Source organism: Acipenser ruthenus, chromosome 16, assembly GCF_902713425.1.
Source record: "Acipenser ruthenus chromosome 16, fAciRut3.2 maternal haplotype, whole genome shotgun sequence".
NCBI classification, from domain to species: domain Eukaryota; kingdom Metazoa; phylum Chordata; class Actinopteri; order Acipenseriformes; family Acipenseridae; genus Acipenser; species Acipenser ruthenus.
In genome coordinates this window covers 31,546,986-31,687,374 of record NC_081204.1, presented here as the reverse complement: position 1 = coordinate 31,687,374, position 140,389 = coordinate 31,546,986, and the positions used below count along the sequence as shown (strand labels likewise).

General features: G+C 46.0%; 8 protein-coding genes, 2 long non-coding RNA genes and 3 other non-coding genes across 22 annotated transcripts in view; 7 read left to right on the top strand and 6 right to left on the bottom strand.

Annotated features, from left to right (window-relative positions):
• The window catches only part of LOC117411778 (glypican-4), a 26,751-nt gene extending 25,022 nt beyond the window's left edge, over window positions 1-1,729 (bottom strand). The window contains exon 1 of the mRNA XM_058989443.1: window positions 855-1,729. Coding sequence (XP_058845426.1) covers window positions 855-1,011 — 157 coding nt within the window. The 5' untranslated portion in view covers window positions 1,012-1,729. The remainder of the gene's footprint in view (window positions 1-854) is intronic.
• A 5,744-nt stretch (window positions 1,730-7,473) lies between these two features.
• Window positions 7,474-68,677, bottom strand: LOC117412150 (glypican-3-like). Of its 2 annotated transcripts, XM_034903787.2 has the most exons (8): window positions 67,213-68,676; window positions 60,643-60,804; window positions 40,393-41,090; window positions 35,312-35,445; window positions 34,626-34,751; window positions 29,882-29,993; window positions 22,983-23,151; window positions 7,475-9,863 (listed from the first exon to the last, which is right to left on the bottom strand). In XM_034903787.2, exons 1-8 carry the CDS (start codon window positions 67,361-67,363, stop codon window positions 9,691-9,693), a joined length of 1,725 nt encoding a protein of 574 aa, XP_034759678.2. In that variant the 5' UTR covers window positions 67,364-68,676; the 3' UTR covers window positions 7,475-9,690. The 2 variants fall into 2 exon arrangements, with proteins under 2 accessions (XP_058845425.1, XP_034759678.2); XM_058989442.1 differs by lacking the exon at window positions 60,643-60,804 and having other exon boundaries at window positions 7,474-9,863; window positions 67,213-68,677.
• Window positions 68,678-70,400: 1,723 nt separating this feature from the next.
• Window positions 70,401-75,575, bottom strand: LOC117963255 (uncharacterized). 2 transcript variants are annotated; one of them, XR_009307504.1, is made up of 3 exons: window positions 75,488-75,575; window positions 73,561-73,725; window positions 70,401-72,177 (listed from the first exon to the last, which is right to left on the bottom strand). It is a non-coding gene; the product is annotated as an uncharacterized LOC117963255 (long non-coding RNA). The 2 variants fall into 2 exon arrangements; XR_004660678.2 differs by lacking the exon at window positions 75,488-75,575 and adding an exon at window positions 74,812-75,380.
• Window positions 75,576-79,381: 3,806 nt separating this feature from the next.
• On the top strand, window positions 79,382-81,652 carry LOC117963420 (coiled-coil domain-containing protein 160 homolog). 3 transcript variants are annotated; one of them, XM_058989440.1, is made up of 2 exons: window positions 79,382-79,454; window positions 80,161-81,652. In XM_058989440.1, the coding sequence occupies exon 2, from the start codon at window positions 80,185-80,187 to the stop codon at window positions 81,184-81,186; it is 1,002 nt and encodes a 333-aa protein (XP_058845423.1). In that variant the 5' UTR covers window positions 79,382-79,454; window positions 80,161-80,184; the 3' UTR covers window positions 81,187-81,652. The 3 variants fall into 3 exon arrangements, with proteins under 3 accessions (XP_058845423.1, XP_058845424.1, XP_034759342.2); XM_058989441.1 differs by lacking the exon at window positions 79,382-79,454 and adding an exon at window positions 79,461-79,594; XM_034903451.2 differs by lacking the exon at window positions 79,382-79,454 and adding an exon at window positions 79,461-79,622.
• Window positions 81,653-81,983: 331 nt separating this feature from the next.
• On the bottom strand, window positions 81,984-93,366 carry LOC117412469 (calcium-binding protein 39-like). 2 transcript variants are annotated; one of them, XM_034904037.2, is made up of 9 exons: window positions 93,037-93,366; window positions 90,149-90,326; window positions 89,395-89,559; window positions 88,947-89,065; window positions 87,861-88,029; window positions 87,293-87,352; window positions 87,046-87,111; window positions 86,441-86,584; window positions 81,984-85,427 (listed from the first exon to the last, which is right to left on the bottom strand). In XM_034904037.2, the coding sequence occupies exons 2-9, from the start codon at window positions 90,263-90,265 to the stop codon at window positions 85,236-85,238; spliced, it is 1,032 nt and encodes a 343-aa protein (XP_034759928.1). In that variant the 5' UTR covers window positions 90,266-90,326; window positions 93,037-93,366; the 3' UTR covers window positions 81,984-85,235. The 2 variants fall into 2 exon arrangements, with proteins under 2 accessions (XP_034759928.1, XP_034759927.1); XM_034904036.2 differs by having other exon boundaries at window positions 93,111-93,365.
• A 478-nt stretch (window positions 93,367-93,844) lies between these two features.
• Window positions 93,845-101,740, top strand: LOC117963292 (PHD finger protein 6-like). 3 transcript variants are annotated; one of them, XM_058989437.1, is made up of 11 exons: window positions 93,845-94,406; window positions 96,793-96,936; window positions 97,226-97,327; window positions 97,653-97,786; window positions 98,279-98,325; window positions 98,634-98,800; window positions 99,423-99,566; window positions 99,683-99,787; window positions 100,120-100,253; window positions 100,721-100,853; window positions 101,146-101,740. In XM_058989437.1, the coding sequence occupies exons 1-10, from the start codon at window positions 94,146-94,148 to the stop codon at window positions 100,851-100,853; spliced, it is 1,371 nt and encodes a 456-aa protein (XP_058845420.1). In that variant the 5' UTR covers window positions 93,845-94,145; the 3' UTR covers window positions 101,146-101,740. The 3 variants fall into 3 exon arrangements, with proteins under 3 accessions (XP_058845420.1, XP_058845421.1, XP_058845422.1); XM_058989438.1 differs by having other exon boundaries at window positions 93,845-94,411; XM_058989439.1 differs by lacking the exon at window positions 93,845-94,406 and adding an exon at window positions 96,332-96,431.
• Window positions 101,741-103,353: 1,613 nt separating this feature from the next.
• Window positions 103,354-110,405, top strand: LOC117412497 (hypoxanthine-guanine phosphoribosyltransferase). Its single transcript, XM_034020950.3, has 9 exons — window positions 103,354-103,862; window positions 105,475-105,581; window positions 106,866-107,049; window positions 107,361-107,426; window positions 107,527-107,544; window positions 107,774-107,856; window positions 109,001-109,047; window positions 109,235-109,311; window positions 109,561-110,405. Exons 1-9 carry the CDS (start codon window positions 103,836-103,838, stop codon window positions 109,606-109,608), a joined length of 657 nt encoding a protein of 218 aa, XP_033876841.2. The 5' UTR covers window positions 103,354-103,835; the 3' UTR covers window positions 109,609-110,405.
• On the bottom strand, window positions 106,369-115,600 carry LOC131697842 (uncharacterized). Its single transcript, XR_009307503.1, has 3 exons — window positions 115,240-115,600; window positions 112,633-112,955; window positions 106,369-109,364 (listed from the first exon to the last, which is right to left on the bottom strand). It is a non-coding gene; the product is annotated as an uncharacterized LOC131697842 (long non-coding RNA).
• Window positions 115,601-121,834: 6,234 nt separating this feature from the next.
• Window positions 121,835-132,460, top strand: LOC117411766 (P2R1A-PPP2R2A-interacting phosphatase regulator 1-like). 2 transcript variants are annotated; one of them, XM_058989435.1, is made up of 10 exons: window positions 121,835-122,775; window positions 123,734-123,812; window positions 125,244-125,300; window positions 125,598-125,641; window positions 125,972-126,026; window positions 126,680-126,772; window positions 127,232-127,320; window positions 128,016-128,080; window positions 128,337-128,433; window positions 129,319-132,460. In XM_058989435.1, exons 1-10 carry the CDS (start codon window positions 122,675-122,677, stop codon window positions 129,473-129,475), a joined length of 837 nt encoding a protein of 278 aa, XP_058845418.1. In that variant the 5' UTR covers window positions 121,835-122,674; the 3' UTR covers window positions 129,476-132,460. The 2 variants fall into 2 exon arrangements, with proteins under 2 accessions (XP_058845418.1, XP_058845419.1); XM_058989436.1 differs by lacking the exons at window positions 121,835-122,775; window positions 123,734-123,812 and adding an exon at window positions 124,100-124,132.
• On the top strand, window positions 123,274-123,417 carry LOC117412702 (small nucleolar RNA U109). Its single transcript, XR_004545962.2, has one exon. It is a non-coding gene; the product is annotated as a small nucleolar RNA U109 (small nucleolar RNA).
• On the top strand, window positions 126,352-126,495 carry LOC117412701 (small nucleolar RNA U109). Its single transcript, XR_004545961.1, has one exon. It is a non-coding gene; the product is annotated as a small nucleolar RNA U109 (small nucleolar RNA).
• On the top strand, window positions 128,687-128,830 carry LOC117412704 (small nucleolar RNA U109). Its single transcript, XR_004545963.1, has one exon. It is a non-coding gene; the product is annotated as a small nucleolar RNA U109 (small nucleolar RNA).
• Window positions 132,461-134,909: 2,449 nt separating the features above from the next.
• On the bottom strand, window positions 134,910-139,971 carry LOC117412106 (motile sperm domain-containing protein 1). Of its 2 annotated transcripts, none has more exons than XM_034020105.3 (6): window positions 139,802-139,971; window positions 137,917-138,196; window positions 137,092-137,167; window positions 136,317-136,558; window positions 135,713-135,874; window positions 134,910-135,248 (listed from the first exon to the last, which is right to left on the bottom strand). In XM_034020105.3, the coding sequence occupies exons 2-6, from the start codon at window positions 138,068-138,070 to the stop codon at window positions 135,217-135,219; spliced, it is 666 nt and encodes a 221-aa protein (XP_033875996.1). In that variant the 5' UTR covers window positions 138,071-138,196; window positions 139,802-139,971; the 3' UTR covers window positions 134,910-135,216. The 2 variants fall into 2 exon arrangements, with proteins under 2 accessions (XP_033875996.1, XP_033875997.1); XM_034020106.3 differs by having other exon boundaries at window positions 139,848-139,971.
• Between the last annotated feature and the right edge of the window lie 418 nt (window positions 139,972-140,389).

Below are 140,389 nucleotides of genomic sequence, written 5' to 3'. Positions count from 1 at the left end.
GAGGCAATTTATCCAAAAAGTAAACTCCTGATCTGAACACAGAAAACACAGACCGTGTATACTTTTACAGGGCAACTCGAAAGAAATACAGGCGGATCACCATCTACATTTCACAGGAGATGCATGTAATAAATGAATCAAAAGTGGTTCGTGTTAATTTCTCTTCTGTGCCGTGGGAGTGGTATATTATTAATACACGGCATCAGTGTAGCAAGTCTCTCAAAGTTAACATCTTAGAAAACATGAACCCGTGTGGCTACAATGCTTTGCACTGTATACCGAACAATTAACACAACAACTTATCACACTTCCATTGGAGTTTCCACGACTCGCGTGGGACGCGCACAGTCAACTTCTAAATGTATTACAAACACAAATAGACACAAACACACTCGTCGGCTCACCAAGAAGCTGAAAATTTCATTTTTTGTATTCCCTAAAAATCATTTCACGGCGTAACGATTTTCATACGCGCATATCATTGGGCTGTGTTGACTTATTTTTAAATGTGTAAGTTGCAGCTTCTTGGATGTCTGTGCATAACGATAACACGTTTTACTGGGATAAACCAGAGCGGGTGTTTGGTTTGTTGTAGATCTAACACGATATGATTTTAAACAATACAACAAAAACATTCAGCTCAGTACAGATACACGAGCCTAGTACTGTACACACTTTTTTCAGCTTTGTTTTGGAGACAGTCGGAGTGCATCCACTAGAAATGTGTTTTTACTGTACATTTAAATAGCAGGACTTGCTGTATGTTTACCCTTTTCTAAGCCACCTTTTAGTACATAGCCGGTTAGAAAGTTTTAATAGCAGTATCGCTCAGATGCATTTTAAAAGGGACTCACCGTTCACTCCTTGGTGTGGTACGTCATTGTGATTAAAACCCTTGGACCCGTACGCGAGCCTCACTTCGGTGCAGGTTCTGGTCTTCAGTTCTGCACGCACCGCAACCAAAAGCACAGCAGAAGCCCAAACCAGAGACAGCACGTTGATCCCAGCCATAGTGTGAGGACAATTAAAAAATGTAGGACCTAAAAGAGAATCGATTAAAACACTAGTTCAACTTTTTCACAACTGCAAAAGCTGTGCAGCGGGTTTTGATAGTTTGCTGTGTTTTGTCTCCCAGTAGTCTATATCTGTTGTGCTATAGACTTTCCCAAACGCACAGTCCGTCCGGGGCCCTCGTTTTTGAATCGGAGATTTTCTGTCTGGTGTTTGCAAAAAAAAAAAAAGACAAACCACCATCAATATTTTTTTCTCTTTAGTATTTCTTCAAATAAAATATTTTTTCCTTCTGTTTTTTTTTTTCAAGAAGACTTGCAAAACCAAAGTTCTCCTTTAAAAATAAAGAGAGAGAGAACTGATTTAAAAAGTTTGTGTTAAAAAGTTTTTTATAAAAAGGATTGCTTTGATTATCTTCAAGAAAAAAAGTCTGCCAAGTTTATTGATGTCAACAAAAAAATAGCTTGTAGGACAATATTAAAAGAGCAATGGAGAAGCCACGAAAGTTCATAAAATTTTAGCTGCTTTCGATGTGTGCCCGGCTGGGAGACAGGGCTGAGTTGGTCGCTTTGCTCCGGAGGACTGTGCGTTAGCGTGGTTTGTCTTCTCCGCGAGGTCCCCGTTTCTAAAACCACCCAGGCAAGCTTCCGAGATCACGCACAGGCTTTGGACAAAGACCAAGCCAAGCCGGCCAACCAGAATTCCAGACATGGAAATTACAGGAACGGATTCCACCCTGCATGTAACCGATACCCGGACTGGAGTTTCTGGAATGGATTCAAGTGTTTTCATGTATAAGAAGTTACATAACAATTCAGATTTTTTTTTTCCCCCGGTCAGATATAAATTTGCATCATTGTTATTTTATTTAACTCTGAAACTAAATGAACACCTGTTAATATCACCCAACTAGAACACAACTTGAGAGGGTATTTAAAGACCCCAAACTGGTTTCAGACCGGTTTTCTAAGTTAGATGGGATTTCCTTTTAGAAAAAAAAAAAACAAAAAAAACAGACTGCATCTTTCAAAATCTTCTAGCATGTTTCTTTCCTTTTAGTAACTCCTATTATCTACCACGCAGAGAGCCACACTGCACAGCTAGCGAGACACTAGACACTGACACCCACACATACTTATAGGACATGTCATGTATAGAGGACTATCTTTAAAAAGCGCTTTCTCGGATTCTCCCAGGCTTCCCTCTGATTCAGAGTTGTATTGTATGTTTGGAAGTATGGGTACCTCTAATGCTGCCAGGCATAGTTTCTTTGATTGGTTTGCGTGGCTCTGTGAATGATCTAGGATGTTTTGAGTTTCTGAAGAAATCTCTTGGGCGCCTGAGGTCACACTTCAAAAGGAGATTTTAATCTCAGTGTGTTTGTTTTCTATCTATCTATCTATCTATCACATATATTAAATAATATGTTGTGCAAGTTAGATATCGATATTTGATCCCGGGAAATCCCTTACCTGTTATACAGAGAGATAGTAAAATGTTCTGTATAAAGATGAAAGGGACTGACAGATGGCAACCTGGTATTTTCCTAGTGAACTGTATTGAATGTGTGTGTCCAGGTACCAGGACCAGATGCCAGAAGATCGTGGGATCAAATCCCAGCTCAGCCTCATTGTGACCTCCAGATGCCTCAGTCATAAAACTCCTGTAAGATCCCAAACACAAAGACACACACACACACACACACACACACACTATACACAGTGCTTTTAAAGCTGTGAGACACACGTGTGATTTCGAGCATGCAGTAATACATCCTTGACGGTTCTGTCTCAGAGCTGATGTACCTGTTTTATTGCAATGAGCAGCACGGGCCGCTGAGTTCAGCTTTGAGCCACGTACTGCTACATCCTGCATTGCCGTGGCTGTGCTGGAAAAGCTGTGGACTGCCTCCGAGTCCACCAGGGTGGTGGGGTGCACTGGCAGTACTGGACACATTGACTGGGGGCTGTGCTGAACATTCCTGACAGCGATGCAAACGACACATGCCTTCAAGATCACACCTGCCCGAACAATCAACAGAGCCAGAAGTGGATGGCCGCTTCCGATTCCTGTTAGACTTGCCGTGTTAGCTGGTCAAAGCCACAGAGCTTCATAACATAACCCAGGAATCGGCGGCGATCACTGAGCTGAGCTTCTCTGCCAGGCTTTGATGTGCTTTGTCCCAGTTCTCAAACTCAGCTTAGTGCTGAAGTCATCTGAAACACAACTCGATGTTTTCATGTGGTGATTTTATTGATGCATTTGAAACCGGTTCCGCAGTGAAGGAGTCACCGGGACATGCAGTGAAGGAGTCACCGGGACATGCAGTGAAGGAGTCACCGGGACATACAGTGAAGGAGTCACCGGGACATGCAGTGAAGGAGTCACCGGGACATGCAGTGAAGGTGTCACCGGGGCATGCAGTGAAGGTGTCACCGGGGCATGCAGTGAAGGAGTCACCGGGACATGCAGTGAAGGTGTCACCGGGGCATGCAGTGAAGGTGTCACCGGGACATGCAGTGAAGGAGTCACCGGGACATGCAGTGAAGGTGTCACCGGGACATGCAGTGAAGGTGTCACCGGGGCATGCAGTGAAGGTGTCACTGGGCATGCAGTGAAGGTGTCACCGGGACATGCGGTGAAGGTGTCACCGGGGCATGCAGTGAAGGTGTCACCGGGACATGCAGTGAAGGAGTCACCAAGACATGCATTTTCTGACGCGGTTTAGCTCTGTCTGGACCCCGGAGTGTTCTGGTCAAAGCAAGTGCTAAAAAAGGTAAATGTTCAGAAGCAGACTTTCTTGTTATGAGCTGCCAAGGTCCAGTGAGTGATAGCGGCTGTAATCTGGACCTCAGAGTTACATGTGCTTGTTTTTATTTATTTATTTATTTATTTATTTTAATTGCTTTATGTTTTTTAATTTAATTTTTTACAAATGGGTGTTGCTTGCTGTCCGGGGATCTATAAGTAAAGCCCTCCCCCCCGCCCCAGTCAACAAGTCGAGACTTGTAGATAACATGAGAGAGTGTGTGTGTGGGGGGGGGGGGTCGTTTGCACAAGAATGCTGCATTCTCTTCGCTATTGTAGCCAGGAATTCCTCTGCTGGGGTCCCTGAGCTTCCCAGATTACACAAGTGAAACCTGAGAGCCATGCAAATGTGATGGGAGTCAGTGTGTGTCAATGTGAGGCTGTGTGTGTGTGAGACAGAGACACTGCGTGTGTGTGTGTGTGTGTGTGAGACAGAGACACTGTGTCAGTGTGTACCAGACTGTGTGTGTGTGTGTGCGCGCGTCCATGTGTGTCAATGTGTGAGTGAGGCGTTCTCTTTGAAATCTTCCAGATGATTTGGTGATTTGGCAATGGGAGAGCTTGTTCATGTCTGTGGAATATATTTTGCCCCTCTTCTCGACAGATCTGTTTCAGCTGCTCAGTACTTGTCTGTCGTCTTTTCCCCTCGATCTAGCAGGTCAGAACTGGAGATAGACTGTGACATAGAAGGCTTTTAAACCTCCATCAATACATTCACACAAAATCCACACTTAGTGCATTCTGCAACCTGGGGATAAACTATTGATATAGGAAGCGATGCGTGTATCTGGAGTCACACAGTAAATGAGATACACTTTACAGCATGTCTCTTCAATGCGTTTGTACAAACTGGTGTCATGTGGTTATCCCTGCAGCTGGGACTGTACAGCCTGGATCATGAGGGTTTGAGAGAGGGGGCGGGCCAGTCTCCATGCAAGCCCATGTCTTAGCCTCTCTGACTGCCTGTAAAGATGCCTATTGGTTCTCACTGCTGCCAATCGTGAGAGTGCTACAGTTCTCAGAATTCTAACACACTGATCGTGGCTGGAATGGACCCAGGCTTTGATCAAATCCAAATCTCTACAGTGTATGACAAAGTACACCAATAGCAGGGCCATGCATTTGGATTCCATTGTGACTCATAATGACCTTCCTGCAGGGGAAAGACCCCTCCCCCTCCCCAAAGCAGTGGAGGGATTAACGGGTCCTCACTGGCTCTGCTGGGTCCTTGACATGGAGTTCTCCTATCAGCCTGCCGTTAGCATAGAACAACACGATTGAATTAAATCTCTGTTTAATCTCACACAACACCGATTAACATTCAATACATACTCACAGATAAGACTGCCATTCCTGTTGATTCAGTGCTGTTGGTGCGATTAGCATTTATTCACCATTAGGAGCCCTTTGATCAAATTAAAAAGGCATGCCCAAGTTAATCAAGCCACAGGACTGTAACATTAGTGGCCTTGTTAACACCCTGCCACAGCTACATCAAAATGAACATCTAAAGAGACATTGGAATTACCTGACAAACAGGTAATGAAAGAGCAATGCAATGAGGGACTGAGAAGTCTGTTTGGTTAATAACTGATTGCTGAAAGTTACGCAAGTTTTGCAACAGCAATTGGAAAGCAAGTTGCTGAACCCCATGCTAAATGGTTGAAGTCCCATTTTCCCTGGGCTTGGCTCCAGTCCTGCACTGTGTATAACATGACTTCTGTTTATACCGTTACTCATACTTTAGGTATGCCATCTTTTGGTTTGACTTGAGAAATATGAGATCAAAACTAACTCTTGTTTTCTCACAGCTAACAGCAAAGTGAGTTAACATGCTTAAAGAACCTAATGAAATCCTCGGGGAAACCTTTCAGCAAAAACCCTTTTCTTCAGAGCCAGTCTTTAAGCCAGAGACTTTCAGTTGAAAAGTTTGTCAAGGAATGTGACTGATTTCTGTTAGTATTGCTACATATCTTTGGACTGAGTGTTGTATAATTATGGGTAACATGCTGTGTTAATTTCTAAAAACCCTTTTGTTTAGATTGTTATTTTCAGCCAATACCCAGTTAGAAATTCATTAGACATTCCTGCAATGACAGGAACTGGTTTTGCTCTGAGAATGATGCTGGGAGTTGGTTGCCAGTACTGGTTTGTATGGTTATGATACTGCACTGCTTGACAGTACATTGCAACCCCCTTACAGCCTGTTTTGTAGATTAAATCCCACTTCCTTGCACCCCGAACCCCATCACAAAGTGACACCCCAGCATTTCCAGTGCGTGCACACCGTGCCTAACATTGCTGTGCATTACAGATACCGTGATAGTTGTTAGTTTCTGGTCTAGTGTCCCTGCCCTCAGTGATTCCCAGTATCAGATGTGACCTCTGGGTGCTTACCTGGAGGGTTCACCCCCTGCTGGTGGGAAAGAGAACGACCTCATCCAGCGTTCTGAAAGCTGTGCCTGTCAGGGTTCTAAAAGGAATTTTCAGGACTGCTTTCACTACAGCACTGAACACTGTGGAGTGGAACCCCCCTCAAATCAACGAAGTCTCTGGTTTGTGTGTGTGCGCTGGATCCGGACAGGAGGGAAGCAGTGAGGTACGCACACCCTGAGTGGGGGCACATATTCTTAAAATAATACATACATAAAATTAGCCTGACATAACATCAGAAGTTACAAATCTTCCAAGATACAACCCCAGTAATCTTCCACCCCACCACCAATACAGCACTCTAATGAAGCAGAGCTGTGCTGAAGACTGGAGGAGTGCAGAGAGGGGCGTCCATCCTTCATAATCAGGGGGTTATAAATCAGGCTGCTGCAGTTCCGCTGGGTTCTGTCACTGTTAATCCCTGCTGAAGGGGGGGGGGGGGGGGGGGCGAGGATCAGGGGCGTTCCACGGTGGCCAAGCCAAACCGCTGCCTGCTGCTCCCACTCAATCTCAGGCTTTGACTGGCCGTCCACGCAGCTGTCCTGGGACGGGGCATTCCAGCATTCACAGACACCCCAACAAGCATACGTCTATCCCCTGCTCGCCAGTTGCTCTGCCAGTTTGACGCACTTTCTAACCCACAGGGAGGGAGGGGATTGGAGACAGCCTGTCCAGTATCTGGACTCTCTGAACCCAGCTATAAATATGCTGCTCTACAGATAATGACACAGTTGCGGATACTGATCCCTGCTTCTCTAGACGGAGCGCTATCAGTTCTATGAAGCGTGTGATTTGGATCGCTGTATCTGCATTCATACTGTGAGGCATTTCCTTGCCACGCAGCACCCTTCTTATACACAAAGTTAATCTTTCACTATTTCCGTCCGTTACAAACATTTTCTTGGATGGTCATGGTATCCCTACACCTCCACACACACTGCTGGCAGGCCTGCAGATGAGGCAGGCTCTTCACTGGGGTGCTGGTAGACACTATTTCACAGGTAGACTGAGCAGGTCAAAGAAAATGAGCAGAGCACAGCTGTACTCGTGTCGTTTCTGGATGATTGATGCCTGTTTGGCCCGTAGGGGGCAGCAGTGATTGAGGGGAGAGGTAGGGCAGCCCTGGGGGGGGGGGGGGGGGGATGCTTTATCCCACAGTAGATGGGGAATCCAGTCGTGGGGCAGGACTGGAACTGGGAAGAGGGATGGGAGGAGTGGAAGGGGTGGGAGACTGGGAACTCTGCCTGCCGCTAAAGATAAATTCAGCTCTTGTTGTGAGTGAAGCGCATTTTCTCTCTGGGGGTTTGCTGTAGTGCACAACTCCACGCAGACATGCATACTTACAGAGATGAATGCACACAGTCCCACACAGCCAGACACACATACAGTACACACAGACATGCAGGAAGAACAAGATTCACAGAACCCACTCATCAGACATCCAGCCATCCAGCCACAGATGATCTCTCCTGCTCACTGCAAACCACAGTGATGCACTGACTACACCCCGGTGCTCATATACAGTACAAGACTCAATCAGCAATAGCAATCCCTGTTTTTAATTATCATTATTATTATTTTAATGGAAATTGTATTTTGCCATGTGTATTATTATTTTGTGGCATTTACTCAGTTTTTCAAAAACACATCATTTTAAAAGGATGGTTCTGATTTTCAGTGAGAGAGACGGACAGAAGAGTAACGACTCTGACCTAACCGGGGCTGCAGCTGCAGTGCTCCCCCTGCCGTGGTGCAGAGCTGGGAGGCGCTGCCCCTGGGTAGAGCACACTGCAGCGGTGCAGAGCTGGGCGGTGCTGCCCCTGGGTAGAGCACACTGCCCCTGGGTAGAACACGCTGCCATGGTGTAGAGCTGGGAGGCGCTGCCCCTGGGTAGAGCACACTGCAGCGGTGCAGAAATGGGGGGTGCTGCCCCTGGGTAGAGCACACTGCAGCGGTGCAGAGCTGGGCGGTGCTGCCCCTGGGTAGAACACACTGCCCCTGGGTAGAACACGCTGCCGCGGTGCAGAGCTGGGGGGTGTTGCCCCTGGGTAGAGCACACTGCAGCGGTGCAGAGCTGGGCGGTGCTGCCCCTGGGTAGAGCACGCTGCTGTGGGGATCTGGTATAGGGTTCATCATATATGAGACTGAGATTAATATGGGCCACATGGCTGTCCAATATCCCTGACCCCAGATCTGAATCCAAATCCAGAACTCCAGGTAGCAGTTGCAGTATTTTAGGGTAGAAGAAAACTGACTGAGAGAGACCGATCTATTTATACACACAAACAAGGTCTGCCCGCTCTTCTCTCTGTACTGGTTACCAGGCACATGATCCTGTGATAATCTCAATCCGATGACATCATCACCGAGTGAATTTACTACGCGTACCTTGCACAGCAGTAGATGTCAGACGTATATTTTGTCAAGAACACCTGATACAACTTGAATTCAAACTTGCAGTATATTAACAGCAGTCCCCCATCCCCAGTCCAGGTATTGCTTAAAATCCTGATGATTCAGCAGAGGGGGTTAGTGGAACAGCTGGGGTGATAACTCACTGCTGCTGGTTCGAAGCTGTGCCACCGCACCCCCCTGGCCTGCCTGTGCAAGAGGGAGTGGTATATTCTCAGTGAGCTACATCCAAAGAGAGGTGATGTGAGCAAGGTATACACATCAACACTGTACAATACATTAAAGAATGTCCCTGAAAGACAAGGCAAAACTCGAGGGCTGGAAGGCAGAGTCTTTGCTGTTTCCCCGGGACTTTGGTACATATAGATATTTTATTTGGAGTTTTCTGGGGTATTTTTACAAGTTAATTAGGCATCTGCATTTATAATGTCTATATACTAAGCTGGAATGCAAACTATTTTTGTGTGTGAGTTCTGTGTTACAGAAAAGGGGAGGGTCGTTTTGGATTCCGTTCCTGTCGTGAGGTTGAAAGATCTAGAACCACTCCTGCAGTGGAGTCTGGCTCTTTTACACTCTGCTTGCGGTCCTGACATGAACACCCCCTGCTCACACTCAAGCACAGAGTGCTAACAGTGAAACGGCTGGATCAAACCTACAAGCAGTGAAAAGGAATCCTGCCTCCAGCCCTGCAAGATTCAAGTTTTGCCAAAAGTAACACTGAGCACAGTAACAACACGAAGCCGCTGACAGCACAGTTATTTACAAGCTGGGTGGTACTGGGAAGTATTGGGTGGTATTGGGAGGTACTGGGAGATAATGGATGGTACTGGGAAGTACTGGGGGGTACTGGAAAGTACTGGGAGGTAATGGGTGGTACTGGATGGTACTGGGATATACTGGGAGGTACTGGATGGTACAGGGAGGTACTGGGTGGTACTGGGAGGTACTGGGTGGTACTGGGAGGTACTGGGTGGTGTGGCCCCTCGATGGGCCCGAGTGTTCAAGTGTCCGAGCTCACAGGGTCGGTCAGTGGGATCCGAGGAGAGTCAGTGAGACAGCGAGGGCAGCGAGGTGGGAGGAGACAGGCCGGGCACTGCACCCTGGCAGAGGTCGCGACCCCAGGCCTTCTTTACCCTGGTGGGGAGGCAGAAGCTGCTTGTGGAAAATGATGTCATCCATTTCCAGGTCGTCTGCTAACTCTGTAAAGAGAGGAGGCATAATTAGAGTGGCAAGCTGCCCAAAATATGGAAGAATTAGACATACATTTTCCATGAAACAAAGAGCACAATTCATTTTACTGCAGTTCATTTTTTAAATGTATGTTTTACAGTTTTTTTTTCTTTTCTGCTTAACAATGATAAATGAAACATATGGATAATTGACAGTATGGACAATTATCAGCCAAGTTATATAATACAAGAAAACAATACATCAAAGTAGAAAATACAAGATATCAAATAATTGGCGAGTTATTGATCTTCTGAAGTGGATAAATTAAAGTTTGATATTCATTAGGAGCGGTTGTCTTGTTAGTCCTGGTTTTAACAGTCGAGGACAGCTCCATGCAAACAAAACGTTTCATGAATCAAAACAGACTCTCTTTAAATAACTGCTGAGACAAAGCTTTTGTGATCGAGCCCAGCATCTCAGGTTACCTGGGACGCTCTAACACGGCTGGAAAAAGAAAGCCATGGTTCAAAGCAAGGGCTGAAACAGGGAGGAATGAAGTGCTGATAAAGAACCACAAAAGAAGGTTGTTTTCATTGCTTTTTGTTTTTTGCATTGGAGGACAAAGCAGGGCAAGGGAGAGAGAGAGAGAGAGAGAGAGAGAGAGAGAGAGAGAGAGAGAGAGAAAGAGAGAGAGAGAGAGAGAGAGAGAGAGAGAGAGAGAGAGGGAAACAGCAGAGCAATCTGGCAAATATTGACTAAACTCTGGCCCCAGCACAAAAGACTGCACCATTTCTCCTGAATGATAAAAACAAAAAAACTGTAATGGCTACAAAAAGTTGTTCCTCATTAGCCCTTTAGGTGCCTCTGTCCTCATTTTTTTGGAACATTTGTAACATTTTCATTTTCTCTTTAACTTACTCTAATTTTGTTAACCGCAAAAGTTAGGTCTAAATGTAACTGTTGATTCAGCAAATATATCCCTTCTGATGCTTTGATGACACTTCAATATAAAATCAGAAACTGAAGCCTAAACATCACACGCTTCTTGGTGTTTTCCAGCCTGCAGTGATGATAAACCTCCCTTTTCTACTTGAGATTCCTAACCGCTGTGAAATTTCAATGTTCTGATTACTGGAACGTCCGACCTGACGGGCTTCAGAATTGGACGCAGCAGTTTGTAGCCAAAACTAAGGAATTACATTTTTGTCTTTGAAGAAATATTTACTTAGAATCTATCAAATTACATAAATACAGCCTGCGTTCTAATTTTTTCTGTGTTTCAATTTGGTACTTAATTGGTTAATTTCTGTTTGCCCTTTTTCTAAATGATTTATTCGACACTAGAGTTCTGTTTGAGTCTTGTTGCAGCATCCCGTCACCCTGTGTCTCTGTGCTTTACCATGCTCCCCCTCTTCTTCATTACACTGTGCTATGCTTTTACTGTGATAAACTCTGAGAAGGGAATTTCAGTATTCCTGACCTTTCCCAGCCCAGTGTGCCCTGCAGATCGCTCCTGAGTCTCTGTGGCCCCCACACGCCCTGCAGCACTCTCCCTGCCTTTAACCTAATTAGGTCTTAAGTCACTAAAGTACTCATTACCGCAGCGCGGCGGCACTCAGTTTCCCCCTCTCCCCCACGGCCCCGGGGGCTGGCAGCGCGTCTCCACGCTGTTCTCTCTTTCCACGTGTCCCTCGGACTCGTCTCATTATTTCTATTTCATGGTCCTTGTTAACGGATGAAGGGTGAGCTTCTGAGCAGCAGGCTTTTTTTTCGGAAGGCATTAAAAAGCCAAGTTTGAACCCAGCGGTCTGAATGAGTTGGGGATGTACAGCCCGTGATAAATCCAGACCCGCGTGTTCAAGATGCTTCTCTGAATTCCAGTGAGCCCCAGCCACAGCGTGCGATTTAAGATCAGTCGCTGTGCATTTACTATAGTTTACCATGCTTCTAATATGCTTTACCAAACCTCCCTATGCTTTACCATACCTCTGTGCTTTACAATGCTTATCTATGCTTTATCATGCTTTATTACACTTGACTATGCTTTTACTATGGGAAACATTTATAAAGGTACAATAGGAAGGGTACAATTTGTCCAGTACGGAGTTATGAAAAATGACATTACTAATGTGAGTCATATTAATAATGCCGAGCAATATTAAAGTTTGTGAAATATGCAGGGATAAAGAACACTCTTCCGCTGGGCTCATTGGATAAACATCTCTCCTCTTTTATTGCGTTTAACAAATTTCAATTCTTCTTCCCAGGGGCTTGTTTTTCTCAACTAAAACAGAAACATAAGTAAACAGAAAATACCATTCCTATTAATAATTGAAAAGAAACATCTCCTCGCAGGCCGGGTGGCTTCTTTTCCTTTGTTTACTGTCTGATGCTCCATGTTCTCTTTATTAACATTCTTCTTTGACTTTTTTCATACACTTCTTTCATGTCCAATTTTTCATCAAGTATGACTACAGCTCAGCTCTGTGTAAACAATAAAGACTCATGTTCAGAACTAGCCTGGAAAATTGGCTTCTGTCCTCAAAGCTGACAGCAGTGAGGGTCCCACCCTGAGTGAACCACTGTAAACAAGGACTGTGTGACGGGGAGTGTTGTGTGAGACTCTGCAGACGAGCCCGGCTCTTTTGCATGGTGGTTAAGAAGCTTGCTTGAGGTGCGCGGGGTCGCTGATTCACGCCCAGCCTCCGCCCTGTTACAAATATTTATTCATAACACTCAATAGATATGCTGGTCCACAATTATACCGTTTACACTAGTTTTGTAATCATGGAAAACAAAATGTTGCTGTACAGTACGCGTGTGAAAGATAAGAGTCATTAAACGAATGCATTCTCATTCCTGTTCAGATTCACTTTGTATCATTTTCTGTTACTGTTGTCACATCCTGGTTGCTGTGTGAAGAAATCATGTGGCCTTGACAGAGCTCTCAGAATCATGTCTAGCACTCATGCACATCTGGTGCACCACAGTGCATACAGCCCTTTATCTGAGCTCTCAGAATCATGTCTAGCACTCATGCACATCTGGTGCACCACAGTGCATACAGCCCTTTATCTGAGCTCTCAGAATCATGTCTAGCACTCATGCACACCTGGTGCACCACAGTGCATACAGCAGCCCTTTATCTGAGCTCTCCGAATCATGTCTAGCACTCATGCACACCTGGTGCACCACAGTGCATACAGTAGCCCTTTATCTGAGCTCTCAGAATCATGTCTAGCACTCATGCACACCTGGTGCACCACAGTGCATACAGCAGCCCTTTATCTGAGCTCTCAGAATCATGTCTAGCACTCATGCACACCTGGTGCACCACAGTGCATACAGCAGCCCTTTATCTGAGCTCTCAGAATCATGTCTAGCACTCATGCACACCTGGTGCACCACAGTGCATACAGCAGCCCTTTATCTGAGCTCTCAGAATCATGTCTAGCACTCATGCACATCTGGTGCACCACAGTGCATACAGCAGCCCTTTATCTGAGCTCTCAGAATCATGTCTAGCACTCATGCACATCTGGTGCACCACAGTGCATACAGCAGCCCTTTATCTGAGCTCTCAGAATCATGTCTAGCACTCATGCACACCTGGTGCACCACAGTGCATACAGCAGCCCTTTATCTGAGCTCTCAGAATCATGTCTAGCACTCATGCACACCTGGTGCACCACAGTGCATACAGCAGCCCTTTATCTGTCCTCCTGCATGATTCTGAGAGCTCCACTGACACTGCTGGGGTGCTTTAAACTTCCAGATGACTGAAACAGAAAATGATACCAAGTGAATCTACTAAACAGAAAAGAATGCATTTGATAAGATAACTCTGATATTTCACATGCATACCTTTTAAGGGCCCCCTGCTTATCTGGCTAGCCCTGTATTCATCTCATTTTGTTTACTTTTACAAAAAAAAAAAAAAAAAAAAGAAAGAAACCCAAAGTAAACTCCAGCACCGGGGTGAATTCTTCAAGCATATGTCCCTCTGTTCATCACTATTAAAAAAACTACAATTAGACAAACATTTAGGAGAGCAACTTTGAGGGGGAAAAAAAAGACACTGAACTTCTCTAGAAATGTTTGTCTAATTTCATTACTGAGTTGATTTCTTTTTTTTACTAGCGAAAGAAAGACAGTTTGCCGTGCATTTGAATAAATAATAAGGCCTCGTCCCAGACTCTGCTTGCGTGTCTCGCTGCAGCGAGGGGCAGTGTTCAGTCTGCTGAGTTAAGCAGAGATCCTTGTGCTCAGGTTACACATACAAATCACACAAGCGGCCTCGGGTTACGCTGCTAGTGGCTTTTGTTTTAAGGTTAAAAGTAACGGCGCTGTTAGGAGATTAACCAGTGTGAGGTCCCCCTTCTGAAACATGTGTGTGTTAATTGGATAAACAGAAAACAATGACACTGAATGTGCCCCCTTGTAATTAGGAAGCTAATGGGAGAGCGTTTACAAACTGTTTATTTCTATCTGAGTGTCCGCTTGTTATCCAGTTCTTATTGGATTACGGCTGCCTTACTGACCAGCAGAGGAACTTTAAAAAAAAACAAAAAACGACTTTATTTCTCTTTGCCCAAAGCACCCGAAGTGCATGTTGTGAACTGAGTTTCCAAGTGTTTTTGGAGTTGAGCAAGCCCTTTGATAATGTAGAGCAGAGGATCTGAAAAACAGCAGATTTCATATGAAACACCAATACAGACACTCACACACACCAACTCTGATGTTCAAATTGTAAATAAAAGTGAAGCCTGGGTAACATTGCAGGGGTATGGTAAAGCATGCTGAAGCCTAGGTAAGCATGCAGGGGTATGGTAAAGCATGCAGGGGTATGGTAAAGCATGCAGGGGTATGGTAAAGCATGCTGAAGCCTAGGTAAGCATGCAGGGGTATGGTAAAGCATGCTGAAGCCTAGGTAAGCATGCAGGGGTATGGTAAAGCATGCTGAAGCCTAGGTAAGCATGCAGGGGTATGGTAAAGCATGCAGGGGTATTGTAAAGCATGGTTAATACACAGTGTGCGCCTAGTCGCTCTCAACCAGGCAAACATCTCAGCCAAGGCCTTCAGCAGTAATTGGCAGCTTAAAGTATTTTGGAATTTATGTAAGAGTTTACGATTGACTATTTTTTATTTTTTATCAAGCACAGAAAAGTATGGTAAAGTGTGGGAAAGCACAGTACAAGCGTGGTAATAAGCGTTCCAATGTAACCCAGTTCACTGTTATAAAGGCACAGGCAGGATATTTTTTTTGATCTGATTACTAGGCGACTGGTTGCAAAAAAACAACGCCACATTCCTCAAAGGGCACGCGTTCATGCATGTAACCGTGCTGCATATACTCTGCAAATACAGACGATCTGCAATTTAAAAGCGCCACAATACGAGAAACAAGCGTTATTCAAACATTGACTGACTGAATCTTGCAGAAGTACAGGGGCAGTTTAAACTGGCGCTTATCAGGGAGCTTAGCGTTTTCACAAAGTGGAAGGTCGTTCCAGCTAGTCTGGCTTTATTAGAACAGGCTGTGTTACCACTGCTGCCCTCTGGACCCCGCCCCGCTTCCCTTGATTAAGTGTGGGAAGAAATGGCAGCGGGATAGCTGCTCTGCAGCAGAGTCCCACAGGGGGCTAAGAGAGCAGCAACTTTGTGTGGGTTAGGTTTCCCTCGACCCCCACCTCCTGATTCACTGCTCAGACTATCCCTGGGAAGAACATGGTGTTGCTCTCGTTAGACAAGACGCAGTAAACAAATAAACACGAAAGCGTTTTCTTTTCTTCTTCTCATTACGACACTCCAGACTGAACTGCAGGCCCAGCAGGATTCAATTATTCTTATTTTTTTTAGCTGGATGGAAATAAAAGGTCATGCAGTTAACACATCACCCCGACCCCCCTCCCTGGCTCTGAAACACATCAGGGTAAAGACATGCAGTAAGCAATGACGTGCCAGAGGAATAACACTCCACATCGACTCGCTTAAGATGTTTCTTAACATGCTTGACCACGCTTTCCCTGTGCTTCACTACGCTTTGCTATGCTTTTACCATGGGAAGCTGAAGCAGACTCGTTTCCTTGTACCCGAGTGGGGGTGTGGGGGTGAGGGGCAGCCCAGCATTCACAGGAGGTAGCTACCCCATTTTAAAACCAACTATATGAATGCAGTGTCAGCAGGGAGTTTGGAAGTTAGTATTTTAAGCTACAGAATGCAAATGGGGGGGGGTGTCTAGCCTTACTGCAGGCCCCACTGCACGACATCAAGTGCTATTGCAACACACACGCCTTTGAAGTTGCTGATAAACAACAACACTCTCTGCTAAGATTCATTGAAACATTACGGCCTGTTTAAAACGCGTTTGAAGGGGCGGTAATTACCCCTTAAAGCACTCCAAATGCAATCTGAGGGCAATTAGAAGCCTTGCTGTTGCACACGTTGTGTGTACGATCCATCAGCTAACAGACCCTGAACATCACAGAGCGTGTTCTTCCGCTGTCTGCTTCGCTCCAGCTGTATTATTTTCATTAGCTTGTTAGAAAAGCAATCGGTTTTTATTTTGTTTTGTTAAACCCGCGACTCTGTTTTGATCTGTGTACTAACTTGGGTCCCGAGGCTATACTCCTCTCTCCCCGGCTGGGGTCTAATAATACCCAGTTAGAATTAGTGAACGGCACCTGTGGGTTTTCAAAGAGCTGCGTTGCCCCTGCTGCTGCTGTGATCCCCACCGCTCCGCCTGGGTTCAAACGAGCGGATACAGGTGCTCTCCAGAGGTTAAGCGGGGACAGCTAACCCTGCACCGCTTTGATCCCCTGTGATTTACAGCCCTGACTCAAGCCAATGAAGACTGGAGCTGTTTAACAGGGAGAGAGGGCCAGGTTTTACTGCACATGTTGCAGCCGGAGAGAGAGAGAGAGAGAGAGAGAGAGAGAGAGAGAGAGAGAGAGAGAGAGAGAGAGCAGGGTGTACGCACTGACTCACGCACACACTGACTGACTTACCCACGCAGTGTGGAATAATTACCCCAAGATGCTTATTAACATCTCAGAACTGTGCTTATATCGAATCCAGCCCAGTTGCTGGAGTTTATCGTCATTGACGTCTGGCAGCTCATGTAAAGAAAGCCTCCTGAGGTGTCATGACGTGCATTTTGTACCCAATTGTCTTGGTTTTATGTGCGCTTTGTTCACGCATGGAGACACCTTAAAAACGCTTTAACAAGGGAAGTGCGGCACACACACATTGAGGAAGGGTAATCACCGCTACTTCAAACTACCCACACTCACTGAATGACTGTGTCACTGTGCGGGGCACCATAGTGGCTACAGAGTCTCCTCACTGCCTCAGCTCAGCTGGGAGGGAGTCTCACGTGTCAAAAGCAGTCAATGCAAAAGAAGAAAAATGCTCCACAATCCTGAGGATATAAACCCTGTAGATTTTCTGCAGTTTGTTAAGTTTCTTCGCGGTACAATTACACCGGAATGCTTGCTTGCTTGGACGCAGTTTGTGAAGTTCAGAAGGAGTTCCACGCTGTATATAAAAACGAACAGAGAGTTTACAAGACATCTTCCTGTGTATAGATCATGTTACTACAAAACTCCACAGGTGAAAGGTCAGCGCAGGAGTGCAAAGGTCTGAGGAGGCTTCCTTCTTTCAAGTCGAGGTAATAAAAAAAGAACAGCCTTCTTCCTTCTGAGCGAACCCAACTCAAACACGCATTTTACAACCCTTTCTGTCCGACTCCTGTCTCTCCTTTAGAAATGCATTAAAGGACAGCATGTTGGACAGTGCTGTCGGAGCAGGAAGACGATTTACTGTTTGTTTGTTTTCAGGGCTCCAGAAAACAAGTCATGTGCTGGTGGACATGTGGCTCCCAGTTGTGCCCTCCCCTCTGCCCAGACAGGAGGACTGGGGCTTCCATACTGCACACTCACTCACACTCACACAGTGCACCTAGCACTGCACACTCACTCACACAGTGCACCTAGCACTGCACACTCACTCACACAGTGCACCAAGCACTGCACACTCACTCACACAGACAGCATCTATCACTGAGAGTCTGGTTGGAGATACTGTCATTGAATTTTACAAAAAGCGATTATAAGATTGAGTGCCCTTTTCAGTCCACTGGGGTGCTTTACACTTCTGAGTTTGTAAAAGTCACCAGGATGTCAACAAAAATGATATAGAAAGTGAATCTAAAGAAGGAAAAGCCACAGAGGACGCGAGACACAGCGATGAGTCACAGTCCTGAGTCCAGTGAGAGGGGAGGTCCAGGGCACATTCCGGCACAGGTCAGCAATCTGGCCTGGTTGGATTCCTCCTGCACTGGCTAATGCGTCTCAAACTGTCTTCAGTCCTGACCCCTCGCTCCCCTACATTGAAACAGCGTGCAATCTCAGCAAGGCAGTCCTAACAGAGACAGGACTGGGGGCAGCCAGCGCTGCCCGTGTATCAGTGTGTCCAGCGAGGCTGAGAGCGTCGTGCTGCCCACGCAGGCTGCTGTGAATCCAGCTCTCCAGGGCCAACACAAACACAACCGCCCCCCAGAGCAATGCTGCTTCCTCCTCCGCGATTGCTGGTCTGTTATTGTACAAATGAATAACTTTGGCAAGAGAGAGAGAGAGAGAGAGAGGAGAGAGTGACTGGGGACAGGCAAGCAAAGCCATCATGCTGGAGTGGGGTTTGAAGGGAGGGGCCCTGTTTCTTTTTTCAGTATTGGGCCCCTTCACTTATAGGGCCCTTATCTGAGAAAAAAATAAAGAAGCGAGTGCTAAGGTGTTGGAGATAGAGATAGAGAGAGAGAGAGAGAGAGAGAGAGAGAGAGGGGGACGGGGTAGGGAGAGAGAGAGAGAGAGAGGATGGGGGAATGAAAGCTCCAGGAATTCTTCTCAAGGAGCTCTTTATGCTCGTCACCAGGACTCAGGGCTGCACATTCCTGCCCTCAACACTGGCGCCTGCCCATTACCTCAGCACACACACAGCGACTCACACAGTCACACAGACACACCTGCATGCACACACACAGCGACTCACACAGTCACAGAGACACGGTCACACAGACACACCTGCATGCACACACACAGCGACACACACAGTCACAAAAACGCACAAACACACACTGTCACACAGACGCACTCACTCACACAGACACAGTCACAAAGACACAGAGACAAACATGCATGCATAAACACACAGTCACCCAAACACAGAGACACACACACAAACACAGAGTCACACAAACACACGAGTCTGTGTGTGAGTGAGTGAGTGTGTGTGCGCGGGCGGGTGTGTGTGTGTGTGCGGGTGTGTGTGTGTGAGTGGTAATTGGTTATTTTCCTTTGCAGGCTGCCCTGAGTTATATCTGGTACAGCCTGCATTCCAGCCTGGTTCATCAATGGCCGCTTTGTGTGGCAAATGCAAGTCAACACCATTTCATTTACAGCAAGTGGGGAAAAAGTACCGACTTCTTTATATAACTGCCTTGAACACGCCAGCAACCCAGCACACCGCACACATAACGTGCCGAATTAGATTTGAAAATAAATAAAGTAAAAAAACATTTTTACAGCTGAGCTCTGTGCAGAAAGCGTCAGGGACACAGATACAGCAGTGTAGAAACTCATAGTAACCCTGTCATAACGTCCCGGCAACCACAGGCTCGGTCTGGCGAGGGCTGGAGGACAGGGACGTTTACGTCACTCTCATTTTTTAAAATGATTTCAAATCTTTCTCCAGGAAAGCAACATTGAGGTTTTGTAACAGTGTGGAGGCTGGGTGTGACCCGGCGCCCTCGCACACAGCAAACGAGTGTCTTAACAGCCAGGCTCACCTGCATTCGTGGTTATAGAACTTTTAACCTCCTCTCATCCCCCTGACGAGGCATACATTAAAACCTGGGATGGGGGAAACTGCTATGCAACAGGAGTCTTATTTCCATCCCTGCACCACATCTTCGATTGAGCTGCACCACACTGCTTTACCGCGCTTGCCGTGGTGCACCGCAGTTAAGCCTTAAACTGCCGTGCAGCCGCACTGATTAGCTGTTGTTTTGCTTAGTTTCAAGCTATTTCTGCTTTTGGAAAATATACATTTCCTTCCCCCCCCCCCCCCCCCCCAAAAAAGGCAGAGTGTACATTTTATACAGGAGCAGAAACAGCTGGGATAAAGAGATGCCGTGTGAAGAATGCTGCCCCTTCTCAAACTGTGGGCAGCTCTACACCCTGCCCTCCTGCCCATGCCCACGCCCACGCTCTGTTTACACAGATGTTGCCATGTTTCAGAAATGTTTCTGGGGGAGAGGAGAGGTGGGGGCCTGTACTGTGCTGTTGATAGCGCTGCTGGAATGTCGGAACACTGTGGTTGAACCAGTCCTTGTTATTTTTAGCATGTTTCTCGTGCGGCTTTGGCAGTCTGGGGCGCTTACACATGAGTGTGTGACCGTTTCCAGCTTGTGAAACATCTGCTCTCCTCGCACACACACACACACACAGGACAGGAGGAAGCGCTGGTGAATGACACCCTGCAGGCTGTTGCAATGCAAACAGCGTTGGATATGAATACTGGCTCGCTTTATATTAATCCCAGCAGGTGCCCCAGTCTGGAGGGTTTATTAAACGTCTTATTAACACCACTCATCGTGATACAAATAAGAAATGGGGCAGTATTAAGACCATTAAAACAGACCCCGGTGAGTGTGAGTGTGTGGTATGGAAACACACACACAGGCTGTGTTCTATTATTTTAGTTTGCAAATGTGCTTGTCCCAAGTCACCAACAGAGACTGTAATAAAGAAAGAAAGAATGAAATTCTTGTTATTATCATACCAATAACACAAGTCATTATGATGCTTGTGTGTATTATTCTGAAGAACCCCAAGCAGAATCGATAGCAGACCAAGGTATTAATCACAAATCGCTGTGCGCTGATTCATACCTATATATTACCTATTTGTCAATGGCAGCCTCACACCATTGTAGCTGCTCTTGCGCTAACCCAGGTGAAGCATCGCATTGCTGCTGCAGTGCCACTGCCTGTCTGCATTGCCGCTGAAGACCATTTAGTAAGGGAGCAAAGTTCCTACCAGCTCTCATACAAGAACCAGCAAAGCAATGTTGCCAAAGCTATTCATTTGATGCAGCTGTGTATTTGCTTGTGTCAGGGCTTTCCAATGCCCCCCGGATTATTGTGTCTGTATCGCAGGCAGGGCTTTCATTCCACTCCTGCAGGACGGCTCGTGCAGAGAAACCCTCAGCCCCCTGTCCGGCAGCGTCTCCACAGCTGTGCTGTTATCACGTCTGCTTTGTGATGTGGGCTGAGGAACACAATGCTCTGCTCTATATCGCTCTCCAGCTGCATTGTCTGTCCCCCAGCAAACAGCACCTGGGCTGGCTTTCCCTGTCAACCACGGCTTTATCTTTTAAAGAAAGGCTTTTATACCACAAGGAATGAACGTATTTGCTCTCTGTAGTATTGGTATTGTCTGAGGACACTTCAAACCAGGTTTGCAAAGTCTCAACTTAAACAGCTTGACTGCTGCTCTTCCCCTGCAGGGCATGCAGAGAGCTGCACAGTATATAAAACACACCGTTATAAAATCTGAATGCTGTCACCAGTCTAGTAGAGAACACTACGTGCCTCAAGCTCGCTGAGAGTCTCCTGTGTGCTCCTGGCTCGTGTTTGACGCGCCGCAGCCGAGGGGCAGCTGTCCCCCACTTGTGTAATGTTTTGATTGAGTTGCTCCGAGGGGGAGATGCCGGTGGCTGGAGTGCGTGTTTAAAAGCACTGTCTGTCAGTACAGACCCTTCTCCAGGCTTTGAAGACGCGGAGGCATATCTGCATGCCAGCAGATACAACGCATTGCACAGATTGTTTAAATAATGCTTCTGTAATTACATGGAAATTGCCTTGCTAACATGGTACAGGGCATGTTTTCTCACACTTCTAACACCGTGGTTATTAGATGGTCATGCATGCCCCTGTAATCTGCACTGCTAGCACTAGGATTCTGCCTATATAAAGCAGTTCTGTGTGCATGTCCGGTCGGGTCTGCGGTTCATTTATCTCCACACTCCTGTCCCGTAACCCCTGACACACCAGCACATGTGAGGCTGTGTCCGTTCACACAACGCCCTGCTGAGCACCTCTCCCTGCTAACCACGGCCCGGCAGATACCCAGGAACCCAGGGATCTGAAGCAGCACAGCAATAACACAGAGCAGCTCCCACACTATTTGTTCAGCTGCAGCAATTTAAATTGCAATATTCAACCAGCCCTCCTTTCTTATTTTTCATTGTTTTCCTTGAACATTTTTGGATTGTCTTTGGAGTCAGCGTGTTTCCTCAGAGACAGGGATAGCGTGAGGCGGGGCAGGGTGGTACCGAACGAACCAGATGGACGCTAAGGCTCAAAAGCTCCCAGCAGGTTCAGTGAAATGGTAGAATGAGCTGCACTGTAGGAATCTGGCTGAGAGAGCGGAGTGGAGCGCCACACCCAGCTGTATAATAGAGGTCCTATTCTTCACCCTGAATTCAAATGCTGGAGGAGAGCGAGAAGGAAACAGGCACTGCAGTGTTGTTTCACCTGTGAATAGCCGCTGTGGTTTGCAGCAGAGTGATCTCAGCGCTTTTCAGGGCTGTTTTACCTGTTTTTATAGACTGAGGATCTTCCAGGTAATAAAAGGGTACTTTTCGCCTGCTGTGTGCAGTTCGTGACCGTACCTTTTTGAGTTTCTAGAAATCGCTGTATTTCCGAACTTGTGGATTAACAGTAAATCAGTAAACAATAGAGTTATGGGGCTGCAAGTGTCAGTGTAGGGGTTACAGTGACGCTGGTAGTGTGCAAACAGACCTCCGTTTCAGGCCAGCTCACTTCCACTCTCTTCCATCCTGATCCTTTGCAGTCTTAAACCTTTCATGCATGGTGACGGTTAAAAAAACTCTCTTCTAGTCTTTATATGGGGAGATATGGAAGACGCAAATGCATGATGACCTCATATGAGGATGCCATTTTTTCCCCATATAAAGCAATGGAAAAAAATACTTTTTAAAGGTCCATTCTGTTCACAGATTGATTCACCTGTGATTATGCGCAGTGGTTTGCAGTAGTGGGATCTCTCTGCAGCTCAGGTTTGATTTACCTGTGAATATGCGCAGTCTCCTGCGGTACGGTGGCGCCCCCCCCTGGCCAGAGCCGCTGCACTCGTCCTCGTCGTCACAGTCCCCGCTCTCCAGTGCCTCCTCCTCCAGCTCGCCCCCTGCTGGGCGACCCTTCACCCTGCGCCTTGGGGCCGACACCCTCCGCAACAACTGAGAGGGACGGGGGACGGGGGACGGGGGGACGGGGTGAAAAGAGAGACAGACAGAGGGAGGGAGGTGAAGAGAGAGAGGGAGGGGGAGTGAGGGTGAAGAGAGAGAGGGAGTGGGGATGAAGAGAGAGAGGGGGGTGAAGAGAGAGAGGGAGTGGGGGTGAAGAGAGAGAGGGAGGTGAAGAGAGAGAGGGAGGGGGAGTGGGGACGAAGAGAGAGAGGGAGGTGAAGAGAGAGAGGGAGGGGGAGTGGGGACGAAGAGAGAGAGGGAGGTGAAGAGAGAGAGGGAGGGGGAGTGAGGGTGAAGAGAGAGAGGGAGGTGAAGAGAGAGAGAGGGGGAGTGGGGACGAAGAGAGAGAGGGAGGTGAAGAGAGAGAGGGGGAGTGGGGGTGAAGAGAGAGAGGGAGAGAGAGAGAGAGAGAGAGAATCAGTCTAAAACTGGTAATAATGAGATTCATTAATTGATTGAATAGTGGCATAGACTGCTTGTTTTACTGAATCCATGCACACTGCAGCCAGAGAGAACAGATCTGTACATATATTCAGAGAATTATGTTTCCACAGCATTGGTTGATTTTTTGCGATATCAAACGATACATGGTCATGTAGATATTGCATGTTTTACTGGCCAGCCCTGCGGTTTGATGCACACGTGCTTCTCAAAGGAGCTTCTGTTTGCAGGCTATCGCTGGAGGGATTTATAGGTTTCCAGCTTTTAAATCTTCTTCAAACTTCCCAAGTGCTTCCTAGAACTGTTCCCCCTGACCTATTTCTTTTAAATCTGTAACTTAGCAAAAAAAGCAGTTAAAGAAGCAGGCAAACGTTTCGTCTGCAGTGTAACAAAGCTTTTGCTCAACTGAAAAGTCTGCTTTTTTTCTATACAAGACATTGACAGCTCAGAAAGCGAAGGGTTTTACACGTAAAGATGTTGTTTTGTAACAAGTACGGCATCAAAAACTGTTTGCTTTTAAAAATTGTTGGACTTAAATCTTAGTAGATTGTGTGTTGGTAAAAAAAAACCTAAAAAACCAATCCCCTCTGAACACGAATATTGGGCTGAGATTCGAGGTGCTGTAAATAAAGGGGTCACATCCATTTCTCTTCAGCAGCTTCACTGTAATTATCACTGCTCCCCTGATCACTGGGAAGCTGAACTGTATGTTTTCTTAGCAGCCCAAATGGGGTTTTTTTGAGGGCAGGGACTCTGCTTTTGAGCACTGAAGAGGCACAGTAACAATATCAACCCTGGAACTTCCAGCTTTTGTTTCTCCAGACAAAATGTACCAGAGATTGTGTTCAATACACTTTGGCGAGTTTCCCAGAGGCTGAGGCATTTTTATTTTTCATTTCATTTTAGTTTTGTTCTGTTTTGTTATATTTTTGTTGGGTTTCGAATGAATGACTTCAGATGGGCTTGATTGGGAGTGTGATAAACAAACACACGATAATAAACGCTGCCCTTCTGAAGGCTCAGTACGTGATTGGATCCAAGCTGTAGTACCACAGGAAGTGGCTATATTAAATCGGACCATACTCACTGCAGGAGACAGCATGCAGCTAAACTGTGGCTAAGCTCAGCTCCACTGTAAAGGAGCAGTGTTCTAGCAGGGGCACACGGAGTAATACAGCAGCTAGCAGGTTTTAAGAGGTGAGTAAGCTACTTTCTAGCATTCAGATCCAAAGAGTACCGTGCAGAGAATGCTGAAACACAGGAGAACGCAGCAAACTGTTGTAAATAAGCAGAGGCGCCGCTGGCTGTGTGGAGTGCTGCTGGCAGGAGGGAGTTTTTCCAGCTGTGTTGAGAAGCAGACTCACTGTCCCAAGCGTCTACACTGCCTGCCAGGACCAGCGGTGAGCTGGGATTCCAGAGAACCAGGCCAGGCTGGAGTCCAGCGGCCCCTCCCTCATATTATATGTACATATTATCATCATTTGACCCAAATTCCTAGCTATTCGCACCCCACCCACCCACTCCTCAACTGCAAAACCAATCTGTAGAATCTTGCTATATGATATACCACTGGAACGCTGGTACCACAGAGTCTGGTTCCTGTCTGTGCTGGATTCCAGTCTCCAGGTTTTGTGTGTGTCTCTGTATCTCTGTGACAGTGTCAGTGCGCCACTTTTAAAACGCTGCATTGCGATGATATCATTTTATGGTCTACCAGTAACTACAGGGTAATTGAGGTAAACAACACTATACGTCATGTTGAAACTGTGGATAATATTGATACGGTTCAAATTAGATTAGGGTAATAAAATGCAGTAACAAAAAATGACTAGGCAATATTTTTAAACAGCTATTTCCTGATTGGTCGTTGACGGCAGTACATTTTCCCAGTCATCGTGCAGCCTCACATGCTTACACGTTTCCTGTGATTTACTTTGCTTATCTGTGCTTTAGCATGATTTCAATGTGCATTAACTACACTTTGCTTTTAACGTAGAATTCCTCTGTAAACTCTTTGAAGGGGACAGCGCTGCAGTCTGTAATACACAGTCAATCTGTAATGGACAACTCCCCTAGGGGAGGGATGAAGTATGGCATCAGACAGAGAGCTGTGTAACTGGATATGAGGAACAGCAGGTCATGTGAGCCACTCGGGGCTCTGGCACCGGGGTCAGAGGTCAGGCTGGGTGAAACTGGAGAGTCATGCCTGCAGGTGCATTGTGACTGGGGGATTTATCACCACAACACTAATAACTGCAAGGGAGCCCAGCAGACAGAGAGCCAGGGATCTCTGGAGGAACGAGAGGTCAAATTACACAGGATTCTCCCACACTTAACATGTGTGTTAAAGCACAGGTCCAGTGAAGAGGGCTGCCTTGTTATTCCACGCTCCCATAACTGACTGATTTATGAATTCACAGTAATTTATGAATTCACAGTAAACTGTACATTCATTTCACCGTGTAAGGGCCCTTCCCTAATAGATTTTTTTTAGATTTAAGTCATATAGTGGATTAACAAGGAAGCCCCGTCTAACACATCTTTTTCAAGCCTTTTGTTTTGCAGCGTGTTTCTGCTATCACTGTTCAATTCTTCAGTGAGATGTGCAGCATCAGAGCTGCAGTGCCAGGGAACGGCCGTGCAAAGCAGGCAGGAGTTGCTTTTTTCCCACGTCTACAGTTTCAATTAGAATCCCCAAAGTCTGTTTGAATCTGACTCTGAAAACCGGATCAAAAAACGACCTCAACAATAAAACCACACAAAACTAGCCGGGGCAGGAAACAGGAAACCTGACCTTTGACCCATGATAGGGCTCCTATTTCCACCCTGCATGACTGAGGCATGACCCCCCCACCCACTCCCCTGAGCCAGACAGGAGAGAGAGAGAGAGAGGAGAGAGAGAGAGAGAGAGAGAGAGAGAGAGAGAGAGAGAGAGAGAGCGCCATGCTTCGCTGCCATGATTTTACCAAGACAGCAGTGCTTCACTTTAGTTTATGGCTTTCTCGTGTTTACAATACTGTTCATTGTCATGTTTCCCTGCTTGTCTAGGATAGGATGTAGTTTCTGTGTAGCAGCAGTGTAATGGCTAACCAGCTAGAAAGCAGTGGCTCAGGAGCTGTGTGAGGCGCTGGGGTCAATGGGAGCACAGGCATGGGGAGTTGGGGGGGTTGTGGAGAAATTAGAAGTCAGACTAATTAGGATGAACAAGATTTTCAAGTGCTCTGTGTAACCCCTGACCAGCAGGAGAGAGGGCAGGGGAACGAGAGAGAGAGAGAGAGAGAGAGATGGTGGGAGAAGGGGGATGGGGGGTGGCAGACAGAGAGGGGAAAAAAGGAGATTTGAGTGAAGAGAACAGAGCAAAATGTATCTTCAAATATATCTCTCTGTGTATTAGGATTACAAAACCCAGCGGGGTATTTAAAGTGCATGAAGTACGGGGTGGTGTTAGAGGTTTGTCAGGGCATCCTGAACACAGGGAGAGCTGGTTTGGGGAAATCCAATCCACATGTGCCCAGATGTTCCTGCTTCCTAAAGAGGAGAAGTTTTGCCTGGCGACAGAGTCCCCCGCTGCGACAAAGGATCGGTTTAGTGTTGTTTTTTATGAGGTGTCAAACTTCATTCAAAAAAACCTAATGGCTTACTTGCTTACTTATAGTGGTGCTGAGGCAGGAGGACATGTCTATGCCAGAGTCAAAGGAAAAACAAACCATGGGAAACCAGAAATATCACATCGGAGGACGCAAGCACTGCAGATAGCAGACTTCAACAATAATGAGGAATCAGGTTCTAATGTTAACGATAGAGAGATAGATAGATAGAGAGAGATAGAGAGTCCTAGTAGAGGCCATGCTGAGAGCTGGCAGTAATACAGAACAGCTTGGTTCTGTTTTTTTGTTTTGTGTTTCTGAATTCCATTACCTGATGCTGTGAAACTTTCCCAGAGCCTGCTATTAATTAGACTGGGAGACAGGGAGGCAGGGAGGGAAGCAGAGAGACACGGGGGAAAAGAGAGAGAGAGAGAGAGAGAGAGAGAGAGATGAGCGCTGGCTTCAATCAACACACAGCTCGGCAGTACTCTGCGCCCTGGAAGGTAAACTACGGCGCCCCCTGGCTATCAGAGCGTGCACTGCAGGCTGGTATCTCCCCAGAGTGTGCGCGCCCTCACCCTCAGGCAGACGGGTGAATGTGGAAATGTCTGTTCATATTTAATAACTCTTAATGGTAACAGAGGCTGGGGTTGTCAGTGCTTCACCGTGGGGTCAGACCCTTCGCTGCGCACATGGGGCTGTTTCATTAAACGAGAGGCCCTGTCCCCATGCTGGGGTGGGGTTAGGGGACAGTGAAGATTTACAGAGCTGTATGGCTGGGCCCCCATTACCCACATAATTGCATTTCACTTGCAAATGTCATTCTCATTATAGCGCCGAACACATACAGCACAGCCTCTTAATCGTGGCTCCCCACTGCTGCAGGGATATAACGAGGCTGCACTGGATGTGAACCATATGCATGCTGCCACACACTTCCTCCTGCTCTTTTTAATGCTTCTACCATGTCTGGCTGTGCTTCCCCATGCTGGGGCTCCCATATGCTTTCATCGTCTGCTTCTACCATGTTCACTTTGAATGTGCTTGCCCATGATTTCAACCTGCTTTCCTATTCTTTATTAATATGTATGCTTAGCTTTGCTTCTGCACTGTTCCAATGTGCTGTACCCTGCTCTCCTGTGCTGTACCCTGCTCCCCTGTGCTGTACCCTGTTCCTGTGCTGTACCCTGCTCCTCTGTGCTGTACCCTGCTCCCCTGTGCTGTACCCTGCTCTCCTGTCCTCTACCGTGCTCCCCTGTGCTGTACCCTGCTCCCCTGTGCTTTAACATGTTTTCAATAAACTTTCCTAAACTGTTCTTTTACCAAGCAGTACTTTATAAAAAGTATTTATACAGTAAAAGCGAAAAGAATGACTGAACAGCTGTGGTCCTGCTGTTGGGTGAAGCTCCACGTCTGGGAGAGGCACGTTACGATCAAACAGATCATTAATTCCAGCTGTTTTTTCACCTGTTCTCAGTGCAGCGAGGCTCCCCGGTGCAGGGGCAGGCCCATCTTCAGCTGCGGACGCCCAAGAGCAGGGAGTTTCTCTATTGAAAACCAGCAAAGCACCAGAGCTGCTCGCTGCTAGTACCACACCGCTGAGCTGGGGAGAGCTGAAAACCCTCACTCTGTCTCTAACACAAAGACCTGGGCTCCCCTGGGACCCTCACACAAGCCAGATGCACCGGCTATAACATTACCTTGTGGCATTGGTCAAAGACAGGACTGTGAGAGCCGGCCCGGGTAAGCCGATATTTAATAGACTTGAAAGGATGTCATCCATCCTGCAGCGTTCAACAGAAATGCCTCTCCGCCACTCAGGTTTAAACTGATAGCAGGGCACTATAGCGCTGCACACCTCGTGCTCAGAATACAGCACGCAGCACGCTCTTAAAACTACGGGAGAGCATTTTAAAAAAAAAAAAAAAACTTAAAAAAAAGGTGACAAAGATAGACAAGCATGGTTAAAGTACAGCTATCTGACGGTGCTGTTAAAAAGCAAGACAAGACACAGCAAACCACCTTTCAGAGATGAACAGATTACTGCTGCAGATTTATCACAATTCCAGCGCATTTTATCCAGTGTACAGATTGCACGCTGTGCGCAGAACACACAGCGCAATTCCTAGTCTGGTAAAGTACAGGTCTGTAAGTGACTGAACTGGGAGTGACGTTAATGTGCACTGAAGAAGGCAGACAGACGTAACGTTGTATCTACTGCACTAAAATAAAAATAAATGTTTCTCAGGTCTCAGATTCGCTAATCTGGTTTTGGGTTCAATGAGGCGTGTTTAATCTCCCACCCACACACCGCAGGTCACGCCACGTTACCCAGCTTATCTGTTTCACAGAGTTGATTATCAGGGGGAGCTCGGAGTGACGTCACCGGGGTATCTCAGCTGGGCAGAGGCAGCAGGACCTGCTTGGCATGTTTGACTGAAGAGCTGCGTGTGTGTTATCATGCTCTCATATCGGCGACATCGTGCCATCATACTGGGCCATGTGTTTGAGGTGTGCGGCTATGTGTCATGTGTGATAATGGATTGATTTGATTGCATTGATGAGCCCCCATGTGGTGCGAGAGGGTGCTCCTTGCTTGTTATTGCCCTGACTGAGCAGAGGGAGTGTAGTCCTGCAGTCATGGTATCAGGGAGATCACCGCACACCTTGCTAGGTATGCAGCAGGGCTGTACCTGATTAATGTGTTTCAGTTTGTCGATGATCTGGTTGATAACTGGCTCCAGCGTCTTGGGCTTGGTGTCTGGGCTCTGCGTCTGCACTTTCTTCACTGCCGGGGGAGGGTACCTGTAGGGCAGACAGCAGACAGGGGTTCAAACAAATAGAAATCAATGGAAACACACGCGCTGTAGCCTGCTCTGCTCTGCAGAGAGCGTTAGAATAGGAGCCTGCTGATCTGTGAATCTATTTATTTAGACCCACCACGGTTCAATTCGGAGTCGAACCTGCTGTTCAAGACCACCTAAATAGAAAGGCCATCTGTCCACACACCCCTGTGTCAGTATGGATCTGTATCGCCCATATTAGATGTCCTGTCTGTCGAGACCACCGAGCACAAAGACTGCTTCTTTAAGAGGGTGTGGAATGCTGGCCTGGAAACTCTGAGCGCTCCTTGGAGTGGGTTTGGAATGTCAGAGTTATCTGAACTATTGCGTTTGTGTCTTCTTCTCCTTGTTCAGATTCACTTCCTGTATCATTTTCTGTTTCAGACAGCGCAGACTTCAGGTTTCAGTAAGACCTGGACACTGCAGGTCAGGGTGGTCCAATCCCGGTCCTGGAGGGACACTCCACTCCATGTTTAGCAGGTAAAATGAGAAAATGAGCCGCTTCAGGGTCTGGATGGAGGTTTGATTGGTTCAATTAAACCATTTAGAACAGGGTTAGAACAAAGACCAGGAGTGGAATAGGCCAGGTTTGGACACCCCTGCTGTATGTGGCCTGTTCAGAGAAAAGCCCAGCAAAAGCAACAGGCAGAGCTTCACTTGTCCTGCACCCATCGTGGTCTACAGAACTCCCACACACTGTTTATGTAGTGTGGGTCAGATCTGCTCTCAACTGTAATAAGCCAACCCCTGAGCATGTATCCTCAACTGGGGGGGGGGGGGGGGGGGTTACTGTGGGCCAGCTCGCTGTCACCTGATCATTTTAGGAACATGTAACTCCCAAGCTCTGCTCTGACTGGCTTTTCTCAACTGGCCCTGCGCTTCAAACACCTTCCATGATTTCCTGTCGCTTCCTTGACAACTTCCTGAATCGCTGCTGCCAACATAATTACCAAACAGAAAGCCACATGTGTGCCGGAAACCCCACACTGCGCTTGATTATTTATTAACTTGATCCCTTTAACTGCGGGACACTCACTGGGGGGTATTATGGTCCCGCTAGGCTGCCCCTAGTTTTTTTTAATGGCGCCTTCATTAACCTTCAATACTTCAGTACTGAAAGATATTTTTTTGTAATGCTTTTTATTAAGACAGTTAGGTGACACGCTAAAAAAACTCTTTAAATGGTTAAACTGAATCCCTCTGTTCTGAAGGCACTGTTACCCTGCGGTCTCACACATGAGCCTCATCATGGATGCAGGCTCAGGCTGCTCTCACAACGCCAGCAGCTCCACCTAGTGGATTCCATGGGTAATGTTCCTCGAGCTTCTGTCTGCGGTGTAATCACAGACAGGACGTGTGATTAAGGGTGTGTGTCAGCCTTGAGAATCAGCATTTCCTCAGGTGAAAGTGCAGAGCGTTGCTGTTTCCACTGAGCACACTAAATAAAGGAATGCGTTTCTGCGCTTTGCTCTTAGCAGACGAGGTTGCTCAGTGAAAGAGAAGGATGAAAACCTCGAGGATGGAGGGCAAGGAAGAGGTGGAGGGATGCTAACTAAGCAAGAACAGAGACGTGTCTGACTCTAACAGATCTGACGACATAAAAGGGAGGATTGAAGCCTGAGTACCTGCACTGCCCGCTTTCACTTACAAACAAGACAAAGACACCAGCTGCGCCAGCTTTGTTACTCAAAGAGGAATTTCCACAATCAGCTTTATGCTGGCTTTCTTCTTTTTTTCTCATCTTGAATAAACTTTATGAACGGAGCTCAGGTGCCAGATCTTTATTTGGAAGGGCTCTACAGGCACAGTTAGAAACTCACACCAGCGCGGCACCCAGTCCTGGGTTTCAGAACTACCCTTGTTTAGGTTTACTATTGACTTGACCTGTTGTCTGAAAAGGACGGCACGCATCACAACATGAATGAGTCTCACCTGAGTCTGCAGGTTTACTAACGGGAGTGATCAATTTTCTGCCTCCTGATTGTTCAAATAACATACCCGAGGACAGTTCTGAAACCCAGGACTTGCTGTGGGTTTCTGACCCTGTAAATAGCTTTGAATTGAGTTGTGTACAACGGTTAAGCTAAGATGAGACCAGCAGACTCAATGCTAGTGCATTCCAAACTGCTCCCCCCATCGGTTGTCATCAAAGGCGATTTGTCTTTCATTGCCAACATGCATCTTAAAATAGCAGCCGATGAGAGAAGCCAGCATGCGTGGATCAGAGGGAGAGCGAGGGCGAGGCAGAGAGTGCGAGAGAGGGGGAGACAGAAAGAAAGAGAGGAGTGGTGTGAGAGAGAAAAACAGGGAGTGAAAGATAAGGTAGAAAGAGCAAAAAGGAGTGTGGGTCGGAGAGAGGGAGGGAGAAAAAGAAGGATAGTGGTGAGAGAGGAAGAGACAAAAGAAAGAGAGGAAGACAAGCAAACAACAGCAGAGTGATCCACTGTGCAATCCCTTTCGTTCGTTACTCACACACCTGTCACTAGCAAAAACAACAGTACGTCTGAGTGATGGAAAGGATTCAGATCGTGTAGCGGGTGGATCATTTAAACATGTTAAAATCAGCAGCTCCAAGCTGCTCAAACACACGAGAGTGAGTGTGTCTCTCACAAAGCCCTCCACAAGCAGGCTTGTTGGCAGAGGGCCTAGTGTAACACAGGAAGACTTTCCTGTATTAAATCAGTGACTGCTGTAATTAAACCAGCTTTCCAAAGCCATGATGCTCAGCGCAGGAGTTACATTCCTGAAGCGTGTTAGTGGGCAGTGGAATTGTCCTTCTGATGTTGTGTGAGATGATTCACAGCGGCAGACAGAGCAACACGTTGAGAATGATTCGAGACGTGTTGACAGGGCAGGGGTGGGGACAGTCAGGACAGCGCAGGGGTGGGGACAGTCAGGACAGCGCAGGGGTGGGGACAGTCAGGACAGCGCAGTCAGGTGAGCACCAAAAACACCAAAAAGAGAGCTTTGAAAACGCACAGTACGTGCTCACAGTACACCCCAGTGAAGCACAGTGAAGCAGGAGGATGATGGGAAATGTAGTTCTGAGAGGTCCATGCAGGTACATGTGATGTCATCTTGAGGCAAGGAATGCAATTTAAAAAATTTTAAAAGTGATAAAAACGTAATAAATAAATAAATAAATAAATAAATAAACAAACACACACCTTACATAAACAGTTGTAGCAACACATGGGAACATGTAACACAATACAATAAAAAGGTCCTTATATACCCTTTAAGAACATACACAGAGCTCACTGCAGCATGTGCATTCCTGACGTTTGATGTGACAGGCGTGCAACACACACACACACACACACACGGAAACATGTAATAACTGTTGTAAACGTTCTTTTGTATCATTTAAAAAGGAATCAAGTCACTGTGCACCCAGCTCCTGTTCTGTGTACAGTGCACAACACTACTACAGTCTGACCACTAGGCGGGACCTGTTTACAATTTTTATTAAAGACTGGCTTCTTTTCAGGGACTGGCTGGCCCATGACTGTCTAGGTTTTCACATTCGTTCTGCCAGCGACAGCCTTGTCCCACTGTAGCTGCCTTATACTTGTGCATCCATTGCCACTCCATACAGAACCCCTGCCCTGAGCAGAGTCTGCTTGGAGATTTGGGGAGGAGCAGAAGGGAGGTGGGGGGGGAGGGGGTGATGCTGGACACAGAGGGCAGGCTGGCCCCTGGGCTGATCCCCGGGACTCTGTTAACCGGTGCGCTGCGCGGCTGACATTGAGAGACATTGAGAGGGGGGCGCGCCTGCTGCTCAGGGTCACAGCGTTAATTAACCCCCCGGTTAATTACCGCCATCTACTTCATCACTGCTGTTAATTTAACAGATATTTCACCTCGAGGCTCAGCACTGCACCTCTTAGCTTACCCACGCAATGTACTGAACATGGAAGAACAGGGAATTGGCAGCTTGAAAGTATCTGGATATATTATTATTATTATTATTATTATTATTATTATTATTATTATTATTAGTAGTAGTAGTAGTAATAGTAGTAGTAGTAGTAATAGTAGTAGTAGTAGTAGTAGTAGTAGTAGTAGTAGTAGTAGTAGTAGTAGTATTATGTGATTTACCATGCTTGCATATATGGCTCACTGAACTCCACAAGATCTCTTCTGAAGTTTCCTAATAAAAGGGTTTTTCTGGGTTTGAAAAGACTGCTAATTTTTAAACATGCAACATTTCGAACGAGCTGGAAACGTATGAAGCAGCATCTTCGTGCAGCTGCTACTATTTAAACAGCTTTTCAATAAACTAAACAGAAACACTTTAAAATAGCATCCTCAAATTCCAAATGAATCCTGAATGAATCCCACTGGAATACCATCTGGACGTGTCGTGCACCTCCTCCATGTTCTGATTCTTTTTGCATTCCGCCCTGTTAATGACCCGTGTTCCTTCCATGTTCCTCTGTCACAGATGCTGTTGCTCCCATGTACTGTACAAGGCATGCACGATGCATGAGGAGCACTTCTCCCAATCCCCTGAACACAAGCCTTGTGCTCCTGCGTTTAACTCAATAGAGTCTCCCCTCCCAGCTTCAGCAGCTGCCTGGCCATCTCTCACCTCTCCGCGATGTCCTGCCCGTTCCAGCAGAGGGAGTCGTTGAGCACGGCAGACTCGCGGCTGCACAGCGCCTCCGGCAGGCTGCTGTAGAAATGAGTGAACCCTTGCAGGGTGTCGATGAACTCCCTGGAGGTACACAAACAAAGAACAACCTGGGTTAGGAGTCGCAACGTCCCTGTTTCTTAATTTGTTGACATGTTTAAAACAGTCTGTGTAAACTCTATGGGATCGAGAAGCTTTCCTGCTAAAACTTAGATAGGAAACTTAACACGTTACACGTGTGCACGCATGACAGAAGGGGTCATATTTAGCACATGCACTTAGCATGCATTTCAGTGACTGTGAGGCTGGAGCTCCACATGCTAACAGCATGTATTTAACAAAGCCATTTTGCTGTAAGTACTTATATTCAATAATTTAACAAAAGTGCAGTGTAGCAACAGGGTGGTTAATGTACCTGTATTTTTAACTGTATCCGACAAAGCTTATCACAGCCAGTAAGAAACAACTTCAGTCCTTAAAAAGACCTTCCAAGTTATTTTGCACGGTTTTTGCTGTGAGATTCGTTTTTACATTGTAATTAAGGAGGTCCTGTTAGCCACAGACGGCAGTGGAATCTTAGACTCAACAGCCTGACACACGGGAGCTCTGCCCCCTGGTGGTCGTGTGCTGGAAGTGCAGCGTACCTTCTGCGTCCAGCCAGTGTTTCGTGAGGGTCGACGGGGGCGCTCTTGAGCCCTCGCTGGTGAGCAGGCCCGTCCTTGGGGGAGTGGACAGAGTGAGCTAGCCGCTGCGAGGAGTAACCACACATACTGCTGACCTGCAAGGGACAGGGAGAGAAGTAAATCGTAAACGGCCAAGAAGTAAAATAGCCTGATTGAAATCAAGACAAAAACATCTGTTCTATAAAACTAAGGGAGGAAAAAAAGACAAGTGAAAGAATTTGTTACCCGCGTCGCATTTTGGAAGGCAGGTAAGAAATGAGTCTGTGTTTTTAAACTGCTGATTTGTACTTTACTTTCCTGTTTTCCAATTAAAGGAAAAATACATCAAATAAACAGGGAAGATATTTTGTCAGTGTGTGTGTGTGAGAGAGAGAGAGAGAGGGAGAGAGAGAGAGAGGGAGAGAGAGCACAGCACGGGTCCATTGAATAAGTGTGCTTTATAGAGGGGATGAAGACACACTCTCCCGGGCTCATACATATCGTACTGTGACCTCCATATCGTGATTTGTATCACATGGTGACATCAGTGGATCGTTACACCCCTAATAGATAGCACTCGTCTGACTCGAGAGCTTTGATCTTTTCATTTTGTTTTCCCCAAAGTCCCACACAGCAAGAGGGTGAATAAGGACCTTCCCCCTGATCTGTACTGACATTGTGCTCGACGCCTCATAACCCTCTATCAGTAAGAGACCAACGCACACACTCTCCCCAGGTGTAATTAAAATGCAAATGCATGTTAATGTTTTGCTTGTGTTTAATGATTTGCCATTTTAATTTCTCCAGGGATGCATTACAGACTTGAATCTGCCACACCACGAACAACTAATTGTATTGCTGTCCTAAGTGAATGCTGGAACATCCTCCCCACTGAATACTGATTCATGATAAGAAAGCAAGCTGGCTGAGCTCAACATGTTCATTAGGGATTGGGGCTGGCTGCGGGGCTCAGTACTGTTAGGGGATCTGGGACTGCGGGGTTCAAGGTTATACACCAGGCTGAAGTGTACAAGTCAGTGGATTGCATTGTCTAAATGACATGGACTCCCTCCCAGTCTATAAACTCTAACCACTAAGCCACACAGCCTCCATCCCAGTCCATAAACTAACCACTAAGCCACACAGCCTCCATCCCAGTCCATAAACTAACCACTAAGCCACACAGCCTCCATCCCAGTCCATAAACTAACCACTAAGCCACAATGCCTCCATCCCAGTCCATAAACTAACCACTAAGCCATAATGCTTCCATCCCAGTCCATAAACTGTAACCGCTAGGCCACAATGCCTCCATCCCAATCGATAAACTCTAACCACTAAGCCACACAGCCTCCATCCCAGTCCATAAACTAACCACTAAGCCACACAGCCTCCATCCCAGTCCATAAACTAACCACTAAGCCACACAGCCTCCATCCCAGTCCATAAACTAACCACTAAGCCACAATGCCTCCATCCCAGTCCATAAACTAACCACTAGGCCACACTGTCTCCATCCCAATCCATAAACTCTAACCGCTAGGCCACACTGCCTCCATCCCAATCCATAAACTCTAACCGCTAGACCACACTGCCTCCATCCCAATCCATAAACTCTAACCGCTAGGCCACACTGCCTCCATCCCAGTCCATAATCCCACACAGACACTGCTTCTTAAAGACACTATGGCTAAAACAGTCCATCAGACTCCATGTATTGCTGTTATTCAGGCTATTAGTGGTATTATGACAGGAATAAAAGTTTGCATTGTTGCACTTTTCAGAAGGATACGGAAGATAAATCGCCAAGGCAACAGACTTTAATACGTTCATTCTAGAATCCCGAGAGGAAAGCCCAGTCACTGTAATTATCACTGATGCATTGTCTTCGAGAGAGAGAGAGAGAGAGAGAGAGAGAGAGAGAGAGAGAGAGAGAGAGAGAGAGAGAGAGACCAGATCACCATTGCGAGCTTCAAAGCAAAGATAAAAAAAACTGGGAGCCCAAGACGAGAGGCTCGCTGTCATCAGTGTTCTTTGGAACGCAGAGGGTGTGGAAGTTCCATTGATAATTTATGAAGTCCTGAGTGTCCTCGGTCCTGTCTCTATTACTTTATGAAGCCCTGAGTGTCCTCGGTCCTGTCTCTATTACTTTATGAAGCCCTGAGTGTCCTCAGTCCTGTCTCTATTACTTTATGAAGCCCTGAGTGTCCTCGGTCCTGTCTCTATTACTTTATGAAGTCCTGAGGGTCCTCAGTCCTGTCTCTATTACTTTATGAAGCCCTGAGTGTCCTTGGTCCTGTCCCTATTACTTTATGAAGCCCTGAGGGTCCTCGGTCCTGTCTCTATTACTTTATGAAGCCCCGAGTGTCCTTGGTCCTGTCCCTATTACTTTATGAAGCCCTGAGTGTCCTCGGGCACCTGATCATCAATTCAGTAATGCTTGTCAACAAGGTCTGGGCAAGGGCAAGTCCAATCTCTTCCCACTACCTGGCTGTGTTTTCCCAGCAGATCCCATCTGATCTCCCCTCGTGTTCCTGGTCACCGGTGAGGCTCTGCTCGCCAGGTACCAGCTGGATTAATGCAGGACGGACTGTTTGTTCACACTTTGAAATCGAGACTGAAGACTTCCGACCAGACCTTTCTCTGCGCTACTCTCAGCCCTGCCTGTAAAGACATTCTTGTATCTTAGAAGGGTCTGAGGATTCGGACTGGCGAGGAGACTCCTCAAACACGAGCATTAGATACTTTGTAAAGGCCCAGTATGTTATCAATCGGAAGCAGACCAGCTTCAGAAAGGAATTGATGTCATGAGACAAGCGTGCAGCTGCACGTGTTCTTGAGCCAGGGAAAATGAGTGGAACAAGGAGCAGAGATTTGATCTGACAAGGTTAAAACACAAAGTGAAATAAGAACCACTGGAGCCCGGTACAACGAGAGCAGCGAGAGTACAGTGGAACCGGTATTGAAGCTAAGGAAATGAAAGTAAGGAAAGTTTTGTAGAAACAGGTTCAAAGTCCAGCTCTTGAGGGAAAGCATCGGAAATGGGAGATTTCTGCCCTCCAACTAGTACTGACTGACTCTAATTTCAAATCTAATTGTGTATCAGCGAGGCTCGCTGTGGCTGAGGGAGACAGCTGACCTCTCACCCCGAGGACAAGAGGATGTAATTAAGTTCCTCTCTTAGATGGTGCGCAGAGCTGTGGTGCCCCCAAGGCAACGCTGACAAGGAGCTCTGCGGGTTCCTGTGCGGGGGAGGGAGGCTGCAAACCCGCCTCTACGGGCCCCCGGGGAGATTTAAAACCTCATTAGCCAACTGGCCGACTGCAGTGCGCGGAGAAAGGAGAAATTGTAATAATTCCTGACAAATTGATTTAATCTGCAGACAATGTCTCTCACTCTCTCCCTTGTGGTTGCTTGTTGCAATACACATGTATCATTGGAGTTACGGATGAACCAAGACACAGAACTGGGTACCCCAGGGCCTTCAATAGCCAACAAAATAAAAAAGAAAGATAAATATATTTTTAAACCACAAAGAACTGTAACCTGTTGGTTTGCTTTGAGTTTCAGGAGTCATGCCTGTTCCGCAGAATGCAGACATACAGAACCTCCTACCGCATCTCAAACTCTTACCCCCAAGTGTTTGGGTACAGAAGCTGGCTGACTGACAGTCTGCAGTGCTCGGAGTGTGGATACAGAAGAGATTGGGATGCTAGAACCGAACACACAGACATACAGAGTTCAGCCATAACGTCTCCTGGTTCTGTCTCCCGGACTCCCTCCCATGTGTGCGCATCAAGTCTTCCCCTCCATTCTGCACGATAGCTGTTAAAAATAGAGCTTCATAAATCATGCAGCTTCCCAGTATGGAGGCAGGGGGCAGAGGGAAAGAGAAGGAGAGAGAGAGATACAGAGGCATAAGGACCTGTTACTCTCCCGGGTGTCCGAGATTGTGTGCTGTGCTGAACTGAGCTGGAGGGGTCACAAAATGACCGCTAAATATTGCTATATAAAAGCTGCATCTCCCTGTCGGATGTTATTCCCGGTCATGACACTCCTCAGTCATTCACATTTACACGCTGGAGTGAAGCCAATGTTGCTCCAAAGCAAAGCTGCTGAAGTAATGAAACAGAGGATGTGAATAATTGATGTTAAGTACTGTAGCAGCACACTGGTTAAGATTTTATGTAATCTTGGGAGAAAAGGGATTTGATGTCAAAAGTTCACACTTTCAAAAAAAAAATTAAAACAAAAATAATTTTTCAAAGTGTGTTTTTAAGCCAGCAGGCTGATCCAAAACTGGGCTGCAACGCTGCCGTGTGACAGAAAGCTGTGAGCATGAAAAAAAAAAAATTAAAAACAGTCGCTGTGTTCTGGTGCCTTTTTAATCACGTTATACTGCATGTAGGAACATGGCTAGGATTTGGAACTGCGATGACCCTGTTACAGAGTTCACTGTGATGGGATATCCCAGGCTCTCACAGCTGCACAAACTAATACCTGGAACCAGAAACTAATACCCGGAGTCTGAAGTCAGAATTCAATGAGGAGAACAATGCACAAGGGGAACAGCCAGTAACACCCTGAGGAATAGTGTAAGAGGGGGTCTCCCAGAAAAATGTGCTACCCTGCAATTTCAGAATTTACCTGATTTGATACATTTTACCATCAAAAACCATCCATCCATCTATCCATTATCATTAACCTAAGAATAAATTAACCACTTACTCCTTTACAGGGTCGCGGTGAGCCGGAGCCTAACCTGGCATACACAGGGCACAAGGCGAGACTACACCCTGGACGGGACGCCAGTCCATCGCAGGGCACCACACACACTCACACAGAGGGCAATTTAGAGTCAATCAAAAAACTTTTTTTAAAATATTTTGTTTATGTGGTGGAAAAACGTAGTTTCCGGGAAATCGTGTTGGTAATATGATGCAAGGGCAGGTTCTCTAAAATAAATGAAATTGTGGGTTATCAGGTTTTTCCAGGACACCCCGCACCACCCTCTATAGAGACCCGATACAAGCACCCCTGCAGTGATGTAGGAAGGGACTCACCAGAGCGGCCAGGCGCAGCCGGTTCCTGTGTGCGTGCAGCACGGCGTCCCTGACGAGCGTGTGGAGTTTGAGCAGCATGTTCTCCAGGTCGTACACCCCCTGCATGCCTCCCGCCAGCCCCGCCAGCCCCTGGATGTAGCCCTGCCAGTAGGGCTGCACCTCGGACAGCTGCAGCAGGCAGCCCTGCATCACAGCCTGGCAGAACCCCAGGCAGGGCCTGGCCTCCAGCAGGCCCTGGCAGTGCGGGCAGTACCAGAGCCGCAGCAGGGTGCGGCCGCAGTCCTTGCCGAAGCGCAGGTGGTCTGTCGTGTTGACCACCTCGATGCCCAGGTTCAGCGCCTGCAGGAAGACGCGGGCCGCCAGCAGGGAGCGGGACATGCGGGTCATGATGAGCTTGGGCAGGGGTCCGAAGGCCCCCGTGTCCCTCCGCGCGGCCCTCAGGCACTCCTCCGAGGGCTGGTCCCCGGAGCCCCCTGCGGGCCCGCTGAGCAGGTGCCGATATACAGTGGGGAAGAGGCTGTCGAAGAAGGAGTTGACCATGTCGTCCACGCTGGTGTCCAAGCCCAGTATGTAGAGGGACACGTCCTTGAAGAGTTGTGTCACCGGGCCCCACGCCTCACCCGCCAGCCCCGCCCACTGCCCCCGGAACAGCAGCGCCGTGTAGTTGCGTGCGTGCCGGACCACCACGTCAAACGCCTCTGGAGAAACAACAGGGAGAGACACGGTTACAGCAGGGGGCGCCGTCAAAGGGACAGGGCAGGTTAATGATCATGGAGTTCTCCTGTACTCTCCAGTGAGACAGGAAGGAAATCCTGCAGAAAGATGAAGACTGTTATATTATACAACGCTATAAGTTTATGGTGCACTCATTCATCTCTGTATAAAGCGCTTCTTTAGGTCTTTGACAGCTCTGAGCACAGTGCAGAATTTTTTTTATCATTTTTTTCATTAAACAATGTACAATTTTAAGTAAAGCAAGCAAGCAGAATGTACGTCTTCTTAGATTAAAGTTCAGATTCGTTTTAAAAGACTAAAAATTACTTTCACTGAAATGCTGGTATGCCAGCATTCAACTTCCCCAGGGGTGCAGTTTATTTTCTGCTAAGCAGCCGCCACGCTATTAGAAAGCTCTTAATACTGCAAGTCAAGAGCAGGTTACATGTGGAGCTTTTGAACCCTGAACTGCCCCTTCAGTCCACACACGCACATGCACACGCACACACATACACACGCACGTACGCACGCGCACACACATGCACTCACATTTATTTTGGATCAGGTGCAAAGACACATTTTAATAATGCAACGACTGGAGAACACTTCAGTGTGTTTGCTCCAGAATACGGCTCAGGATTGTGCAGAGATTCTTCACTTCCCCTCTTCAGGTTGTGCTGAAACTCTCGAGGGGCGTGAAAGTAAACGTAATAGGAAAAGGAAAATGTCAGAGAGAGGGAGATTATCGTGCACGGAGTCAAGTATAGACCCTTCCTTTCTCCTTATCTCAAATGCATTTTGATGCTGCATGTCTTTTAATATGAAACGTTTGTGCTACACTCTGATCTGGCTGCACAAGGTGAACACTGTCTCAGATGTTTTAAAAACTGCTCAGTTATAAAATGTGTAAATCAAGGCAAGCCTGGAGTCCTGTATTTTTTACTTTAATGTCAGGGTAGACCTGGCCACCAGTGACATGGGAAACTCTCTCTTACAATAGCCTTTATGATCTCAATAATATAAATAAGCACTGACCTGTCATTACAGCACAGTGAAAAACAGGGCCTATGATCGCCAGGGATGGAAATAAGACTCCTACTGCATGTTTATAGAGGCGAAAGTGGGCAGGTCTGTGTCCAATACTTCTTGTAAAGGGTTACCATCCACAGCAGGATTACACTTCCCAGAATGCTTTGCAATTCCAGTTAAAAAGCCTGCACTGTCCCAGTGGACATGGAGTCATATGGTATCCCTATTCTTGTAGAGTGATCTGGTCAGACCTCACATGGGTAAGCAGGCTTAGTGAGGTCCAGTATACTTCATGGACATCATAAAGATCACAGGGACCCAATGGAGCACAACTAGACTGACCAACGGAGTGCAGCCAATTAGACTCCAGTATTATAAAACAAAGTTTCACCAGTGATTCTGTTAAACTGAGTTCGGACTGGGTTCCCAACCCCACAAGTGGACTAACGTGGCGCCTCTGCCACCTGCAGCATCACAAGAGGAGCTTCAGTGAAATCCAGCAGACGAGAAGCTTTCTCGCTCAGGCCACTTGAACACTGCAATTTAAAAACAGCAATTCAAAAAAACTGTGGTTGCTGAGTTTGCAAAGCCCACTCTTCAGGGTTATTTGGGGGGGGACTCAGTTTTAAACAGTTCAATCAGCAAAGCACTGCCGTCACTCTCCGCTCAGCTGAAACCTTTTCTTTAGTTTTAGGTTTTTTTTATTTTTCAATATGCTGAAGATGCTGTCCTCTTTTACTGCACTACAAGCTAAATAACTGGTCCTCCTGAAGCATATGCAAAACCTAACATTAGCATTACCCTTCAAACCTCTTTTGGAGAAGCTTGCCGGGTCTCTGATTTGATTTCCAGCCTGCGTTCCTGCTGTGCTAGCGTTACACTTCCTCTTTGATTAATAGCATGCAGAACGCATTGAATACCAAATCAGCAAGGGTGTGAGGGGAGGGGGTGGAGGGGCACTTGTAACACACTTTCTTTCTATCACTTTCTATACAGAATCATTAATCTGTCACCCACATGCATTCTGTCAAGGGTTTTGCATGTGTGTGTGTTTGTGAGAGATAGAGTATGTATTTATTGTCTCTGCTTCAGTTTCCATCCTGATGTCTAAACACTGAACTGATACAATCAAGACACAGAGCCATTACAGGCTACTGCAGGCCCCAGTGGCGCATCATATAATCTACAGCACGCACAGTCCATGAGCTTTGTTTTAAAGATAGCATACAGGACAGGGCAGCGAGCTGTACTGTGGTAACGCCACAGCGCTGGGAGTCAATTATTAGTAGCATCTAGTAGGTGGGTATGGAGAACTGTGTTAACACAGACTATGCCCACTCAAACCCATTGGGGTCCCTAGAAAAAAGTTTCCGACTAGAGTCAATGATTGTAGAAGTGCCATTGCTGGTGGAAATGGGTACTGTACCGTTCTGCTCAGAACAGAGGAATAGCGGGATACTGGCGTTCAGTTTCACATCCTGCCCTTCCTGGCGAGAGATGGATTTCAGTGCTGTGGTCAATACGTGATCTCTGATGGCACGCTCCGGTTTCTCTAGCGGTGACTGGGCAGGAGAAGTGTGCTTCATCTTTAATTACTCCATCGGAAAGACAGATCTCCGTGGAGGAGAGAACGTGACCCTGTTATGACCTGCCTGATTCAACCTGGGAGGCACCTGCTGCTGCTGGCAGATCTGTCATGTGCTTTACAAGCCAGACTGTTCCTGTCTGACGCAGGACCCGAAGCGCCTCGTCTGCTGTATGTGAGCATGTACTGCACTGTAGGTCTGTGCATGGCCAATTCCCAGACGCTCGGAGAGACAGGGTTAAGCGAAGATCACACGGAGACAGGATCGGATGTCAGTGAAGTTGAAGAGGAGGGTTGGGTCCACCCTCCCAGTCTCTCAGTACTGTCCACTAGGTTACACTGCCTCCCAGTACAGCTCTAAACACTAGGCTCCAACAGGTAAAACCAAGGGACTGGAGGAAACGCAGTGTAGAGGCTAGGCGCTGGGAGGGAGGGAACGTCGAGGTGAGCGATAAATGGCTCTTGTCCTTGTCGGTTGTTGAATCCCATCCCTCCGTCGGCTTCCTGGATGAAGGGTATTTGTGTCCTGCAGGGGGACGGGTCCCTGGATAAGAGGCGGGTGGCATGGCTCCAGGTGTTCCAGTAACAGACTGGATCTGTAATTACTGCTGCCAGTAAATCAGAATTATCACTTTGCAGGAGAAATGAGACAAGGATAAAAAAAAATAGCAATGCTTGAAATTTTATACGGCTATTTTGTTTCTCCATGGCGGAGTCAATACAACCTGTGGGACTGGGAGGGAGGCAGTGTGACCTAGTGGTTAAAGCTGTGGGACTGGGAGGGAGGCAGTGTGACCTAGTGGTTAGAGCTGTGGGACTGGGAGGGAGGCAATGGTGTCCTAGTGGTTAGAGCTGTGGGACTGGGAGGGAGGCAGTGTGACCTAGTGGTTAGAGCTGTGGGACTGGGAGGGAGGCAGTGTGACCTAGTGGTTAGAGCTGTGGGACTGGGAGGGAGGCAGTGTGACCTAGTGGTTAGAGCTGTGGGACTGGGAGGGAGGCAGTGTGTCCTAGTGGTTAGAGCTGTGGGACTGGGAGGGAGGCAGTGTGACCTAGTGGTTAGAGTTTAGGGATGGAGTAGAATATAGTTCCCAGACTGGGAGGATGGCTGCATGATTACAAACACTTCGTCTGATTATTCATCACACTGTCTCCTTGGGTTCTTTTACTCGTTTCAGGCAGATGGAGTGTTTGAAGTTATTTATGCAATATGATTCAGCTCTTGGTTTTAAGATCAAAAATAACAACAATTTCACCTAAACAAACACTTTAAATAGTGTTTTTGTAACTAATGCCTGCCTGCCTGCGTGTTTGTGTATATGTGTGTGTCTGTGCGTGTGTCTGTGCGTGTGTGCGCGTGCGTGTGTGTCTGTGCGTGTTTGTCTGTGCGTGTGCGTGTGTCTGTGTTTGCGTGTGTGTCTGTGCGTGTGTGTGTGTGTGCGCGTGCGTGTGTGTCTGTGCATGTGTGTGTCTGTGCGTGTGTGTGTCTGTGCGTGTGTGTGTGTAGTGCTCCGTGTTGGAGGTAGCAGGCGTTTTCATGGGGAGTCAAGTAGATTTCCAGACCCTGCCATACCCTTCACAGCTGCTTCTACTAGAGATTTACATCCCACCACAGAGAGGGAGAAAGAGAGAGAGGAGGAGGGAGACATGGAGAGAGAGGAGGGGAGAGGGAGAGGAGAGGAAGACAAGGAGAGAGAGGAGGGGAGAGGGAGAGGAGAGAGAGGAGGGGGAGAGGGAGAGGAGAGGGAGACAAGGAGAGAGAGGAGTGGGAGAGGGAGAGGAGAGGGAGACAAGGAGAGAGAGGAGGGGAGAAGGAGAGAGAGGAGGGGGAGAGGGAGGGGAGAGGGAGACTAGGAGAGAGAGGAGGGGAGGGGGAGACAAGGAGAGAGAGGAGGGGAGAGGAAGAGGAGAGGAAGACAAGGAGAGGAGGGAGAGAGGGAGAGGAGAGGGAGACTAGGAGAGAGAGGAGGGGAGGGGGAGACAAGGAGAGAGAGGAGGGGAGAGGGAGAGGAGAGAGAGGAGTGGGAGAGGGAGAGGAGAGGGAGACAAGGAGAGAGAGGAGGGGAGAAGGAGAGAGAGGAGGGGGAGAGGGAGAGGAGAGGGAGACAAGGAGAGAGGGGAGGGGAGAGGGAGAGGAGAGAAAGTGGGAGAGGGAGAGGAGGCGAGGGAGAGGGAGACATGGAGAGAGAGGAGGGGGAGAGGGAGAGAAAGGGGGAGATGGACAAAAGGAGAGGGAGATATAAAAAGATACAGAGGGAGAGAGAGATAGAGAGAGAGAGAGATAGGGAGAGACAGGAAGCAAGCAGTCTCCACAGCGAGCGATGGAGTGGGGCTCTGTCTCTCTCTCCTGGGATCAATAGCAATCTTTTTCTTAATGACATGGAAGCCAGGTACGGATGAGCATAAATCCGGGCTTGACAGATCAAATCTGCTGTGTATCCCTTTCAATTACCCGAGCTGTATGTACAGGGCTGTGTATTCTATCTCAGACCCCTCCCCGGCGACACACAATCACAGCGCTTCGAGCCGCAGCGCCCCACAGCAGACTGCTGTTTCAGCACGACGCATCAGTTCACTAGCCCTGCGGAAAAGGCTGGTGCTTCAGATACACGTGCTTTTATTTTACCTGAGCGCACTGAATAGCTGCTACACAGTTCTCCCTCTCCTCAGCTCTCACGCTGTTTAATTCTATCAGAGCTGTGCAAGACGATAGCTAGTGGTTACTGAGGATCTGTTCCACTTTGTGTGTAACATACCTCAACTGACAAGGCTGTAATGTGATAGTGCTGGGAGCAGCATGGATCATTGGACTCTATGTAGAATGCATTGAGTTGTTTGTATCAAACTGAAAACTTTCTTTAACTTTGCATATTAAACCTTCTTTGACTTTGTACCACGTACTGTACTGGGCTGTTCTTTAGCATGTTTTCACTAGACTTTATTGCACTTTGCAATGCTTTGCTATGGGAAACGTTCATAAGGTGACATGTATAACAGGTAAGGCACGGTGGTATTATTGGATTAGCGAGAATCACTTCTAGAAGCTCCTGTTTGTTCAGGAGCAGGTGCTGCTGTAGCTGGGAGCTCCAGGCTCTCCAACTGGAGTTGGGATTTAAAAAAGGAGTTTATTCAAGCAGAAGAACTTCGAGTCTTGTATTTATTGATCGCGTTTTGTTCTCGTTTCGATGCGCCTCGCAGAATTTCGAAATGCATTTATTCTTGGTCTTGTAAATTGTTAGATGTTGTCGTAAGATAAGCAAAAAGGAGAGAGAGCTACAAAAAAAAATAAAAGATTGAAAAGTGCAGCAGCAGTGAGATAATGGTTTTCAGAAGCTATATTTCTAAATGTCAAGTTAATGTTCATGGGATGGCAGGGAGATTAGACAGGGCAAAGACTTGCATCTGCTTTCACAAGTGCCATTGCAATCCTCGCAGGCAAACTCTGCAGGGAGCCCAAACTGAGGAAGCAGCACTCTCCCGCTCTCCCCCATCTCTCTCTCTCTCTCTCTCTCTCTCTCTCTATCCCCCGTCTCTCTCTCTCTCTCTCTCCTCCTGTCTGCAGCTGATAGCTTTAATACTTCACTGACAAAATAGACTAGGGGAAGAAGACTCTTGCTAAGTAAAAGTGTGTAAAAAAAATCAACATAACAAGATGGGGTGTTTTTGAAGTTTCAGAACAAAAGAAAGCAGAGAGAGAGAGAGAGAGAGAGAGAGGGATCTGCACGTCTCCCTTACACTACTGGGTTCGTTATTTGTAATGAGATTTGATACTTCTACACGGGAGTCAATCACACCTTTTGATTACTGGCATACCCTGGCTTCCTCGTTTACCACAAACACAATCAAAGCCAGCTGACTGCGGTGGCACAGTCTGCTTCATTACTGGAGAGCTTTCTGTGTTGAACATCATTATACTGAGATGCAGTGTACTGTTTGCAAGGGGACTAGAGAATGAGTCCTGGGGTCCTTACAGTCCCCAAAGTCATTTTCAAGGTTATCCTAGTTTCCATCTTATAGGGGTTGGGAAGTTTTTTTCGATTTATAAATAACAAGATGTCAAACTAGCCTTCATAATCACGCTGGGGTTTCCAGACCACGTGTTGGACAGAGTATCATGTGACTGTGATGTCATCCAGGTAGAAAGCTCCCAAACAGGGGTGCGAATCCAAACGGCACTGCGTCACACAACAGCGTTCATTACACCAGTACCATGCCAAGAGCACTGTCTTGCGTTTCAGAGAGGAGCGAGAGAGAGAGAGAGAGAGAGTCACCCACAGCACATCACACACTGCCTGACAGTGATTGACTGGAGCAGTAAAAAGCTACTGACAAGCACAGGTACTGCAGCGCCGTGTCAACTGGCCTTTAAACCACAAGCAGATTAAACAGCAGGCATTTCCATAGAAGAGCAGCGGAGGCCCCGTGCTTCAGTGAGCCTTGCTAATGGAGTGCTGGCTGGGGTAGCGCTTGCCTGTTCGTCATCTGGCACGGAGCGACAGGAGAGCTGACGAGTATAGAGGCTGGGTAATTGACAGAATCACCCCCTGCCTCGGAGAGATCCAGAAGGCACCACTTTCATGCCTTGCCTGAATTCATCCAAATCAAGAATATATATATATATATATATATAGTTCTCTTGCTCAGCAGGGCACCCCCGCAGGTCGGACGCAGCCAGCTGTTTCAGAGCCCCCCTGTCGACTATCAGCGCTGTCTTTTAAAGAATGTGTTAGTTAAGCAAAGGAGCACAGAGGGAGTTACTCTCGATGGATCTGTGGACCCGGTTTGTGAAGCATGGTACAACCCGAAATTTGCACAGTATACTTTGCAGTATTATGATTTTCCCATTTACCTCTCTGTGCTTTACAATGCCTACCTGTGCTTTGCCATGTTTTCATTGAGCTGTATTACACTTCGCTTACAATGGGAATAGGTTAGAAGGGGAGGTGCTAAAAAGTGTGTCAGCTTAAAGGCCAGCTTGGCAGATGAAAAGTGCAGTTACAGCATCTATCCACCGGTAGGCACTGTGTGCTCAGTTGCAATCAAAGGAAAATGAACAGAAACATTTGGCAAGATTTCCTGCCCTGGCCCCCATTCCTCATGTCACTCTGTCACTCAACATGTCACTAGCTGACAGTGAAAACGTTTAACAAATGGAGAAAAAAGGAAAAAATGAATTCAGTCTGCAGCAGATTGCAGTTCTAAACATCAAACGCTCCAGTCACACTCCCTTCAGTTATAAAATAAAATTCTTCATTTGGTTAGATTTTTGCCTTATTAAACCCCAGTATGTGTTGCTGTGCAGAGGGTCGCCTCTTCCTCTGTCTCTGCTACCCGGCTGATCAAAGCACTGTCAGCCGCCTCCCCTCCGCCCGCCCGCCCCCCCCCTCACACTCGCACGCTGCCTTCAATCACACCCCCGCCAACACCGCAATCCCACGTCTTTATATTGAACGCTTCATCTATCTAGCTAACAAACTATCTATCCGTGAATCTATTGATCTATTCATCCATCCATCTGTCTTTCTATCTAGTTATCCATCTATCTGTCGATCTATTTCTCTATCTATCCATCCACCCTTCTGTCTATCCACCTCTCTCTCTCTCTCTTAGGCATAACTGCAAACACGTGAAACATTTAGCATTTCTTTCCACTACCCACTGGTAGATATTTGGTTTAAATCCTATTCAAAGGCTTCAGCACCACAACGTGCAGCTGGAATGTGAGGTTCTAGCTGCATTGCATCTCATATGGTGCTGCTGTGTTTAACGTGGTAGAGTATTATTACAGAAGTATTAGCAGTGTTATTATTAACTAGGTTACATCCTAAGACAGCTTTCCCTGGGCTCTTAACTCTGCCTGCCTGGAGGGGAATATTTCAAATGATTTCTTTCACCAGGACAATGGAAGCCCCTATTTTAATCAGCGCGCAGTCCTAGCGGTAGACGGCCTCCCCTCACCTCTCTGTCGCTGTGTTCCTGACGGAGAGCCAAAGCCGCTGTTTAAGAGCCCGCCAGCGAGGAGCTGACCCTTTTAAACAGGCCGGGGCAGCGCTGGATAATTAATCCTGAAGGTGAGCGCGCCAGCCCCGCCGGGTAAGGGAGGAGCCGCCGCTGCACTTTGAATAAACGACAGGGCAAAGTCGACACGCACTGCAAGAAAAAAAAAGACATCCTTCCTGTCAGATGAAGCTGGCTATCTGCAAGCTGTTCAATGTGACTGCAGATCCTGACACAGATCAGATACGCATCGCTGGAAAGATTTCAAAGACAGAGGGAGCAATAACATTGACAGGGTTATTTTTGGTGAAATATAAATCACACAGAACCAAGACATCGACTACTGCCCCTATTTTTCATTCCAGGTTTTCATTGTGAATAATAAAACGACCCCTAATCTAAGGGTCCACTTGACTAAGTCCAAGCCTCTCTCTCTGTTTCTCTGACGCTGTCTCTTATGCAGAGTAAGCCTGTTCTGTGAGTGTAAAGTTAGCTGGTAATGTGTCAGCTTCTGTGGGCAGTGCCAGACCCGAGGGATTAGCGAGGGAAGACTTGCGAGGAGGAAAGAACGGCTGCAGAGAAGTGCATCAGGGGACAGGGACCAGAATGCTGTGAGAGACACATTACTGTCCGCCCCCGAGCCCCTTGAGATTGGAGAACTCAACCCAGACCCCCCCCCCCCCCCCCCCCCCCGGGCCGCCCATTACCGTCACAACATTCTAAAAGATAAGTGATGAATTCCGCTGTACTGTTTCAAATGTAGACAGTGCGCACACAGCCAGATAGAGGGTAGCGCTTATACTGAAAACCATTTTTAGGGGGGTTCTTGACTTTTATGATAGTTTCGGTGCAGGTCTGCTGTGTTAGTCGTAATGATAAATCAATTAAGAGGAGTTTTAAAAACACTTTCAAAATTTCATGGACGGGCTGATGTAATCTTAAAAGCTACCTTTCAAAAATATATATGTTTTATTTGTTATTAATCTTGCACTACTGCCTTCTATAATAATAAAACGATCAGATGGGTCAGCGATGAAATAATGTTGGGATCTTGACCCTGCATCGTGAGCTAATTGAAGGCATGCTCAGTAATTATGTCATGGAATTGGTGTCAGACAGGAACATTTATCAAAGTTAGCGTTCCAGGGAGCTCTGCATTGCAAACGGGACAGCAAATACAGCCCGGGCTGCCAGGGCCCAGCTGAGAAGCAAGCCCCTCAAACTGGGTCCAATGGGAGATCACTGGCTGCCTCCACAGGTCCTGTTGTCAGCAGAGTGGATCACAGGAGGGTGGCGGTGAGGGGGAGACGAAGTCAGGAATGCAAACGAAGCTGAGCGCCCCAACTTCTCCCCTGCCTTTGTATTCACACTCTGAAGAACATGATCAAATATTTATCATTACGGGCTCTGCCTTGTCAGGAACAATATGTCTGGCTTTAAAGGTTTAAAACTTATGAATAACAGAGAGAGAGAGAGAGTGAGTGAGAGAGTGAGAGAGCGAAAGAGAGCAAGAGAAAGAGAGAGAGAGAGAGAAACATGACAAACAGACAGTCAGAGGGAACTGAAAATATCTTTGAAGCCTCAGATCCTGAAAGCTCTCTTATCCAAATTACTCTTTGATGTTTTCAGAAAGTTAAAAACTCTGTTGTTAGTTATTCCTTTTAGAACTGGAATTGTGTTATTAACTGCTGATTTGGAGTAAAAAGCTTTGAGAATGCAGAACAGAGATCTTGGTTTCTTTTTCAGATGTTGTGCGTTTAGATCATGAAAAGAAAAGGCCAATCATCAGCTCCCAGAAACCTGTCCTGGATCTTCATGAAAAGACATTGTTATACTTCTGTTTTTTTCTTCCTTTGACTCACAAAGACCGGCATCTTGAGTCTAACTGAGCAGGTTAATTAGCAAGGCCACAGCGATGCAGATTAATGAGCCAATTTGCTTCACAAACTCACAACTTTGCTAACGAACTCGGCACATTGATTGGCTCCTCTCTGACGTTTTGTTATTCAGTTCCTAACAAGGAGCAGTCAGCCTCTCATCACTGCTGCTGGCTGAGACGAGGCACCAGCCTGCCTTAATGCCAGCCCTCGTTTCATTATGCAAGCGCCCTAATTAACTGCAGCAAGCAACAGCTCTCTCAGCCGTCTCACAATCACAAGGAGCCTGGCTGACTTCTTTGCAGCCTTACAAACTTATCTCTGAAGCTACGCAGAGTCAGGCCTGGTCAGGGTCTGGATGGGAGCCCTTCACAGAACCCCAGGAGTTACACACTGCACAGGGGGCTGGTGGTCAGCGAATGGGAGCCCTTCACAGAACCCCAGGAGTTACACACTGCACAGGGGGCTGGTGGTCAGCGAATGGGAGCCCTTCACAGAACTCCAGGAGTTACACACTGCACAGGGGGCTGGTGGTCAGCGAATGGGGGCCCTTCACAGAACCCCAGGAGTTACACACTGCACAGGGGGCTGGTGGTCAGCGAATGGGAGCCCTTCACAGAACCCCAGGAGTTACACACTGCACAGGGGGCTGGTGGTCAGTGAATGGGAGCCCTTCACAGAACCCCAGGAGTTACACACTGCACAGGGGGCTGGTGGTCAGTGAATGGGAGCCCTTCACAGAACCCCAGGAGTTACACACTGCACAGGGGGCTGGTGGTCAGCGAATGGGAGCCCTTCACAGAACCCCAGGAGTTACACACTGCACAGGGGGCTGGTGGTCAGTGAATGGGAGCCCTTCACAGAACCCCAGGAGTTACACACTGCACAGGGGGCTGGTGGTCAGCGAATGCCCCAGTCTGGTGTCGATGCATGTGCTGTTTGGAAGGTGACCTGATAACACTAATGTGATTGCCCTTATGAACGTTTACCAGAGCATAAGCATAGCAAAGTGTAATAAACCATACTGCAAGCATGGTAAAGCAGAGGCAAGCATTGCAAAGCCCACAGAGGTAGGGTAAATCCATCCCTGAGAGCAGCAGTAACACAGCGTGCTGTTGGGATTCTGTCTCTGTGTGAATCCATCCCTGAGAGCAGCAGTAACACAGCGTGCTGTTGGGATTCTGTCTCTGTGTGAATCCATCCCTGAGAGCAGCAGTAACACAGCGTGCTGTTGGGATTCTGTCTCTGTGTGAATCCATCCCTGAGAGCAGCAGTAACACAGCGTGCTGTTGGGATTCTGTCTCTGTGTGAATCCATCCCTGAGAGCAGCAGTAACACAGCGTGCTGTTGGGATTCTGTCTCTGTGTGAATCCATCCCTGAGAGCAGCAGTAACACAGCGTGCTGTTGGGATTCTGTCTCTGTGTGAATCCATCCCTGAGAGCAGCAGTAACACAGCGTGCTGTTGGGATTCTGTCTCTGTGTGAATCCATCCCTGAGAGCAGCAGTAACACAGCGTGCTGTTGGGATTCTGTCTCTGTGTGAATCCATCCCTGAGAGCAGCAGTAATACAGCGTGCTGTTGGGATTCTGTCTCTGTGTGAATCCATCCCTGAGAGCAGCAGTAACACAGCGTGCTGTTGGGATTCTGTCTCTGTGTGAATCCATCCCTGAGAGCAGCAGTAACACAGCGTGCTGTTGGGATTCTGTCTCTGTGTGAATCCATCCCTGAGAGCAGCAGTAACACAGCGTGCTGTTGGGATTCTGTCTCTGTGTGAATCCATCCCTGAGAGCAGCAGTAACACAGCGTGCTGTTGGGTTTTATGGCTGCTGTAAAAGGTTTATGAAAGCGAGGTCGCGAGGTCACATTGGGACGGATTTGCTGAGCTTTTTTTTATTTTTATTATTTTCACAGAAATAGTTCACTCCTGCAAATCTAGAGAGGGTTTACCAAAATGGTTTCCTACTAGTTCTATAATATTGCAGAGCTACCCTTTAAAAGTTTACCGCTCCCTCCCTTCCTCCCTCGCTCCCTCCCTTCCTTGCTCCCCCCTTCAGCATGTAAAACAGCTTGACAGCCCTCCTGGTTTCCCCTGCTTTATAAAGTGCTTTTGTGCTCAATTCCTGGAAGGGTGATTAGATTTAGCATATCTGTTTTCTCAACACTCGCTCTCTCAGTCACTCGCTCAAAAGTCCTATCAATTCCTCTAATCCACCAGGGGAATCAGCAGCCTCTGCCTCCCTCTATTGAATACTGTTAACTAATTAGTCATTTTACACAGGATCTGTAATCCTAGAGCAATCTGTCATCAGAGGCCATCGCTTCCTCCAGGCGGTGCTCGGCCAATTGTGCGCCGCCCCCTGGAATCTCCCGTCCACGGCCGGCAGTGGAATAGCCTGGACTCGAACCGGGGACCTCCAGGCTATAGAGCGCATCCTGCACTCCACGAGGAGCGCCACTCGGGAGCCCCCTTTGACTTTCCTTTTAATTAAAGATTCTGTGTGTGTAAAGTCACAGATGATTCATTCATAGAACAAGTGATTTAGTGTTTTTCTCGAGTCTTCATTATTATTATTTTATTATTATTATTATTTATTTCTTAGCAGACACCCTTATCCAGGGCGACTTACAGTCGTCAACAATTACATTTAAGAATCACAGTGCAAGTAATAATACAATTAAGAGCAAGATAAATACAATGATGAATACAATGATCATTACAATAAAAACGCACTGCCCTTTTTTCCTTTGGTCAGATAAATCTGTGGAACACATGTACAGTGTCTTATGCCTTTGTTATAGATATGTAATCATTACTCACACCCAACTGAAAACCAAGAAATCCAATATTAGTAAAGACTGGCTTGCTGGTTCCAAAGTGCCTGGGATGGTGTCCAGGGTATCCAGCCACCCAAACATTTCTCTTCCTATTACAATCACCCCCCAGCCTCCCAGCCTCCCCTCCTCCCCAGGAGCTTCTAATACACCCAGATACACTGCTCCGCCATGCATTATTAAACAGACCATTCTTTCAGATGAATTGTTAATAAGCTGTTGTTTTTACCAAATGAGACAGACCCCACTATTAACACACACGATGAGACACACACTCAGACAACCTCTCACTCACACACACACTATTACAAACCTCACTCACACACTAATAACACTCTCACACACACACACACCCTTTCCACTTCCTAATGCAACGCAGTCTCCATGGAACAGTAAGTGTTTCCCAGATTAGAACAAATCCTGTTTTCATCTGAATTGGGTTTCATTTACCTAAGTAATCAATCGATGTGGATATTTTCCCATCAGTCACTAGAGGTCAGCTCAGTGGCGCTGTGTGTTTCAGTGCATGAATTACTTGTATATTTAGGGGAGGATGCAGGGGCGGTGGTGAATCATCGTCACCTCGAGGGCACCTCGTTTACCTGGACAAGACCTAGAACAATTTCAAACAACGTGCACACACATTACAATCAGACAAGGGGACGAGAGAGAAGGCTGTGTAATGCCCTGGGTGGAATGCTAGTCTCAGGACAGACAGCAGGAGACGCTTCATTGGGATATCAAGCCATGGTGTTGATGCGGAGGCGCTGCTATCCTTTAAGACCACACTTTTGAGATCAACCAGCTGCTATGAAGGGGCAAACTCGGATAGGCCCCCCCTCACTCATTTTCTTTTCTCTGTTGCTCAAATGTTGTAATACAGCACATGGGGGTGGGGGTCACATGCTCTCAAAAGGGATACTGAGTGCTGGACCCTGTTTCCACCTGACAGACAGATCAGTCAATGCCTGTGTGGCTCTCATCATTCCCTGGCTAATATGAACTATTCACAATCAAGCCTTGACGTCAATGAATCTTGTGAAATTGAAAACATCCACCGGTAAACACAGTGTAGGGGGAGACTGCAAACACTGTCATGGAAGGGGCAAAACCAACCAGAACAACGCACACGATATGAAAGGCTGTTTTAGTGCCGATGTCTTCTCTTTCACTGCACGGTTGGTAAAGTTTTTAAAAACACATTAAACTCGATCACATCATGCCTCAGGCGTGTGTCAGGAGATCCCAGGGCAGCGATGTGGAAATGCAAGGTGTTATTGTCAGTACAGTGTTTCATTTAGGTATTGATTTTCAAATGCAAGGAGCTTCATGCAAGGTGTGCCCTGACTGCAATCCGCAATTGAAACAGGGGCTGCTGCAGAGCCACAGGGCACAGCTTAATAATGGAACCCCCACTGTCTTAAAGCAAAATGCAAAGGCACATATCGTTTCACAATGCAAGAAACTACCCAGAAGAATAAATGGACTGCTCCTTCCTGCCACTGAAATCGAGTCAATTCCAGTTTCAGAACTGGTGCAAAAGACTTATTCCTCCCTTCCGCCTGTACCGACCAAAACAGGCAACAGACCTGGTGTGCCCACCGAGGAGGGATAAGACCTTCGAGTTGGATTTAGTTTTTTAGAGGAGTAAAGTCTGAAGCACTATATTGAGACTCTACACAGCCTCTGTGATTGATCTATTGCGTTTCAGTGTTTGCATGCACACACACGCACGCACGCACACGCCCCTTCAGGAGGTGTGCACACAGTACATGCACAGCGAAAGAACAGCAGGACTACAGTGCAAGCTGCCGGTGGCAACGCTTTCTATGATGTTATTCAGTGTCATGTTCCGTTTGGCTCACGCTGGCTCCTGATCAGAAGCTCTATGGAATCTCCTGGACTGGTTAATGCTCGGTGTACCACAGCAGAGCATGGCAGGGATGAACACCAAGCAGAAACATTTCAAATGATACAAAGCTCAGGGGCCAGCCCATACTGATGTCCTAATGGCAGTCACATGGTGTCCGGTCCACAGGCTCCAGGTGCACACAGGTACCAGTCCGGTTTTGTGCACACAGGTTTTGATTTACTTTGTTAACACTTTTCTTAAATAAATTGATGAATATCTCCCAACTCCCTTTTTTATTAGTATTTTTTCTTTTGATTTATTTACCGTTTTTTTTTTCCTTTCTATTAAGTGGGTATGTCTTGTTTGCACAAAAAAAACCCCACAAAAAATAACTAACACACAGGGACTGGTGTATATTTCATGCAGTTTTTGTTTGCCTTCTGAAAATTCTAATACAATAATAATGCACACATGTGTATGTCTCTGTTAACAGGCGATGTGAAAGCTGGCTCTTTATTTCCACTGGCTTTGCTGGAGGTTATTCCAAGCTGCTTTAAAAAACAAACAAGTGCGCTCCTCATAAAAGAGCTGTTCCCAGAGTCCTGGCTTTATAAAATCATTAACCCTGACCCACACTGTGAGTCCACTGGGAGTACACCTCCCTCTGTCCAGGGCATAAAATACATCGACAGCCAAGGATGCTTCTTAATGAATTATCTCCTTACTGCAAGATAGAAATTTCACCACCTCAACACTAAGTCAGCGTTTTATCGGAATGCATTAAAATTAATTCACATCCGTTACAGTGCGGTGTGGCAAGGATGAGTGTCAGTGTGTGTCTGTGTGTGTGTGCGTGTGTGCGTGCGTCCGTGTGCGTGTGTGTGCGTGCATGTGATTTCAGGGTTCATCAGCCTTTCTAACAGTCATTGCAATCTTCAGAATTGAGCATTTCAAATTGGGTAGCTAACCATGGATCCAACTGATTACAAATAAATAAAGTGAATCTGTAATAATACAAATGTACATCTCTTATACAACCCTACACACAATGCAGGAACTTATAAAGCTGGAAAGATCAGATCATATAATAAAAATAATAATAATAATAATAATAATAATAGCCTCTTCCCTGCATTGCAGGTGGAGCACAGAGTGCAGAAGCACATGGCTTGGCTCTCCCTCAACGCCCCTGACCTCACCACCTCAGAGTCTAAAGCAGCCAATCAAACTCAGTCTCTCCATTCCCATGGCTCTGCCTACCTGCTGCTTCAAGGCTGGCAAGCTTAAAACCCCAACAAAGCAGCTTCCTGTGTGTTGTGTTTTTTCCCCCTGCTGTGAGACACATGCTGATTGTACAGAAGCATTGAAAGCTGTTGAGACAGCAGTGCTGTACAGCAGCAGCATGTTTCTTCCAGCGTCTCCACAGGAATCATCAACCTGCACGCTAACAAGACCCAGCTCCAGACCCCAAATAAAAAGAGCCCCTGTTGTGCACGAAGGTAACTGAGCGCTTTCCTGAGACACCCTGCATGTGTACAGCCTCCAAGCTTTCCAGGGTTACATTCTGAATGCTGCTTCACGATGATGGTTTCATGCAGGACTGGGAGTTTAATATACAACGTTTGGCTTGAATCAGTGATTACTGCGATGGGAATTCAACAGGGACCCCTTACAAAAGTTTACCCCTCAGGGGCTCCTGAGTGGGGCATCTGGTAAAGGCACTCTGAGTGGAGTGCAGGATGCCCCCTATAGCCTGGAGGTCTGGCCGGGCGCCTGCGGGCTTGCCTGTAAGCCGCTTTGTCCTCCGACGCTGTAGCTCTGAGGTAGCTGCACGGTGAGTCTGCAGTGTGAAAAAAAAGCAGTCGGCTGACGGCACACGCTTCGGAGGACAGCGGAGCCTAAAAATAATTGGATATGCCAAATTGGGAGAAAATAATAAAATAATTGGCGATTACTAAATTTAAAAAAAAAAAGAAAGAAAGGTTTACCCTTGCCATGAATGCAGACACAACTACAGTAAATAAACACACACCTGGTTTGACTTGAAAGGGCAACGATAAAGTTAAAACAGCCCTTGTTAAATGCTGTCAGCAGTCACTAATACAGCACATGCCGAACCTGAAAGAGTGCAGTGCATTATGGATAGGTGCTTACTGCTATGTCAATCCAATCTGAATTCAATACAGGTTAAATCCCTGACCTGTTAGTGTTTGATACCTTAGAGCAACTTAACAGGGCTGTCCAGAATCCGAAGAATTCAATTCCATTTAAATTAGAATCTGATCTTCCAATTACAAAAGGATCAGATCAGCATGAATAAACTTACATCTTTCTCTATCAAAGGAATATTCTTGCCTTTTTTTATATATATACTCATTAAAAAATCATTTATCTGATGGAATTTTAAATGGAGGTCCTGCCTCTGCAGATCTGCAGTAACCCAACAGCGCAGAGTCAAAGGCTGGCTCTCTTAAAGCAAGGGCAAACCCTTCAGAGAGGAAGGAAATAGTTCTGACATTTATAACAACTAGACAGAAACAGCTTGGAGCAAATAAATGAAGAGCTCCTTCCTTCACTCGACTCGTTTCATCTGGCTAGTTTTATTCCGGTACCGTTGGTTTTAGTCCTCACACACAATGTGTCTTTGCTCGTTCTGCACTTTCAAAAAGAGGCAGGGCTTCAGGAGGATTTGAAAAGCCTGCAGTCTTCCAAACGCCCTTTGCAACTCAAAAGGGGAGCCGATAATAAACTCCACGGTTATCACAAGTCTTTAACTCTCATTATCTGACTTCCTTTTTGCCATGTTGATCCTGATTGGCTTTACCATGTGCTTTATTTCACTGTAGTGGAATCGGACTGGCTGACGATGTTGGTTCTACATGGCCCTGTGATGCCAGACTTCTCAACGCTGTCACACCACAGTCTCGATCACATTCCTCTCGTGTGAAAGCTTGTGGTGTAGCAACTTTGCTGACAAGACATCAAATAGGTGACTCTGGCGATTCATTCTCATTTCGATGTTTGTACCGACCTTGTTTATTCTGCGCACAGCAATGTGTTTGTGTTTGGTTTCCGAGGGAAGCTCTCAGCGTTCCTCTGGGCAGGGGGAGGGGGGGGGGGGGTATTTTCTCTGCTTCCTGTTCGGGAACATGACAGGAATTAAAACCGTCGCTCATCTTGACAGACCGGCTGTGGAGCCCGACACTGAAACAGATTCATTTTCTTTTGTAACGATATGACTGAGTGACTGACTGGCCTTATCTGAACTTTGTATTTATTTATTATTAATCGTGATTTATCTGTGGGGGTGCGGAAGAAACAAACCCTTTTTTTTGACACCACACGCTTTCAGCTTGATAGTACAACAGGACTGTTTGTGATGGATTTTAAACACAGTGTGTTTTTTCTCTTTTCTTTGCATCCCTTTTTACTTCTCACCTCATTGTCCTCTCTTTCATCCCTCTTAACTATCTTTTTCTCTCTTCCTCAATCTGTCTCTCTCATCCCTTCTTTTTTAACTCTATTCCAATCATTTTTCTTTCTACCCTTATTCCTTCAATAATCTCTCTCTTTTTCCTGCCCCCTCTTAAGTCTCTGGTTTCCACTCTTTATCTCTGCCCATTTTCCTCTCTTTCCATACCTCACATCTCTATCCATATTTCCCTATTCCTTCCCTTTCTTTCTACCTCTTTCTTTTTTCTATCTATATCCCAATGTTTAATTCTTTCAACCCCTCTTCCTTCACTCTCTTTTTCCTGGTCCCTCCTTCCTCTATTTCTGTTTCTCTCTCTACAGAGAATTGGATGAAAGATATTGTTTTCTATATTTAAACACTCCCACAGAGCATTCAACCTGTACGCCTTTCGCTTCACACAATTTAATAGATGGCTGCTTCAAAAGAAATCCTGTAAAACTCAAGGTGAAAGAACTACAGTAGCAATCCACAGCTAGTCATCCCGGCTCTGTATCTGATACAGAGAGAGAAGCAGACAGAACTACAGGACTAATGCACAGCTAGTCATCCTGGCTCTGTGTCTGATACAGAGAGAGAAGCAGACAGAACTACAGGACTAATGCACAGCTAGTCACCCAGGCTCTGTGTGTGTGCAGAATGCAGCGGCATATGGAATATACTGGGAAGAAATAACTGGCCCATGCTGCATGTTAAGGCTAACGTCTACACTTGACCTGCCTATTTTTGTCAACAGTTAAAAATGTTAAACATCCAACACATGGCTGTGCATTAAACTATCAACCATACACGAAGACACCCAGTACTGAACTCTCCCTCCGTTCCATTGAGCCAGTCAGACACCCCAGCACTCACTGCTCATGCGTTCAAGGGGAAGCGTGCACCGTGTCCTACCCTGGAAGAGCGCTGCGTTCTGGATGATGAGGGACTTGAGCTCGGTGCTGGAGGCCTGCATGCTGAGCTCCATGCTCTGCTTGGCCGCTGCCTGGTACCGCTCCTCCATCCTGCGGGAGCAGCACGTGGACCCCTTGGGGAGGCACACCTGCAGGTCCGACCCTGGAACCAGCAATCACAGTGTTAACAGAGGCTGCACCCTGAGAGCATCTACCATCGCAAAAGCACTGCACAGTGATCGGGAACAGCACAGTGAAAGCATGGCAAAGCACACAGCAGCTAAACACTGTAAAGCACAGAGAGGTACGCTAAAGCATAACTGATCCTCAAGGATTCATTTTCTAATTCAACCGAATGCTGTGGATTAGAGAGCTGTGGTTTTGTTAAAGGACTGTGGATTCTTCAGCTAAACCCCATTCACCATACCCACAGTAGCGCACTGCCCGTTTGCCTGTCTCAGAGTCTGTATTAAATTGTTAAGACTAACATGGTTTAATTGCAGTAGCGATGGTATTTGTCGCTGGGGTTTTGATTGGCATCAGTTGAATTAGAAATGTTTTAAAATGGGATGAGCAACTCATGAATAAATTGTCAAATAATCCACTTTTTTGTGCTAAACAGTACTCGAAAACAGCATCTTACTTTGACCACTTATTACAGTTTATCCTTTACAAAAAAAAAAACCAGTATAAAAGCAATATGATTTAAAAGTCAAATGTAAAACATCGCAGACGCTGAAAAAGACTTCGGATGGAAACGTTTGCTGCAGACGTCTGAAATCCATCCATTATTATGGTTCAAATTTTGTAAAATGAAGATGTTTTTTCTCATGTTAGAAACGAAAGGGTTCGGTGGGACAGGGAGACTGAGCAGTCAGCTCAGGATGTACCAAATAATAAAACCGAGCCTGCATTTCAACAAGGCACGTCACTCACCGTGCTAGCTATGCAAAGGTCATGCATCCACAGAGAGAACTGGATTTGTGCTAGCAAATACAAGCCATTAAACTGGATAATTAAAGTGACATGAATGTTGCCTTTAGATATAAATACACGTCACTGTAAACTGCGCGCAGAGAATCGATTCGACACAGAAGATGCTTTCTTTTGCAAGATCAAGCCCAACAAAGCACCAAGGTTCATCAGACGACATGCCTGAATGCCACAGAATACAAATAGAAATGCAGAATTAACAAAAAAGCACTAAAAGGTAGCTTGAATTAAACATCAGTATTGCATGCCCATCTGTTATTTTTAATCAGTGTCTGTAGTGTCAGGAGGTTGGGAGTACAAGAAAGCAATGCAGATTGGAATAAAAAAAAAATACAACACTTTGGTCCGCGACTGCAATGGAAAAACGAACCTGTATCAGACACCAGGAATCAGCCTAGCAATAACACATCGCAGTCAAGGCTAGAAAAACAGCCTCCTGCTGGTAGCGGAATTGATTCAACAGTATATACGGCTGCTCTAGGAGCCGATGGGGAATGAAAGCATCTCCCAGTGTGGTGCTTGTCAGTTTAAATAATTAACCCGACAGGCAGAATTGACACGCGGGTGACTGATGGTAGAGTAAACAACACTATGGGATTTCCCTGGGCAGTCACATCTGTACAGCAATCATGCAGGATACACTGCAGCCCACTGTGCTGTCGTGAATTTGTACCAGGGCTCCGAAACCCATTGATTAGTCATGAGAACGCCTTTTCTGGGTAAGTGGGGTTCCGTTTGAACTACGGCACCGCGGTCCTTGCCATTATAAAAACGTGCCCTGGTAACGTGCCTGGTAATTTAGCAGCTTTCCCGTGGTTACACTGACCATTCATTTGACCGCGGTCACTCTGCTTTTTAATATCGTTTACTGTACCTCTCTGGGCTTTCCAATGCTTACATGTGCTCTACCATGCTTTATTACACTGTGCTAGGATTTGACCAAGGTAAACTTCTACATTGGCTTTAAACAACTACTGAATTACAAAAGTACAATTACGGTCGCCCAAAACATCCCAGACTTGATTCGTTTTGTTATCCAGTACCTCTTTAAGCCCGCTGCAAGACCAGCAGCACCCTTTCTATACTGAACCCCAGCCTGGGTCTGCTATGGCACAAGATAAGGTTGAGGGGAACGCAAAAGTGTCCCATCGTAAAAGCCTGGCAACGTGTAATAAAGCATGGCAAAGTGTAATAAAGCATGGCAACGTGTAATAAAGCATGGCAACGTGTAATAAAGCATGGCAACGTGTAATAAAGCATGGCAACGTGTAATAAAGCATGGCAACGTGTAATAAAGCATGGCAACGTGTAATAAAGCATGGCAACGTGTAATAAAGCATGGCAAAGTGCTGTAAATGCTGTTATTGTAAATTAATAAGCATGGCAATCTAGGGTAACCCTCAGGTAACCCTGTGGTGGGGAAGGACTACTTCATATATTTTAAACTCTGAACTGAGTTCAGCGTTCTGAGATCTTAAGATTGAGGAACACTAAACTAAACAAGCGAAAGCCTTCCAGTTTCATTTGAATTCTTTCTATTACTGCTGGACGGTGTTTTCAATCAGGCTGAGTGGTTTCAGGTTCTCCAGTATTGAGTTACAGTCCTGTGTCTACTTCACGAAGAACATTAAATTAAACAATTTTCATAATCAATATGCACAGAAAGGTAGAGAGCCTCAGAACACTGCTGTGCATCTTTTATTGTTCCTAATAAACCGCCGGGTGACGCGTGAAGCACCAGAATCACCTCCGATATTCTCTGCACGTTGCCCATCGCGTTTAAACAGATAGCGTAATATCTGGAATCAATACCACAGGGAAGAATGCATGAAAGAGAGAAGATGGGGCTAATTTCAGATAATGGAAGAAAACAAGAAGTCGATATCATCATCTTAAAAGGGAGAGGCGGAAACTAAAAAACTAGCAACTGGAATCACTGGCTTTGGTAACAATTGACACTTTCATCCTCATGTCTATCCAGCTGCGATGAAAGATGCCTTTCATTAATGCTGCATTAAACAGAAAAGCACTCTAGGCATCTCTTTCACAACTACCCTGAAAACTAAAATGCACAACGATCTGGGGAAAAGCTTTTAGTACCAGCTTCTCCAGCGAATGCAAGGTGGGAACCTGTTTTGTAAAACGCTAAAAAGTATTTTCACCCCGTTCGACATCCAGATTATTAAAAAGCCGAGATGAAAAGGACGTGATGGTTTGACGCTGTTTTTGCATGCTGTCTTGCTAAGAGAATAGAAATTGTGAACCTCTGATCTGATGGTAGTCTTGCAATGCGTTTCAGACCAGCCTTTTAAGATTTAATGGGTTAAACACACTGGCAGCACCTGTTGAAGAGACACGGAGATGCTGCTCTCCATTAAGAGCTCGTAATAAAAACAACAGCACCAGCAAACAGCCCCTCTGTGATCCTGCCTCTCTTCAATCAAACAGTTAGGCGAGGGAAACTGTCAGAAGATCATGGGGTTCTTGTTTTTTTCTTTTTAATCCAATCATTTCTGCCGCTGCCAGTAATTCTTTTCTGGTATTTTGCCAGACTTATCTGCATCAGAAACAGGCTTGCTAATAAAGTGTGTTCCGCTGAGCTGCCAGGCCCGCAGTCCTGCTCGCGTCTTTCACTGCATCAGGAGCGCAGGCTTTCAAACCCACAAGAGACACGAGCCCACGCCAGCACACGCCTCGCAGCTCACTACTGCAGGGCGATCTCCGAGCAAGTCCTGACTGAGAGCCACGGTTATTTATTTATTATGCTAACCACACGGTTCTGCTTTTTTTCTAGAATTGCCTGTGATTCACCCTGCCCTTACTATGCTTCACACCAGTTCCCAAACGTTCTTCTCTCACGGCCCCCCAATGTCATTAGGCATCTCGAGTGAGGAGCCCACCCAAGGAAACGTCAATGTGTTCCCATCCCTGTACTTTGTTCTCTACAAAGGCACATGCTGTTAGCGCGGGGAATGAAGAACATACAGTAAACGTAGAATAGAGCTGAAGGCAGTGCTGCATTGGAAACGACCCCAAGCACCAATCAGCAACGTTCATGTAAATCATCGACCCCCCCTCCCACCCCGGGGGCATGCTGCACTCTGAGAAACTGCCCCCCTGCACCCCGGGGGCATGGTGCACTCTGAGAAACTGCCCCCCTGCACCCCGGGGGCATGCTACACTGAGAAACTGCCCCCCTGCATAAAACAGTATTTTACTTTCAGTCTCTTATTGCACAGGAATCTCTATAAACTCCTGCCACCAGTGTTACCAACCCTAATGAAACGAAGTAAACAGCTCCTGCCTGCAGCTATGTTGGTTCAAGATAGCATTATACTGTACCATTCAACTGATTCACTGCTTTCAGAAAAAGTGCCTGTGCACAAATCCAGCCCAATAGAAGCAGCTTGCATCTTAGAACTTTCTGAACATCTCCTGTATATATAGCAAGGCTGGATTTGAACCCAGATCTGCAGTGCTGTCCTACTATCTCACCTAGCCCCCAGCTGTGTGTGTGTGTGTGTGTGTGTGTGTGTGTCAGTGTGAGTGTGTGTCTCAGTGTGTGTTTTCTTTACAGTAAGGTAATATCAAAAGGTCTCTTTTGTTCTAAAACACACTTCCCTTGAGTGCTCAGAACCCTTGATTATTTTCAAAGGCACACAATAACACAGAATAGATGAGGCTCGGAGGTTTTTTGTTCTGGTTTCCCCTTTTTTCTTCTTTCATGCTCTCCGAGCAGCGTGCGATTTCTCATTCTGTATGAAAGGTCCCACTGGCACACAGAGTTCCCTTGGTGCCACATGCAGCGTTATTATTATTATTATGATGATGATTCCATTCTCTTTCTTCAAACAGTACCTCCGCACCAGTCCCCACAGCCCCACTCTCCTGTCCTGTCCTCCACAGTAAAGCACAGCTCCCCTCTACAGTTTTCTAGGTCTGGATGTCTCAAACATCACTGACGAGGCAAGGAGAGAGGGCAGTTTGGAAAGGGAGAGCTTGTACATGGTGTCACTATTTCTGCAGCAGCGCGCCCTCAAATTAACCCTTTAAGGTACAAGGACATATGTGATGTGTCCCACAGATAAAATGATGCTAGCTTGCTTTTTTTTTTTTTTTGCAACGAGGTGCACGAAACAGGGTTTGAAATGTACTGACAGGCTGAATCTGGTCGTCCAAATGGTCAGTTTCCTTGTGATACTTGAGTCACGCTAAAATGTACTTTAAGAAGAAACCATAGAGGGAGCGAGACAAACAGAAAGACAGACACACAAGGAGACACTCCAGACAGAGAGACAGAGGAATAAGTAACAAGAAGGAAGAGAGAGACACACACAGAAGGACGAGAGAGATTCAGTACAGGAGGGTCACGGAGAGACACGTTTGCATGCCCTGTACAGACATGAACCCCAAAGGCAGAGTCTGAAACCCAATCAGGACGGCTTGACAGGAGTGTTATTGTACCAGCGATTCCCACTTTCCAATTTCAATTAAGAACGTCCACATTCATTTAGCAGACGCGGCTGAATCCAACTGCAAAACTGGTGCAAGATGACAGCGACACAGGAACGAATTGTGAAGCCACGCGTGGTCCACCGAGACACAGAATGAATCCCCTCCAGCAGGGCTTCACTGTTTACTAACTGGAGAGGACAGGGTCAAACAGTGCTATAACTAGCTTACAGTGTGTTCAGCTTCATATAGAGGTTCTGTAAACACACTCCTATATGAAGGAGCAGGATGAAGCAGTGTGATGAACCAGCAGAACATACCCTCACAGTACATAGATTTCAACACCATTATTTATGCAAAGCAGCAATTAGGTTTTGCATGCTAGACAAGTTGTTCAATTGAATAATGCACTCAACTAGCTAAACACACACACACACACACACACACACATTTATATACCCAAGTTCTAATGATCCAGATTCAAACATTTGCAACTTCGTTGAATGCAATGTGTTTCTGTTTTGACCCCCTCAGTCCATCCTTCAACATTCTCAGCTCCTCCTAAGATTCTGATTCTAACCCTGAGGTCAAAAGTTCAATCTCACTTGCACTCTGAAACATCCTGATTTCAGTCTTGATCTGCTATTCCAATAGAGGCAGTTCAGTAATGGAATGGTTATGATGTCACCGTTTCCGTTCCCGGCGCATCCAGTGCTGTATTTGTGTTTTCAGTCTGCAGTATTAAACCCTGACAGCCTCTACATTGCAATTATTTGTTTACAGAACCGGATTTAGTAATAAAGGACACGCGTTGCTGTGCACAGACTTGTTCTTGCAAATGCGAACACAATAGACTTTTCTGAATGCGTTCATGTTTAAAACTACAGAACTGTAAAACAACATATCATAGCACATTATTGTAAGGCTTTCGCTCCAAACAAAAACTTTTTTCCTCCCATTGTTATAAATTTACTAGGAAACAACTCAAGTGCAATGAGGAAATAAAAAGGGTGTTAGTTCATCAAGAAGCTTATAGTCAGAATGTTCTCTGCAGAAGTTATGAAGTCATACTTCGGTATGTAGTTATAAACACAGTGGAATATAACGCACAGCTCAATGTACATACCTGAGACGGGCTTCTCGGGTGCCCACTTCACCCCTGGGTGCAGGAGCTGAAAGGACGAGCGCACCTCGAGGCAGCTGGGTACCTGCCCGCTGGACTGCGCGAGCTGGAGTAGCCCTAGCAACAACACACCTGGCGCCCGGCTACCTGCCATGGCACTCGGACCGCGTCAGAGCGGTAATAACAGTTATCTACAGACACAGCACACCAGGGCGCCACAAGGCTATTTAAAATCCTTACACAATCTGAGTAAATTGAAGCGGTGTTTTATTTTCAGAAACCGGCTTCTTTAGTACTATATCGGATATTTTCTTAGCAGGAAATTAGTAACTCAAATAGCTGTAATTAATCGCTCAAAAAAAAAAAAGCTTGCTTTCAAAAGCTTCTTTCAGATTCCTCTCTGTGGCTGCATATTTGCACTGTTGTTTAAAGTATTTTTTTTTTTTTTTAAAGAGACTGAGAACAAGTCGTTTGCAGCTCTCTGCTCTCTTCTCTCTGCTGAGTGAATCTGTTTGAAATCACAGGGCGGGCAGACGGGATGCGCGTACCCGGGAGAGCGCGTTCCCGAACCTGGGGTGGAGTGACGATATATCTGTGTGTATCGATCTATCCATCTCTCTATCTATCCATCCGTCTGTCTCAGTTGTACAGTGCTTATTAGTAAATAGCCCGTTGTCTTTCCTGCGCTGCTACGCGTCTGTCTCGGAGGTTGTATAATCGATGGACATGTTTTTTTAATGCAGGGGTGTCGAATCGCGGTCCCGAAGAGCCAGTCCACTCCACGTTTAACAGGTAAAAACGAACTCCTGAAGTCCTTCAGGGTCTGCTCTGGCTGCACGTTTAATTGGTTCAATTAAATAATTTAGAACAGGGTTGGAACAAAGACCAGGAGTGGATTCTCCGACTTTGGCCACCCCTGTTCTTACGCATATTGGAAATGACCTACACAGACTCCAGCGTGTCCGTAAAACAGCGCGGCTGCACGGACCCCAAATGAAGCCACTGTCGAATGGACATGCTTTAAATTATAATCTTATCAGCGGAGTGAGCTTCCCATATAACACAGTCCTCACCGTGCTGCTTTCTAATAGAATCGATTATAAAGGCATACGCGTCTTCTGCGTGTAAACGCGCCCTTACAATCCTACACCGTCTTATGAGAGGGAAGCACGAAGGATCACTTGCAAAAGCGACGGTGATTAGTTAACCAAACAGCTTCCTAGCTCTCTCTCTCTCTCACAGAGCAAGCCTGCCTCCGGCTAGATGATTCATATTAATTATTCTCTCACTTTCTGTTAATGCACGGCGTGCGACAGCGATCATCATTTCCATCTTCTGAGGATCCGATGTACCTAGATCCTGATCCTCGTCCGGCTTAGTCGAGAGCGTGTCTGCCGGGACTCCCTCTTGATTTAAACGCCTCATAATTAACCTTCGTGCTCAGCCAAGAATGTAATTAACATCGTTAAAATATGGATCCGAGGAGGCTGCGCTCATCAAGTTACCTTCCCACATGGACCGGCGTGTTTCCAAATCCAAAATGACCTTAACAAGTATTTAAGAAATACATCTAAAACAGACCAGGCGTTGTATTACTGCACTGCTACCGACAATAATAATAATATTATTAATAATAATAATAATAATAGTCAATTTCTGGGACTAGGGCACGTTATCAAATTATAAGCGGTCTCACCTAAATTCATTTATATATGGTTCTATTTTGCTTTCATTTTTGGAAAATGCAATTCATGAACACATTATTAATTACGGATTCATATGCTATCCCCTCACTGTTGCTCAAACAGTCGCTTTGATTTTACATATTTGCCCCTAAATCGTTTACTGTAAACACTGTTTATAAAGGGTAGCGAGTTTCAACGGCTACACAAGAACCTTAAAAAAAACACCTTCATTCAATTTATACTTCTCCTAAAAACACCCCCCCCCCCCCCCCTTTTCAGTATCCGTGCGCGTGGTTTGAAAGCGGTGACAAAGTTAACAGAGGAAATTGCTTAAGAATACTGTTGATTTTGTGACAGCTGCTGCTCAATCAACGGCACAACACACCTTTTAAACAGACTTACTGCCCCGTTAAGCGACGAAAGTAAACGCAATTGCTGCCACCTACTGGAGAACTGTACTCATGACACACACACACAAAACCCGACGCCCTAAAGATGAAAATATAAATGGGTCAGTGGTTATATTTACAAACACAGACCTGTATATATTTACAAGTTAGCAAAACCACGACAGCACGTCTTACTGGTTTCCAAACAGGTTTTACTGGTTTCCACTCCACACAGGTCCAGGGTATTAGCAGGCGCACGCGTCTCACAGGGTGAGATGACGTAGCCTGGCCAGGTCAACTTGATTTTAATGGTTTTACCTGAATAAACAAAGGACGGGTTTGACTGTCCCGGAACATTTAAAAACACATTCATTACCGTCACTAAACAGACTTTCTTTATACAGAACCGGCAACTTCAATCTGTGGCGCCACCCAGCTTTCAAAATGGATGTCACTGCCACTGAAACAGCAAGCTTGTTTGCTTAAACAGCGTCTACCGCCACGTTTCCACTGGCCACTGAACACTGTCCATTCCTCTGGGACACACACAGGGCTGTAGGTGGAATCGTGGTACGTGAGATTGAGAAATGTGGCTTTATTGGGAGACACATCCATTTTTAGTTTGAATTTAACTTGCACTTTCAATATGCATACATGCTTCATCTTTTCAGAACAAGCTGTGCATGTTTGCATTACACTGGAGCCATGATTGGACTCACTAGTTGATGTTTACATTGTTTTCCATCCATATTGAGAACCCATTACAGTCCCCGGTCTGTTCCACTCACCACAAGAGGGTGCTCACGAGTTCCAAAAGGTACATTTCCACAATGAGGGGGAAACATTAATATATATATATATATATATATATATATATATCTGCCCAGTGAAACCATTAGTTATTGTGTATGTCATAGAAACAAGGAAAAGAGCAAAAACGAACTAAATAAAAGTGTTGAGCATTTTGGGGTACAAACGCGAGGTGTTGTCGTAGCGAGCAATTCTAGAGCAGGAGCAAGTTTTGAAAAATCACAATAAAGTAAACCATGCATCCTTGAGTAACAATGCATGCAAACGGTTTGTAACACACTGAAAACAATACACAGACAATTCCGAATGTTTATTATTACATTTATTATTTTAAAACTAAAAGTAAAATAAATAAATAAAAGCAATAAAACAAGCAGACCACTTGCCTGTAACTCAGAAGCTCGGTTGAATATTTTACTGCATGGCCAGCAATCACTGCCACACGTCCTGGAGATGCGAGTATCTCGCGGATTACAGATGGATACCGTGCAATTTTTAAACGTTTGAATAAGATTGCAACGCCACCCACCCGAAAACAGCAAGACTGGAGCCCCCGCCACATTCCTGCTTACAGGGGACCAAGACGTCACTTCCTCCTTCCAGTGCACCTTCACTTTCTCTGCACACTGTCCACAGCAATACACCCTGTCCCCGAGCAAGCAGGGTTACACCGGAATACTCCACAGCAATACACCCTGTCCCCGAGCAAGCAGGGTTACACCGGAACATCCCACAGCAATACACCCTGTCCCCGAGCAAGCAGGGTTACACCGGAACATTCCACAGCAATACACCCTGTCCCCGAGCAAGCAGGGTTACACCGGAACATTCCACAGCAATACACCCTGTCCCCGAGCAAGCAGGGTTACACCGGAACATTCCACAGCAATACATTCCACATTCCAGATCTAATCCAGAGCAATGTAAAGGCCTGGACCCAATACATTTCAAAAGCACTGCAGACGCATCCTTGCCATCTTCCACATGGATTATATTTGAAGTAAATGCATAAACAAACGAGCAAGCGTGCAAATCAGAAGCAGCAGGACGGACGCTGCTCGCAGCCACAGCGAGTTTTGCATGGATTTGCACAGCGGAGGAATCTCAAAGCTGGATGCAAACCAGCAAAACTAACCGGTATCTGCGTGCCTCACAAAAATCAAACCCACACTGTACGTAACGCACACACACACAGGGAGGAGGAGATTCAAGTGTCAGGCACCACTAGAAGTGCCCACTGTGCAGTAGATTGAAGTCACCACTACCTGCACTGTGAGCACTTTGATGCTGCGCAGACAGACAGTCTCTGTGCCCTGGCCAGGTCACACACAAGTCCCTGCAAGGAAGCGTGGATCTCCTTCCTGCACTCTGCGCGGCTTTCTGACAATCACAGCAGGTGCACACAGCCAGCCTCAAGTCTCTGTGGAGGCAGATGCAGGAGACACACGTTGACTGAGCTACAGTGACATACAAAACACGACACCTGAAGACTTTTCAGGTCTTGAAAGCAAACATTTCACACCATGAAGAGTCAAATTTATTAGCAGTTCCTACCACACAAAAAAAAGTTAAGCAATTTCTGAAACGACACTTCCTACAAACACGACAGATTGAACAGACTGGATTGTAACACATCATCATACAAGGCTGGGGTCTCACACACAGACCTCTTCTGAACAGAGAGCACGTCTCTCCAGGCTGATATACCGGACCAGGGCCAGCCCTGAAGCACAGTGCAGCATGTATGCCAGAAGGAGCACCCAGCGCAGTAGATTCTAGGCTAGTTCACTAACTGCACTAGATGCACCTTAACATAAATACCACAGCAGGACGGGCAGCCAGACACCAAGACGCGCTCGCCCGCTTCCAGTTCCGTAGAAAGCATTGAAAAAGGACTAAAAAAAAAACAAAAAAAACACACAAGCAAGCAATCAGCAAGGCAAAGGTAGAAGTGTTTGCACTGCAGTCAGAGTGCCGGCTATCTGCACTGTAAGGACTTTTGCACAAACATTCCTGCCATGTTCTTCATCCTTCAGAGTCAGTTCAGATGTTCCTCATCCAGCTTCTTTCCAAAGTAACCGAACCTGCCGAGACAACAAGAGGAGAATGAAGCCTCTACATTCTGCACAGCACCCCGTGGCGCGGGGTCAGTAATGCAAACATTCACAGAGCCATCTCCCCCACACACACACCGCATCAAAATAACTACTGATTCAACGGGCATGAAGTTGATACTGTGCCTGCAACACAAGCCTGTAGTTCCACAGTAATGGCACAAACAGGGCTTGGCTTGTGCTTGGAAGCAGAGTGCATCAGGACTTGAACCCCAGCTACAAATGCATGCATATCGATCCCAAATCAAAATAACTCTTTCCTTTAAACAATTAGAAGGAATCAAGGGTTTCAAAGACAACAGGGGCTAATGGAAAAGATCAACCAGCAACAAGAATAAAAAGGTATGGCAGCTCAGATAGGCGCCATAATCTCCTTAAAAATGCTAAGTGGTCCAATAGTCAAATTGAACGTCAAATGGCAATAGAGCAGAGCTGTCGATCAGACCCGCGCGTTGCGGTTAACGGATTGATATGTGGTGTAATTACTGAAGATCATTACAACTTTCAGATACAATGATTTGCTGTACGTACGCTCCCGTCACACGCAAGGCGCCTGAGCGGAATGACGCAATCTCCCGCTCCCGGCCCACACAACATTAGAATGGCCGATCTATTCACATCCTTCAAACTGCTGTGGACATGGTCAGAGAGGCTTTATATAAACGACTGACCATCAACACAGTGTGTCATGCAGCGTGGGGATTAAAACAAGACGATTAACACGTGAAACGCTATTTTCACTGGAGACAGCCCGTTACCCCCCCCCCCCCACTACAGAAAGCGGAGATTTACAAAATATATATATATTATATATATGACTTATATTCCTGATAAAGATACCAAAGTATTCGTTTAAATATACTATACTGTGTTCAAGAATGTTTAAACTATGACTGCAACGAAAACTTGTCAAGCTTGGTTACACAGCATGCAATACACATCTTCACCTGAACTTTAGTTATCGATTGTTTGTAAAACACCAGCATTTGACTCGCATCCCATGCAAAAAAAATTACAAACGTGTTTACTTAATAAATCCCATCGATCATGCCTAACCGGATATCCGCGCCAAACCGTGTCCATCTTCCACACACTGACCCCTCGCTTTTAACTATGTTGCGTAATCCGATTTTGATGTGCTTTTAAAAATGACTACAATTACGTAATTAGAAAACACACACACACAAGCAAACAAACATTTCATCAGCAACACACTTCTGTTTGTACAGCAAAAAGCGCTGTGCCTGGTCGCATGTTGAAACTCCCCAGCGAACACATCGTTATATTACAAACCCAAACTGTTTGCGGCCGTTCATCACAACCCAAGCCTGACCTTTGCAATTAAAGATTTACCTGGAACTCCGTTGAAAACATCACCAAACGAACTCTCTCTGGCTGCACGGTGTGCACGCATGTCCGCGGGTTTGCAAACGCGAGGAGGTGCAGAGGAGCCCCCCACGTGCAGCGCCCCTCGTGCTGGGATTATAAAGAAAGGCGCTCAGGAAGGGGAGGCGGGGTCTGTGGAGAGACAAGGCGAGGGGAAGAAGGCAAGATCAGACTGGATTTAAAAAGAGAGACTCTAAACCCCGCCAAACACAAAGACCTGACCTCTAGGAAGGACCTGGTCATTTACAAAGACCAGTCTTTAAAAAATAAACATTTCTTACAATACCGTAAAACTATGAAATATCACTCAGGGATACATCACTGTTAACAGCGTATACACTGTTTTGTTTGTTTGTTTGATATTTACCACAGCGTCTGACAAATTGAATAATTTTAATTTATTTAATTGCATATTTTTTTTTCAAAATAACTCGCTTCATCCCTAGCTGTGTTAGTATAGAGCACGGCGCTTTTACACACTAGTTCTGGGCCTAGGGGTGACACCAGGCTTTCCGGATGAAGCTCAGCGACACCGGTTCAAGGCAGATTAGTCAAGCGTTTGGGAAATTCACGGATTCAAATAAACTGTTTGGTTTCTAGGTGCATGTACTACCTATCCCTACTTATAAACTGCACAGGCCCAGGCAAATCAATCGATATAAAACTAGTAATGATACACGCGTTAACCTGGCTATGCTTACCACATGGCTCCCAGAGTAGAACACTGGGTTGTTCTAGGGAACTCACAAAGAATTAATATATATATATATATATATATTATATATATATATATAACACGTCTCTCATTTTAAATTAATTAGTTAATTACAAAGAAAAGAGTTCTCTGTAACGACAAAGCACTGAAAACTACAAGTCCCTCACCGCTCTCTTGCACAGGCGCAATCAGAAACAAACAGTTTATTTTTTTTTTTTTTGTCTAGGGCCCTTATGAGGTAGAAGTAATACGGGTGAGATTGACCACTGACGCCATGTGCTTGAAACCTGCCAGGGTCTAACTGTTTATAATGCAATTTTATCAAACAAATCCCCCCCCCCCCAATAGAACACGGCTGCGTAGTCGGTTCTTTTGAATGTTTATTTTTTACACCACGCTACACTAGTTTAGAAACGCTTATTTACACAGTCACAGCAAAGGGAACCCCCGTCCCGCATTGTCAACACGTTACTATTGTAATTTAACTGCAATAAACAGCTTACCGTAACCTGCACCTCCCCACACTGCACGGTGGGACTCGCTCCCCCAAACCGGCACTTGGAGTATAAGGATTTGCAGAGACTCAACGCACGCGTGCATTCTTTCATTTTTTTTTTTGAACAGCAAAACAACAACGGAGCTTGTGATGTACGGAGGTCCAGATTGCAACACAGCAATCCAGTGGGCGCCATGTGAATTTCAAACAGCAACGACTGCAGCCGCACACTGCACCAGCGTTCAGTGTTCACAACACGACATTATCGCTAATGGTAACAGACTCCGCGTACAAACTCAAGGTACACAACGTGCCATTCTGATCAAGACTGCCCCCCTATCTGTATACAACAGGTGAGGTGCTGTAGTAATGACAGCAATACCAAAAATGTTTTCATATAACAATGGCAACGTTTTCTAAATGCATACATGCGGTATATTATGGGCAATGCAAGCGAGTGCTGGTGTTTTATTAATATACAAACCACAATGAAAATAAAAATAAGAAAGACGAGCATTGTTTCTGCTGCACTATTATTATTAATATTAATATTAACACGGACTGCTCAGCATTGCATGCGAGATAATAGAAAAACACAATCCCCCCGCCCCCCCTTTTTTTAAAAATCAATGCGATCGATTAATTAGACCATTAACTGCGCATATAAAATGGAGACACGTTACCTTTGTTTTGTAGATTCAAACTCTGGAGAGGGCTGAGAAAAGTTTCCGAAAGTGGCGCGAACGTGGTATGATCACGTGATGCGGCTCCTGCCCCCCCCCCCCCCCAAATCTCAAACAGATTCGGGGAGGGAAAGCGACCATATCCGCCCAGAGCGATTATCATAATCAATCTCATTGTCTTCATTAGAATTCCTTACACATGAATGGAGAGCGAGTAACGCGCTCCGTGCCTTTTTAAATGCAACGGGTTTGATGTGATTGAAATGTACAAATAATAATAATAAATAAATAACGAATTATTATTATTAATAATAATAATAATAATAATAATAATAATAATAATAATAATAATAATAATAAAAAAAACTTCAATTTATTAGTTAAATAATCCAACTGAAAACTTTAATAAAACTCCTGTTTATTTTTTAAACAAATAAACAACCATAATCTTTGTATTAAGCTGTATTTAACATTAAACATTTAAAAAAAAAACGGCTGGAATGATAATTGGTAACTTTTTTGTGTGTGTTCGAATTATATTACTGTTCAAATACTTTTCAATATAATTAATAAATAATACTATTTAAAATGTTAAATGATTAACCTTACCGCTTAAAATCCGTTTAGCTTGAATAATTCTAAATTAGTTAAAGCACACACACATATAGAGAGAGAGATAGAGAGAGAGAGAGACCCAGATGCAGAGGTCTCGATGGGTCATTTTGAAAGTGAAATGGCTGCACATTCACATGTTACGAGAACGAGAAAGTTTCTAATTCGTTGAACAAAGACACGCCATGAGTGAAATCGCTTTTGAAAAACATTTTTTTTAGGTAAGGATAATTATAAATAGACACATCATTTTGTTTCTAATAAATATATATATATATATATATATATATATATATATATATATATATATATATATATATATATATATATATATACAGATACAGATACAGATTCAATAAAATAAGAACACGGTGAGGGTGAACCGCTTCTAGAGTACACGACCATCATGCGTGTCTGCTATGAGGTGCGAGACCTTTAACCTTCCATCCTGATCCATCCTTCCTTCCTTCCCTACCCCTCACCCACTCCCAACCCCACCCCCTCATCCCCTCATCCCCTCACCCACACACTGACACAGAGTAACCCTGCAGACTTCAACACGAAGCTAAAACCATTCACAAAACAGACCTCCCTCCCCTCCCCCCTCTCTCTCTCTCTCTCTCTCTCCCTCTCTCTCACTCCGCACATATATTTAGAAATATATTTTACGCACATGTATTCAAGCAAGGCAAAGGCATGTTCAAATGTGAAGGGTTAATACAAACAAACAGAAACTTGATTCGAGTTCAGTAAAATGTTTGGATACAAATATGGGCAATAGCGTTAAAGCATTCGTATAAACAGAGTTGTTTTTTTCTTTTTTTTCCCCCCAAACCGACAGCCCGCCCACAGAGAACCCCCATGCCTTGTAGCAAACTAAAACTATTTCTCAACTCTTCAGAGTCGTATCCGTTCTTCAGTGCGAGAGGGGAAACGCGTTTTTTTTTTAAATGCAAGTGCTTCTCAAGAATGTTCTCTCTTCAGAACTCGGTGTTCATATCAGTTGTTGACACAGTGACGCAGGTGATGATGAAGTTACCTACCTGAAAAACATGCAGGTGTTACGCAACCCCCGGCACGCGTCATTTATCATGTTCCTCTAGGTACAAACACTACAAACACCATGCAGTAAAAATGAGGCATGTGAAGAAACCACAGTCCTCACAATGCAATTTAAAATGTGTTTTTACACTGTTGTGTAATATATATGATCTCAGTATTCTGAAGTGTGTTTGTGAATATTGATTTGATTTATATCCACGTTTTGTTCTGAAGACCCTCGGTTGTTAAGTGATTATTTAGATCTGTTGCTTCTGCTTTAAATATTTTCAAAGTGAAACGTTAGTTTAATTATCATTATTCTTACAATTTTTTTTCCCCACTGTAAAGTAATTACAACTAATATTGCTGTAATTTATAAAGATAACCAGTTAGTCACAAACCACAACTCCACCACACGACTATATAAAGAGCCATATTACTGTACTCAAATTATAAAAGGAAACTTGAAGAAAACAGCAGAAATGAACTTCGCATTTATTATAATTTTTGCTTAAGGACAACACATTTCCTGGCAACACAAACTGTTTGTTTTAAAACATAAAATGCGTATTTTTAATAAACCCAATTGATTGGTGTTAGTCGTAGTAGTAATAGTAGTATATAATGATTATTTGTGGTAGTTTATTATTATTATTATTATTATTATTATTATTATTATTATTTTTATTATTATTATTATTATTATTATTAAAACAACACTATACAACTACTACTACTACTAAATAATAATAATAATAATAATAATAATAATAATAATAATAATAATAATAATAATAATAATAATAAACTACCACAAATATATATTTACTACTATTGTGAATAAATTGTTTTGTATTTTTGTTGGAAAAAAATTAACCCCACACATGAAATGTTGCGAGTCTAACGAATTCAGAGAGCGTTGAGTATTTCTTTCGACTTGCATGTCTATCACATTATCACGGCAATCTCTTTGCAGTGCAGGACAGACGCTGCCAGTAGGATTGCGGAGTCTGCTTCAGCAGCGCAAAACAAACTGGACGGAGCTGCCCGTTTCTCTTCATGCTGAAGGGAAAAACAATAGAAGCACTTCCCTTCTTCAGCGCTGATGTTAAGCAGTGGTTTTGTTCATTAGTTTTTTTACCGGCAGTATCATTAGCATGAACCCTCACAGACAGCTGCTATTGATGCTGTAAGGAGGCGCCCATGCCTTCTACTGGTGTGAGCGCTGGTTTTAATTACGCTGTCATTATTAATTAAAACATGGCACTCCTTTCATCTGTAATTTAAGACTGCCTCAATCTGTAAACGGTCCCTTCCTCTGTTTGTTTCATTAATACAGTTTTGATCTGAATAACTTTAATTTGTGTTAATATGCTCAAGCAATTAACAAACGAGTGCACAGCAATTCAAAATGCCATTCATTCATTCATTCATTCGCCTTACTTTTTTTTGGAATGTCGTGGAGACTCCAGCTTGCTGTTTTGGACCCCAGTGCAGGCGGGCCGGGTGGCACGGCTGCAGGACAGAGCATCTCCACGCACACTGCAGCCTCACCGACCCGCAGCAGGATAACAGCCCGAGCCCCGACCGTCCCTCCCTACCCCCACTCCGGACCTCGCGCCCCTTCACCCCACTTCCTGCGTGTTGGTCGAGGCGGCTGGGAACAAAGGGCCAACACAATGACTTTTTATATTCATTTATTTGTAAAATCTGTCTTTAAAACGACTATAATTAAATGTACGATTCAAGATTGCTCAACAGGCTGTTATCACCTTAAAATAAATACGATTTATTTTCATGTGTGTGTGCGTTGAAAAGTGAACCAATTCAATTGTAATGTTGAAATGGGGATATTGTTAAGATAATCACCTATAAAAACTCAGCTCCCACCGTTCAGTTTTTTCCCAGATTTTATTTGATATATTTAATGGTTCGATTGGTTTTTATCCTTGGGTGCGTCTAATCTTAGTTATTTTGCAGTGTTACACCTTTTCAACATTAGCATTTCAAGTCGTTATTTTTGTTTAGATGCATTTCAATGCTTTTTCTGTGATGCGTGTCCCCAATGGAAGATCAGTATTATACGCAGTTGTGGGGTTCGTGTAAACTGTAGCACAGTAGTCGTATTTACTATTATGGTCATTTAGATTTTACGCTTCACTCGTGATTGTACATGCAGCATCCACTCCACTAGAGGGCGCTAGAAGAACAACTAACTCTTACTCTGTGGAGAGAGGAGCCACTCTGATTTATTCACATAGTTGGTGGTGATAGGAGAGGAGGAAAACGTAAACGTTTCGACGGTTTACGTGAGGTACGCGTCTCTATGGATACGAGGCATTGCGTGGAGTTTATATACATAAAATGTTTTTTTTAATATGTAAATACACACACGTTTTATGTAGCATGCATTTTCTGTTGCAGGTTTGATTACATGAAACACGAATTACCGAGGCGAGTTTCAGTGTCGTAAAGTATACTGGTATGCGTTTGGCGTTTCTCTGCATGTAAAGTAAATACATGGTCCAGGACCCCGTTTTTAATTTGGGAATAATTACGTATAATTATTAAATGTAATGTTTATTTTGAATCACTAGCTCCTGGAATTCGTCCTCATGTATTTTGTTTTTACAGATGACAGTTCTTCCGGGATATTGTGTTTGATAATACTGCAGTGTAATAACTGGAAAAATAATTGATAGTAGATTTAAGGTATCGGTTCCGTTCTGCCAGTTTGTACGACCTCAAAACAAAAGACAATATACCGTGTGTTGTGTTCTCAATGACTGTAAGTGTCTGCCTCTCAGCGGCCAGTTTCAGCGTAATGCCGAACATTTAGCAGGCTGATAGCTAACAGCAAGCTACTGTATATTCCTTCAACCGACCTGTTTGTAGTTTTGTATACATGAACTACTCTAAATTATCAAAAGACAAACATTTAGAAAATAATTCGCTCACGCTGTATGGTGATTGAGGTTTTATGGCTTTAATGTAATGGATTTTTTTTCCATTACCGACAGGTAGAAAGTATTAAGAGTGAAGCAATGGAAGATACTGAGAACAGGGAGAAGGAGGGGGAGCCTCACTGGGTGGCTCAGCTGTTCCCCCCTCGCTTCACTGCGCTGGACCTGCTAGAGAACAGCCTCGCCCCCGGGACACGACCCCCTCTCCTGCTGTCTGAGAAGCTGGCTGCCCAGAGAACAGAGCGAGTTCAGGAGATCTATCGGGGGGCACTGAGAGAGCTGCAGGAGGGGGAGAGACAGGACAGGAGGGACCGCCTAGCGAAGAGGATAGTTTGGGAACCTCAGAGAAGAACCAAGGTGGAGCTGTCCTCCACTGTCCCCACCACCACCACCACCACCACTGCCTCAGAGAACAGCACGGAGCCTGCCTCAAAAGAGGAGCGTGCCAGAGAAGTGATGGAGCCATGCATCTGGACTGCGCAGGAGCTGTCCGCTCTGCGGCAGGAGATGCGCCAGGGAGACTCGGAGCGCCGACGGCTGGAAACCCGCCTGGCTGAGGCTCTGGAAGAGATTGAAAAGCAGCGTGGCGAGCGAGGGTCGCTGGAGCAGGCTCTGGGGTCCAGGGAGAGGGACCTGGCCAGCGCCCAGCAGCAGAACGAACGCAGGGCCCTGCATCTACAGACGCTTCAGAGGGAAGCTGGCAGGAGAGACGCCAGACTGGAGGCCCTGGCACGAGAGGTGCGGGAGAGGGCAGCCCACTCCCGAGGCCTGGCCCAGGAGCTGCAGAAAGCCAGGTCGGAAATCCAGGAGCTCACCCTGCACAACAGGGAGCTGGCCGCAGAGCTGGGGAGGTTGAGACAGGAGAAGGAGGCAGAGAGGCTGAGGCAGGAGGAGCTGGCACAGGTGCAGCGCGAGGCGGCCGTCAGGAGGCTGCAGAGGGACCTGGAGGCTGCCCGAAGCGAGCTTGCTGTGGAGAAACAGAGGCACGGCCGGAGCCTGAATGCCTTGGAGTTGCTCAGGAGGCACTTTGCTAGCTTACCTGCCCAGGAGATGCAGGACACCTTCACTGCTAAGTTTGAGTAGAGCTGATCCGGAAATAGACATTTGCTGTAAAGGGGCAACAACAAACTAGTCAATCATAATCATTATCACTTTGCACACATGTTGGAATCTACACTTTGTCAAGTGACTTAACTTTCTTGCGAGTCTTCATCACGTTGATGATATTGACAGGACCAAGAAATCATAGACCGCTCTCACGGGCACCCAAATAATGTAATGCGATATTATAGTGTAGAAGCAAAGGGAGGATTAGCTTGAAAATATCCATTTAGGTAAAACTATGTGCCGGTTGTGTTTGTTTCTCTGATCCTGTCACTCTCTTCTGTAAAGACTGCACAACGGCAGAGTCTTCAGATGTGATTTGTTGGGGCTTTTGGATCAAGGGCTTCCTGAAATTCTAACAGGTTTTCACGATGGATTTTCCAAGCGTTGCTGTCTTGGTACATTGTTTCAGCATATTTGAATAAAAGTGATATTTTTTATTGAACCCTCGAGTGCTTTTATTTTTGATATAGTAAAAGTATGGTGGCCCCATCGGTGTTAGAGTAAGGAACACTCGCGTATTGAAGATATAAATATATCAGTCATGACATTGATTCCTCTGCTGAATTACACAGGAGGTCTGGCACACACATCCATACACAGCAGACCCCCACCCTAGCTAGTAGGACCAGGGTTTCCTGCATCCTCGTCCTACACTGAACACCAGTAAGGTTCTGAACCAAGGTGGACCGGAGTCATAGAAGAGGAGATGCAGCACAGATTGAGAACAGTTATTTTACAAGTGTATACAAAATATTAGAAAGAAACGATTGTAAAACAGGTATGAAAGGAATTTTATTTTCTTAAATATACTTCCAACACCATCGTATCACCACATAAAATAAACATTATGTACAAGTCATTAGCTCCCCAACAGGCAATGTTTGGAGACAGGAAAGCCATCAACAATGGCAGAAACAAAGGTAGCAGTTTGCAGAACTGTAGTTGCTTATTATTATTATGTTAAAAAGGTAAAAAGCAAGAGAATTAGTACTACAAACACCCCCCCATTTATACATACATGGCTAGTTTCACACCAATCTTAAACTTCCTAATGTTAGGCAAGGTAATCCGAGATTAGTGCCAATCAGGGTCTGTGAAACGAGCCCTATATATTTGAATTGGGTTTACTTCCACACTAAACCACCCACCCACACATACATACATACATCAGTGTGTCCATCTTGGTTGATATAAATCTGTGTTACAGCAGCATTTACTACTGAGTTATACATCTCGTCGACATAAGATGCCCCATGACTTTTTCTAAATATTAATAATCAAATTGTTTAAATAATAATAATAATCTAATTCTTTAAAAAAAAAAAAAAAATTACTAAGTAAACTCTCAGTAAAACACGGACCGGCTCAGTTGTCAGCCTGTTTACATTTGGCTCTGATGGGACTGGTTTAAAAGCTGGACTTCTACAGTTGTGAACCACAGATACACCATACACTGTACTGGGCATGGTCATGGATATGCCAGGGAACAAGGTGTCCTTTGTAAAGCACAAACATCACGTGCCAACCATAACAGAAATGCAGTCCCGATCAGTCCCGCATTCTCCACGCTCTGCTCTACTAGCTAACTGCTCAAGACGCTGCCTGGACAGCAACACCATTGCAATGTAACACAGCTACTGTCCAGATCTGACCACGTTACATTTTAATATCGGAGCATATTTAGATGTTTGTCTTTATTTTGGAGGGTTTTGTCGTTTTGCTTGCGCTCAGTTGTCAGCACTTAAAAGAAACACACGTTGTTTCCGTTAGCAGCCTTTTGAATGAATATCTCGAGTGTTCCTACAGGAACTGCAGGCTGGCCAAGGGCAGTGCTCACCAGGAGGCTGTGGCACCAGGGGCTGGAGGTGGTGGTGTTTCTAAAATCTGGAAACATTAACAAATCATTGTTTCATTTGGGGTGCTTTTTTTGGTGCATAAAATGCTCCTATATTCAATATTGAAAGTGTTTGTGCATCAGTGTGAGTGTGGTTACAGCCATCACACAGGTCACTCTCACACAACTGTTCCACTTCACTCTGTCCAGGCAGCATTACTTCAAACCACTTTGTTTTGTTTTTTTTTAAACCAGGAACATTTTGAAATGTTAGAAAAGACCTTGCCCAAAAAACAAATACAATCTGGGTTTGCACACTTGTGCATGCAATACTAGATTTCTATTAACAATCATGAAAGGAATGGTTAATTAACAGCAATTTCAAATCACTGGTGGACAGCATTCCTCTTGCTGTGATTACATTGCCAGTCTTCTAATGCCCAAAATGAAAAGCGCAGATTTACACTCAGGCGTAACAAAGAGCAGCAACATCATGCTGCAGGTTTGTAATTGCAGCCTCTCCCACACCATGGCAAAGTTTTGTCCTGGTTCAGCAGCATGCAGCAGCAGCAGCAGCTAAGTGAAGCAGTTCAGGTCATTTCGAGTTTAATTCCACTCCCCTAGCCCCCATGTGTATTCATGCTCAATTCATTAAATCACACTGGGAGCAGCTTAAACGAGGCGGAAGTGTCGTACATCGCAGTCACCCCACCACACAAAGTCCTTTTCAAACGCAGGGCTGCTGAATCCCAGCCTAGATCACACCCTGCCTAGTAGTAATGCATTGTGTGTCTGCTAGCACGGTCAATTGGGTTGGTTCTTACCCTTCTTGTTTTTTTTATAAGCATGCACACATTTATATTTTATAGCATCCTGACAAAGTGCATTTTTTGGGCACATTCCTTACATTTCGTGTGCTGCTTTAAAATGCTTTTTCTACACAGTAGTTCTTTGTATTTATCATCATGCCCTACACTACTAATGGATTCTAGTTCCGGATTCGTTTTTGTAGGGTTGGTAAGGTTAAGTTGTTATTGTATTTGACATTCATACACGGCCCCTTTTTCTACAGTTCTACAAATCCCTGCTTGCAAGCAGGAACCAAGCGGCACTGTTTAGTGCTGCAGGGGGGAAGCAATTGACAGCTTCCCAGTACCTGTGCTTCTTCCTGTCAGTACCAGCACAGCTCATGAAGTATCTAATCACAGTTCAGCTCGTGGACACTCTTCAGTGTTGGGACCCCTTTGTTTTGAATGGGGGGGGGGGGGGTACTGCAGCCGCACACAGGACTGTGATAGGAGGCTATAAGGCATATTACTAAAGTGTGCAAGACAGTGTGCAGGCCAGCAATGTAAATAATATTTATAACTTGTTAAAACAGGAACTTAAATTAACTTCTTCTTAGCAGGAACCCACCTACTCTCCCTCTGACCATCTCCCTTCCTCCCAGGGTGGGCAAAGAGGGGCTATTCCAGTCCAGGTTGCTGTTCCAACAAGGTCCACTGCTTTCTAGTGCATGCAAAATCATTAAACAGCCTCAACAGTATCCAAGAGTCTTTGGTAATCACTCAATTGTGTGCACCGAAGGACAGAAATACCAACATGTGTATCAGGATCAAGTGCCTAATTTCAGTAAATAATGACACCTCTATAACCTGGACTGGAATAACCCTTGGGGACCACAGTTGCCCATCTCTGTTACATAAATTACAATCCCTTATTGAGACTAAAGCCCAGCAGACAGCACTGCATTTGACAGATAGAGATAAGCTTCCTAAAAAAATATACAATACTACAATTCAAATAACCTGCTGCACATAAAGCATGCACACACCTCCCATGTTGCTGTGTTTCATTATTATTATTATTATTATTTTTTTTTTAAAGCCCAGGCACCCTAAGAAGGAGGTATATTTTGTAGTTATTGGTTATGCTCCTGGTTACGGTGAATTGAAGGATTTTCTCTTGGCAGCGGGTGCAGGGGCTGGGTTAGTGGGGCCTCCTGTGGCCCTGGTGGTCTCCTCAGGTCCAGGGGTTCTTGGATTTTTGCAGCAGCTAAGAGGGCAGGGGCAGGTTGAGCAGAGCCAGGTCCCCTGCAGTGCTGGGGATCTCTCCGGAGCCCGGATGTGCTTGAGCAGGTTGTTTCCTCGGGGGCAGGGGCAGGTTGAGGAGGGGGCGGGGATGATCAGGGCTAGCCCTCCTGTGGCGCGGGGGGTCTCTTCAGGTCCCGGATCTGTTTGATCAGGTAGTTCTTCTCGTCACAGAACTGCTCGTCGTCCGAACGGTCCGACTGGAACTTGCTGAGGAACTCCATCAGCTTGGTCTGGTTCTTCAGGAGGATGTCCATCACCGGCTGCGTCTTGTTGGGGTTCGCAACAAACACCTGGGTCACAATGAAGGAGAGTGGTAAGAGCGTGCTTTCTTTAAGATTTCCTTTGAACACTTTAATGCATGAAATATTGAAAACATCTTCAAAAACAAAACATATGAACACATAATAAATATATTTTTAATTGATTTTTCTTTTTTTCATGGAATGCATTTATCTCCTGTATAGCTGGAGACTTGCGTCTTGCCGTGCAAATGTTATAATCTCAGAACCCTGCTTTCAGTTCGGTGCGCTCCACCCCCCTGGTTCAGTTCGGTGCGCTCCACCCCCCTGGTTCAGTTCGGTGCGCTCCACCCCCCTGGTTCAGTTCGGTGCGCTCCACCCCCCTGGTTCAGTTCGGTGCGCTCCACCCCCCTGGTTCAGTTCGGTGCGCTCCACCCCCCTGGTTCAGTTCGGTGCGCTCCACCCCCCTGGTTCAGTTCGGTGCGCTCCACCCCCCTGGTTCAGTTCGGTGCGCTCCACCCCCCTGGTTCAGTTCGGTGCGCTCCACCCCCCTGGTTCAGTTCGGTGCGCTCCACCCCCCTGGTTCAGTTCGGTGCGCTCCACCCCCCTGGTTCAGTTCGGTGCGCTCCACCCCCCTGGTTCAGTTCGGTGCGCTCCACCCCCCTGGTTCAGTTCGGTGCGCTCCACCCCCCTGGTTCAGTTCGGCGCGCTCCACCCCCCTGGTTCAGTTCGGCGCGCTCCACCCCCCTGGTTCAGTTCGGCGCGCTCCACCCCCCTGGTTCAGTTCGGCGCGCTCCACCCCCCTGGTTCAGTTCGGCGCGCTCCACCCCCCTGGTTCAGTTCGGCGCGCTCCACCCCCCTGGTTCAGTTCGGTGCGCTCCACCCCCCTGGTTCAGTTCGGTGCGCTCCACCCCCCTGGTTCAGTTCGGTGCGCTCCACCCCCCTGGTTCAGTTCGGTGCGCTCCACCCCCCCTGGTTCAGTTCGGTGCGCTCCACCCCCCTGGTTCAGTTCAGTGTGCTCCACCCCCCTGGTTCAGTTCAGTGTGCTCCACTCCCTGGCTCACCTTGAAGACATGGAAAGCCTCGAACTGGATGTTGCGGCTGTTGTCTCTCAGCATGTTCATCATCAGCTTGAGGTTCTCGGGCCGGCTGATGTACTTGGTCATGACTGTGAAGTTGTGTCGGTCCAGCAGCAGCTCTCCCAGCAACTGTGAGAGAGACCATGCATTCAATTCAATCACAAGCGCAGCACATGCTCATGGTATAAGTTATTATATACACCTGACCCTGTCTCTTATACCAACGTCTTCTCACAAAGCACAACACTATTGAATACCATTACCCATGTCTTCAGAATTGTTGTCACTTTGCAGTCTACCGTGTATTTCTACGGTTCCAGGATTTAATAGACCTTCCAAGCAGTCACTTTTCTACCTGACGCAACCATGTTATATTTCCATATATTTTCCACAATGCAATCATAATATCGAGGACAAATCAGTGACAAACTGAGTTCATGCAAAGCCATAACGAGGTGTTTGGAGAATGCTGTTCTTCTATTAACGTGTCCTTCTATTGTATTGTTTTTGTAATGCAATTCACTGCTGCTGTGTACTGTGTTGTCATGGCATATGTGTCTCACAAAGTAATCAATGCAGTTAAGCAGTACCTTCAAAGACTGTCGTTTGGTCACGTAATTTTCTGAATGCAGCAGCTTCTCATACTCTGTAAACACCTAAAACACAAATCATTACAATTTATATGTATATATATATATATATATATCACACACACACACACACACACACACACACACACACACACACACCCCACTATAAATATGTAACTTTGAAAGCGAATACTACAAGACAGAAAACAAAGAAAGAAGTGTAGAATAATGATTGTAAAAGGCTTACTCGATCATAATTTGTCTCCAAGAAGTCCGCACACATGATCTTGTGCCTGGTCAGCAGGTCCTGAAATGTAAAAAAGCAAAAGCACAAACAAAATGTATTGTTAAACAAAGTATTATTCTCCTTTTGATCACCTGACACTGTGGTTACCGGAGGGTTATTTGGAAATCAAATACTGTTAAACCATGTAAATGAGTTTGTAAAATTGAGCTGCACTATGCTGCAGCAGCAGCAGCATGACAGGGTGAAGATATTCGGTCAATACAACCCTCCTCCCCCTGAAATCACAACCCCACCCCGATATACTCACTTCATTATTATATCATTCAGGTTTTATAGCATCACATATAAATGAAAACATATATGCACGAGCAACTGCTCTGTAAATATGTGTGTAACTTTATATCTATTAATGTACGTGCAGTATCTACTATCTTACATAGAAAAATTGGAATACATTTATTAATAATCTAACCATGCACTTTTCCCATAATCTGCTACTCTGTAATTTTGCATGAACTGAATACTTCCACCAGAAAAAAAATTCTAAAAAGCGGAGTCCTTGCTTCACCTTGAAGGAGGCGAAGGCGTCCGAGGCGATGTCGAAGGTGGACAGCTCCACGTATCTGAAGAAGTTGTACAGCTGCTCTGAGAAGAGGATGGTGCGGGCCAGCGGCTCGTGACGAAGACACTCCCGCAGCATCATCCCGCAGTTCAGAGCCACCTCCGGACTCTCGTACCTGCACCGGGAACAAGGCTGTCAGGGAGAGAACGAGCCACGCTCCCAGGGGCTGCCAACACGTTTGAACCTGCAAGGCATCCTGCCCCCTTACTTGGTGTCTCACTGGAGGCCCTCTGATCATCCAAATATCAGAACTGCGCTACTGTTTTTAAAAGCGTGTTTTCAAGGGTTAATATCTCCGATCCAGAAAACAATTCTTCACTTCACAGTAACATTAACATACTATAAGCTAGAGGTCAAGGTCACTGGCACATTCCAGTGATGATGACGCTTTCATAACAATGCAAATATGTAATCTGCATTTTATTATTATTATTATTATTATTTGTTTATTTAGCAGACGCCTTTATCCAAGGCGACTTACAGAGACTAGGGTGTGTGAACTATACATCCAGCTGCAGAGTCACTTACAATTACGTCTCACCCGAAAGACGGAGCACAAGGAGGTTAAGTGACTTGCTCAGGGTCACACAATGAGTCAGTGGCTGAGGTGGGATTTGAACCGGGGACCTCCTGGTTACAAGCCCTTTTCTTTAACCACTGGATCACACAGCCTCCTGGTGTCTGAGGTGTGGGGCAGGCAGAATGATGAAGATTCTTCATGCCAACAGAAATTCAAATGAGACATGGCTCATCTGCGTTTAGTGAACAGAGATTTTTCTAAAGATGACCCTGAGCTACCTCAAAAGGTCAATGTCATTCAATCTATTAGGTTTTGGAGCCGAGCAACTTTGATTTGGTAACATTTCGGTAGCAGAATTTAATTTCATTTGAGAGACGTGTGAATTTCAACCTAAACATCGGACCCTTAAAGCTAGCGTTTGCTGATGGGCTCAGATAATAACGCGTTCAACACCCCTAGGACTGTTGAGTTAGAGTGGGGAGCTCCACCAGTACTTTACCCAGCTTGCTCACCCCTTCAGCAGCATGAAGAGTATCTGTGTGTGAGAGGAGATGTACTCCACAGTCGGGGTCCGGGTGCCAATCTGTCTGCGCAGGATGTTACTGAAAATCTGGACCACGTCCTTCTTGCCCTGAGTACAACATATGAAATTATTAGTTGGACAGTTTTTTTTTTTTTTTTTTTACCTTAACGATTCGTACAGCATTATAAACCACCTGATGCACATCATGCACCTCAGCAGTTTCTATTTTCACAAGAATACCAAATACCTAACTAAATAATAATAAATAAATAAATAAATAAATAAATAAATATAGTAGTAGTTCTGTATTGGTAGGGGTAACAGCAGCGTGGATATGCTGCTTCAGTATGTTCAGGTTGGCTATCGACGTGCTCAGCAGGTCAGTGCTACACATGCAACACCCCCCTCACCCTTGTCCTCACTCACACCCCCCTCACCTCGAAGTCTATCCTCTGCAGGTTAGCTATCAGTGCGATCAGCAGGTTGGTGTTGTACAGCTCCTGGGCCAGCTGTGCCACGGCCTCCGTCTGCGGCTCCTTGTCACTGGTGCCGTACAGGACCTCCTTCAGGGAGGCCAGGCTCTTTGACATCTCTTCAGTCACCTGCGGGGGGGAGGGGAGAGCGAAGCGCTGCTCAAACACACTGCGACAAAGTCAACTACAGGGCTCCCTGTTTATCTGACTTGCATATAAAAAAATACATAAAAAAAACCAAAACTGTAATACTGAAAATGGTGATTTGGTGCCCCCCCCCCCCCGCACACCGTTTCATTTTTGTGTACAATCGTTTCACTGTTGTTGTGTGCTTTATGAATAGGAAGGTGACATCAAGCTTGACGCGTGTCAGTGACCTAAATGAGGGCTGAGTTTCTCTCTGGAAAAAATAAGTGCAAAAAACACAACCACCAGCAGCAGCACTGTGAACACTGAAAAAAAGAAAAAGCACTGCTAAAAAGCTATGATGTTTATGCATCTTCAAAGTACTGTTAAGAAAGTATTACCTCACATTCCCATGCTTCAAATATATGCTTGAATACAGGCACACGCAACAACAGGTCTGATTGCTATGGTTAATGTGACATCAATACTCGAACAAGTTAGAATGATGCGATGCACCAATGCTCAAGAATGCCCATACCAAGTTTAATCACAACTGGACACGGGATTCCCCAAGATAAAAAAAAAAAATCACCTTTTCACATTTCTTGGTTTCCGTTGGCTCGAGTTTTTCCAATACAGCCACGTTCTCTTTTAAACTCTTGACGATTTCAGCAGGATTTTTCTGTGATTTTCCGAAGGGGAAAGGCATGTTTAGGAGTCTGTGATGGCGCCCTTTGCGTGAGGGGAGAAAGGGGGCTGCTTACTTACACCTGCATGAAAGAACAGAAGAGATTAGAGCAGCAGGTATGGCTGGAGCACTGGACAGACAAGCCCCGGACTGAGATCACTGTGGTTACTGACTAGATTAACAGAAAATTCATTATATAAAGATAGTTCAGAATTACACAGCATTTCAGAAACTGTAAGTCTGTCCCAAACACTTGTCATACGAACATTATTTGTACCTGGGATTGTTGATTGGTTATATAGAATAAAGAGAGTAAACGTATTCATATGTGGAGTTGTTTATGCTACTTTTTAGTGCATTGTAATTACTGCAGCATAACTAACTGTAATTGAAAGAAATAACACTGTGATTGCAATTTCAGAAAACAATGGTGCTGTAACTGTAATTAGAATTGCCCCCCACACATCAAAACTGCCTTATCTGCTACAGGCAAGACAGCATTTTGTCAAACAAGCTGTCGCCTGACAGCATCCTGTTCTTCTGCATCTTTACAGTTACTTGCAGTTTTTCTAAAGCAGTGGGATGTGTAGTTTTTGAAGGAGGTCTGTGAGACAATCTCCAAGCACTACTGTGGTCTCCTCCTTGTATAAGGCTGTGGATGACTGGACTACAGTAACAGTGTCAGATGTGTGGCCTGGACTCTGTCCAATAAATGGTAATGGCCCTCAATGGTACAGCGCAGATATCTACTGCAGGAGGCAGGTGTGGGCAGTCTTTGTGAAGATGGAAGCTGCAATCTGTATTCATGAAGCCAGGTGACTACCAGTAACCACTGAGACTGGCAACAGAAACAGGCAGCAGAAGATAATAAACTATTAGATCAGCAATTATTAACACAACTCCCTTTTTCAGTGAAATGAATCTGCTACGTTATTATCCTTCAAGATACAGAAGTAATGGGGGAATGTGCATTGCTATCCACAAACGTTTATGCAGTTATGTAACGCACTGCAGTCCTTACAGCAAGCTAACAGTATCACTGTCATTCTGCCTGCATTAGAGGTACAATTCATGAAAGGTGTGTCTATTATATGTTCCAGAATCTGCAAACAGGTTCACAGGTTTAACTAACAAAGCCCTGCTATTTCTACAGCTTTATTTGCTTGAATGCATCCATATCCAGTACACCACCCCCAGGCAGCCCCCAATACCAAGCTAAAGTTTCCTACAAGGATGTGTTGCATGCATGTATTTGGGGGGGGGGTTTAAAGTCAAGAGCAGTTTTCTGGCTTTGTACATTCCTTCATAGAAGCAGCAGCAGCATAGCTGCCACACGTCATATCCTAAGTGACTGGCACCCTCTGTTCTTTTTTGGAATCTAGTTTTGGCATTACATATCACAATGCAAAATGTTAGTATGCTACGCTCCTTTCACGAGGGTTATATTAAAAGCACAACAATACATAAATGAGGAGTGTGCAGGCATTTAACGCATCTCCGCTTTAATGGAGCTGTCATCGATAAGCGAGACGACTGTACTTAATCCATCACTACATTATGTAACACGTGAATGCACCCCGGGTCCAGAACGCCACTTACATCCGTCCCTGGGAATGCGACTCATCAAAGAGGGCGTTGTGCGCGTCGCATTGAGGGAGTTCTCTATTTCTGGTGAGGAAATACTACAATGCAATACCGTGGGTGGGAATACAATACAAAAAGGAAAATGAAATCGTCTTTAACACAGCGTAGAACCTGGTATTGATTTATATAAACTTTAACAGAAGGGCGTTTTTAACCTCCAAATTATACAGTTTAAGAAAGCTGGCATGTTTGAAGTGAAGTGGTTTATTGTAACCCACTTCCCCGACGTATATTATAGGCTGGCGGTTTTGTATAACCATCAGTTTGTTTCTTTTTTTAAAAATCACCGCCATCAGAGTTAATTTTACAAATGAGTAATATCCTACTGAAACATGTCCTGTTCAACACAGATTCAGATCAATGCGACGTTTCCTGTTCCACCGAATCTTTCTTTTTTTTGGTGTGTTTGTTTTAGTTACTGCGTAGGTTCTTCTATACAGTCATTATTATTATTATACTGACGATACAAATTATAATCTAGTGTGGGTACTGACTGCAGCAGCTGACTCGTTCATTCGCAGGGCTTTTCAACGTTCAGGCATCAGAGTTATTTCGCTCGCTAGATTTATATTCGCTACGCTGTTCTGGTTCCCCGGCTAACGTCACGACACAAAGCACAGCTCGCAGCTATTTAATTGACTTTATGAGCGTCTGCCCTTTACTTTTTAATTCGGTATGTGTCACCCCCTCTTTGTTGTGATATTAATGCTAAATTATCTAGGGGAGTTCCTCGTCTCTGCCTACTACGTTGCGCAGATGTGTCTGTGTGTGTGAGCTGGTACTTTTCCAAACCAATATCCGGTATCAGTCAATTGTCTTCGGAAAAAAAATACATATAATAAAATATATACGACCAATGAAAACTACTTTTTCTGAGCGGCTATCTAAATGACCTTTTATACTCCAGCTAATAATACAACAACAAAACAAACACACACCGAAAATAAAGGCAGTTCATTAGAGGACATTTTAATAGACTATTTGTTTTGTGTTTAAAAACTGTTTTTCATGTCATTTCCTTCCACTCTTTAAATGTGTATGTTCTTTCTTTCTGAAAAAGAAGAGACGAATCGGAGAATAAAGGAGGACGCACGTACACTTAGCAAGGCTTCAGACCGATAATATAAAACACAGCGCTGAACACTCACCTAAATCCGTCTTCCGTGTTCGCTAGTGTTGAAAGAAAAATAAAAACGTAATACAATGTGTCCCCAAGCCTTACCTTGACAGCCGCTCGGCATATAAACTGTCTCTCACTTCTGTCCGGCCCCTTCCTCTCTCTCTCTTTCTCTCTCTTTCTCTCTTTCTCTCTCTCCGTAGCTAGGCGGTGTTTGCGGAGCTCGCGAGCGAGCGGCGCGCGGATTGATAACGCCGAGGTCCAATCAGAGTGCGAGGAAGCGAGACGGCGCCGCTGCTTCCACGTGAAGCTCGGGTCCTGCTTTGCAATGCAGCTGCACGATAAAACTTAGGAAGCAGAGAAAAAGCAAAGCACGTTCTTCTCATCAGTTTGCAGTGTGAAAAACACATCGACTTATAATGTTAATCAAAATGGAGCCTGAAATAAATCTTTTCAAGTATGTTTTGTTTTTTAGGCCAGCTACAGATATGTTATTATTTACACGTATTTACTATAATGTTGCTGGTCCTACTGATGTTCATAATATATTTAACATACTGTCAAAGTATGGTATCGAAGCGGTATTGACCAGACAGTACAACGGGCAATACAACGTATATACTTTATCCACAGCAAAGCAATGCCCATACTTCATTCTACTTATCAATAATTCATTTGTCAAAATGCGCACTTTCATGCTGTATAAAATTATTGAAAGGAGCGAGGGGCGTGAAGCCTCTGCGAGAACCACGTGACCTCAAATGCATTTTGGGCAGAGTGAAGTGAAGCCTTTGCCACCATGTTAGGTGTTGGCAATTGAGACGACATTTCCTGTAAAATATACTCGGCTTGCGCTTTGTTTTCTGACTGTGCTATTAAATGATTTGCAGATGCAATAACTTTTTAATAACGACTCATTGAATCCCTTGCAATTGCACGGTGTCAAAATATTATACTTTATAAAACTTATAGTAACGTTAATATTACTTTCAAGCTTATGCTGGGGTGAGACACCGGCTTGCACAAATTAATCAACAGTATCATGGGCAGCTAGACTTTTACGTTGTGGAAACCACTGAAAAAGCGGTGATGTTTGCAAACTCACAACACATTTAAAGCATACTTTTGCCATGATTTGCAATGGCGACGGCAAAAACAGCTTCGCTTTTGTTTTCTCTCATACTAGACGTGGGTGTTCGCAGCAAACGGGCAGGGCTTGTCACATCCTGTGCGTGGTTACGTCAGCTAGAGCAGCCTGTCCTTGCAACGTCACCTGACTGCAACGCAGTGGACGCCGCGCAATCCGCCAGCGCTCTCGCATCGCAATTGGAAAAACACATTTTTTTTTACACTACCACCCAACGGAGCAACGCGAGTGAAACGCTAGCACGGCTTGGAAGGGTAAGGTATGAGTTGCAGCCCTCGTTAGCCTCTCTCGCTAGTTTGACCGTGTGGTGTGTCCCACTGGGGTCTGTGGTATGAGTGGACGTGATGGAGCCCCCCCCCCACCCACCCGCTCTTGTTTCTGGTACCGTCTGTTGCGATGTAGCTCGACTGCGCTTTACTGAGACAAGCGGGTCACCCCTTAATTTGAGACTTTTTAAAAAAAAAGGTTTCTAAAATAATTTCTACTACCAAATAAATTGGATGGGCTACCGAGACTCCCGAGTGTTTCCATCCGCTCCGTGGCCTGCTCTGTTAGTCGCATCAAATCCAGTGGGCCCCCGAGCCGAACAGGCAGGGGCGTTTAGTTGTGGCCCCCGGAGCCAAATACATTTGGGGTAACCCACACCCCTTAATTAAAAAAAAAAAAAAAAAAAAAAAAATGTTTTTTATTTTTGGTGTGTTGTTGTTTTTTTAATGTACATCCCGCGGTTTATATATTTGTCCCAGGACGGGTTTAAAATGTAGTATACAGACCCATTTTAAGAGTGCAGTGTTGTGTTTGTGGAGTTATTTTGTGTTTCGTGTCGGTCGCTGAGGTTTGTATTTTATTTTTTTGTCGACGGTTGCTGTGTGAGTAGCGCGCGAGAGCCGTGGAGTCTAATATCACAGCGCGGCTATACGATATATAACCTTATCATTGTTAATATTACTAATATTAATTGTAATGATTAGAATTAATAATAATAATAGTCATGTAAATACATTTTGACAGTGATTGCAGTTTTTCTTAACCGTTTAACCATTTAGTTAAGTCACTGAAGTGAATATGTTACAATAACATATCTATTTTTAGTTTGTTTAACTTTTAATTTTTTTTTACAGGATGAGGTGAAATGTTAACCCTTTATTTATTTATTTATTTATTTATTTATTTATTTAAACCCGCGACGCCTTCGTCACGGCCAGTGCTTGATTTCATCCAGCGATAACGTTGATACATTTCAGAGAGCTAGTCAACAATAGTATTATTGTACGCATTATAAAATTAATAGTGTGTTGTTTTCAATTCTCATATATTTGGCGAGCCAAAGTAGTGAGGCATACAGAGCGACCATAAGAAGAGTGTCGATGTTATTCTTCAATCACTGCCGCTTCTTCTACCGCCCAGTCTCATGAACAGCCTCGGAAGATGACTTGATATTTCCAGGGTTAAGCGTTCACCTCCTTGGGCACAATCTAACGGTACCTTACACTCGGACCTGTGACCTGATAAGACTGCCATGTTGTGGTCATGTGACTCTCTTGGTTTCTGGACGATAAAGACCTAGAACTTGGAGATGTTGCCACGGCACTCGGTACAGAGTTGGATTCTGTGATGCTGTAGGTCAACTTTGATCTTGGGCATTGTACAAGAAAAATTAACCCTTTCCTGGCAGTCATTCTGAGAGCTATCACCACCGCCCTGTATGAAAGTCATATCCCAGATACCATTTGAGATAGCGACTTCATATTTGCAGGGCTGTAGCAGCACAGCATGGCAGATGTATTGGCGACCTTTACATGAACCTCTGACCTGATAAAGTTGCCCTGTTGAGGTCATGTGACCTTTGCTGGTTGATGCTTGGTGGAGACCGCACACTTGTAGATATTGACTTTGTGTTGGTCACCCAGATGTATTCTGTGATGATCTCAGCCCAGTTCCATTGCACGTGTTGTCTGGTCTAAATTAACCCTTTCTCTGCCACCGTGTGTTATCCCCAGGCTGCATGCATGATACAGGCCACACACTTTGATTTAGTGGAAGGGATTGGGATTGGGATTGGGATTGGGATTGGGATTGGGGAGGGGGGGGTGAAAGTTTAAAGCTGCTTACTCTTTAACCCTTTCAGTCCTGGCTGTACCTCCAGGTCCTGCCTCATCTTCGTGCTGTATGTTAACAGAGCAGCATTGTGGAGTAGAGGTTAGGGCTCTGGACTCTTGACCAGAGGGTCGTGGGTTCAATCCCAGGTGGGGGACACTGCTGCTGTACCCTTGAGCAAGGTACTTTACCTAGATTGCGCCAGTAAAAACCCAACTGTATAAATGGGCAATTGTATGTAAAAATAATGTGATTACTTGTAACAATTGTAAGTCGCCCTGGATAAGGGTGTCTGCTAAGAAATAAATAATAATAATAATAATAATAATAATAATAATAATAATAATAATAATAATGATAACACGTGCCATCTGAAATCACGTTGGAACCTCACTAGGACTCCCAGGTCCCAGTCTGAGGTTGCATATAAACATGCAGAAACAGTGTTCCTTTGTCCTGTGTGTAGTGCATGTGTGCGCGATAAAGGAATTTCCTTTTGCATTGTGTAACTTCATCTCTTGTGTGTGTGTGTGTGTGCTGAAGCAAACCATGTCGAGCTCGGCTGGGCAGAAGAAAGGAGCTGCCAAGCTGCGGAAGTGTTCCTTCTGTAGGACCAGCAAGGACAAGGAGTGTGGGCAGCTGCTCGTGTCCGACAACCAGAAGGTGGCAGCGCATCACAAGTGTCTGGTAAGTGGGTCATCCCTCAACGCCCGCTCACGCTGCTGCACGTTCAACAGCACGTCGCTCGGAAACCATTTGAGATGCAGACTTCGTATTTACTGTGTTAGGCATACGTAATTCCCTTGCTGGTTGACGTAATGCTTTTGTAGCCGATGGCAAGAATTTTTAGGAAGATATTTTGACTGGAAGACTTGAAGCTATAACCGTCAAATTAATTTATGGCCAGAGATGTTAAAAAAAATAATCAAAAACGATGGCAATTGTATTGCAAACACATGAACCTGTGCCCTCCCAGCTCTTCTCGTCTGCGCTGGTGACGTCGCACTCGGACAGCGAGAACATCGGAGGCTTCTCCATCGAGGACGTGAAGAAGGAGCTAAAGAGAGGGAACAAGCTGGTGAGTGCCAGGTTTCATTTGAATGAGAAACAAAGTCTTTTAAAAGCTTCACCCTTGGGGGGGGGGGGGGGGGGGTAACGATTTATTACAGTTCCAGGAATGGAAATAAGACTCCTATTTGAATCACCTGTTTTACTACCAGCCTGATTAGCCCCAGTGTATAGGTAACAAGCTCAGGTGTGCACTGCTAAACTCCTAGTAGAACCAGGGACGGATCAAACTGCTGTGCAATGAGAGGTCTTTTTTTCCGGCCCTACAGTTGGTTGGCAGTTCCATTTCCTGTGCGTGTTTTAAACGTTCTCTCTGTTCGGTTTGTTTCTCTCAGATGTGCTCGTCTTGCCACCGGCCGGGAGCCACCATCGGCTGTGACGTGAAGACGTGCCGCAGGACCTACCACTATTACTGTGCGCTGTGGGATGAGGCTCAGGTCAAAGAGAAGCCGTCGCAGGGCCTCTACCTGTAAGGAGCATGGCAGCGCTGCAGGGACCAGGCTGGGGCGCTGCAACGCTTTCAGGAATACAGAGCTGCTGTATTTTGAAAACATATGGCATCGGTGCAGACAGACAGGCGGCGCTGTTTACCTGACTGGCCCGTTTAAAACTGAACTGCAGTCTTTGAGCCGTTGCTTTTAGGGTTAAGAACTGATTTAAATCTTGGCTCAGTATTCATATTCTCTCAGCTGGCCCGTTTGCTGACGGCCCGTCTTAACATACAGTGAAAAATAGGTGAATGCCAGTTAAATCTAAGCTAAGCCCATCACATTACAATAAGCCCATCCAATTCAATCACTTGAACTACCAGACTTGCACGCACCTCTTGCATTCTGTGCTATGATTTTGTGTGTAAAACTGTTACAATCACTACTAAATATGTCTACTGCAGACAGGGCTTTAGTCCCGAGTGCTGTTCCTAAATGTATATAAAGATCTACATGTTCCTTTTCCTTGACAGAGTTTATTGCCGTAAGCATCGGGGTGCTACACAGGACTCCAGTGATGGTAGGTGTATAGTGTAGACAGTCCTGTTCAAGGGACAGGGGGCATCTCTGTAAATAAGACATCTGCTCCAATAGAAGCCATTGTGTTTTGTAGTGTACTGTACTTAGGGGGTATGGGATAGTCTTGTCAAAGCACTTGCCAATGTATTAGTATATGCCTTGTCATAGCCAGTCTGGGCTCGGTTGTCCCAGCTATGTGTAAGTGCGTGTAACCTAGCTTGGTTATAGTGGAAGTCTTCAGTGGAGGCTTTGAGTTTTTTTTTTTTCTGCTTCATGCCTGACCCCCTGTGTTTCTCTTCCGTGCTGCAGACGAGCTGGAGGGGGGTGTGAACGATTCCGACTCCTCCCCGCCGCGGGGGAGGGGCAGGGGGCGGCTCGAGAAGGGACGACCCAAAGCACCCAGCTCCCGCGGGCAGTCTGAGGACACGCGCTCCACCTCCTCGCACGGCAACGACGACGTTGAGAGCGCGTCACATGTAAGAGCTCTGCGCTGGCTCTGCCTGGCGCCCCCCTCACTCCCAAACCCTCCCTCCCTCCTCCTGGCTGCACATACAGCACTGCAGTGAACAACAGACTCGTCCACAGGCTGCACCTGGGTAGCAAACACATCGATAAAACAAATCCCAATAATTACAGCATGCTAATATTTCTGTATCTGAATCTGAGTGTGTGTGTGTGTGTGTTCATTATTAACCCTTTGCCTGCGTGTGTGTGTGTGTGTTCATTATTAACCCTTTGCCTGCGTGTGTGTGTTTATTATTATTATTATGTATTTCTTAGCAGACGCCCTTATCCAGGGCGACTTACAATTGTTACACGATATCACATTATTTTTTTTTACACACAATTACCCATTTATACAGTTGGGTTTTTACTGCAGCAATCTAGGTAAAGTGCAGCAGTGTCCTCCCACCTGGGATTGAACCCACGACCCTCCGGTCAAGAGTCCAGAGCCCTAACCACTACTCCACACTGCTATCCCTTTATTATTAACCCTTTGCCTGTGTGTGTCTGTTCATTATTAACCCTTTGCCTGTGTGTGTCTGCCTCGTTATTAATCTGTTCTGCTGTGTTTGTGTTTGTCTGTCTTGTGTGCAGCGGGACCGCTCCCCCCTCAGAGGCAGCCCCAGTGACGCTGGCCTCCGCTGTGGGTTCTGCCACGCGGGGGAGGAAGAGAACGAGACCCGAGGCATGCTGCACGCCTCCAGCGCCAAGAAGGTGGCAGCGCATTACAAGTGCATGGTACGTAGCGCATGCAGGAAGGGAAGGGGCTTCAGTGTCTCGTCTAAACCAGCACAGCACAGGCGAGTGCTGCACACCCAGCACGGGTGTAACTCGCTTTGGTTTTTGTCTTCCAGCTGTTTGCCTCCGGCACCGTGCAGCTCACCACCACCTCCAGGGCTGAGTTTGGAAACTTCGAGATCAAAACCGTCATCCAGGAGATCAAGCGGGGCAAGAGAATGGTGGGTGTTCCGGGTGTCTGGGCACGCCTGCTGCTGAGCCCCCCTGCTGGGCAACACTGTGCTTTTGGAGCGTGCTGTTCCAATGAAAGCTGGTCCATTCAGCTCTCTGGAGAATGGGGAACGGAAAGCATTACAGCACGGCCTGAAACAGGGAAAGGGGCTAATTTAAAAAGATTATTTTAAATGTGTGCACAAGAGCTGGTGTGAGCCCACCTGCGGGCAGTGGAAATGCATCTTCTGTAGTATTAAACAAAGGCAGATTTAATAATGTGAAGGGTTGTGATCTCGTCAGAGGAAGCCTAGGTGTAATAATTCTCTTTCGTGCCTTACAGAAATGCACCCTCTGCAGTCAGCCAGGGGCCGCCATTGGCTGTGAAATCAAAGCCTGCGTGAAGACCTATCACTATCACTGCGGCCTGCAGGACAAAGCCAAGTACATCGAGAACATGGCCAGAGGCATCTACAAGTGAGCCACGCAGGGCAGCCCTCCCTTTCTCTTCTCTTTCGTCTTGCCCTTCTAACTTGGTTTCTTTCTCTCTTTGTTTTTTAAACGGAATGTTTTTGTGTGTAGTTCACTAGCTGTGTTTCTCAAGCTGCAACGTGTGTGTGTGTGTGTGTGAGAGAGAGAGAGAGAGAGAGACTGACTTGCCTGTGTTTCTCAAGCTGTAAGGTGTGTGTGAGATGGACTCTTGCCTGTGTTTCTCAAGCTGTAAGGTGTGTGTGTGAGATGGAGTCTTGCCTGTGTTTCTCAAGCTGTAAGGTGTGTGTGAGATGGACTCTTGCCTGTGTTTCTCAAGCTGTAAGCTGTGTGTGAGCCGGACTCTTGCCGGTGTTTCTCAAGCTGTAAGGTGTGTGTGAGATGGACTCTTGTCAGTGTTTCTCAAGCTGTAAGGTGTGTGTGAGATGGACTCTTGCCTGTGTTTCTTTTCCCAGGCTGTACTGTAAGAACCACAGTGGTAATGAAGAGCGGGATGAGGAAGACGAGGAGAGAGAGAGCCGCAGTCGAGAGAGGGCTGGCATCGACCGTGACGGCACCAACCCCCCGCAGGAACTCAACGGCAACTAGGTACGGCACTGCGTTTCCCCTGCACGCCAGACATGCAGGGAATCAGCAGGGTTATCACACTACAGGAGCAGTGTGCTTCAGAGCTACTTAACAAACGTACCAGCAACCGTCAAACAGGCTCCTGCTTATTAGATGATCCCCTTCGTTCACCCTTTATTATTTAGTCTTTTGAAAAAACATGTATGCATTATCAAATAGATACATAGATAGGAAACTTAACATGGTACAATTGTCCACGCAGTGACTGAAGGGAGATCTGTTGTCTTTCTAAATGTGATGTGTGTTTCCACAGGTGGAGTAAGAACGGCGAGCTGAAAGATGAAGTGTACATATTTTAAATATGTTCATACCTGACGCTGCTTCCCCTGCCTACACACACTTTCTCGCACACACCTGCTTATGTCCTGTGGGGTTAGGGGGTTACATTACATAAGGAAGTCAAAGCGCTCTGCACAGGTAGCAGGAAGATTAACACAGAGGAAGACTGACTCGTCTGCAACGGCATCATGCTTTTGGGAGATCCAGCACTGGCTGGGATCCAGTTTGGGGGGAAGCTGGACTGATTCTCACTCATGATCAACCCAGATGTCTTTTTATCAAGTCTTAAAAAAAAAAAAAAAAAAGGAAGAGAAATGCACCCTTTTTGGTTGACTCTTTCTTCAGGAAACGGGAGCAGCAACTTCATGAACTGAAAACTCTTTGTTATGTCCTCTCTCTTTCTCTCTAAGTGACAAGGATCTTTGGTTTGTTTTTGTTTGTTTTTTTTCTTTGTGTTTTTTTTTTCTTTTTCAAAAACATGTATAATATTTTATTACCTTGTAATTGTAAAGATCTGTGGCTTGCTTTATATTCAAGAGGTCTGGATTAAAAGCCTTGTGTTAGCATGAGCTCTGTGTTTTGTTACTACTCTAAATCCAGTATTTGATCTCTACCATTTTTTGGTTATCCTGAAACTTTCTCCCCCTCCCCTCTCAATGTTTCTTGATAAAGTCATTAATCTCAACTTTGAGATATGTCACTCCTAAAAAACTCAGTGAAGGACAATGACAGTACAATCACCTGTAAGAGAAATAGAATGGGCTGATCTATGCTACTCGATCTGGGAGAGTTTGTGTTTATGTATGTATTTTTGTAGTTCTCCCTGGTTCTGTAGAATATTTAATTCAATTCCTGATCACACATAATTAATGTCCCTGTGACTGTTATAGATAGATAGATATAGCATTGTCTGACATATCTGCATACTCCAAACTGAAGTAGGAAATACAAGCAAAGAACCGAAATGTCTTCAACGGAAGAAAATGGGGCAAATGCAAATATTGCTCGTGCTACAGACTTTGCTAGTGTCCTTTAAGAGAAAAAAGTAACCCATAATTACATTGTTTAGACACCAGGTGGCGCTGTTCTTCTGGTTGAAAGAAGTAACCTGCAGGATAGTATTCGGTTGCACGTTTTTTCTGCTCCATGTATAAATTGAGCCAGGTTCGCGTGGATTCCCGACGCGCTCTGGTTTGATCCGACAGGACCCCGCGCTGGGCGTGCCCTCTTCCTCTTCCTCTTCCTCGTGTTTTTAACGAGGTAACGTGGTAACAGCGAAGTACCTATTCATGTTTTCCGCATGAAAACCGGTGCTGGCCCTGCAGGCACTAAACGGAATAAACGAAACTGAAATAAAGCTCATTTTCCTCTGATGGCATCGGCTGTGGGAGTGGTATTCAGTTTTTTTCTGTTCCGTAGTGGATTTTATTTTAATGGGAGAGTTCTGGTGTCCTTGTGCTTCTCATGTCAGCCTCACACGGTGTTTATGTGGGTTCAGTGCTGCTGCAGTCCGGGCTCATGGTCTGGGGAGTGGGGGGAATTCACTGGTCTGTAACCCCTTTCACTGCAGGAGGCTGGGGTTCAACACCACTGAGCTACTGGGCTGCTATGAATGCATTCATACAATCCTGCAAGTAGGGTTAATTATGGAGTTTGGTGGAGTTGAACAGACGCATTGTTATTCCAGTTTGGGTTTTTAAATATCATATACCAATTGTAAAGCTGAATCAAACTTAAAACGAGAAAAAGGTCGAGTCACAGGATCGAGAGTCTCTGCTCCAACTCAATACACAGCCGTGTTGTTCGGAACCACACAGTCACACGTTACTTATTCTAAATTATATTGTGCAGCAGCCCCTGCTTTCGGTTAATATCCACACGCCCCGAGGGAAGCCAAGTATATCCCACACCCTGAGGTGCTTTATTGCGCTTATAAAATGGGTCAACTAACTAAATAAATAAATAAAAAAAACCGTAAAAACATGTTTTAATTAACAAAAAAGTGCTTTTTTTTAAATTAAATATCCTTCCACCTCTGACCTAAAAAATTGTCTCTTAAAACTTAAAAAATGCATTCATTAAAAAAAAAAATATTATTATTATTATTATTATTATTATTATTAATATTATAAGCCCCCCAAAACGGCAAGAGCACGGCATCTCCACGAACACACCCTGACCCTAACCTTAGCAACCCCAGCCTAAACCCTACCCCTACCCCAATACCTAACCATTAAGAGTCATCTGATGCCCTGAGGACGCGTGCTAGGGGATACTCCAGCGTGCTGCGTGTCTGCGCCCCAGGTCGACACGGTGCACGCATCATACAGTGCTGCTGGAGCGGCCTGTCTGCTGCACTGCGTTTTATTTGTGTCATTACGAAGCAGGGGCTGCGGCTGCATTGGGAAACGCAATTGAAAGCGTGGTGGGAGGCGCTTTGTTTGCGTTCTTCACTCAGCCCCTTAGCCTAGTCCCGACCAAAGCGTGCTTCCGTCCCGTGTACCATCACCCTCAAACCTAACCCCGAGCAAAGCGTGCTTCCGTCCCGTCTACCACACCGTATTAGCTGCGAGCTCAAGTAAAGAGAAACCCGGGTCTGGAGAAGGCGAAGCGAGCGAGCGGTAGACTAGCACTGTAGCCTGTAGTAATAACCATACAAGCGGCATGGCGACGGACAACTCCTGCATCGTGGTAAGTGACTGCGCCGGCGGGCTTATTTACCGCCTGCTGTGTCAAAGCAGAAAGGGGGGCTAGCGGAAAAGGAGGTGTGTACTGACAGGAGACAAAGTAGCACCATCGCTCCTCTGTTATGTATGGTTTTAATGCGTGTTATGCAAGTCTCGTGTATTGGGTATGTGTTGCAGGGGAAGGGAGTGTGGCCAGTGAGATCCCTGTTCTTACAGTCTTTTTTTGTAATATATATTTGTTAATTGGTACACGGTGCTGTCTGCCGAATAAAAATCGAGTTGTCAATAAACAGGCGAGCTGGATTAAAACAAATAATACTAGTCAGGGCTTTTCATTCTGCACAGTACCCAAACTGCGCGTGCCTGTGAGTTTCAATGATTCAGAGTAGTTTGCAATGTATCGGATTTCAGTGTGGTGTAAACAGTCAAGGCTGCCATGTTGCGATACGGTGTTACTGGATAAAAAAAATGAGTTGCACTATAACATAGAAATGATAACATAGATACAGTAATAATAACATAGACACAATAATAATACACACGTAAAACAAAGTGGACACGCGACGCCTGGGTTTGTATTTATTAATTTATGTGTTGCTGTTTATTTTCCAACACTGATTTACTGTGTTTTTTCTTTCTGTAGATCGCTTTGTTTCTTACTTCCCTTTAGAAAGGTAGTTCATATTGACTACAATGGTTTGCAAAAAAACTCTGTGTAGAGAAAGATCAGAGCAGAGCGCACAGGTCAAAACAGGAAAACGCCTCCTCCTTGAATCACGCACTTACCCCATTTTGAGCACGGATCTGGGCCCGTCTCTCTTGCATCTCCCAAACAATTACATAAAGTTATAGAATGATGAGCAACGCATAAGTAACATTTTGCTGCTTGATTGTACAAGATTGAAATTTTGGTGTGTAATAGTGCTTTCTTATAGAAATATGAATACATAGGGGTGATATTTAAAGTGAATGAAACCTAACGGAGATAGCTGGTCTCAAAGTACCTCGTCCTTTTACAGATGCCTGAATGAAATACCTTCAGGGATGCTGTCTGCTTTCCTATCCCTTATTTTGTCCTTGTCAAGGTCACGCAGTAGATTAGTGGTTTAGCTGTAAAGGAGTGCGGTTTAAGCTTCCCTCTCAAATCAAATGAGAGGAGACTGACTCCCTCAGAGCTCTCAGCCACGCTGCACAGGCGTGTTCACAGTGGCCTGGGCTGTGACTCTTGAGCTGCACACCAGCATGGAATAGATCGCAGTCACGTGATAGAGAGGGGAGGGGGGGAGGGGGGTTGAACTGCAGTACGATCGTCACCCTGGAAGTAAATCATTCATTATTGTGGAGCAAGTTGATCGGGGTGATGTCCCTATAGAAAGTAAGTGTAGGATCAGAGAGGTGTGCCTTGAGAGTGTCGTGTGTTCACTCTTCTGTCTTTTCATTACTCTGATACGATTGCTTTCCATTGCTGTCCTCGCTGTGTTTTTTGAATTCCAGGTTTCTCTTCTGTTTGTTCAGTCTCAGTCGTGTGGAATGAGAGCACGCTTTCGTTCTGAGATCCTGTTCTTCGCAATGCCCTGGAGGATCCTTGCTCACTGGTCTTTGTGTTTGTGTTGCAGCTCAGTGATGAGGAGCAAGGCTATGACCTGGATCTGTTCTGTATCCCCAAGCACTATGCGGACGACCTGGAGCGAGTCTTCATCCCACACGGCCTCATCATGGACAGGTCTGCACCCCTGCTGCTGCTGCTGCTAGCCCTTTTCACTGGATTGTAATCACAAGCTTGCTTATGTAACAGGGATGGAAATGAGACTCCCATTGCAGAGCAGTGTGATCCATTCCTGGTTTTACTATGAGTTTAGTAAGACACGCCTGAGCTTGTTACTGGCACACTGGGGCTAATCAAGCTCGTATTAAAAACCAATGCAATGGGAGTCTTATTACCAGCCCTTATGCACTGCCCTGACAGATTCTGAGAGGATGCCAGCCGTCCTGGCACGTTTTGGTTTGGTCGGTGGTTTGCACCCAGCTCATGCCCCGGTACACATACCTACAGTTCCTTCCGTAGACCAGCTCCATGTACAGACCAGCTCAGAACGGAGACCCTGTCCTGTCAGTACCTTGAAATGTGGAGTCGATCTCCAATCTCCTCATTAGCTCTTTCAACACTGCAGACCTGTATAGAGGTCTAGGAGAGAGAGAACTCTGTTGCACTATTGCAGGATAGGAAAGATAACTCCACTCATAACTGCAGCCCGCTATTGCGGAATAGCAAAGCTGAGTCCCTCACACAACACAATCACAGCCTGTTTACAGTACCGTTCAGGGCTTGCAGCTCAAACTGGTTAATCATTACAGTGACCGTGTTTGCACAGATACCATGACCTGTGGACTGTAAACTGTTCATGTTCCCTGGCAGTGCATCCCACACCTTCCCCCTCAATACAAGTGAAACACTTCTATTGACAGCTGATAACACAAGACCTTGGGGAAAATTACCAGGGACACCGACACAAAGAAAAAAGCATTTTATTTAAAAAGGTCATTCATTTATAAGGGAGTTAAAGTTTGGCTTTACAGAGGAACTCTGTAAACAGGGTGAATGTGATCCTTGCGTGTGTGTGTGTGTGTTCAGTGCACCACGAGGCCAGCGAGTCGTCCTCCTTGTTAAAGTGAGTTCATATGCAGTAGACAGTGATGTGCAATCAATCCATCTCTCATCCTCACAATCCTACACAGCCTCTCTCTGTGTGTGATTGAGCTGGATTCCTCAGACTCTTCTGCTGTCAGTTTGCTTGTGATCTGCTCGGTCACGGCTGGGCTGTGATTTCTAGATCAGTACTTCCAGCTGCCGGGGTGAGATGCAGACAGATAGCTCAGGTCACGTCCTGGATCTGTGCCGTCTGACCCTGCAGAGTGCGGGTGTAGGAGGCGAGAGGAATCAATCCAGGGACACCCTCAACGCAGGCAAGCTAACAGATGGGTGCGATCTCTCTCTCTCCCCCTGCAGGACGGAGCGCCTGGCCCGTGACATCATGCGTGATATGGGCGGTCACCACATCGTGGCGCTGTGCGTCCTGAAGGGCGGGTACAAGTTCTTCGCTGACCTGCTGGATTACATCAAGGCCTTGAACCGCAACAGTGACAAGTCCATCCCCATGACAGTGGACTTCATCAGGCTCAAGAGCTACTGTGTAAGGAATTGAACCCTCTGCTCCCTGCTGTGCACAGCCGAGGGCCCCCTTCCCATTTCACGATCGCTAAGGCTCAGGGGGACACAGCCAGTAGGATTCAGATAGCCCTCAGTTACTCTACAAACTTGGGTATTTAAAAGTCTTAAACTAGCAAGTAAAAATGAAGGCAGCAAACATGGCCATCAATTAGCAAGCAACCCACTAATCAAAAATCCCCAAAATAGGACAGGAGTGGCACCCTTGAAGTGGATCTGTCTGTCTGTCTGCAGGTTATTTATCGTGCTGTTTTGTGGTTTCTTTTTCCCTTTCAGAATGATCAGTCGACGGGTGAAATCAAAGTTATCGGGGGAGACGACCTTTCTACACTGACTGGGAAGGTAGGGCTTAAAAACCATGACATCATCGATGTAGTAAGATTGCACCTTTTTAAATGCAATCTAGTCTTTATCTCTCTCTCTCTCTCCCTCTCTCTCACAGAACGTCCTGATAGTTGAGGTGAGTGGTGATTTATTATAAATTCTTGCTCATCAGACCAGTCTAAGAAGTCTCACTGCAAACTCAGAACTCGTAAGCCAGACTGAAACCACAGTGGGGATGGCGGATGCAGCCTGCTTTTAGAGTCTCTGCATCTGTAAAGCTCAAACACATTGTGTGGTTTGTTTTCCAATTTGCTGCTCATGGATTTATTATATTTCTTGTTACATTTGCCTTGTTTTTATTCCAGGACATTATCGACACAGGCAAAACCATGAAGACTTTACTGAAGTTGCTGAAACAGTTCAACCCCAAGATGGTAAAGGTGGCGAGGTAAGCTGATGGGCTCGGTTTGAATTGCTGTAGCCTGTTCTTCAAAGCCTGTCTCCTCTCCCCAGCTGCACAGCTGCTGTACTACAAGCAGCACGGGCAGGTGGCCTTTGTGACGTCTTGCAGAACGACGGTGCTGTAGCACCCTCTGGTGGGAGTGAGTGGTATTGCATCCCCTTGTGATTGTGAAGGGAATAGCTGACTGCACTTCTATGAACACAGCATGTTAACACAGCCAGCGATTGAGATGATCAACCTTCATCCCTGCTCTACACTACCCTCCTTATTTATAATAAGACCAGATCAACATGTAGACCTCCCTCTCAATTCAATTCAATGGGGACTGTGGATCCTCAGTGTGGTTCTGTGCAGAGCGCTCTCTGTGGATCCTCAGTGTGGTTCTGTGCAGAGCGCTCTCTGTGGATCCTCAATGTGGTTCTGTGCAGAGCGCTCTCTGTGGATTCTCAGTGTGGTTCTGTGCAGTCTCTCTGTGGATTTTCAGTGTGGTTCTGTGCAGAGCGCACTCTGTGGATCCTCAGTGTGGTTCTGTGCAGAGCGCTCTCTGTGGATCCTCAGTGTGGTTCTGTGCAGTCTCTCTGTGGATCCTCAGTGTGGTTCTGTGCAGAGCGCTCTCTGTGGATCCTCAGTGTGGTTCTGTGCAGAGCGCTCTCTGGATCCTCAGTGTGGTTCTGTGCAGAGCGCTCTCTGTGGATCCTCAGTGTGGTTCTGTGCAGAGCGCTCTCTGGATCCTCAGTGTGGTTCTTTGCAGAGCGCTGTCTGTGGATCCTCAGTGTGGTTCTGTGCAGAGCGCTCTCTGTGGATCCTCAGTGTGGTTCTGTGCAGAGCGCTCTCTGGATCCTCAGTGTGGTTCTTTGCAGAGCGCTGTCTGTGGATCCTCAGTGTGGTTCTTTGCAGAGCGCTGTCTGTGGATCCTCAGTGTGGTTCTTTGCAGAGCGCTGTCTGTGGATCCTCAGTGTGGTTCTGTGCAGAGCGCTCTCTGTGGGTCCTCAGTGCCCCCCACCTCCAGCTGTTTTTAGATGCTGGTAGTGATGCAGGCCTGTGATGTTGTAATGTGGGCTCTGTGCTTGTAATGCAAGCCTGTGCTGTTTCTGTGGTTGATCTATATGTCAATCCTCTGTCTCAACAGCTTGCTGGTGAAGAGAACGCCCAGAAGCGTCGGATACAGACCAGACTGTGAGTGATCCTGGGGGTTTTGTCTGATAAGCATCAATGGTACCTAGTTGATGTCAAGTCTTCCAGGGGTCTGCATTGCTTTCATGTGCACGCATTTAAAAAGCAGATATACACCAAGCCTCCTGCAAAGTTTCCAGGGCTTGTTTGAGACACGACAAATCAATGAATGAAGTTCTTCTCTTTTCAGTTGTAGGATTTGAAGTTCCTGACAAGTACCTCGTGGGATATGCGCTAGACTATAACGAGTACTTTAGAGATCTCAATGTAAGTATACTGTGGAAGCCGAGTACTACTTATGGTAAGCCCCTGTCTCATTCCTGTGCAAGACACAGAAACACTGTGGTTAGTTAAGAGCTCAGTTAATCTTATCAACTAACCCAAGCAGACACACATTTGAACAGTGTTTCAGAAAAGCGTTTCATTATAATCCTATATGGATTGCAGAACGAGTTAAGCAAAAAGTTTAACATCAACATGAACATGATACACTGACCTTCTCTCTCTCTCTCTCAGCATATCTGTGTGATCAGTGAACACGGCAAAGAGAAGTACAAAGCATGAAGAGCCCTGACCAACGCCGAGCTGGGAATGATTCTATTCTTGTGAATTGTTAGATTGTTTTATATTTTAAAAGCAATGCTTTAAGGATCTGTTTTGTATTTGCTGTTTCTTGGTGGCACGGGACCCTTCCAGCGTCCCCCAACACACCGTGGAGGCTGCTGTCCCTCTCGAACCTGCACCCAGCCACTCGCTGTCCAAAGCGTTTATTAGAGACACGCGCACTTCATGCTTTGGTGTCAATTAAAATATTACAGCTGTTAGTAAATCCAGAGGGAGCTCCTGATAATCGTCCGTGCAGACGCTGCAGTGAAACGAAGAACACTCGAAACATGACCGTTCAAACCACACTGAGCTGTGGAGAAAGAGAGAAATATGGACGAGGTGTGACTGCATTTTTATATGCTGCTGATACACCGCCTTCCAAAAAACCAAAAAAATATATAACTATATAACTACATATACACACGCTGTCCCCTTAATCAAGTTGATTTCAGTCACTCGTGTTTTTTTGCTTTGTTTTATATTCACAATTCCAGGGTTCAATGCAGCATGAAACATTATACAGTTTTATAAAGCAGGCCGGGTCTTTTAAAAAGAAACGAGCAGAAAACAAAGAGACTTCAGCTGCAAAAAAAAAAAAAAGAAAAAGCAGGCCTCCCAGTGAACTCGAGGGCATGTAAAGTATAAAGCAGCCGCGTTCTGACCCTGAACTGAAGCGGAGGCTTCTCACGATTAGTGTAATTTAAATTGTTGAATGTTAATTGTCTGTTGGTCTAAATTAAAGCATCATTGCAACATTTTGTGAAACTTTGTCGATTTGTTCAGAAGTCGAATCTGATATGCAGGGTGATTTGTAATTTGCACGGTATGCAAAGGAAAAAATGTGTGTGACAGGGACTCTGACAGGGACGCTGTGTGACAGGGACTCTGACAGGGACGCTGTGTGACAGGGACTCTGTGCGACAGGGACGCTGTGTGACAGGGACTCTGACAGGGACGCTGTGTGACAGGGACTCTGACAGGGACGCTGTGTGACAGGGACGCTGTGTGACAGGGACTCTGACAGGGACGCTGTGTGACGGACTCTGCGACAGGGACGCTGTGTGACAGGGACTGACAGGGACGCTGTGTGATGGACTCTTTGACAGGGACGCTGTGTGACAGGGACTCTGACAGGGATGCTGTGTGACGGACTCTGACAGGGACGCTGTGTGACAGGGACGCTGTGTGACAGGGACTCTGACAGTGACGCTGTGTGACAGGGACTCTGACAGGGACGCTGTGTGACGGACTCTTTGACAGGGACGCTGTGTGACAGGGACTCTCTGACAGGGACGCTGTGTGACAGGATCTCTCTGATGGGGACGCTGTGTGACAGGGACTCCGACAGGGACGCTGTGTGACAGGATCTCTCTGATAGGGACACTGTGTGACACGGACGCTGTGAGACAGTGGCAGCATTTGACCATAAGAGAGTTGTTCAGTAATGTTCTTTAAATAGAATTGAAAAGTGTTAAAACAAAAAAGCAAATTATGAATCACCCTGAATAATGTGCTCTCAACACACACAGACACAGATGTGCACAAGTACACCGTTGCAGGCCCAGATGCCTGTACATTTGTATTGTACATTGTGCTAGTGGTTCTCAAAGTGGGGAGTTTGGACCCCCTGGGGGCTGGCGGAGAGGTTTCGGGGGTGAAATGACCACATCACACGTTCACCCTGTACACTATAAGAAATGGCTGCAATAGTTGGGCTTTGAGAATAGACGTTCCATTGTGACACTGATAACACCAGAGTGTCAATTTGTGTTTTAAGTCATATATTTACTTTATCAATAAAATAAAATCTAGATTTAGATGTTTCTATCGCTTATTAATTATTTTAATGGGGGGGGGGGGGGGGTCTCACCAAGACAAACTTTGAGAGCCACAGTTACAGGGCCCTTATAGTGTATGTTCCAGACATTCATTGGGAGTCTTTAGGACCCTGGGCTCCAGGAACACGTGCTCTATCTGGGTGAAGGATATGAAAGAGTTCCTTGTCTGTTTCATTGTTGAAATGGATCGCATGCATGGTAATGAAGAGCCCTTGTAAAGGGCCAGGGTCACGCTGTCTGGGAGGGTGGATGGAGAGCCCACGCTGCGCTGTTTAAAAGGAGAACCGATGTGTTGAGAGGTGAGAACTGGCTTAGCCTGTCCTGCTTCAGACAGGAAAAGTGCTGTTTACTTAGGATCCCAAGATGGGGCATGCTTTGTTTTGTCATGTGTGTTTGTAAAAATAAGCCTACATTACAGCATTTACAACACAATCTACTGTTTCAACCTGGTGGATTCAAAGACTGTCAGTGTGGGCTGCTGCATACAGCACCAAGAGCGACAGCCCCATATATCCATCATGTATATCTCTATCCATCCATCCATCTATCTATATATCTAGCTATCTGTCTATCTCTACATCTAACCCTACAGGGGCAGTGCTGTAATGTAGTGCCAGCCTTGCTAGAGCAGAAACGCAATACTGGAGATGGAAAGTGAAACTCCAGTATTTCCGTGCTGCTGGAGCACTTCTGACAATCTCCACCCAGTCCAGCATGCAGCCCCACATGAAGGAGGAGCAGGAGCCTCACGAGGGCTGCACCTGCAGATACAGGAGGATGAACACAAAGCACTGGAGCAGCCCGGCAGGACGAGGCCTCCACACACAGTGAAGCAGCTCAGAATGGTCTGTATCTCCCAATCACTGCAAACCATGATGTGCTGCTACACCAGCTGAGAGCAGGGAGCCAGAGCCCAGCCCTGAACCTCAGAGCAGGGAGCCGGAGCCCAGCCCTGAACCTCAGCTGAGAGCAGGGAGCCAGAGCCCAGCCCTGAACCTCAGCTGAGAGCAGGGAGCCAGAGCCCAGCCCTGAACCTCAGCTGAGAGCAGGGAGCCGGAGCCCAGCCCTGAACCTCAGAGCAGGGAGCCGGAGCCCAGCTGCTACAGGCCCCTCCCCCAGTGAGTGAGAACACGCCCCCTCTTACCCCAACTACCATCAATGTAAATGATTCCACAGCCAGGAGTCTGAGCAGCCCCTGTTAAATGTATTGTTCGTTCTCTTACAGGTGCATGAACAACTCCTAACAGTCAACCTGGTTCAGATAGCTGGTTCAGCTTCCTGCCAGCAATTTTAGGCGTTCCGATGACAGTGTGGGCCCCCTGGTGGTCAGCAGTGGTACGGCACGCTTCAGATCTCTTCATGAAAGCCAGCCAAGTGGACACCAAGGCCCGACTCCCTGGGTCCAGCCTACTGGTGTGCAGGCCTGCCGGAGCCACTGCGGACACGGGGGGAGCCTGGAACAGAAAGCTGAAAATACAAGACAAGACATACTAAATAATTGTGCTTTAATTGTGTTCACGTTTATTTACTTGTATGCTTGTTCTCATCTTAAATAATGAACTGTCTCAATTAATAAATATCCTGGTAGGTTATGTCACTTGTTTCCACGTAGATCTTGTATTAACAGCCGGTTTCCGTCTATATTACAGAGCGCAGTTGTAACCGGTCAGGGCTGGCGTCTACCGCAGCCTGGAAAGCCGGCTCGTCCACTCAGCTGTCAGGTGACCTTTACGCAAGTTCAAGCAAAGCAGCTGCCTTTGAACAGGAGCCCCTGATGACGTCACAGACAAGCAGGGGCATACTCTGACGAGTTTTCACAACAGAGCCTTCAAGTCCACGCCGCGCACGCATTATTCGTTTACGCAATCTTTTTCGCCTACGCACGGTGTGCAAAACCAGTTCTCATCCCAGCGGGTCCCTCCCCGATACAGTACCTGTCCTTTATGACGTATTGCAGCGGTTTGGTAACCTCGGCATTAACATTGCAGGTCCGATCATGGACTTAATCAGTAAACGAACCAATCAGAGCCCGTGAAAAGCAAGCTGCTGATTAATATAACCTACCTATGGATGTATCCGGTGACAGCCGTGCAGGACAGGAGCTGCGCGCACTGCGAAGGGGTTCAGAACTTCAGAGCACGCACGGGAGCCGGCGTGCGTCACACTGACAGTATTTCTGTATCAAATTGAGACACTTCGAGCAAGCAAGGAATGTGGCTCATGGACCCTTCCCGGAGAAAGGGCTGCTATTAGTACTATTGAAGAGTTTATTGAAAACGAATAGGCGCATACTGACATACAACAAATGTATTTCAGCAAAAAAAAAACAACTGTGAAATGACAAGAAAAAACAGATTGTACAATAGCAATTATACAGTAGGCCTATTAATATGCGAATTATAATTTTATAAGCGGATCAGTTATTAAAAAACAAAAACAAAACAAAACAAAAAAAACAGAAAAACACACACTGCGCGCAATGACGTTTTATAATATGTTAACCAAGATAGCATTTTGGATCATATAATCTCATTAAAAAAATAAAAACACTCCTCCTCGTACTTAGGCTAATTGTAGTTACCGGTATTTGTACTGAATGCACAGAACACATTAAATAAAGCTAACCAGTCGTGTTTTTATGTCGTGAGACAGACACGCTTTATAAAAACGCAGTGTAATTGTATTTGTTCACACGTTTCTCACATACGCATACTGCTGCACACTTACTGAAACGCCAGAGTCCACGATGAGTGATAATAATAATAATAATATACTAATAATTAACACATCATCTTTGAAATCAAACAGCAATTCACAGCCCGTGGGTAAGAACATGTTACGGTCTGGAGACAAACAGAAGCACATGACCAGTCACAATACAAAGACTTCTCTTAAACAAAAAGCACGACATCAGAAGTCTTCGCTCCGGGGGTTACCGCTTTGATGTTACGTGTTTTTTTCTTCTAAAACATCAAAGCTTATTTCGTTTTGTACTTTTCAAACTAGCGTCTCGCTAACCGACACGCGAAACAACAATATTACAGCGAGCTACAAAGTTTAAAAAAAAAAAAAACACTACAAAATAAATAAAAAATACATACACTGCGCTTAGTCGTCAGCAGCCAAACGCAACTCACTGTACCCACGTCTAAACAAAACAAAAACTCTAGATAGAACTAATAGTGAAAAAAACAAAACGAATAACTCTGCTTCAGTGTGATTAAAAACTACAGTGTGCTAAAAGCCATCGTTACAAGACAAGATTTATTACACATCGATTATTTTAATTTTTTTTTGTATTCATATATGTTAACTTGTCATTACAGCCTAATTATGCAAAAAAACAAATATTTCCAGTCACTTGTGAATTCAGTTCGTTGAATCCGGAATATCGTTCTCACTTTCACGCTGCAGATCGTTTTATTTAACAGTCTACTCATGTTTCTTTTTTATCTACACAAAACCCGTATGAATGTAATCATTTGAAATGCCCTTCACTTTTATTCATTCCCTTTATACCGCAGCTTGTTATTTCTATCGCTATCGTCCGGACTTTATTAATTTTTTTTTTTTTTTTTTTTTTTTTTTTAAAGACTAGATTTTTAAAAAAGGAGCCCGCATTCTGAAAACGCGCTCAGACCGACACCGGACCGCGGAATTCACATCCCGGACGAGTTGTGTTTCGGAACGCCTCGATCAATGCAATCGAGAAAAATCCGGAAAAATAATCCCCCAAAAAATCTCTCCTTACCTCCAACCCAATCGAAAATGGCGCCGAAACAAAACAAAACAAAAAAAAAAAAAACTTCTTGAATTTCATTGTAGGGTCCTGCAAGGCGTTGTGGGAGCTTTAAAAGATGCGACATCCCCTTTTTTTAAAAGCAGCAGACGGGACGAAAGCGTCATAAACAAACTGCGAGTGTAGTTGTTAACTTTCACATCTGGATCGTGTACGTATTACTCGCTGCTTGAGACTTCGGCGCCAGTGCTGTCATGAGTGCATTTGAAAACCTTGACAGCAGAGCGTCAGTTTATTATGAGCCCTGAGACGCGTATGATCTCGTTTGGGATACGGCGTGGAGGCTGCGCTGCAGATACTGCTGTACGATCGAGCTGACGCGCTGGATTGTTTTTAATAGAATCACAATCAGGTGTCTTGGGTGAAGCGTGGGGGTGCACAGGTGTCATGTGTTTTCATTGGTGTTGCATACCCCCCCCCCCCCCCCCCCCCCGCCAATCTTTATGCGGCGCACAATTAAAAAGAAACAATGGGGGCCGTATTACAGCAGAACCCTTATATTGAGTTCGGTTGTGACAGGAACCAAGGTTGAGCGTTGAATTTGAATCCTAAAAATATTGCGGTTAGAGCTGAGGAGGGAGGCAATGCATGGCCTAATGGTTAGGGCGAAGGGACTGGGAGGCAGTGCGGCCTGTCAGTTCTACAAATGTTTCCTACAATCAGTGGAATGAAAACGTCTTGTGGATTCAGCCTAGCTTCTGTTTATATATATATATATATATATATATATATATATATATATATATATATATATATATATAATGATGGAGGAGGGGCACTGCAGCTTTGAAACCTGTTTCAGGTTTTGGGGAAACCATTACTTGCAGTTTGAAAACATCATTTACTGAAACCACAACAGCAGAACTGGCAGAGCAGAAGAGAAACACACAGCTGGACCATTCAGAGCGACTTCCCATGTGTGTGTGTGTGTGAGTCTGTTTGTGTGTGTGAGACTGTTTGTTTGTTTGTGTGAGTCTGTTTGTGTCTCTCTGCGTGGGTGTGTGTGTGTGTATCTCTGTGTGTGTCTCTGCGTGGGTGTGAGTGTGTGTGTGTGTGTGTGTGTCTCTCTCTGTGTGGGGGGTGTTTCTCAGTTTATTATTGGAGGTACAGGTAGGGTTAATTAATGTCAATGTGTTAGGCTTTCTGAAATAGCACAGGGCGGGGCACCCAGCTATGCAGGCGGAGACACGAGCAGCACAGTGTGGTAGAAACACAGCAAAGTGCAGGGAGGCTTAGTGGACACAACAATGGTGAAGCACAGTAAGGCACAGCAGAAGAAGCATGGAGAAAGCCAGGTAGAACTGCATGGTAAATGTATCATAGTAAACTTCCTATCCAGGCTGGCTGAGCTCATTCCAGACTCGCAGTGCGTGCGCTGGGTTCATTTGTGAGCACTTTGTTTAGAGTAGCTGAGTCACTCCACTTCCTTCCTCTTGTGCCCCTGACTGCAGTGACCCGAGCCTCCCGGTGGCACAGTGCCCATGCCCCTTACCGTAAAGACGAGAGCACAGCCACGCCTTCGAGCAGAGCAGACTCTCAGACATCTAGAGCACAATCAGGAAGCAGCAAACACAGACATGCTTCACATGCATGCATGCCCTTCCATAAGCTTACTGCTGTATCGCATGGTCAAATCAGAGCTGAGTGCATTGAAGCAGAGCACCGGCAGTGAATTCATGGTAACTCTCACAAGCATGCACGGTGCAACACTGGAAAACCCTGCATAGTAATGCACTGGAAATGCTTGCTTTACACATCGGATTAGCATGGGAAAAGCATAGTGAACTGCAAACTTACTGTGCGACTGTCCTGTCACAAACTGCTGTACCTTCCAGAAGGGTGCTGTGCGTCCATCCATCCAGACTTACATACTGCACTGACAACAGCAGCTCAACAGTGTATACTTCCAGCTCGGTAAAACCTGGTCAAAACTACGGTTCTTTACAGAGGAAACGTGTGTTTTATTATGGTGTGTGTTGGGGTGGAAACTATGGGACCACAGTGCAATGCAGATGTCATCTACAGCTGGTAAACACAGACAGGGCTTCCCCTTTAAGAAGCAGCTTTTATACTGCTGAACCAGGTAGAAGGCCTCCTGCCTCCCAGTGTTTTTTTTTTTTTTAGCTTTTGCAACATAATTCCTGCCCCGCACCCCCCACCCCTTTTCTTTGCTTGTACTTTATAGTTTTATTTTAATGTGCAGATATTTTCAGGGCGTTGTTTTCTGTTTTTGACACTAATGGTTCATCACGAACACACTAATAACTCTCTGATGAACACAGTGCTGTAGGAGTTTGAAACGCTTCTCCCAGTATTTTGATGCTGAAGTTTGGTTTCCTGGCTCTTCCCAGCATGCATTGTATTTGAACAGTGTGTCTCCTTCAGTACCGGTGTGCGCAGCTGTACCCTGTTAACTGTCCTGTCTCTACATCTATTCATAACAGTATGTGGACAGTCAATGTATTGCGAAAGATATTCAACTCTATTGTCACATGGATCACAACATGTACCTGTACGTGGTCTTCAATAATGATCTAAATACACCAAAACACCTGTGAACAAACAAATACACAGAGATATGGAGCGGATATGTGATGGTTCTGCATGAGTATAGGCAGATCGCAGCTGAAGTACTCTAGTGCAGTTTCAATAGTACCTGAGGGACTTCAGAATGCAGCTACCTTCAATAGTGCTGTTTTAAACACTGCTGATCCTTTTCATCTGAGTAAATGTTACAATGAATAATAGATGCTGGCCACCTGTCGTCTTGTTCAGTCTTGTTGTTTGTTGTAGAACAGCAACGCTCTTTGTCTGCAGAGAGGCGCCACTTCATACAGGTGTGCCAGCTTACAGCAGGTAATGGCACCTCACGGCCTGCGGGGGGGCGCTGCGAGCGCACACAGGGCGGGTCATCCTCCTCATCAGCAGGCTCGATGTGTTTCTCATGTCTTCAATTAGTGTCTGAGAAAGAGACCAGTGTCCTGAGGCTGGAGACACATCTGCCTTCACTGCTGGAGACGCGCCTGCCTTCACTGTGTGCAGAACACCGTCCATGTGACACACAGATGAGCGCTTTAGTTCAGGACAGACAAGGGGGGCAGATGGCATGAGAAAAAACTCTCCGTAATATTCATCGCTTCAGGCCCCTGCCACTTAACCAGCATTCCTGAAACTGAATGCATTCACAATGCTCAGCCCCTATCTGGAGGGGCCAGCAAGCCTTACTGTCTGTGTGGTTATTAATTCAGCTTGTTCCATGAATTGCTATCCTGGAGCTTAGTCAGTCGTATTTAATTGTATTTTGATGCTAATAAGGAGGTTGATGAGTCAGTCAGACTGGGGAAACAGCAGCAGCAGCAGCAGGATTCATATTAAGTTTATATAAAATAATGTCAGTTCTTTCCAACTCCCACAAAATGCACTGAGCCTGATTAAGGACTGCCTAGCTCCACTGAGCGCTAACTGCTCTACGACGGCTGAATCTCCACTTCCTGTTTGAGACGTGCACGCAGGGAGGTGCAGAATGAAGCAGAGGGCTCAGCTCTGTCAACAAGAAAGCAAAACCAGGCAGGCTGTCCCAGCACAGAGCGTGCAGGTGAGGGAGCTGAGCACAGCCCAGGAGAGAGGGCTCACGATACACACACACACACACACACACACACACACACACACACACACACACACACTCACACACACACTCACACACACACACACACTCTCTCACACACACACACACACACACACACACACTCACACACACACTCACACACACACACACACTCTCTCACACACACACACACACACACACACACACACACACACACACTCACACACACACTCACACACACACACACACTCTCTCACACACACACACACACACACACACACTCACACACACACTCACACACACACACACTCACACACACACACACACACACACACACACACACACACACACTCACACACACACTCACACACACACACACACTCTCTCACACACACACACACACACACACACACTCACACACACACTCACACACACACACACACTCTCTCACACACACACACACACACACACACTCACACTCACACACACACACACACACTCAGCTGAAAGGTGTGTCCAATACAAGCTTTTAGCTTCAGCGCGTTCTCTTCTTTTCTGCTAAACTGAAAACATTTAGCAACCCCCCCCAGTCTCCCCCCTCTCCTTCCACAGCTTCAGTGCAGTTTCACCTCGTGATCGTCGTGGAGTTATTTTTGATACTGAAGTTTTCTTTACTTCTGTGTGTTTAAGGCATGGCAAAGCCTCCAATTTGGATTGAGATAAAGCAACCTGAGAACAACGTAAAGTCAATGCGAACGTGACAGAAGTGGAAAAAGGCAAGCATGGGAAAGCTGGGTAGAGTTTACAGACAAGCCTGTCATGCTAAACTCTGAACGGAGTCTCCCTGGCTCGAGGACGTGTGCAGCTGCTCTGTGTGAGCGCGTGAGCTTAACAGTCTCCTTCGGCTCTACTCGGGTGCGAGGGACAGGGTCTTCCATTTGGAAGGGCATGGTGGGGAGTGGAGGCAATCTGATTCTGAGCAACGCCAGTGTTTAGAAAGGAAAAAGACTTAGACGCAGCACTGAGTCCCCAGGGTGTGGGGGAGATTGTTTCTGGGAATCAAACAATGCAGAGCTGAGTCAGAGTGGACACTTCAAAACCGCTGCACAGCCCCAGACAGAAGAAACTTCTGTTTCTTTATAGGTGGTCTCCCTGTGAGTGTTCTAGACTGTGCGTCAGCAGCAGCAGCATTCTTCTGTTCTACACTGTTCAGCAGCAGCATTCTACTGTTCTAGACTGTTCAGCAGCAGCAGCATTCTACTGTTCAACACTGTTCAGCAGCAGCAGCATTCTTCTGTTCTAGACTGTTCAGCAGCAGCATGCTACTGTTCTAGACTGTTCAGCAGCAGCAGCATTCTACTGTTCAACACTGTTCAGCAGCAGCAGCATTCTTCTGTTCTAGACTGTTCAGCAGCAGCATGCTACTGTTCTAGACTGTTCAGCAGCAGCAGCATTCTACTGTTCTAGACTGTTCAGCAGCAGCAGCATTCTTCTGTTCTACACTGTTCAGCAGCAGCATTCTACTGTTCTAGACTGTTCAGCAGCAGCAGCATTCTACTGTTCAACACTGTTCAGCAGCAGCAGCATTCTTCTGTTCTAGACTGTTCAGCAGCAGCATGCTACTGTTCTAGACTGTTCAGCAGCAGCAGCATTCTACTGTTCTAGACTGTTCAGCAGCAGCAGCATTCTTCTGTTCTAGACTGTTCAGCAGCAGCATTCTACTGTTCTAGACTGTTCAGCAGCAGCATTCTGAACAAGCTGAAACACAGGCTGGTATTTCTAAAGATTTTATTATAACAGTAGAGAAGTTTTCCAGTCGCACTTTGATGGAGGAGCCCCAGGCAGTGAGTAGCTGTGTCCTCTGGGTACAGTACTGTCTGTGTCACTGTGGTCACATGCATCTACTTCATCCCCTGGCATGGGTGCAGGAGTGTGGAGGATGCAGCAATGCTGGCCACACTGTTCCCCTTTGACACATGATTGTACAGAAAACGAGGCAGGCTCTCACTGAGCAAACAAAGGCTTTCCCATGGCTATTGATTTGTGTTTAAGGTTTTTAAATGCTTGGTACTTCCCTGTCCCTGTCTCTGGTAGAAAGCACAAGCACTGGCTGTGTCGTGTACACGCTCACGATTCTGTTCGATTGGCTGCTTCAAGAGTTCTAACTCGTCCGGGAGAATGATCTTTTCATATCAACTCCCGGGGAGACGTGGAACTGTTTCCATCACAGTATGAAGATGGAATCTGATCATCTCTCCTTCTCTGGTTTTAAAGACCGTGTTTGGGAATTGCTTAGAAGCTCCTGCCAATGCTTCTCCTTCAGTCCACGTTAACAGATAGATCATACTCTTATAACGGTGTGCCGTGTCTTCAGCGTCACCTTTTTGTCTGTCTGTGGAAAAGTTCTGCTTATTCAATAGTTCTTGCCTTTCTCGTTTCTTGCATCGTCGATAGTTATCTAAACTCCAGAAATAGTGCTGTGCTTCTGGCGCCATCTCTAGGATGCACTGTGTTACTGCAGTAATACTGCAGACAATGCAGTACCGCAATGCCGCTGAGAGAGCGCCCTCTTGTGTTCTGAAGAAGTATTTCCCCTTATCGTCCTCTTTCTTACAAACCGTCAGTAATAGGTATTCATAAAAAATAAACGTTATTTACGTACTGATACTGAAAAAAACCAAAAACATTAATTGAAATTACAAGAATCCTCAAATCCTAATCCTATTTTTTTTAAAACATATATATCGGAACCGAAGTCTGAGCAAAATACCAGGCAACACGTTTTGAGAACTGATAGCAAAATATTCTATTTCAAAATAAATAGATAAATCGTTAAAATTCGTGCTTGTTGCGCAGGCGCGCTTTCAAACGCCGAGGCGGGGGCGGGGCTCTGCTCCAGGAAATGCCGTCCATTGGTTGTCTGGTTGGCTACAAAAAGTGCTCCGCGTGCCTCCAGGCCGGCTGGTTGAGACGCACTCATTGGCCGTTACAGCTGTCAATCACCCGATCGGGTAGGAAAAGGGGCGGGAGGTTCGGTAGAGGAAGGAGTGTTGCGGCAGCGCGAGGCAGAGGGATAAACAGAGCTGCTTCATCTCGAGCGCAACTAAATAACTAACAGAATCCATCGATCCAGAGGAGCGGCTGGAGGCAGGAGCTGGGGATCTCTGCAACACCCTCGGAGCGGGAAGCGTTTCTCTAACCCCTTCTGCAAGGGGGCTGCATGCACCGGTTGCTGCATAACTTGAGCCCCTGTTTTTTTTTTTTTTTTTTTTTTTTTTGTGGCTGGTTCTCGGCCTGAGCAAAGAAGCGAGATGCTTTAGATTTGTATGTGTTTGCATTTTATTGTCACAGTTTAAGCGAGCCAGGTGAATATATATATTTTTTTAGTGTACTGTATTTATTATATTTTGCCTTGAGTTGTTAGTTTTAATTTGTTGGGTCTGGTGTGAGAAACGTTGAGTTTGCATGAGGCTCGCCTCCTGTAAAACAAGCGCCGGGTGTCGTTTAAAAAAACAAATACGTTTTTTTTGTTCAAATAAGTAAATAGAACAAAGACTTGCTGCTAAACCCGTTTGCTCTAAAGAAAAACCAAACCATGGAGCCGTATTTGTGTGTATTAGTCATAGTGTGAATGTGAGCTAGGTCGCCTCCCTCTTCATCGCACCAGCACAGTTTATATAGTCACTGTTTACGCGCTATAGTTTTTAAATGGTGCGCTGAAGCAGCCCCGCCAGTACTTGTAATATACTTGTAAATTGTACGTGCGGTATTCCTGTGATCATGACTCAAGAGAAGATGGAACTGGACCTGAGTATCCCCGTATCCATGTCGGACGGGAACCTGAGACGGTCCAGCAGTGCCCCCATGATAAACGGGCTAAGGTAAGAGACTCCGCTTCTCTGGAGTGCTTGGTTTTCAGCGAAGTGCAGGTATTTATTAATGTGTAGTTTTGTTATTTAATTACAGAATGATTTGTTGTTTGATTATTTTAACAATGCTAAATCGCTTTTTGGGAGCGTTCACCGTGGTTTTAATCGGTGTCCGTTGATGGGGGTTAAGTCAGGTTACTAGAATAATTAGTTACACCCCATTTTGTAAGTGGCATTTAAACTCTCCGAATGTTAACTTTGTTTTGCTAGGAGTTTGAACCCTAATAGGATCAATATTTAGTGTCCCTTATTCTTCTTTCACTGAGACTTTTGCATAGCATGTTGTGCCACTGGTGGCCAAACAATGTAATTGCTTTCTTAAATTTAAAATACCTAATGCTGCTTTCCTGTAGGGTATTAAATGGCAGGCATGCTGCTCTTGTAGTTACAGCGCTATTAATACCCCTGCATGTGGCAGCTCGGAGTTGGACCGGGCCTCTGCCTGGGGGCTCGCGGGCTGCACTGGTTCCGGCTCCCTGTCTCTCCATAGGGAGTCCGGACAGATCACTGACATGCTAGACTAAACCACATGGAGTTAACAGGGCCACCAGTCTCCCAGCACAGGCTGAGTGGTAGTATAATACTCCAACATGCATGACCATACACGGGGATGGGAATAAGACTCCTGTTGCATAGCAGGTTCACCCGGTCCAGGTTTTATTGCGAGCTTGATTAGTCACAGCGTGCACAGGTAACCAGCTCAGTGGCTTATTAAACATAGTAAAACCAGCAATGGATGAACCTGCTATACAACAGAAGTCTTATTTCCATCCCTGAGGTAATCAAAGCTTATCCAATTATCTTGACCAGTAAGGGGTTCGGGCAGTTGGATAGTAATGTGTGTTGATAAGCCTGTGCTGTACATGGTTCATTTCACTAAACGTTTTCTTTTTTTTCTCCTCTGTTTTAGTGATAACACTCCAGTGTTCGAGGGAGAAACTCTGCGCAGTCGGAGAAACAGCACAACAGTTGTGACCCGCCACAGTCTGGTAAGCCTGCCTCTCTCTCAGCAGTGACGGGCTCTCTTACACTGAGATGTACAGCCACAGTCTGGTAAGCCTGCCTCTCTCTCAGCAGTGACGGGCTCTCTAACACTGAGATGTACAGCCACAGTCTGGTAAGCCTGCCTCTCTCTCAGCAGTGACGGGCTCTCTAACACTGAGATGTACAGCCACAGTCTGGTAAGCCTGCCTCTCTCTCAGCAGTGACGGGCTCTCTTACACTGAGATGTACAGCCACAGTCTGGTAAGCCTGCCTCTCTCTCAGCAGTGACGGGCTCTCTTACACTGAGATGTACAGCCACAGTCTGGTAAGCCTGCCTCTCTCTCAGCAGTGACGGGCTCTCTAACACTGAGATTATATCAAGATACAATATTAGAATAAAACGTGATGCTTTTCCACAGTCCTGTTGGTGATGTCAGAAATAGCTTCAGAATGCACAGAGTTGTTCTGAAAAGCCTGCACTGTCCTGGACGCCGACGTGTGTCTCGGAGCAGCGGTGTGCGCTGTCCTGGACGCCGACGCGTGTCTCGGAGCAGCGGCGTGCGCTGTCCTGTACGCCGACGCGTGTCTCGGAGCAGCGGTGTGCGCTGTCCTGTACGCTGACGCGTATCTCGGAGCAGCGGCGTGCGCTGTCCTGGACGCCGACGCGTGTCTCGGAGCAGCGGTGTGCGCTGTCCTGGACGCCGACGCGTGTCTCGGAGCAGCGGAGTGCGCTGTCCTGTACGCTGACGCGTATCTCGGAGCAGCGGTGTGCGCTGTCCTGTACGCTGACGCGTGTCTCTGAGCAGCGGTGTGCGCTGTCCTGGACGCCGACGCGTGTCTCTGAGCAGCGGTGTGCGCTGTCCTGGACGCCGACGCGTGTCTCTGAGCAGCGGTGTGCGCTGTCCTGGACGCCGACGCGTGTCTCGGAGCAGCGGTGTGCGCTGTCCTGTACGCTGACGCGTGTCTCTGAGCAGCGGTGTGCGCTGTCCTGGACGCCGACGCGTGTCTCTGAGCAGCGGTGTGCGCTGTCCTGGACGCCGACGCGTGTCTCTGAGCAGCGGTGTGCGCTGTCCTGTACGCCGACGCGTGTCTCTGAGCAGCGGTGTGCGCTGTCCTGGACGCCGACGCGTGTCTCTGAGCAGCGGTGTGCGCTGTCCTGGACGCCGACGCGTGTCTCGGAGCAGCGGTGTGCGCTGTCCTGTACGCCGACGCGTGTCTGAGCAGCGGTGTGCGCTGTCCTGGACGCCGACGCGTGTCTGAGCAGCGGTGTGCGCTGTCCTGGACGCCGACGCGTGTCTCGGAGCAGCGGTGTGCGCTGTCCTGTACGCTGACGCGTGTCTCGGAGCAGCGGTGTGTGCTGTCCTGTACGCTGACGCGTGTCTCGGAGCAGTGGTGTGCGCTGTCCTGTACGCTGACGCGTGTCTCTGCCTTTTCAGATCCCTCCCTCTTCGCCTATTCGTGTTCCCAGCAGCCGGCTCCATCAGATCAAACAGGTACAGATCTCCAATTCTACCAGCTAGTTTTGGATGTTAATCTCTTTTTATCTATGCATTTTCAATCGTGTTAAAGCACTGTGTTATCAGGTATGCAGTGAAACGCTCGCTGTAAGTACTGCCACTGATCCCATGTCAGCTGTGTTGTGAGCCTAGGCTTATGAAATGTGTATACAGAGGGGAGGTGGTAGTGGTGACAATAACAAACTAAATCTGTGCAAACTCTGCAAGACGGTAGATGAGGTGTAGTTTAATGGCGCTGTGCATACAGAGGCTGAGTTTCACTGTGTCCTTCAGGAGGAAGGTGTCGACGTGATGAACCGGGAGACTGCACGGGAGAGGTGAGTGTGAGGAACCTGGCCAGAGCACACCAGTTCAAGCACTGTGCTTTAAGAGCACTGGTTTGGTCTGTGGTCAGTCTTCTTGCTTTGTGCTTTTATTACAATAGTGTGTGTGTGTGTGTGTGTGTGTGTGTGTGTGTGTGTTTGTTGTGCATGCAGTAATATTCTATCAGGATGGCTATATCTTTCACTTGCAATGAAACACATGTACGTTTTTGCACCCGTTGATCTGTGTGTGTGTGTGTGTGTGTGTGTGTGTGTGTGTGTGTTAGGGAGGGATTCTAATGCCTGTTGCCTGTGTGCTCACACCTCTGTTTTTCCCTTTTTAAGGGAGGTGCAGGCAGCCATGCAGATGAGCCAGTCCTGGGAGGAGAGTCTTAGCCTGGTAAGTGAAAGGTGCCCTTTATTCAGTGGCACAGCTACAGAGCTGTAATAATGCAGTGTTCAGAGGCATGGAAGTGACAGACTCGTCTGTCAGAAATGCATTATACCTGGCAGTGCTGTTGCTGTCGGGTTTTGTTGTTTATACAGCTCTGTACTTGCCCTTCAGTTTGTTCTTTCCAATTCTCTCATTGAAACATCCTGGTTTTGCAGCATGAGAGCGTTTGTGATGACGCTGCAGTTTAATACAATTGATAGCTACTTCATGGTATATGAGAATTGTTATGCATGTGGCAGCTCGGAGTTGGACCGGGCCTCTGCCTGGGGGCTCGCGGGCTGCACTGGTTCCGGCTCCCTGTCTCTCCATAGGGAGTCCGGACAGATCACTGACATGCTAGACTAAACCACATGGAGTTAACAGGGCCACCAGTCTCCCAGCACAGGCTGAGTGGTAGTATAATACTCCAACATGCATGACCATACACAGGGATGGGAGTAAGACTCCTGTTGCATAGCAGGTTCACCCAGTCCAGGTTTTATTACGAGCTTGATTAGACACCACATGCACAGGTAACCAGCTCAGATGTGGTATTAAGTCTCTGCCATGACTAGTGCTGTCGCTGGTTATTTCTGAGAGCTTCTCTTGTTTTGTCTCAGAGCGATAATGACTTGGACAAGTCGGTGTCTCCGAAGCGGATAGATTTTGTTCCTGTGTCCCCAGCTCCGTCTCCCACCAGAGGGATTGGGAAGGTAAGAGACTTGGCTGTAGTTTGCATCTTCTCATGCTGTAGCAGGTACTGGGAGTGCTGGGGCGTTACCAGTGCCCCCTGGCATTAACCCTACTTTTATTATTTATTTCTTAGCAGACGCCCTTATCCAGGTTCACATGCCAGTTCTGGTACTGCTGTTGCAATTACATCTTTGTTTTGTAGGAGTTCAGCCTTCAAAAACAGAAACGCTTTTTATCAGTCTACTATTGAGGCAAGTCAAGGGACCAGCAGAATGTGGCCTTAATAGTGAGGCAGCTTTCGAGTCATTTCTGGAAAGATTTATTTCATTTAGTTTCCTTCAATGCAAACTCTTTACTAATTGGCGCAGTCTTCCAGGGAATGTTTAGTGTTGTGTTAATGCTGGTATCGACACTTAATTCAGTTCAGCGTGTGAGCCTTGTTACCACCCTGTAAAATGTGTGTGTTTGTTTTGTTTCAGCAATGTTTCTCGCCGTCTCTGCAGATCTTCGTGAGCAGTAATGGGCTTCCTCCCAGCCCTGTCCCCAGTCCCACCAGGCGCTTTGCAACGTGAGTCAAACCATCCAAAAAAAACAACCACAGAGCAATACCTGCATGCAGCCCCTGCAGAACCACAGAGCAGCCCCTGCAGAACCACAGAGCAGCCCCTGCAGAACCACAGAGCAGCCCCTGCACGCAGCCCCTTCAGAACCACAGAGCAGCCCCTTCAGAACCACAGAGCAGCACCTGCACGCAGCCCCTTCAGAACCACAGAGCAATACCTGCATGCAGCCCCTTCAGAACCACAGAGCAATACCTGCATGCAGCCCCTTCAGAACCACAGAGCAATACCTGCATGCAGCCCCTTCAGAACCACAGAGCAATACCTGCATGCAGCCCCTTCAGAACCACAGAGCAATACCTGCATGCAGCCCCTTCAGAACTACAGAGCAATACCTGCATGCAGCCCCTTCAGAACCACAGGGCAATACCTGCATGCAGCCCCTTCAGAACTACAGAGCAATACCTGCATGCAGCCCCTTCAGAACCACAGAGCAATACCTGCATGCAGCCCCTTCAGAACCACAGAGCAGCCCCTTCAGAACCACAGAGCAGCCCCTTCAGAACCACAGAGCAGCCCCTTCAGAACCACAGAGCAGCCCCTTCAGAACCACAGAGCAGCACCTGCACGCAGCCCCTTCAGAACCACAGGGCAGGAGACAAGCAAGCGTTTCAATCCGTGATTGTGTTTATTTATGTTGCAGACGAAGGAGTCAAAGTCCCATTAACTGTATCCGGCCGAGTGCCCTTGGACCTCTCAAAAGAAAAGGTATAAATACCATCATCATGATTAAATATACTTCCGCCTCTAATCCCTGGGATTTGGATTCAAATACTTTTCTTGGTTAGAAACAGTGACCCTAGCAGGGGAGTGATCACATTAAAAAAGTGAGATGTATATAAATAGTAAATATATATAAAATAAGCGTGTTTTATTAACCAGTAGCCCCTCAAACACCTGCATGTTCTATTTTGTGTGTTTGCTTCCCTAACCAAAAACCTCATCTTTCGTGTGTGTTTTGCAGGTGAAATGGAAACGGAGAGCCAGCCAAAGAGACTGTTCCAGGGGACGAGCACCATGCTGACTCCCGACATGTCGCACCTGCCCGACCTCGGCTCCTGGTGAGGCTCGGGAGGATGCTCCCCGGGGAGAATGCAGCCAGTCCAGAGTCCGTGCTGTGTGTTAGATGAAGTCAAAGCACAATGCAATTCATCCCGTAGCCCAACTGTCTGAGCAGGTGTATTTACACCTCCTTTTGATATTTAGATGTACATACTGTGCCAGTACTCAAGGGTATCATTAACCCTTTGTGTGACAGGGTCTCTTCCATTGCATGTAGCAGCTCGGAGTTGGACCGGACCTCTGCCTGGGGGCTCGCGGGCTGCACTGGTTCCGGCTCCCTGTCTCTCCATAGGGAGTCCGGACAGATCACTGACATGCTAGACTAAACCACATGGAGTTAACAGGGCCACCAGTCTCCGAGCACAGGCTGAGTGGTAGTATAATACTCCAACATGCATGACCATACACAGGGATGGGAATAAGACTCCTGTTGCATAGCAGGTTCACCCGGTCCAGCTTTTATTAAGAGATTTATTAGTCACATATTGGGGGGGGGGGCTGTTTTGAGCATGCTAAATGTAACGTGGTGTTTTAAACAGTGGTGTAGTGGAGCTGGAATTCTTCTGTACTGTATTCTATAGACAGCAGTGGAGCTGGAACACTGTTCTGTACTGTTTTCTATAGACAGCAGTGGTGTAGTGGAGCAGGAACTAGTGTAATAGATAAGCAACGTCACATGACTCTCCTCTCCCGCACAGCTGTCTGATTCAGTCTTAAGTCCGCAGTTCTCTTGATTGCATTAGGAGCTTCATCACAAACTACTTCATTAAGAAGGCTGACGAAGACGACTGTAACAGTGCATCGGGGTCCCGGCCCCTTCAGATGTAGGACCACACAAGTGGTTTGAATGAGTTCCCAGCACTGATCTCTGCCTCTCTCTGCAGTCTCTCGTCGCGGCTCCTGGATGGCAGTCTGCGCAGACTGGGCTCCTCCTCGGACTCCCCTGCCTCCTCCTCCTCCTCCTCCTCCTCCTCCTCCTCCTCCTCGTCACAGTGCCCCTGCTCTTCATTCAGCCCTGTGCACAACCTGTCTCCCAAGTGACCTTCCGCTGAACCAAGCACCCAGGCACAGCAGCTGCTGGGCTTAGTTACTTGTCTGAGTTTTTGTTCCTTTACTTTTAAGGATGGTTTAACATTAATGGAGAACAATTTAGCCAATTTCAGAACAATTTTTTTTTTTGTTTGGTGTGAGTGAGGTGCACTAACTTGCAGTTCAGTGTTAGATGAAGAGATCGATGGACAGGGGGTGCTGGTGAATCTGCATGCCCTGCAGGCTCAAAGCAGCTGGGGCCGATTTCTTAACAATGGCATCTGTTTAATTTTCAGAAGGGTAAGAGGGTGTGCTCACGGGAAAAGTGGCAAAAGAATTGGGTTGTTTTTCCTCCTCTAATAGAAAAAGACTGATCTTGTAACATTGCTAGCTCTGAGCTGCTTGATAACTGACAAGTTTAAACTGGAAATGATAGTAAATGAACCCCTTTCTTTTTGTTTAAATGTTTAGTGCTGCTGGGATGTAAATATTGCTGAAGTTGAATAGCAGTTTGGGCCACTCCAGGTTTTCATGTTAAGTTAGTCGAGCCAGAGAGAACTCGTTAGGGTGGGATTAACTCCCAGTAAAACCTGGAGTAGCTCAAATTGCTAAATGTATAATTCATCATTGCTGCTTGCAATCTGAAACACAATCTTGGGTAATATGCTTATACAGGGATTGGACACTAGATGAGGGTTTCTCACACAGCTAAAACGAGGCGTACAGACTGTACCCCGTTTCTGCAGATCTGCACCCCTTGTGTTTTTTTTAACCAGTACAAGTGAACTGTAACCCCAGCTGCAGTATTGGAAGACCCATTCGAACGGGAGTTTCATTGAATGAATAGATTACAGTAGGCTGATTCTTATTCTAATGGAAGAATAATAGTTTAATATATTTGATAACGGTTATAAAGAGGATACCTTTTAAAGGGGGGAGGGTCATTCTTCATGAGCTGCTACTTCCACTCTGCACTTTAGAACAATCTCATGGGGACTGTCTTGATACCCAAGCAGTCTTGAAGCTGCTTGAAGGGCTTGATCAAGGACAGGGGCATGGCGTCTCTTTAAACCTGGTTGGTGTTGCAGTGGGCAGAGTAAAGACGTGCGTGTGTTTAGGAGTGGAGTTGAGCACTGCAGTTACTGGTTCAAGCCTGCAGGATGCTTTTTATTTCACAGTGCTGGCAGAATGTGTTTGTTGAAGAGCAGCTGTAATGTGAATGGTTTGGAGATCCACCAGTCGGGCTGTGTGACATCGTTTGTGTTGCAGGTGTATATTAAAAACTGGGATTGCAGGAATGCTCCGGTCCCAGCACCTGCTGAATCTGCTCTGATCACATGCAGTGTGTTCAAGGAGTTTCCCAGCCTGTGTAAAGTCTTGCCCAAGTGTTCAGATTCCACAGTGACTTCGCTGTTCAGCACCATGGTGTGTGCGATCCCCTCTGCAAGCATATTATCACAGATATCCTGACACTACATCCAGTGCCTTTTCCATCTGACTGCTCGAAGCCTGGCTAATTATACTTGTGTGTTCTCTTCAGCCAGGATCGGACTGTTATTAAGAAGCGTTCTACAGTATCGCACCAAGTTTCTAATATGAGAGTCTATAGGCTACGGTGCCAGAGAGATGAACTCGTTATGAAGTGATTTTTGCTCCAGTGAATTGCTCTCTCTCGTTTGCAGCATGAGAACATTATTCCTGTTCAGAATTGTACTTGGAGTTTAATGAAAAGTCGGCGTCCATGTTCTGCAGTCTCCATGGGGTTGTATTAAAAGCTCTGTGAAGCTCAGTCCAGACCACACTTCTCGTCTTTTGTGCTTGTAGTGATCTGCGCTCTGTGATTCGGCAGATGGATGACCGACAGACAGGCTGAACATTCATGGGGAGATTTTTAAATGTAAACAAAAACCAGCAAACCTGCAATACTTTCTTTGGGGTGGCAGGGGGTTCAAAAAAATGATCACCACTTCTACAATGGTTTTATAAATCAAATATTCTGTGCCATTTTCTATGTGTGTGTGTGTATATATATATATATATATATATATATATATATATATATATATATATATATAATTATAATTATACACTATGTAATTGTGTGCAAAGTCAGTGTTAAGTGGTTGGTTGTAGTATTTTTATTTTAAATTTATTTTATAAATATGTAATATATATATTTCATTTAGGTAGATTTATTTGCTAAGTTTACAAAAAAAAAAAAGTTCAAAATTTAAATTTCCGTGAAACAGTCTACATGTTGCTTTGGTGCAATTGGTTGTAAGCATGGTGTGTAAATATGTTCTAAAACCAAGAATGGGCTGCTTTCACCGGCTTGATCGAGATAGAGAGAGATATGTAATCTCATCAAGATTGTAGATTTAAAGAAACCAGCAAAGATTGATGAGGAGGTTTAATAAAAATGATTTCTTTAAGGTTTATGAAATTGTGTGTGTATACAATGTGTGTTTCTGGTAACCCTTCTGTTTGATTGTTCTTTATTTGTTAATACAAGAAGCACCTTGTACAGGTTTGATCCTCTGTTTCCGTGTATTCCACGTGTACCTGTGGGGTCCTCTGTTGTTTCCGTGTTTTCCACGCGTATCTGTGGGATTGTATTTTCTTCGCTCTCTCTTAAAGGGAATGTGCATATTGTAAAGTCCCAGAAGGCAGCATGATTTCTGTACAATAACCCCACCAGGGTTGTGGTCAATTCCCAGTTCCCTTTTAAAATCGATTCCCTTTCGATTTCAACACGGCCTTGATCACAATTGCAATTAGCAGTATTGTGTTAAAGTGAGCTTCTCACAGTGGCAACACGTTACTTCAATTTGAAGTCCCTGTTAGTCAGTTAAACTGGCTTCCAGTGAGATTGGGAATTGTCCTGCCCCCTGTGTTGCTGTAATCCCTGTGTTACATGCTTTATGTATTTACGCATTGCAAAACTTAAAGCGATTTTCTTCTGTCTAGGAAGTAAATAAACGATTCTCTGTACAGCTGCTTGTTTGCCTCGTCTCTCTGTCTCCGATTCACGTTGGTGTGTGTGTGTGTGTGTGTGTGTGATGACGTCATCCCTTGATGTCAGTGAGTGGGTTTATTAAGATGAAGTGGTTACTACCTGTGGGATATCTTCTGGCAGCAGACTTGCTGGAGTTTCCTATTGCTGGTAAGAAGCCAGATGCCAGTCAGGGATAGGTGGGTTATATGAAGAATTAGTTTTGTGCAGCTACTGGCAGAAGCAGAATCGGCTGCTTTGGTGCCAGAGAAAAAAAACAACAAAACTTGCTGGTATTAACATCTGCCTTTTATTCAATCCGGATAATTTGAAACTTCAGGAATTGACACTTCAAGAACATGGCAAGTGGTCTTTTAACGGGGCAGGGCTCTTGTCGAAGGGGCGTGGCTACAGTGTCAGTGGTGCGGATGGAGAGTTCTGTCTGGGTGTCACGTGGCTGGTCGGCATTCCTAAGCACTTTCACATGGAAGCTGGTGTCTTGCCTTGCAAACTAATATGTTTCCGTAAGGAAGTACCGGCACAGAGGGTTCTCGCAGTGTGGAATTATGAGAAGGAGGATTCCGAAGCAGGAGGTGGAGAGTAAGTATAATAATATTGCCAGTGCACAGTTGTTTTGTGTTAATGCTGGAAAGCAGGCGTTTTTATTAAATGACTATATTGATAGTCCTTGACACAATTGGCTATTGCCAGTGAGATGCTGCAAAATGTGAGTTAATGGTTGTGTTCAAAATGTATTGAACTTTAACTGTTGCGTTGGCGTTTTTATAATATGTTATAAAATTGACCCTTTTTTAATAATAAATAAATGTGCTGTTTTAGGCACTTTTCTATCCTTCATACTGAGCTTTTTAAAACTTTTGTTTTAACTTAATATATATTTACGTGCTGTACAACATTTTTTTATTTTATTTTATTTTTTAAATTATGTATCTCTTGAAATTTGGCACAGCTGGTTGTTTCCTATCTGGACGGGTCTGTTCCATTGTTTGTGTTGCAGGTGACCTGTCTGCGGAGGAGAGCCCTGGCTGCTTAGTGACCCTCCGCCTCCTCGCTGACCCTGGCTGCTTAGTGACCCTCTGCCTCCTCGCTGACCCTGGCTGCTTAGTGACCCTCCGCCTCCTCGCTGACCCTGGCTGCTTAGTGACCCTCTGCCTCCCCGCTGACCCTGGCTGCTTAGTGACCCTCCGCCTCCTCGCTGACCCTGGCTGCTTAGTGACCCTCCGCCTCCCCGCTGACCCTGGCTGCTTAGTGACCCTCCGCCTCCTCGCTGACCCTGGCTGTGTCCGCGCTCTGCACGGCTGCATGGCCCCTCTGCTGCGGGAGGTCAATGCTGAGCCGTGGCTGTTCTGCGTGTCGGAGCGAGAGGCTCCTGTGCGGGGAGGGGTTCTGCTGCTTCTCTGTGTCCCGATCCGGCCCGGGCTCCGAGGTCCAGCTGGCTCTGAAGAGTCTGCCCCCCGAGATGAAGCCCGCTCCCGTGCGCTCGGCAGTGCTGGAGTTCAGCGTCCCCGGTATCAGGCACCTGGCCCCCCCGCCTGCTCCGGCCCCGCAGCCCTGTCAGCCAGCAGCGGAGGCAGAGCGAGGATCACGACGGGAATACGGTTCTGCTCCGGGTGAGCCGCTTCTAATACCCTTTACTGTGCTGTAGCAATTCACAAAGGGATAAGGAGGTCAGTCAAGGAGTAATACGGCACTTGGTACTGTTTTTAGCATCCATAGCCTTTCTGTCTTTTCCCCTCAATTGCTTGAGGAGTCTAAAGACAGGCATGCTTTTTAACATACTCAAGTATACCCTTTTAACTTTATTGACCATATCTGGTTTATCAGGTTGAAGTGTATTTAAAATAAATAAATGCAGCAATGACAAAATCCTCCTGAAAAGCACAGTGTGTAATGGATGCTTCACTCCTGGGAGAGGGGAGGGTTTCATGGAGAGCAGCTCCCTGTAGATGAAGTGTGCTGGAAGCGGTGCAATCCCTAATCCAGCACAGCCTAACAATGCTGGCTTTGTGACCGCTCTGTACCACAGTGAGGGAGCAGACCTCCCTTCACACCATCAGACACAACAACAGAACACTGTCTCCCTCGGCAACCAGCTTTCAGCCAATCCCTGAGCTGGAGCGAGCTTCATCCACTGCCACTTATCCAGAGGAGTTTGATGTCTAAAAGTGCTGGGTCCCCAAAAGACAGTAAAATAGATCAACAATATTTGATCTCGGAAACATCCTGGAATCGCCCCTCCTGCGATGTTTTAAAGCTGTTGCTGTGGTCCATGAATCTGTTAATAGGCTCCAAGCATATAAGAAGGTTACTGATGTGCAGATCAAGTGTGTTTAAAGAAAGAAGCTGGGACTTTATCAGGGTGGGGTGGTGTTGCCCTGTTAATGGAAACGGGGCAACCAAAAAATAACAAGGAGGCAGGCAAGGGGTTAGATTTGAATGACACTTTAATAAAATGTTTCAGTTTTTCTATAGAAAACCCTGCAGCGTTGTCTGTGAATCGGGACCCCCCTCCCTCTCCCCGGACAGCCCCCTGCTTGGAGAAGCACTGTGCTCTCAGCCCGTCCTGCTAGAACGTCGCGTGATGCATTCCCTTCTCTGTGTCGCTGTAACAGTTTAAACACGTGATTTATTATGAAATGACTTCCCCGCCCCGCCCCACTCCCCGGTCAGTTTCCACTCCGCGTGTCTGCAGTGCGCTCCTCCCAAATCCATTCACAAGGTTACTAGAACCCGGGGCACTTCATGTCCGAAGAACAACCATTGTGACGAGACCTGCGTGAAATAAATACACACAATCAAAACGAGTTTTCCTGACAATATTTCTAGTAATCTACTAAAGAAGTCATAGCCTCAATCTGAAAGAATGAACCCATTAAGGGCCATTGTTCTCATTGGAGGACAGGCGGCTTTGTAATTTTTTTGGAAGATTTTTAACTGACATCTTCCTGTTTTTTAAATTCTCTAACTATACTCTTATGATAACTTGCTCTCATTTTGTTAATCGTGAAAGTGAAGTCTAAATGCAATTAATACAGCTTGTGTTGTGATCTTGTTTTCAAAGGAAAATGAATTTGGTAGATAATGGGTTAACCACAGCGCTGATCTGCTCTTGTGTGTTCCTCCCTCTGTATAAACACTGATCAGCGGAGATGTAAAGAGAGCTCCGGAGCCCCCGCAGTGAGTCATTTTGTTTTTTTCCATCACCCTCCTCTGCTCTCGGTGTGCCTGGTACTCACCTAATACATAAGCAGCTACCAGTTTCTTGTTAACACTTAAATGGAGGTAGACAGGCACTCTGGACTCGAGTTCACCCAGTGTGGGCAGCATGAGTGCGGCCACACACACCAGGCCCAGGAACACGGTGAGGAGGCTGGGCCCTGCAGAGGCTGCTCTGCTTTCTAGAGAGGGAGGGAAACGGACAGCTTTGGGGTTACAGCCACCAGGGCAATGCTGGACAAGCACCCACTGAAAGGCACTGATAGACCTGCGCGTAAGGAAATGAAATGACAGAGAAAGATGACACGCACAGAACCGAACAGGGGAGTCGGTGAATAAATCAAGGCACAGCTTTCCAACGTAGCGAGCTGGAGACTGTGAAGGAGCAAAGGGGACTGAGCTGCTTCACTGCACCAAACTGAATGTTTGAACTAGAGTGAAAATCGGTAGTGCAGCATTAAAAGGCCAGATGATATGCTTGAATTATAAAGGGTAGCTTTGTTGCTTTACACTTATTTTTAAAGAACATTATTTATTTATTTCTTTTTTAATCCGGTTTGTATAATTGATTGTTCTTAAAGTGTGACTCTAAGCGTGCCCCCTGGTGGCTGGCTGTGGTATTACCTTGCTGGAAGGACGCTTGCTCAAAGAAGACGCTCTCTGCCAGGTGCTCTTTGATCCTCTTCTCCTCCTCCTGCTGTTGCTGCTGCTGTTTGTGCTGCCGGGGCTCCTGTGTGGAGGGCAGCAGAGTAGCGATCACCTCCTTCCGCCCCAGGGCCTTGCGCTGGCTCTGCTCCGACACCTGCAGCCGGAACTTGTCTATCACGCCGTAGTGACAGGCGCGCACGTCCCGGTGACGGATCACACTGCATGAGAACAACACCGTCACTGACCAGCAGAGGGCGTGCGTTCCACACGCAGCTACAGTGTCTAGAGCAGGGGGGTCCAATCCTGGTCCTGGAGGGCTATTCCACTCCAGGTTTAACAGGTAACATGAGAGAATTCACTACATCAGGGTCTGGATTTCATTGGTTAAATTAAACCATTTAGAACAGGGCTGGAACAAAGACCAGGCGTGGAAAAGCCAACTCTGGCCACGCCTGATCTTCAGCGACAAGGCGCGTAAGTCTGTAGGAATCACTTCCTGACGGACGCTATATAGTGTAACTGCTATGAAATACCCTCTCTTGAGAGGCCCACTCTAATACGCTATACAGAAAAAACCTGCTCTGTAAACTCTCAATGGAACTACATCAGCAACGAGCAAGCACAAATGTACAGGCTGTTGACTGGTTGGACGTTTTTTTTTTTCACTTCTAAAACAGACCGAGAGAACTGAGTTTCTGCAGCCTGTCGGGTGTCTGAACTGGCATGCCTGAAGAAAGGGCTCTGTACTTACATGTCAACGCAGCATTGTGGCTTCACAGCGCCAGCGGAATCCACCACCGCATACTTGTTGGGAGCTGTGCACAGGACTGAAAAAGGACACAGAATACAAATCCATGAGGGAAGTGCGAGTAGCACAGCGGACATGTCTGTGCTCCAGGATACAGGCTGCCTGCACCTCCTCCCCCGGGCCAGCCCCCTGCCTGCACCTCCTCCCCCGGGCCAGCCCTCTGCTGCACTGCCTGCACCGAGCAGGGCCATGCATTTGCTACACGGTAAAGTGCTTTAATACATGACCGGCAAGAACAAACAACAAGAACAATCAGAAGTTCTTTAGAACCTCTAATGTGAAAATGGAATTCGGTGACCCGGTCACTTCTGTGATGCAATAATGGTTTTCTTTCAGGAAAGCTAAAAGTAGAGCTAGATTTAGCTGTCTCCTAATCATCGAACCCACTTTGAGACTTTGTCTGCTTTTCAATTGGATGCTGGTGCTTGGTTCTACCGGACTCTGCTGTTCCAGCTTGTTCTGCGGATGTTTGCTCGGGTTCCTGCAGTAATGCCGATGCTCATCTAGTCGCGTCTTTTTAATGAACCTGACTAGCTCACCTGGGCAGAAACACTGCTGTGTGGATTTAGCCTGCAACCAAACGAAGGCTGGAAAAAAATATGTTGAAACTCTGACTCTGAAAAAGAGCCGGCAAATAGGATTCCACAGGCTTGGATTCCGGGGCCGAGAAGAGTTCCAGGAATGACTGTGAACAGGCTAAATGAAGACCCCTCCGCATATGATAAAGGCAGCCCTGCGTGTGAACCGGGCTGCAGCTGCTTCACCTACCTTTGAATTTCAAGGCGAACTCGTAGGGGTTGTAGAGGGTGAGCACCTGCTTGTGCGAGGCCTGGTCGTCAGCGTAGAAGAGGAGTTCCGTGGGGAACACGAAGACGGGAAGACTTCCTTCCACCAGCTCAGGCTGCCGTCTGTGCTGCTGCATTGGCACGGGCTCGCTCTCTCTCTCTCTCTCTCTCTGTGCAGCTCCACACGCTCGCGTCGCTCTGGACTCTGAGGTTTCTCCTCTTCCTCACTTCAGTCTCAATGACTCGCCTGCATCGTGAGCGCCCTGTGTGAACAGAGGTGTTACTGACGCCCCCTACCTGAACAGCAAGCCCTGTGGACAGGGCACACCATCTCCATGTTGTGCAAGTCCAGCCCTGTGTTGTGTTCAGGGTAAGCAGCTTCTCAGCCTTTCACTTTGACCTTAGCTTTTTATTTACACTTTTCAAGGGCCGGTTACATCGCATACAGACTACAAAAACACACGATAGGAGGGAGCATCGTAATTAAAATCGCATTTTCTTACGTTTTTATTTTAAAAAAATAAATCCAGTCTAATAAATGTAGATTTTTGATAGGCTTCTTTATTGGGTAGAGGGGACCGATTTCCCAACACAAACCCTCCCCCCCCCAGTCATATCCCAGCCTGACCACGTGTGTGTGAGTGTGTGTTTCAGTATTAGAGTTCAAATAAAAGTAAGGAAGTATATTTTAAACGTTAAACACTAGCAGGGTTGAAACGGCTGTAACGGTGGCTATTATAATAAAACAAACTCCCCCCCCCCCCCCCTCTGACGCTCGCACTCAGATCCACGTGGCTAGTCACGTGAGTCTGTTTACAGACAGCTGTTTACAGACAATATTGTTTCCCAATACCTGCACTGTACGGAATTTTAAATATATATATATCATTTCTCAATGTCGGTCAGAGACGTTTCAAAACATAACAAATAACAAAAAAGCCCCTTTGCTGATAGGTAGGTAGCTCACAATGACCCGACATGCACATGTTCATTGCATTTGATATAACGGTCTCCCAACATCGTCATTTACAACTCACCCCCCCACCCAAACGCACCTATCGTGTCCAGCCTGTTGATATCGGGTCAGGACATTTCTACAAAGCTGTGTGGTTGTTGAAATAAACAAATACATCAGTGCAGGTGTTTATTTTAGTAGAACCGTCTTCCTGGGATACCGATGGTGGCTCGTATGTAATGTAAAATTGCGTTCAAATTAAAATACTTCTTAGCTAAGCGACACCGCATTGCCGTCGTCCAAGCATAACCACTGTAGTACACGGAGACCGAAACGCGGGTGTACTAACGGGGGTGTCCCTCTCACAAGCCTAACGTCATTGTCCTGTACTGGGGTGTGCCTCCCGGAGCAGGCTCATACTGTGCCCGTTAATGTGCGTTCACTTTGTAACCAATATATACAGTTACAGTAGCGATGCTCCACCGAGAATGACCGCACACGAATGCAAACAGCCACACCGCTAACCAAGAACAGTACTTCATTTCACGAAGTGCTCCCTAAACTGAACCCATTTAGCTGTCTGTGCTGGAAAACAAACACACATCCAGTACCGTACTGTATAATGAATATAACGGCTTGGATCGGCCTTAGATGCATGTCTCAATGATATCATTATTATTATTATTATCATTATTATTAGACATGGCCCTGCCTATATATATTATATATATATATATATATATATTGTTGTATTTTTATGCTACTTAAACCAAGAGAGACCGGGATCAAATTCCCAATTCTCGTAAGGCAACACCCTGCACAGATTCCCTTTCTTAAAAAAATAATAATAATAATAATAATAATAATAATAATAATAATAATAATAATAATAATTAGGAACGAGCGATCTTACCCACGTTAATTTTTTTTTTTTAAATATATTGTTGTTTAAATCCCACCCTGTTGTTTTTTTCTCTTTTTCTTTGTCAGTCTGCTGCAGTTCGGCACGGTGGATGCTGGGATACTGGTGGGCCCAGGGAATTCCTCCAGCGCCGTGGTGTGACGTCAGTAGGCGTGGAGCACGGCGCGCACAGACAGCCCTAAACACGAAGCGGGTCGGTCTGCACAGCAGACGGGCCTGCGTACTAGATTAGCACTAGATACGTGTTGGGACTTCAGCAACAATTTGTACATGGGGTATTTTTTTCAGCTTTGTTTTATGGTCTCAGTACCATGCATCCTCTGAGATTGCTTCAACAGAAGTATATTGTCATATTAGTGCATGGATGACAAGAAATCTGCAATGAACAAACATGCAACACAAACTTCCCTTTTGCATGGTTAGACTGATGCCCGACTGCATTCAGGGCACGCCGGATCCCATTGCACTTTATTAAAGAAAATCATTATTTTCAGTGAGGCGAAAGTGTAAGAAAAGTACTGTGTCAAAGCTCTGTCTTTCGAACTTCTGAAACTACTGCTGTGTTTTTGTTTATTTGTT

What these genes read in the sequence shown, in the direction of transcription:
- LOC117412150 (XM_034903787.2), bottom strand. Translation starts at nt 67,363, where the DNA reads ATGGCAGGTAGCCGGGCGCCAGGTGTGTTGTTGCTAGGGCTACTCCAG. An exon ending in GAACGCAGCGCTCTTCCAGG is followed by an intron (nt 41,091 to 60,642) that starts GTAGGACACGGT and finishes TTGTTTCTCCAG; the next exon opens with AGGCGTTTGACGTGGTGGTC. An exon ending in GGGCAGGACATCGCGGAGAG is followed by an intron (nt 29,994 to 34,625) that starts GTGAGAGATGGC and finishes TCTGCCCTACAG; the next exon opens with GTACCCTCCCCCGGCAGTGA.
- LOC117963420 (XM_058989440.1), top strand. Translation starts at nt 80,185, where the DNA reads ATGGAAGATACTGAGAACAGGGAGAAGGAGGGGGAGCCTCACTGGGTG.
- LOC117412469 (XM_034904037.2), bottom strand. Translation starts at nt 90,265, where the DNA reads ATGCCTTTCCCCTTCGGAAAATCACAGAAAAATCCTGCTGAAATCGTC. An exon ending in AAACCAAGAAATGTGAAAAG is followed by an intron (nt 89,560 to 90,148) that starts GTGATTTTTTTT and finishes TCCCCCCCGCAG; the next exon opens with GTGACTGAAGAGATGTCAAA. An exon ending in CTCTTCATGCTGCTGAAGGG is followed by an intron (nt 88,030 to 88,946) that starts GTGAGCAAGCTG and finishes TTCCCGGTGCAG; the next exon opens with GTACGAGAGTCCGGAGGTGG.
- LOC117963292 (XM_058989437.1), top strand. Translation starts at nt 94,146, where the DNA reads ATGGCGACGGCAAAAACAGCTTCGCTTTTGTTTTCTCTCATACTAGAC. An exon ending in TACACAGGACTCCAGTGATG is followed by an intron (nt 98,326 to 98,633) that starts GTAGGTGTATAG and finishes TCCGTGCTGCAG; the next exon opens with ACGAGCTGGAGGGGGGTGTG. An exon ending in CAGCGCATTACAAGTGCATG is followed by an intron (nt 99,567 to 99,682) that starts GTACGTAGCGCA and finishes TTTGTCTTCCAG; the next exon opens with CTGTTTGCCTCCGGCACCGT.
- LOC117412497 (XM_034020950.3), top strand. Translation starts at nt 103,836, where the DNA reads ATGGCGACGGACAACTCCTGCATCGTG. An exon ending in CGGACAACTCCTGCATCGTG is followed by an intron (nt 103,863 to 105,474) that starts GTAAGTGACTGC and finishes TTTGTGTTGCAG; the next exon opens with CTCAGTGATGAGGAGCAAGG. An exon ending in CACGGCCTCATCATGGACAG is followed by an intron (nt 105,582 to 106,865) that starts GTCTGCACCCCT and finishes CTCCCCCTGCAG; the next exon opens with GACGGAGCGCCTGGCCCGTG.
- LOC117411766 (XM_058989435.1), top strand. Translation starts at nt 122,675, where the DNA reads ATGACTCAAGAGAAGATGGAACTGGACCTGAGTATCCCCGTATCCATG. An exon ending in CCCATGATAAACGGGCTAAG is followed by an intron (nt 122,776 to 123,733) that starts GTAAGAGACTCC and finishes CCTCTGTTTTAG; the next exon opens with TGATAACACTCCAGTGTTCG. An exon ending in GGCTCCATCAGATCAAACAG is followed by an intron (nt 125,301 to 125,597) that starts GTACAGATCTCC and finishes TGTGTCCTTCAG; the next exon opens with GAGGAAGGTGTCGACGTGAT.
- LOC117412106 (XM_034020105.3), bottom strand. Translation starts at nt 138,070, where the DNA reads ATGCAGCAGCACAGACGGCAGCCTGAGCTGGTGGAAGGAAGTCTTCCC. An exon ending in CCACAATGCTGCGTTGACAT is followed by an intron (nt 136,559 to 137,091) that starts GTAAGTACAGAG and finishes GTTCTCATGCAG; the next exon opens with TGTGATCCGTCACCGGGACG. An exon ending in GCAAGCGTCCTTCCAGCAAG is followed by an intron (nt 135,875 to 136,316) that starts GTAATACCACAG and finishes CTCCCTCTCTAG; the next exon opens with AAAGCAGAGCAGCCTCTGCA.